Raw genomic sequence first — 144,179 nt, 5'->3', positions numbered from 1 at the left:
GCTGGCGATCTATATTGTGTAATGCCCTAAATTGTATTCAATTTTAAATTACGTGGTAGGTTTTAACCTCTAAGTGTACTATGTTGTTTTACTGTCCTTTAGCGACAGATGGCATGATTAAAATTAAAAGTAGATACTGGTTTAGTCACAATATGACTGAAACATTGCTAAAGTGACTTAGCAATTTTAACTCACTCACTTATTGTCATCACTGTCAATAGATATGAAAATACATTGTCATTACTTGTCATTACTTTTACAGCTTATACATTGCTCAACGACTTTAGCTACAGACACGTGAAAACTAAATGGAGTATAGTTCTACGATGTCTAGTATAGTTCTACGATGTCTTTCCAATTACTGCTAGACACATATTAGATGATCCTGCGCACTAAACGCATTTGTGACAAGAGAGGCGGTATAACGAATAAGGCGAGTACACTTGGCTGCTACAGGTAGCTTGACGATTATGCACGTGCAATACATGCTAAACGTGACATGAAATCCACACCGCATGTTCCTTCGAATGATAAGACTGCAATTTCAGGCATAAGATACTGATATTCCACGCTAACCTTTAGTTAAGACGAGGACAAATAGATGATTGGGGCATTGACAAGCATTTTAGATATTCAACAATTTTGTTAAAAGAACCCAGGAAAATGTCATTTACTTCGTGAAATGGATCGGTGGTCCTAAACATATTTGCTCAGTATATTGTGTGTTGATTCAATTCGTTGGGATTGTACCTGTTCCCAAATCAAGTGTGCTATAACAATCTATGCGTGAAACGCACGGGGAAAATGAACTTCTCGATATTTATCAGACAACCTGTCTCCCTCTTGTTTCAAGTGGATCGTTCTGTGGGGCGTTCCCAAGTATGCAAATTGGGGTCATTTGTCAGGTCGTGGATCATCTTATCTGTGTTTACCAGTACGTTTGTTCGTTTTGTTGTCTGACGTTGCACTCAGCAATATTCCAGCTATATCTCGGCCGTCTTATGAATTGTGTAGTTATGAACCCGATTTCTCTAGTCTGATTAATCGATTCGAGGCTTTTGCTGCTAACCGAGCGTGGGTTCTACGTGACCCACCATTAAGATTACGTAAAAGAAACAAGGAAAATAGGCTCTTATCCCGTTAACTTACCACTGTTTTCGTGAGCGGTACAGTGCCGACTTCCTGCTTTGATTGTGTTACCAAGTTTGTTTTCCTATAGCAATAAACATTGACATAAATATCTGTTATAATATGTACAGTTCGGTACTTGGAGTTCAGGTTGGTAATATGTAGTAGTGAAGACGCAGGACATATGTTTATAAACATTTCACCAGAATACCTCCCTTATGTTGTCTAGATAACACTAGCCATCTGATATGTCTACAGTCCGGTCATATATGAAAATATTCATTATATATTGTATTGTGCTATTTTCAACATACCTTTTTCATCCGAAGGTGATAGACCACTGTTTGTATTCTGACGCAGTTACACTTGTTTCAGAAATAGGGTTTTTACCTACACCTCGGACATATAAACTCCGTGTGTATTACCTTCCTCACGAGACGCGTGTTTCCCGTATCGCATGATAAGCTGATTAAACGATGACATCATTACCAGTTTCGGCTGTCGAAAACTGGGACGGTCGTTGATATTTAGTATTGTAAGGTCTTTGCAGGGGAAATAGATACCGTGAGATATACAATACGGAGGGGGTTAGAATGCATTGCTGTCACTACATCATGTGTTTTTAAAGCCATTCAGAAACAGGACATGTGGTAATGATATTGTCGGTAATGATACTGACTTGAATTTTTGTGGTATTTTATCATGATGATGAAATGTTGCTTGGCACAAATGAATATTTATTTCTCTGAAACAATTGTTTATAGAACTAGAACCGCCGTTACAATTACGGACGGGGTTATGAGCTTATCCCTCTCTCTGTCTGTTTTTTCGGCCTCACATCCTTCTGTCCGGCCGTCTATTTCTAATTGAGACATTAGAATACTTTTATATCGATCACTATTTCTCAAACTGGCCATATTTGGATACACCAAAGTTATTTTAGATGAATCGTTAAGGTGTAAATGTTATGGTGTAACCGTTAAGGTGTAAACGTTAAGGCGTGAACGTTAAGGTGTAACCGTGATGCTTGCAGAGCACCATCGAGATTTAATAGTTGACAGAGATTTAACCCTCGTTTTATCCTCCACAACAAACACCGAATTTCCCTGACAGTGCCTGTCGGGAATAAACGACGAATGAGTATCAAGGTACACCATCCAGCACAGTGTCATTAAGTAACATTGTAGATCAGAAGTTGAACATGCATTAGGTTCTAGGATTCAACGATATAACCTGGCAGTGTAGATAGGAAGGTAAACGTAACCTGTATCAGATTACACTATCCAAGCACAACATCATTAAATGACAGTGTAGTCAGGAAAGTAAATGCACGTCAGGTTACACGTTCTAAACATAACCATATGGATAGGAAGGGAACCGTTGTCTAATCAGATTACACGATCCAAGCACAACAGCATCACATGGCAGTGTAGTCAGGAAAGTAAATGCACGTCAGATTACACGTTCTAAACACAACGATACAGATAGGAAGGTAACCGTAGTCTAATCAGATTGCACGATCCAAGCACAACATCACATGGCAGTATAGGCAGGAAGGTAAATGCACTTCAGGTTACACGTTCTAAACACAACGATATTACCTGACAGTTGCTAAATGTACATCCAGCAGAACCGTACTTCCTCGCATTGCAGATTAGATGGTAAATGTACATCCAGCTACACGATCCAAAAAATGGTATTATGTGGCAATAAAGATCACGCTGGCCTGTACACTGAAAATGAAAGTAAAACGAAGGAAGACTTACGATCGATTTAATATTCTAGATGGCAACACGTGTCTGAATAATGACACCAGCGTTGTAAACGTTGTGAGGGCTGAATGCTGCCTGATCAATAGTCAGCGAAATATAAACGCAGTAAAGGTCACATCGCGCACCTTGATATACTGAAGCACTCACGGTACTCATGCTGTGTGAGTCATGTTGCACCTATCTGTTGTCACTGCATCAATGGTGGATACAGAATAGTAGTATCAATACATCGACAGTGTATCGGTACATAGAAATCAACAAAACGTCGACAATATATGGACAGTGTCATTACATTGACAATATATCGGTACATTGAAAACAGCGATAACATACGATAATCTGTACATTGAATATCGGTCAATATATCGATAATACACTGACAGTACCAATACTTAGAGAATATATCGGCACATTGAAAACATCACTACAAAGTTAATACATTGACAGTATTGATACATCGACAAGATATCGGTACATTAAAACATGAATACATCGATAATACGTTGACAGTATTGATACATCGACAAGATATCGGTACATTAAAACATGAATACATCGATAATACATTGACACATCAGCACATCGACGATGTATAAGAATACTGAAAACATCGACAACACATTGATGATATCAATCAAATCAGAACATTAATACATCGCCAATTTCAATACATCAACAACATGTCCAACATCATGAGCACCAATCTACGCAACTTGAATACGATGACATATGTCGACCAATCCAGCGAACCTGACCACCCGATCCCATAAGTCGCCTCTTACGACAAGCATGGGTTGCTGGGACCAATTCTAACCCGTGTACTCACGGGTCGGAATCAATTTGTAAACCACTATGGACGACATCGAGGCTCTGCGCGGCTGCATGTGACATAAATAAAATACAACCACGGCAATTTTGTTGTGTGTGAAATGATTAACTTTGAATATTTCATGACGAATTCCATGATCTCAAGCAAAAACCACAAACATACATGAATTGGGCCAGTAATACTACTTACAGACGCACTATAATATCTTAAAGAATATTTTCTCTCTAGATTAAAATATTGTTTTGACTAACCTAGGTTAAACTCAAATAAATTTTATTTATCAATTTATTTATATTAATTATTATTTATTTAATTTATTTATTTATTTATTTATTTATTTATTTATTTATTTATTTATTTATTTATTTATTTATTTATTAAACTCTAGCATACGCTGGCATTCAATTATTTTTATTTGCAATAGTTTCGATTTTTTTCTCTCTCCTTGCGGCTCTGGTTGAGCACGTGCTGCACGAGACCCAGCAGTCAGTGTCAAAGTCACTGGCACATTTCGCAACGACGTCCGTCAGCACACTTGACTCATCTGATACAGTATAAACGGGAATAACGTGATATTGTACTACCGTCGGAAAACCTTTCAATATAGATTACAGATATAGATAAAATGAAGAATGCTGTTTTGAAGTTTTGAAGTATGTTTATTAGTATGTTTATTATGTTTATTGTTGGGAAAACAACAAATTTCGCGACGCCATTCTGTTGCGATAGTGATAGCCTTTTGTGGGACGGTGGTGCAGCCTAGTTGTTGAACTGTTCGCTCGTCACGCCGAAGGCCAGGGGTTCGATTCCTCAGATTGGTACAATGTGTGTCTCCTGCAGTGACATTGCTGTAATTTTGCTAAAATCGGCGCAAAACTACATTCACCCATTCTACTATGAACAACTGCTGCAATACTAACTTGATTTGACGTTTTTCCATAAAGTTGACCTAACATTCCCAGGTAGAATGAAATATGCGTTTCACTTCTACAGAACGTTCACACGATGTCAGTGAATCTATTGACAAAATCTCCATCACGTCAAGGGAGCGGTAGGGTAGGCTAGTGGTTAAATCGTCCGTATCCGAGTTCGATTCCCTGCTTGGGTTCAGTGTGTAAGGGGTGAGTGAGTGAGTGAGTTTAGTTTTACGCCGCACTCAGCAATATTACAGCTATATGGCGGCGGTCTGTAAATAATCGAGTCTGGACCAGACAATCCAGTGATCAACAACATGAGCATCGATCTGCGCAATTGGGAACCGATGACATGTGTCAACCAAGTCAGCGAGTCTGACCACCCGATCCCGTTAGTCGCCTCTTACGACAAGCTGAGTCGCCTTTTATGGCAAGCATGGGTTGCTGAAGGCCTATTCTACCCCGGGACCTTCACGGGTCTCAGTGTGTAAGGCCCATGTTTGGTGTCCCCCGCCGTGATATTGCTGGAGCTCTTCTTAAATAGGCGTAAAACAAACCTCACTTTTCAGGTCACTCCCTCTACAGCTTCTGTTTGTATTAGGGCGAGTCACAGGATCCGGTGTTCAGCCTCTGTAACTTGATTCATGCATATTATAGACGCGTGGATCGATGGCCATGATATCGGTCACTCGATTGTCTGATTCTTTACACACTCCCGTCATAGTAGCGCTCAATATGTATAAGCTATATTTATTATATATAGTATACGTACGCATATCATCTGATGACAGACATCATTGCACAAGACAACCTAGTAAAGCTGTCAGCTGAGATCGACTTTGCCCCGACAGGTCACACATGATATCATGCTGACAATGTGAAGGCCGGTTTACATGACGCGACTATTCACTGCAACACAATTTGTTCAAAATTCGTTTAGCGATTTATGTGTGCCCGAGTTCTCGTGTTGTGCCGTCTGGTCGTGTCGTGTGATCGTGTCGAGACCATGTATTCATGTCGTATGGAGTTGAAGCGAGATCATGCTTCATAACCAGTATAGCTTCAGTGATGTCAGGTATCGTCATCCACTCTGACACTGTAGATAAGCAATGCATGTACAATATGTACCCAGTCACAATGTTGCCTCGATTGCTGCTGCTGGCGGTCTTTCTGAACGGTGAGCCTGCTTTGACTGACATGACACTGTTTAGTGATACAGATCTCAGGCTTTACTACTTTGTGACGCTAATCTTAGATTTTACTACTAAAGTTCACCTGGCAGACCAAGACACTTTATCAAGGAAGAACTAGGAGCTGATCACAAACGCAGGGTCATAAGTTTCTGACGTAGCAAGGGGAGGTAACTGGAGTGGGTGGGTGAGTATGGTTTTGCGCCGCTTTGAGCAATTTTCGAGCAACATCATGGCAAGGAACATGAGAGCTGGATCGTTCGACCTTTGATGGTCCATCTCTCCGCAACACCTTCTGTCATCTATGTTAAAATACATTAAACATTAAATTTTATCCTTTAATCTGTTGCAGTCGTCACTGCCGAATACTGCAGGTTTGAAATCAGTAAGAGACATGCCAAATACGCGCGATGTCAATATGGGTGTTGTCCTGGTGAATGCTGTGAACCACCCGAAGAGGAAGAAGAAAAAAAGTACGTTTCTATTTAGTTCTGACAAACACAATTTAATATTGATTTCTTTGTTTCATTAGTTTGATCTTCATGCTTGCCATTGATATAAATGATACACATCGGTAATCTTCAACTGAGTATCGATCGATCATCGATAAATATTTTGTTCAGATAAAATAGCGTACGAAATTATTGATAATAATAATAATTTTTATTATTTTCATATCGATTAGTTATCAATGACTTTTTTATTGAAGATATTTACGATTATCGATCAATTTAGACAGTCCTAGAAATGATACTTGATATTCAAGTATTTATAGGACATAGTATCTCCTATGTAGAACATGCTATCTCCTACGTAGGTCATAGTGCCTTCTACGATGGACTTATTACCTAGTACTATATACTATCCAAAAATAGAAACGCATAGACTCTGTTGGAAAAATGTTCAAACATGTATAACTCGTCCACAAACTTGTTATTATTGCCACACAGTGATGACCTTTGCTTCACAATTTCAATTGGAAGGTGATTTCTGTTGCGTTGTGGCGATGCCTTTCTATTCCTTGTAAGAAATCGTTCTATTCCTTGTAACAAATCTCATAAAAATCAACATTTTCAGATAAAATCGATTTTTTACTTGTGCAATTGTGTAAAAGCATGCTATCATTTTTTATACATATCTTCATGATTGTTTGAACACAGTAGGCAATTAATAGAGTTTGAAAAATCGCCTATGCGTTTCTTTTTTGGGAAGTATAATATTTCCTGCATTGGACGTACTATCTCCTACGTAGTGCTTAATATTCCCTACATGGGACTACATGACTTTGATGGACAATGAAGAACAATGTAGGACTTGGTGTTTCATTTGCTGTAAGCATCTACTGTTTCATTCACCATTAGACACTTGCGTTCAGGTAATTGTTGCACATTACTGTCGGACCAACTGTTGTACCTTACTGCCTCGCGTTCAGTTAGCTCTACTGTTCCGCGTTGCAGTTAGTTTACTGTTGTATGTTGCACTAGTATGCGTTGGTTATTTCATCGGTCGTTGCGCATGAGTTATAACTGGTGTGCACAGACTATCAGTGGCAATCTATGCGTACTTATTCCCTAATACTTCTACAAACAATTATAATGACAATCTTGTACATGTTTGAATTTCGTATTGTTTTTCGGCGCACTCAGCTCATGTCCACCCCAGTCAAGTCGACTTGTAAACCGCAAGTGAGCGTTATATCCGATCCAACTTAACCCCACCAGTAATGACTTGCGGAGGTCATGTTATAATCAGAAATTCATATTGGAACCTTACCCCGCCCAACTCTGTCTGTCTGTCTGTCTCTGTCTGTCTCCCCCTGGTGTGTGTGTGTGTGTGTGTGTGTGTGTGTGAATACCCGTACCAAAAACTCCATAACAGCAATTGGATCAAGAACCACGTCACCCCAACGTAACACACACACACACACACACACACACACACACACACACACACACACACACACAGAGTAACATTGTATAGTAACACTGCGTTAGTGTCATGAATATTCACTGACTCGCATTTCTACTATCTAACGTCCAGCATAACCAAACATTTTTAACTTAATAACCATACTTCATAATCCGAACTTAAAAAAGGGATATTCAATTCCTACGTAGGAGATGCTAAGTCATTAGTAGGAAACAGTAGGTTCTACACAAGAGATAGTATGTCCTACGTAGGAGATGCTAAGTCATACGTAGGAAACAGTAGGTTCTACACAAGAGATAGTATGTCCTACGTAGGCCTTAATAACTCGTACGTAGGATATAGTGACACACACAAAACAAAACAAAATTCACTGTGGCTCTACCACGCTTCCGTATTTCCCATTGCTTTTGAGACTTAATATTTGTTGTTGAGATGAATATTTATTGATACAGGAAAACTGTAGTTTTAAAATATCTTTCAATAAATTAACAAGGAATCACAACCATTTCCCAATCCTTTTGAGATCTGCGTTAAATTTAGAGATTTAGCGTACGAGAGGGGAACTGGATTAAATTGTCAGTATTTGGCAATCAAGGTGTTCCACAAGGGCCGCTGTTTGGGAGAGCTAAGTGGTTAAAATGTTCGCTCGTCTTGTCGAATACTGACTGACTCACTGACTGACTCAATGAATGACTCAACGAATGACTCAATGAATGATTCACTCACTGCGGTGTTTTTCGGTTGTCAGTGAGGGAGTATTACTTGGTGGCACGCTCAGTGGAGGTGGCGTGTTAATGATCATCCTGTATGTGGTCATCGCCTGTCTGTTCCGTTACTGCACAGGAGGTAGTTGCAGTAGCGAAGCCGAGATTGACGTGTAATAGTTAAGGTACGTATTTCATATTTCCCAGTTAGTACTTCGTACCAACCCCGTAGATGCTTGGTTTGGTATGTTGTCTGTCGTTAACGCCGCACCAAGCATTATTCCAGCTGTATGTCAGCGGTCTGTACGTAATAGTCCAGATAAGTCAATGATCAACATGAGAATCGATCAACGCAATTGGGAACCGATGACATGCGTCACCCAGGGCAGCTCAAATCTGAAACTGAGTTGACAATTTGAAACAGCTGAATATTTAACTCATCTGCATTGTTTTCAATACAAAATGTTCAAACCACTAAAGAAATCTGTCCACAAAACTCAGATTGTCTACTAAGTTCGACTTTGATAGCGATTTCCGTCCATTCTGCAAAATGCATGTTCCTGTGTTTTCTAAAATTTGAGCAAAAACTTGAACTTACTTCAAAACTCAGACTTAAGTTTGTTTCGAGAAATCGGGACCCGATCCCGTTAGCCGCCTCTTACGTCAAGCGTTGGTTTTTTAGACCGACGTTGAAGTTATTACAAGAACAATATTTAAGGTATGGAATTCTGTTTAACTTTATTGTATACCTACGATTGAGGTAATACACGTCCATATAGAGTTTATGTATGACATTAATGGTTCTCGTCACGATTTGGCTGAAATATTGCCAATGTGACGTTAAATGTTAACTCTCTCACTCTCACTCACCCATATAGAGTTTATCTAAACAGAAGGCAGTTGTCCAACTTATATATATATAGTCTTTTACGCCCAGTGTGAGTGAGAAAGAGTGGTTTTCAGCCTCTTTTAGTAACATTCCAGCAATATCATGGCAGAGGACATGTGGGGAATCGAACCCGAGCCTTCGGCGTGAAGAGCGAACGCCTTACCCACTGTCATTGTTTCAGAAGTTGTTCACCTATATATTCCTATCCTTCTGGCTATCCAGCTCACCTCAACCGTGCACAGTAGAGATTACCTGTATGCATTTTAAGCTCTTAATATATTATGTACCCTTGAAGGTCCGGGGTAGAAAAGGCCTTCAGTAGCCCATGCTTGCCATAACGGGATCGGGTGGTCAGGCTCTCTGACATGATTGACTCATTTCATCGGTTCCCAACTGCGCAGATCGATGCCCATGTCGTTGACCACTGCATTGTTTGGTCCAGACCGCTGTCATATAGCTGAAATATTGTTGAGTGCGGGGTAAAGCTCAACTCACTCACTTAATACACAATGCGATTCAGAAAGTGGTCAAATGCAGCGTGTGTTCCAGTTGAGATTACACTTTCTTCATACAGGTATTTTGTTGCTTTGAGTCGGGCACCTAACTGCCAGCACACAAAGTCAGACGCAAGCCCGCCCTTAAAAGCACTGTAATCCATTTCAATGATCACCAATGGCACACGTTTTATGTGGTCGATATAATCAGTAGGGTCTGCTGTTGATCGCAGAAATCAACAATCGTTAATACCGATCGAATAAAAATCGGAGACGTAGACTTGAGCAAAGGTATTTTGAAATGTCTGAAATAAATAAATCTCACATCATTGGTGAGTGGTAACGTCTTTGTCCATGGACTATCAACATTTACAGAACAATTGAAAAAGGTCTAAATTTGTATATTGTGTAAGAAAACTTAAAGACTATTAATGTCCAATATTATCGACATAATTATGTATCGATAATCATTAATATTAATCTATCTGGAAATGAGAGGGTTTAATCTGACAATGGTCCACATACAAAGATGTCATTTGCGTACTAATGGATATGACACAATGTGACGGATAGTGCTTGTAAGTAAATGCATATATATCACGAATACTATTGATCGCAGCGTAATACGACAAAAACAAACATCATTGATATCCCTACTAAAGATGTTTTGTTTTGTTTTTAGATTTTGTGGTTGTTTTAGTGTTTGGTTTTTCTTTTTGGTGTGTGGGGACGGTTGGGGGATGTATTTAATGTTTTTGTCTGCTCTAACTTCATTTAAATAATATTCATAACATTCAACTTTTTCCAGCGTATTGTAATAGTTTTGTTTCGTATAAATATTAATATTTCAGGCTTGCAAAGGCAGTGAGGAGTTCCGTCCTACATGTACAACCCACAACCCACTTAAAATACTGAAAACCAGATCTGTGATACAACAAGGAAATCCAAGCGAAAGAGAACTATGGATACAATGGTGTATTTTAACTTTATATCAGCTGTACACGGCGCATTTAAGTTATATTCCCACATATGACTGAAGATCCGTTTCAGAATAGATCTCCAGAAACCCATACTTGTCGTAAGAGGCGACTAACGGGATCGAGAGGTCAAGCTCGTTGACTTGGTTGACACATGTCATCGTATCCCAAACTGAAATCGATGCTTGTGGTGTTGGTCACTGTATTGTCTGCTTGAGACTCGATTATTTGCAGACCGCTTCCTTACACCTAGAATATTGTCGAGATAAACAACCACAACCAACCATTTCAGATGTCGGAGAAGAGGAAATAAAATGATTCATTTGTGAGAGTCAGGTGCTCCCATTGCTGATGTTCAAATCCACATCATGAGACCAAGGCTGAAGAAAAAAAAGTACAGTCTTGACATCTTGCGAATGCTTGAATTCTTTTTACCCTAAAGGTTTCACTGATGTTTAGATCGGTTGGGTATCCCAGTGGTGAAAGCGTTCGCTCGCAACGCCGAAGACCCGGTTCGATTGTCCACATGGGTACTGGTGTCCTAAGCCGTGATATTGCTGGTATATTGTTAAAAGCGGAGTAAAACTAAACTCACTCACTCTTTTACATTGTTCACTAGAACTCAAACTCGTCACAGGGCGAGGGGAGCTATTTTAAATTAATGATTAAAGGTCACATGCAACCAAAAAGTCAAACATTAAAACACAATTATCACTTATTCATGACATATAATATACATTGCTGCTTGTAGAATAACAAATAAACAAAATCATAAGCGTACAATCGCGATTCAAAAGTGCAATATTTTGTACTTGGGATTACTTCCCTCGAAACGAAGCCCTCGGGAGACCGAACCCAGTCGTAGAGGGTGGATGTGCGCTCAAGTGTAGGGACGGCTTCCGATTGGCTGGTTCATTTGCTGATACGCTGAGGACTCATTGTATGTACAGAAAGATGATACGTGTGATGGGCATTTTAGTATGGCGAATCACAAGAAAGTATCTTTATGGATAGCAACTTTATTTGTTGCACTTGATGCGTCGTTTCAGTATGGATTCACGTACCGTTGTCCAGCAAAATCATATTCACTAGAAGAAGTTGTTATCCATAAAGAATGTATATATAGAGATGTTGGGTTTTGTAAATACATGTTCTCTGACTTTGCGTTCGATCCAATCCAAAATCCTCTCAGTAGAGATGATGAACTACTGCGAGGCGTCATTCGGGACTTGAAGCTGACAAGAGTTCCCACCAATTTCCGTCAGATCCAGTCCAGAAGAATGGATGTAGTTTGATTGCAACCCACAGGCTTAAAAACATGTCATGTGTACAAGTATGACACCTGCCTAATTACATAATGTGGCAGAGACAGGACTCGGGTGCACGAGTCATAAATCAATTTATTCTGTTTATGGCGTACAGCTGATAAGTGTTAAGTTCAAACTGCATGTGGTCAATGACTGAAGCTGTATATTGCATATTGTCTTTAGCAGACAGGCAGACAGACATAATTATAGGTGTCAATAAACCAGACATTGAGCTTTCTCTGTGACAGAGGCTCCTTGCAACGACCAACAGTTTTTTCATTAACGAGTAGATTGTTCACTTGCTTGTGTTCACAACCAAGATTTGACTACAACTTACGACCTCATATTCAAGGCATGCATACTATTTCAAGCCCAGCGAACCTATTCACTGTGCATGTGTTACGTAGCACAGCTGTTGAAACCATTTTCCCCCAGCGAAGGGGGAAATTTAGTGAAACGTTTTATTTCGCGGGCTTTTTTTCATCGTGTTTTCTTTTCAACTTTATTGGTTGAATTGGCATTTTGTTTTCGATAAGTGCATGTCGAAAGGTACCAGAGTCTGCAATGTTGTGTTTTACGCTGCTTGTGGCCTTTAAGGTATAAACGATATAGATGTACCATGATGATGTTGCTAGAAAAATGGTAAAAGCGACATTCACTGTTAGTCCAGGAGGAGCCTCCCAAGTACTGATTTTGTTTGACACTATTTTCAGTCAGTTAATACTCTCAGATTGTGGTATCAGGGTTTTTATCACAGGTCATGTTATGTGTTGCGGGTCTGTGAGCATTTTCATGACATTTGGTTTGCTGCCCGACAACACCTCACAGTTAATCATAGATAGTTGTACCACTATCAATCTGATCACTTTCATTTTGATTTTTGTGCATTGCTAAGGGATGTAGAAATTATTTTACATATTTTTGTTTTTGAAAAAAAGAATAATGGCCGCCATTTTGACCGCCATCTTGAATTGTCATGTGTTGCCTTCTCGGCACTTAAATTTACATAAAAATTAACAGCATTTTTTCCATTTACATCCAAAGTTGATACATTCATCCTTGAAGACAGCCGCCGATCCGGGTTTCCTACTTCATGTAGAAGTAAGTAAATGATGTAAACAAAATCTAAGTCATAACAGAGAGAAAAGGGACAAAACTAACTTAAGTAGAAATAACAAACAACCTTGGGTGTACGACGTCATAGTCACAGTATCTGGAGATGAGGGAACTGTGAGACAAACAGTGACAAAATGGTGGTATCAATGGTGGAAATGTCGTCATAGCGACGTCCTAACTCTCGCGAGATCGTCACTGCCTCGCGTGACGCAAGCTGGAATCAGGTCCCTTTGCGCTACCTTGCGATGTGCGAGACGGGGCCTGCTGGTTTGCAGAAACACACAATCATAGCGCTATGACTATCACATCACCGCTAAAGTCGCTCTGTTAAGGGCACTCCGCATTTTCACCATACTGGAAGAATTTTGTTCCTCTGCAGAAATAATTACTTAGGGTTGTGTATTTTGCCCTATGTCATACAATTTATTAGATTTTGTTCCCTCACTTTGAATTAGGTGGTGACTGGCGGAATCGGATGACAAGGCTGACTCGATGCTCATGCGGTCAATCGTTGCACTTCCCGTCCCGTTCGATTCACTTATTTACACAGCACCGCCATAAAGCTTGAACATCTAAAAGTATTAGAGTTCGAATCGCCTCAGCTCTGCCACGTGACGTAATTTACATACTCATTTAAGTGGATAAGGTGCTCTTACTGTGTGACCTCTCTATATTTGTGAGATATTGCGAGGAGAGGGTCTCGTGCGCTCAACCACTGACTTATGTACTCTTTTTTCATTCCATTTCTATTGTCAGATGCATTCCATAAGCGATAAAAGACAACATATGTCACATGCTTGAGGTATGTCGATATACAGGTATATGGATACATAGAATATCACAGGCTGTATAGAGCATATATACGATTACAGAAATCTGGTGTGAATGGTCTGGAGATGGGAAGTGTCAACTTATATTATAAGAGTGCTTCAGTGCTCAGTGATAGAACAGAAGATAGTATTACATATTTCCACTTCCTTATATATAGGGATCTAAGTTACTGTTTTTCGTTGCTATACACTTTTCGGTTGTGCAGATATCTTTCAATAACTTATGAAATCTCTGAAAACAGAACGCATGTTGTTTAATACTTGAAACATAAATGAATCTTTTGGCGTGAAGTGCAAAATGATTGGGTATATTATTGTTCAGATGTAAACAACCTCCCGGGGCATGACTTGTGACACTCTTCTTCAGTGACAGTCTTTTCCTAAAAAAAATGAGCTATAGCCCCAACAACACCTCATACCTAAACGCATTCAACAAGGGTGGTCAAAGATGGATAAGTATAAAAATGTAATGGTAGGAACTAAAAACAAAACTCACCGAGACGGGTGCTTCTTCTAACGACGCCATGTTTTGTTGCGTGAGTTTCCGCTCGCGACCGACAAATCACGGAAGTGAGCGGAAAAATCTCCGAAGACGGCCGAGTGTGTTTCAAGTATTACCGATATTGCTTCCGATGTGGACGATGTGTTTCAGTTATTACCGCTAAATTGCCGATATGGCTGCAGTTGTTTCGCGAGTGGGCTGCGTTTGTTTACATTTGAGATGCAAGTCCTTCAAATTTGCTGTAATTCCTTCAATTACTTAGGGGGACCTGATGTAAGAATGTCGAATTTTGATTGGGCCACGTGACTCTGATAAAATACCATGTACATCCATCACGATCCGCCAGCGGGTGTATACAAGTCGTATACTCCCGCTGCGAAAGTCATATCACCCCGCTACGCCTCGGTGACGACGCGAAGTGAGAAAAGCGTGCATCGACAAGACTTTAGTGACGTGCAGTGCATTGAGGTCAAACGATCAGCTGGTGTCAACATGGCAGCAAGTCGATTCGATGCGTGTTGTTTTGTTTTGATTTAGTGAAAACATTCAGCTAGATAAATGCGTTATCACATCGTGTCTCGGGAACAACGGGCTTTTATTAGTCCCGAGTAAGGTTGTATTCCCCTCGCATCCCACCTCGGGGAATACAACCTTACTCCGGCTCGGAGAATACAGCCTTACCCCGCACCCCGTATTTCCCGAGACACGATGTGATAACTTATACACTACGCTGGCGGTGGGTATTTGGAAATTGGTCTACATTTTAACTAAACGCGATAATATGATTTCTTCTGGGGTATTTTATCAGAAATGACATGGATCAATATCCACTTGCTTCATCCTCAATAGTTCTTTCTTTGTATAAATTACTTATGTCTTATGTACTCTTATCTGTTTACTTGTGTTTCCTCATGTATTTCTGTGATGTTCTGATATACATCCGGACAATTTCAATAAAAACACAAGCGTTCGGATAAACGGGGCACGACTGTATCTGTTCTACATGTGTTCGTCAAGGTCGAGGTGTTCTCGTGTGCTAATTGTTTCGTTTGAGATAATTCCTGTGACTAAACGTTTGATAAAAAAAGAATTATTTTACCAAAATATGAAGTAATCAGTTAAGACGCAGCTCCTCGCAAGCATTAATTTTTCACAGGAGTCATGTCAGCAAGGTTACATTCACACAACAGATATTATGCGCACTGAATCAGTTACATTATTCTCCTCGTTTCAATCCGGCCGGGTGGGTAGGCTAGTGGTTAAAGTATTCGCTCGTCCCACCGAAGGTTCGGGTTCGATCCCCGACATGGGTACAATGTCTGAAGCCCGTTTGTGGTGTTCCCCGCTGCGATATTGCTGGAATATTGCGTCTTCAAAAAGTGAACGAATTTTAAGAAACGTGTCTTCATGCTATCTGCTTGATATTGTATAAAAAGCCCCCAAATCCGGAATCACACAAAATTGCTAATTTATTACCTATATTGTGGGTGGGTCAGTATTGCACAGATATTCGCAAATAAGAACACGATAAAGATGTAAAGCTGTAATTAAAACTCCGCACACACTTCAGCAGACATGAATGTTTGCTTGCAGACTGATATAAAAATCCTATTATAAGCTGTAATTATAATGTGTTTGTGAACGGATATGTCGAACTTGGACTATAGCGCTCATATATTGACCAGAATCAACATTTAAGATTTCCATTAACAAATAGATTTTCGAGCGCCCATAAGTGAGTTTCCCAAATCGACAAATAAGAAACAGCATGCAGGTTTCATGCAAATATTTTCAAAACAGGTAGCGACAAGAGAATCGTAATTGAAGAAACACTTAAAGATTTGTTCAAATAAGCATGAAATACGGACTGAAACGCTGCAACCATTAAAACGGCCAACAGAAATAAACATGATTATTTCGCCATCGAGATAAAAACCAAAACCAAAACAGAACAAGACCAAAAAATCAAGTCAAAACTAAAGATGAGAGTGATGATAAATATATTTGTAATGGCACTTATATTAATTGTCAGTATTTGTGCATCTCAGCACAAATGTGCATATCTCATATTCGTGTGGGATTCAACTCAACACAATCGTCATGCTGTGGCTGAAATATTGCCGTTGTGACGTTAATTATTAACTCACTCACTCAACACAAATAATGGGATCTGTGTATCACTGAGAAAGGATAATTTCAGATATACCATGTTATATTTGACCACTTTCTAAATGGCATTGTGCATTCATAGATATATCCCCGGGGACCCGTGCCACTTTGCACCAATTGCCAGAGGGGGACACAATCGTCCGGGTTAGAATATTGGCCTTCGGTAATCCATGCTTATGCCAGATATAATAGGGCCTTTGATATAATACCGCTGCCACAGATTTTGACCAATGGTGCTGCGTTTTAAGTCTGTTGTCTTGCTCCTGTATTACTCATATGTTATTTAGTGATCAAGAGGCCCGAGGTATAGATAGATAGACAGAGCCACGGAGTCCCTGTCAGCTCCCGTCTGAAAGATATGACGGGCGATAAAAATAAATGCAGTCTAGTGTTTGATACTAGGAGTTTGGGAAAGAGTTATTTTAAGACGGAATTGGTTTCAAGAACGATCCCTTTGGGATTCCGGACAGGGTCAAGAAACCTGTTAACTTAGAAGTGACTGAAGGGATCAGATGGTCATACTCCCTGACATGTTAGACAACAAATGTCGGGAAGCGCAGATCGATGCTCGTGACGTCAATCTCTGGTTACATTCTGGTACAGATTCGACTATCTACCGACCTCTGTCATACTGTTGCACAATAAGGTCGGAAACAAGGAACTAAAGGTTTCAAAATCAATATCAGGCTGACGATGTACAGCCCTTATTTCATGATTCCATGTCTGCACTAACTGGAAATGACGTCACAGTTACGTAAACGCTGGAAGTAATCTGCATGTGGATCTGCTGTCCAGGCGTGGAGAGCATCATCCTTCACGAAAGACTGCAGAAAACACCAGTGTTGTCCATAATAATACTCGTAGCTTCTGCATGTGAATCTTGTGTTCTGTACACAATATTCTTCACATTTTGACACTGACATTGTGTCGTAGAGTGATACGTTGTTCAGCAGCCAGACAACGTGACCTGCAATCTTGCTGAAGGAACTGGTATACGTCGAGCAATCTGAAATAGAGGATATTAGCTTCGTGAATTCAAACGTCTTTGAAAAACAACTTACGGCTCGTTGGATAAAACCTAACGCGGCTCTGATGATTCCCAATGCCAACCGACCCGTGAAGATCCGGGGTAGAATAGGCATTCAGCAACCCATGCTTGCCATCAGAGGCGACTATACTTGTCGCAAGAGGCGACTAACGGGATCGGGTGGTCAGGCTCGCTGACTTGGTTGACACACGTCATCGGTTCCCAATTTCGCAGACTGATGCTCATGCTATTGATCACTGGATTGCCTGGTCCAGACTCGATATTTACAGACCGCCGCCATATAGTTGTAATATTGCTGAGTGCGGCGTAAAACTAAACTCACTAACTCCCAATCCCAACCTCCACCAAATGTGATAAGTCATAACATGTATCCCAATAATTTCTTCGTGAAACATTCTACAGAGATTTGAGTGAGTGAGTGAATTAACATTGTACGAGCGAGCGATCAAAGGTTGTGGAGTAGGGTCGGCATCCCTTCATAACCAGTCAGGTACATGTTAAAATCCCGGTGCAGGAAGATCAATTCATTTCATCCCACGTGAAGATCCGGGTTAGGATTGGTCTTCGGCAAGCTGTGCTTGTATGAGCCTACGAACGGGATCGGGTGGTGAAACTCGTTGATATCCTTGGCATATGTCATCGTGTCTCACCTGCGTATATCTATGTTCATGATGTCAATCACAGTATTGTTTAGTCTAGACTAAGATATTTACTGACTGTCGTCACATAGCTCGAATATTGGTGAATACGGCGTTAAACCAAATTCATTTCATACAATCCTTCACTCTTCCGTAACGACCTGACGCGCACCCTGTACTGCGCACCATTGGTAATTTGATTGATGCTTAAATTCAATAGCAAGAGCATCGATCTACGATCTACCAAGTCAGCGAGTCTGACCTCCCGATCCCGTCAGTCGCCTCTTACGACAAGCATGTGTTACTGAAGATCAATTACTCCAGCCCGAACGTTCAAGGGTCCTACGAATACATGGGTGAGTGAGTACTGTGTAACTTTTGCAGCTATTCGCGGCAATCTACGAATAAATGCATGAATATATACTGCTCACAAAATGTAGGGGACAGTGAAGTTGAAATCAGTGTCTACACCACAGGAATGCATATTCCTCTGATTACTTTGGATATGTTTGAGAACTATCACTGGACCAACCTCCCATGATGCACCTTGATCTTGGGGTGTTCTGGGGTATGCAACGTTGCGCCCAAATGTACCAGGGGGTGGGGCTAAAACATCAAACCATGTTCCACACGTGCATTTGGCCAAATGCACGTGCGTGATGTTAACTGATGGCTATAAATGCTGTTCTACGACCACGTCCAACCATCTTTCCACCAATCTGCACAATGTGAAGACTTCGATAAAACGAACGATTGCGAGGCACAGGGATACTCCAGGCCGGAAGAACACAAACCTACACAGCAGTACAGCTTGGACTTTCACGCCGTGTCGTCAGACGGCCGTGAGCACATTACAAAGTCCCGGAGCACCCGTTTCAAAAGGTATACAAGGCATAGCAGGAGATGTTAAAAACGTTAGACTTTTGCCTTCATGTTCTCTTCTTATTGAATGCAGTGAGAGACAACAGGCATCTAACCTCCTGTCGACTAAATCTTTTGTCGGCATTCCTGCCCACAGAACGCTTAACACCAGCAAAGGCATAGTGAGAGACTGAGCCCACCTTTTTGCTAATATGCTGGACATTGATATTGCCTCTGAAATGAAGGAACAAGGTGTGTTGTATGTAAAACGTTTCACTATCCGGAAACACAATGAGATCCAACAAACACCTATTTGTTTTCTCTGCTCCGACTGCTCCTAAATTGATAAAGGCTGGTTACTGTCATATCAAAGTGGAAGCGTATATTCCAAATCCACTGAGATGTTTCAAGTGCCAAAAGTATGGGCATGGCGTAAATACTTGCACATCGTCTGTGTGTGCTCACTGTGGTGAGAAGACACGCACAATAGAAGATTTTGACAGTAGTTATAAGTGAGTGAGTGAGTTAATATTTAACGTCACGTCGGCAATATTGCAGCCATATCGTGACGAGAACATACGTGGCATTAAAAACCAAATATATGACCATATTATGAAGAACCTGTCGACGAAGGACAGTAAAACCACTAGATTATCACAGTTAGTATTTAAAACTTTAGCGTTGAAATTTAAAAAATAATAGTATCACTATTTGGACAGTACAATGTTAAAACAGGCCATAGATCGCCAACAACCGAAGGTAGATCACCATACTAGGCACCATGGGGACTTACAGTGCCTTTGCTACCTGCATGGTCCCTAGCTGGATTTACACCATCCCCTCGGCTGATGGCGACTGTATGCAAAATTAGCCACAATTTAAAATGACACATATTCTGCGACTAAAAAAATGGAAGATTAAATATGACTTCAACTGTTTTGGGACATACGTCCCCTCTCAGGAGGACAATACTTTTACGGTACTTCAACCCCCTTCGAGGATACAGCCACTAACAATCTCAGTTGCTAATTCAACTTCCAACCATAAAATATTTATCTATTTACAAGTCATGGAACAGGTCTAATTCTTTTAAAGACGCAATGATTAAATGAGCACTAACATTACTAAAAAGATCATTCATAGTTCTTGATTCGAAATACTTATCCCTTGTGATGGAATATTCAACACAGTCAAGCAAGATATGCTTGACTGTGATTCTTTCATCACAAGGGATACAAAAAGGAGGATCGTCACCTTCCAGCACATATTCATGAGTATATCTAGTGTGGCCAATACGACATCGTCGCATGATGACCTCTTCAAATCTTGACTGACAACCCAAGTAGGTGTAACCAATATACGGCTTTATTTCATGTAATCTGTTTATACCTACTTGGGTGTCCCACCTCTTCTGCATCAGATCATGGATGTAAGACCTAAGATTGCTTTATAATCAGTGTATGGAATAAGAAGTGGTGTCACAGATTTGTTGAGTGCTGCTTTTGCAGCAAGGTCAGCCAGTGTGTTCCCAGAAATGCCAACGTGGCTGGGTAACCAGCAGAAGACGATGTCGTATTGGCCAGTAGCAAGATCATTATACAATTCAATGATTTCAAATAAAAGTGGATGTTTACAAGAAATATTTTTAATCGCCTGAAGGCAAGAAAGAGAGTCTGAATAGATTATATATTGTTTATGTTTAGGGTGTCTTTGAATATATTTGACAGCCGTTAATATGGCGTTAGCTTCTGCAGTAAAAATAGAACTGTTATCTGAAATTCTAGAAGATATTGTTCTGGATCCAATGACGGTGGCACAAGCTACTGCACCACCGTCCTTGGAACCATCTGTAAATAAGGGTTTGTAATTGCTGTATTTACTTTTTAATTGATTATATTCTTGTTTATATTGTAATTCATTAGTTTCGGATTTCTTAAAAGAAGTTAATGTTAGGTCAACTTGTGGTCTAACTGCCAAGGAGGAGAAGAAAGAAGACGGGAGGGAGCTATGTTTTCCAGCTTAATGCCGGCCGAAGAAAGAAATGGTTTAATTCTGTGCCCGAGAGGTGGAACAAGAGAAGACTTCTTGTCGTACAAATCCTCATAACGTGGATTGAACACACAGTTATATGCAGGGCTAGATTCATTAGAGGATAATTTAGTAAGGTACTGTAAGGATAATTTTATACTACGTTGTGTAGGAAATGGTTCATCGGCCTCAACGTAAAGACTGTCAACGGGTGAAGTTCGGAAAGATCCAAGACAAAGTCTTAAACCTTGGTGATGGACAGAATCAAGAAGTTTAAGATTGCTTTTACAGGCTCCACCGTATACGATGGAGCCGTAATCAAGTTTCGAACGGATCAAGGATCGATAAAGTTGTAGGAGGGTAGCTTGGTCTCCTCCCCACTTACAATTAGAAATGACTTTCAACAAGTCAAGTGCCTTCAGGCATTTAGTCTTAAGGGATTTGATATGGGGAAGAAACGTTAAATGTGAGTCAAAAATCAATCCCAAGAACTTGGCATCTTTAACAACTTTAATAGCAGTGCCATTTAGAAACAGTTCAGGGTCTTTATGTGGTTTATATCGTCTACAGAAGTGTATACAATTAGTTTTCGATTTAGAAAATTTGAAACCGTTCTCAAGAAACCATTTATTAATTTTATTTAAGCATAACTGCAGTTGCCTCTCAATGGTACGCATATTTTTACCACGACAGGAAATATTACAATCATCCACAAAAAGTGATCCGTCAATCGAATCATTTAAAACTTTGGATAAACTGTTGATTTTAATGCTAAATATAGTAATGGACAAAATACTCCCTTGTGGAACACCCTGGTCCTGATTATAATGTTCAGACAGGGTAGAACCCACTCGGACTTGAAATTGCCGGTCTTGTAAAAACTGTGATATAAAAAGAGGCAAACGGCCACTCAAACCAAAATCATGTAAATCCTGTAAAATACCATGCTTCCAGGTCGTATCATAAGCTTTCTCAAGATCAAAGAAAATGGACACAGCATGCTGTTTATTAACTATAGCATTTTTAGCGGATTCTAAACGTACCAAGTGATCAATGGTACTACGATTTTTCCTGAAACCACATTGAATATTTGTTATAATGTTATTGGTTTCAAGATACCAAGTTAATCTATTATTCACCATACGTTCTATGGTTTTACAGACACAACTCGTTAGAGATATTGGTCTGTAATTAGACGGATCAGTATGATCCCGGCCAGACTTTGGATTAGGGACAACAATGGCATTACGCCATGAAGTTGGGAAATTCCCCGACGTCCATATTTGATCAAAAATTCCTAAAAGGACTTCTAAACATGATTCGGGCAAATGTTTTGAACTTGGAGGTCAACATTGCCAGATTGGCCCATGAGCCACCGCCTTCTGGCATAGGACTCTAGGCATTAAATATGTTAATAGTTTGGAAATGAAAACTCGAAATGGCCAAGACCCAATAAGTAGTTGAGTGTGCAAAAAACTTTTACTATGCACAGGGCATGGCGTGACCAGCCGATTGATAGAACCGGGCCAGTTCTACCACCCGTCTAGGCGAAGTCAGGGCCAAAGTGGTGTGTTAGGCAACAGGAACACGGCTTCAAGCTCCTATTGCCCACAACCACCAGGATCCCTTCATCCGGCAAACGGGTTGGTGGACCAAATATCTCCCCAGATCCACTGCGGGGGTGTCGGCGAGCTCTTGGCGTTACCCAGCACCCACCACGAGGAGGTGGCTCGCCACAGGTGCCGACAGTAGTTATAAGAAATGTACTAACTGTTCAGGAGACCATTCTTCTTTTTCAAAAGAATGTCTGCTGTGGAAGCAGCAGATGGAGATAAACTCAAATTCACCCAAAATATTAGTTTTTCCCAAGCAAAACAACTTGTCCAGAGATCTGAATTAACAGAAACGTATGCTTCAAAAGGTAAGAAATCATCTGAGGCGACGAATAAAGCAAACCAGATGAACGTGAGGCTGTCAAACAGATTTGACGTGGGTGAACACTGATTCCCCACAGACTTTTGCACCTGCAATATCTACCCAAACTGCTGAGCCACTTTCTGGCACGTCTCAAAGTCAGCCAGAGTCAGGTCGTTATCATAATGAGTCACCTACAAGGTCTCAGTTGTTGTGTAACGTACAACAAATTATTAAAGGCAAAAGTAAACTTAAGTCTCATTTTCCCCAAAAATAAAGTGGCAGATCCCCCAAAGGTCTGAAAATAAGATTAGACTTTACAACAAATATGGATCACTTGAGGACATGCACGTGTTCGAAAATGTCCATTCTAGAGCACACAGCTTGTCGCCCACCAAAAAAGTGCGATGAAGGTCCCCAATAAATCCCCCGAAAAGATGGTTTACTCCCACAATATCGCACAGCGGAACTGCAGAGGACTAAGGCATAATTATAATGAGTTACAGTTATTGGTCTAGGATTGTACGCTGTCAGCAGGAGACCTATTTAAAGCAGACAGATCCTTTTGAGCTACGTCATTTCAATGCTTATCATTGTTTCTCACCCCCGAGTGACAGAGCAACTGGAGGATCTTCAATCCTAGTCAAACAGAATGTTATCCATAGCCCAATTACACTCACTTCTAATCTTCAAGCAGTTGCCGTCAGACTCACTTTACATGGTACGCTCACATTATGCTCTTTGTATGTCTCACCGTCTACAGCTCTTCAGAAGACTGACCTTCCAACCCTATACGATCAGCTCGCCAAACCGTGAATTATTATGAGAGACGTGAATGGCCACAAGCCACTCTGGGGTGATACAACTTCTAATACTAAAGGTAAACCGTTGGAACAGCTCTGTTCAGATAACAATTTATGCTTATATAATGACGAATCTAACACATATTTACATCCTGGCACGGGAAGATATTCAGTTCTTGATCTATCAATTACAGACCCTGAACGATTGGGTGAATCTGTATGGTCAGTCCATGATGCCCTTTGTGAGAGTGACCATTTTCCAACGATCCTAACACCGGTAAATCCATCTCATACTATCCCATCTTCGAGATGGAACTTTAAAAAAGCTAACTGGAACTTATGTTGAATTTTGTGTTGGAAAAAGACTTAAACCTGAACTTTTTACAGATGTTCCTGATGCCATAAAGAATTTCTCTGATGAACTCAATAATATAACTGACGAGTGTATCCCTAAATCTTCTGCAGTTCGACACATACAAAAACCACGGTTTACCGATGAGTGCAAACAGGAAGGCACGGAAGAAAGCGGAACGCTATTTCCGTAACCATCCCATGGCCCATAACTTGAACAATGTCAAGATTTTAAACGCTAAGGCACGGCGTACTTTCAAGTACAGTGAGCGACAATCTTGGCGTAGTTATGTGTCAAAAATATATACTCCGACCACCGATATCAAAGGTATGGAATATGATCCAGGAAATAAAAGGTAAGCGCTCTCAAACTAGCATGAAACATCTCACAGCCGGAGGCGAATTATTAACTAGTAAATCTGATACTGCAAATGAACTTGGAGAAACGTTAGCCAAACACTCTTCCTCATCGAATTATGTACCTCAATTCCAAAAATATAAAAATACATCAGGAAACGAAAACTATTGATTTAATTCAGATACTGGGGAAGACCGCAATGAAATAGTTTCTATTCATGAGCTTCATACTGCTCTGGAACTAACGTACATTATCAGCTCCTGAAACACTTACCGGAATCATGTTTAGAGACTCACTTAAAAATGTTTGAAGATATTTGGACCTCTGGAAACTTTCCTTCTTCATGGCGTGATGCCATAGTTGTCCCTATCCCTAAACCTGGTCGTGATCATACCGATCCTTCGAACTATCGACCTATTTCCCTTACCAGCTGCGTTTGCAAAACCATGGATCGCATGATCAATAATCGAATTGTTTGGTACTTGGAAACCAATAACCTAATTACAGATATTCAATGTGGTTTCCGTAAAGACAGAAGTACCGTTGATCACTTTGCCTTTGGAATCATTTGTTAAAAGCGCTCTAATTAATGAACAACATGCAGTGTCCATCTTTTTTTATTTAGAAAAAGAAAAGCATATGGCACAACCTGGAAATATGGCATCTTAAAAGAATTACATGACTTTGGATTACGAGGTCGTTTACCTCCAACTTTTTAAATGACAGACAGTTTCAAGTCCGAGTGGGTTCTACCCTGTCTGATCATTACAATCAGGATCAGGGTGTCCCACAGGGAAGCATTTTGTCTGTCACCTTATTTAGCATCAAGATTAACAGTTTATCAAAGGTTTCAACCGACTCAGTTGATGGATCATTATTTGTGGATGATTTTAATATTTCTTGTCGTGGGAGAAACATGCATACTATTGAACGGCAACTGCAGTTATGTTTAAACAAAATAGATAAATGGTGTCTTGAAAACGTCTTAAAATTTTCTAAGTCAAAAACTAATTGCATACATTTTTGCCGTAATTATAAACCACATAAGGCCCCAAACTGTTTTTAAATGACATTCCCATCAAAGTTGTAAAAGAGACCAAGTTCTTAGGTCTGATTTTCGACTCACATTTACCTTTTCGTCCACATATCAAATCCCTCAAAACTAAATGCCTGAAGGCACTTGATTTATTGAAAGTGGGGAGGTGATCAGGCTACCCTTCTGCACCTATATAGATCACTTGTCCGTTCGAAGCTTGACTATGGCTCCGTCGTATATGGTGGAGCCAGCAAAAGCAACTTAAAATTAGATTAGAGTCTGTCCATCAACAAGGTCTAAGACTTTGCCTTGGCTCCCTTCGAACTTCACCAGTTGACAGCCTGTATGTCGAGGCTGATGTACCATCTCTTAAGAAGCGACGCACAAAATTAGCTTTACAGTATGTAACGAAACTGTATTCCAATGAGCCAAACCCTGCATATAACTGTGTCTTCAATCTTCTGTATTTATACAAAAGTATTTATACAATAAGAAGTTATCTCTTGTTCCGCCTCTTGGTTTAAGAATAAAACCATTTATTTCTGCTGCCAGCATTGAGCTGGACAATATAGCCCCTTCCCGTCTTCTTTCTTCTCCTCCTTGGCAATTGGTTAGACCCCAAGTGGACCTAACATTGACCACATTTAAAAAATCAGAAACTAATGAATTACAACATAAACAATAATAATCAATTAAAACATAAATATACCAATTATAAATATGGCTTGTGCCACTGTCATTGGATCCAGAACAATATTTTCTAGATTACCGGATAATAGCTCTATTTTCACTGCTAAAGCCAACGCCATACTAACAGCACTTGAACGTATTCAGAAACATACTAAACATAAACAATACATAATCTATTCAGACTCTCTTTCTTGTCTTCAGGCGATTAGAAATGTATCATGTAAACATCCACTTTTAATAGAAATATTTTAACTGTATAATAATGTTGCTACTGGCCAGTACGACATTGTCCTTTGTAGGTTACCCAGCCACGTAGGTATTTCTGGTAACATGATGGCCGATCTTGCTGCAAAGGCAGCATTCAACAAATCTGTGACACCACTTCTTATACCATACTCTGATTACAAAGCTAGCATTAGAAGTTACATCCGCGATCGGATGCAGAAGAAGTGGGACACCCAGGTAGGTGTAAATACATCACATGAAATAAAACCGTATATTGGTTACACCTACTTGGGTTGTCAGTCGAGATTTGAAGAGGTTATTTTACGACGATGTCGTATTGGCCACGCAAGATATACACATAAATATTTGCTTAAAGGTGAGGATCCTCCGTTTTGTATCACTTCTGATGAAAGAATCACAGTCAAGCATGACTTGCTTGACTGTGTTGAGTATTCCATCACAAGGGATCAGTATTTTCATTCACGAACTATGAAGGATCTGTTTACTAATACCAGCTCTCATTTAATTATTGCTTTTTTAAAAAGAATTAGATTTGTTATAAGAATTGTAAATAATTGAATATTCTATTTTTGGTAGTCTAGATTAATAACCGAGATTGTTCGTGGCTGTGCCCTCTAGGAGGGCATTGTAAAATTTTTGTCCTTCTAAGTCCAAAACATTCTATGTAAATTTAGTACGACCAAATTTTTAATCGTAGTATATTTGTTGTTTTTAATAATGGCTAAATTTCAGCACAATCGCCAATGGCTGAGGGGATGGTGTAAATCCATCTGGGGTCCATGCAGGTAGCAAAGGTAATGTAAGTCCCCATGGTCCCTAGTATGGTGATCTACCTTTAGTTGTTGGCGATCTACAGCCCGTATTTTATTGTCCAAATAGTGGTATTTGTTTTAACTCTCCACACTGGTGTTAACTGTAACTGTGATATTCTATTTGTTTTACTGTCCTTTGACGACGGGTTTTTATAATGTATACAAGTTTCATTTCAGTATCCAAACGTTCTCGTCACGATATGGCTGAAATATTGCCGATGTGACGTTAAATATTAACTCACTCACTCACTCACTCACTCACTCACTCACTCAACAAGCAACCCGGAAGAGTACCCGACGGACCACGAAGTGGGCTCCCCAAACGTACCACCAGACGTTATGACCGACGGATCATCACTGGAGTCCTTCGCGATCGTTGACAAAATGCGACACAGCTGCAACAAGTACACAGACAGACCACCGGGAGTCGCATCTCGACACAGACGATACATAACCGTGTCCATACTGTCCACCTCCGATCAGGGCGACCTTACATTCCCTTGCTCCTAACAGATGAACACAGGCCGTCCCGGAGAGAGTGGTGTCAAGGTCACCAGAGGTGGGCCCACGTTTTGTCTAACGACGAGTGAAGATTCACGTTGGACTTCATGACGGTCGTCACCAACTAGCTGCCATGATTCCACGCGATCGATGTGAAAAGGGATCTGTGATGGTGTGAGGTGGAATCACAATGACTGGTAGGACCGATCTGTACGTTTGCCAAGGGAAGAGTCACTGGTCTCTGCTACAGTGATAACATCATCACTCCACACGTCGCCACGGGTGAGGTTTGTGTTCCAGTATGATAACGCCAGGGCTGCTAATGGTGGGCTTACTCGCAGTTAAGCGTTCTCTGACATTTGGGTTACCACCCCTCATGAACTTGACAGTGTCCGTAAAGGTCATACGCGTCATTACCAAAGAGCATTTGTTGAAAACAGCTCATAGACTTACTTACCTGCACCTGTACATTGTTTGCAAACGGTGATCAAACATTTATTTGATTTTATTTAACTTTATTTTTCATTATCCCCTACTTCTTGTGAGCAGTATATGCATGGGTAAGTAAATGGGTTACAATTTTAGTAGCATCGGTGTTTGGACAGCGACATTGCGATGAGACCACGTTGTATAAACATACATCATCTTTCAGAATGTATCAGTGAACATGACGTTATCGATATAGATCGTAGGTATCGATAACCATTAACGAAATATCGATCGATTATCAAAAATAATGATAGGATAAGAAGTCTGCAAGGAATTAATATATTTCACACTACTTGTAAGTTGTAACATGCATGATTATCATCACAACTGGGCATGGATGAATTAAAACATGATTCTGTCACAGAATGACACTATTTTCCTATCTATATTCATCAATAACTTTCCCTTTCGACGAGGGCAGCGGGGTAGCCTAGTGGTTAGTGACCCTGGTTCGATTCTCCACATGGGTACTATATGTGAAGTCAACTGAAGGTGTCCTCCGCAGTAATGTTGCTGAAATATTGCTGAAATCGGCGTATAACTTAATTAACTCACTCCCATCGGCGAAATTTCTGATTACCGATCTGTCTAACAAGCGCTTTGTGTATTTCTTACCAGGCGTAGTTGTTCTCGCTATTGTAGTTGTTGTAGAAGTCGTAGTCGTAGGGGATGTATCTGTCTGAGTAGTGACAGCAGTAGTAGTAGCTGCAATGGTAGTAGGTGTGGTTGATATTTTTTCAGTAGATGTCGATTCACTCGATGTGGTTGTTGCTGAGGTTGTCGCAGTGGTGAAAGGTGTTGTGGTGGACAAAGCCGTAGTTGCTGAAAATGTCGTTAAGGCTGCAGGAGTGGTCAAGGTTGATTCTGCTGTTTCAGTAGAAATTGATTTCAACGAAGTGGCTGGTGGTGTTTCCGTAGAGGAAGGGGCTGTAGTTGCGTTCGGGTAAATCGACACTGCCATGGCTCGGATAGTTGTGGCAACAACAGTAGTGGTGGTAGAGCCATCGCCACTTGTAGTAGTTGTCGCTGTCGGAGATGATGTTCCTGGTACAATGCTTCTCGTCTCGGTAGATGCTGCCAACTCGGGACGCAAGCACACGTGACCTTTTGTTGCCATTACAGGAATACAAACTTCCATTTTTCGACATGGGTTAGGTATACAAGGATGCTTCTGAAAATAAATAAATAAATAAATAAATAAATAAATAAATAAATAAATAAATAAATAAATAAATAAATAAATAAATAAATAAATAAATAAATAAATAAAGAATGAATGAAAGAAATGATTGAAAGTTTATTTTATAAACGATTGGTTGATACGAAAACCAAAATGCGCTTAAACTCATCAGTGGCCAGAAGTGTTATTCTGCTATCAGTGTACGAGTGCAGGACCTAGGACGTCTGATTTTCAACAATAGCCACCCCTTTGTTTCCGTCCATACGTGCTTTCCGGCTGGTTTATCGTATTTTCACACATTGTTCATTCGTTCATCGGACATGGTGAAGAATGGATAAATGCTGCAGATTTTCATGTTTCACCACCACTGTTAGATATGTTGGGTTCAGAGAACATGACAGTTTGGGGTACATCTTCACCTATTTATCCATCTATATCAATGATAACTAAGACGCAATGCGCTCTAGATAACCAAAGGTCAAGTTAGCCAGATATCAGAGCAAGAAGGATGATCCAAATGAACCGGGTAATTACAGGGCAACTAACTTCGTGAGATGTCGGGAAAGTACTTTCTAATACCATTTGCAATCGGTTCAACAGTGGGGCAACTCAAGAAAATATCTTAGCACCGAAGTAGGGTGGATTCAGAAAAGGGTTTTCAAACTGTAGATAAAATTTCCACCCTAGACACTGTAATAACTAAACACTTGTCCTTGTATAAAGGTAGACTTTGCTGTGCTTTCATGGATTGAAAATCTGCTTTTGACCCAGTTACACATAGTGGACATAATTGGTAATATTAAGGGTTGCATTTTTAAACTTGTAAGAAATATGTATGAAAATGTACAATCTTGCGTTCAGGTTAGGAACAGTTTTTTTTATTGTAAGTTTGGAGTACGTCAGGGTTGCCAGATGTGTCCCTTTCTCTTTTCATTTTTTATTAATGCCGTAGCTGAGTTTCTAGGGCAGGATAACCAATGGTCTATTAGTATCGGTATGCTGCAAGTGTTTATGCTTCTGTTCACAGATGGTATAGTGATGATTGACAGTACAGTAAAAGGTCTTAGACTAGTTGACAAGGTATTGTGATGTGTGGCAGCTGTTTGTTAATTTAGATAAAAGCAAAGTCATTGTATTCAGAATAAAGAAACACTTAAGCTTCATGAAAAATTCTCTTTTAATGGTCGAATCAGAGATACTGTCCCTGCATATAAATACATCAGAGTGCATTTCGCAAGTTCTGGGCCGTGGTGTACTGCTAAGAAAACATTAGCTCCAAGCTACTAAAGTCATTCCGTGTGGGAATGACTAATTAAAGTAAATAGCCTTCGTAACTTACCAATTCATATGCAATGTCACATATCTGATGATGAAGTTTTGCGTGTTCTTATCTATGGTTCTGAGGTTGGGGTTTTTCCCCCAGACGTGGAAAGAGTTCACGATCGTTTCTGTAAGGAGGAGTTATATTTACATAGATCTGCACCAAATATTGTGGATCGTGGTTAGGTAGGACGACATTCAACGAAAGTCAGTTGTTATGTGACGATTGCAAAGTGTTGGGTAGAACTGCTGCATCAAGAAGAAAATTTATTCTTACCAACTGTCTTTAGCAAACATGGGTTTGTTTGGTATTATAGGTCAAATCATTACTCTTTTATTATGGATTCGGTGAAGTATGGTGAAATCAGGATGTTGGTATTCTAAATCATTTCATATCGTCTTTCAAGATGTAAAGATATTGATAAGGATCGTTGGTTTGAACATCTTCATACGTATAATAAACTAATTGTGTACCGCTCTATAAAACAGTTTACCGGTCTTGCGTACCCGTGAATGATACCTGTTCCCTTTCATCTCTCCGCTGCTCCAGTCATAAATTATAAATCGAATAAGGCAGGAAAATAGCTTTAGCTAGGTAAGACAGGTTATGTCATTTGTGCGTAGTTTGAAACATTGAGTCAAAGTATCACATTTGTTTAGTATGCCCACTTTATGGTGGACTTAGACGCGCTATTATTCCTGCATACTTTTACACTGTGTGACATTTCCCATAGAAAACAAATTTCAACAGTTCTTATATTACCCACGTATGTATTCTTGGCAATTAAATTACGAGCACGTTTTCTGTTATATTCATATATACTATTATGTTCCTGGCACTTACTGGTGCAATTGTCTATATATAATTGACCTGTGCCTCCCATACTGTCAATAAGCTCATTCAACTAAGCTCACTCACTCCTCCCTTTAAATGAGAACACTACTAGTGTGGATGAAATTAAAATGATCACCTAATTATTCGTTATATGGCATACCTGTTGGATAGACATTCGAGAAAAGATGTCATTCGTGGACAGTTGTAGACTTGTTTCAGAGCTGACCTCTTCAGGGTTCAGTTGACAAAACTTTGTCTTCGGGTTCCAGTTTACAGAAGTGCATGTCCTAGTGTACAGACAAACCCTCTCACAATGTGTTAGTGTAGTAACTTTAAACAAGCCGTTACCATGACCCTCGAGAACGTTGTGGTACAATCCAGAACGATTCAGAACACTGTCTACGTTGTTGCCGTTACAGACGACGACGGCACACAGGAACAGAACCACATTGGACGTGGTGATCGACTCCATGTCTGACAGCCAATTCAGGCTTCGAAATCCGCCAACAGTCCTTTAGCATAACATCTACGTCACAACCAAGCAATACAGCACACGTGTTCATCAAGCCAGCTTGCGTAAGCGCGTTTTAAATCAATGGCCTGGAACAGTCTCTAGCCCTTATATAGATATCTTAACGATCAGTCATCGAACCTGTATGCTAGTATGCGTTCCTTGATTACGTTTGTGAACGATAAAAGCTTCTTGTCATATTACTGTTTATTGAAGGCATAAAAATAAGGATACTAATTGATATGACCTTCAGGTCTTTGTTATCTGATGTTTTGTTTGGAAGAATTTTAATTGGGTTTCAAGGCAGTTATGTATTGATTGGTGTATATGAACATAAGAATCTCCCTTGTGAATACAAACCTGCACTTTAACTACTTAGTGATTGCATGGTCGAGATGCTCATTAGACTGCAAACAGCACTATGTCTGTAGAGTGACAATCAATTAATACATACAAAATACGAATACTACCAGTAATGAATATGAAAAAAGTAGTGGTTTAGGACTCCTGGGGCGTTCAGCTCTTTTCTAAAGGTTTACGTAAAAACAAAAACAGCCTTGGTGAATTTAGGGCGGGTCGCAGAACAGACACACAGTTTTATTCAAAGAAAAACGTACGGTCAAATATTGAAAAAAGAGACGTTGATGCCAGTGCTGTTATCGCCTCTCATGTATGCTCTAACTTTGACATATATATATATATATATATATACCCAACATATATATCCAATATATACCAATACTATCTAACTGCCCTCGGGGATGCTACCAAACAATTCACTGCACCCAAAACATACTTATTCAGATTACAAAAAAGTATCAAATCCCGAAGATATTAATGCAACGTTGAATTAAACTGGACTCTCATCACATCGGCCAAACGTTATTTCAAACTATCCTAGGCGCTACTAGTGATTGAGACCAGTTTGACACCTACAATACCGCGTGCAACAGTTTTTAATGTACGAAGCCATCGTTTACATTCCATATTTGGCAAGTGTTTCTGTTTCAATTATCCATTTCAGGGAAGTCGTAAGAGTTACAAATTAATTCTTTTATTGCATAAATAGGAAGCTAATTAGGGGCATATGCCCTTAATATATAAAACATAGGCCAAACAATTGTGAAAAGACATGGCATTGTGTCTTTAAGAGCCTAGTATCCATCGACAGGTGTTCATTGAGGCTATATAAAGTTACAAGTCCATGCACAGATATAGTATTCAAAGAAATTATTGAGAAAGTTGTTTCGGCAAATATCGAATATCTGTATATAAACTATAGAAGTTAAATGAACATGTTGAAATATGATTCTCTCAGTCTAAGTGTCTTTTCAGTGCTTTGTGAGACTTCCTTGCCCTGCAATACATGATTGAATGCACCTCTTCACACACATCCTCGATATCTCCAGGGTATGCGTTCCGATAATTCTCCGCCATATCCTACGTGCATCTACGGCTCAGCGCGATGAATTTATTACCTCCCTTGGCAGGTTCCGCCTTTTCACAGTTGCCAATCAGCTAAGCCGCCGTTACAACTGAGCTTGCCAGTGTCAACAAAGATAGCCGTTAACAAAGATATCGAGGAGACGGTACACACTATCGATCAAAGTTAGTGGGAAATTGTATATTCGACCATTTCTTTCTTCATATCCTCATATTTAAAGTCATTTTCGGTTTACATGTATTCTGCCCTTCATTAGAACCACACATTCTATATAGGGGTTAGGTCTGGGACATAGCTGGGCCAAGACTTATTAGCTTGTGTAGCCCTCAGTGTGTTTTGGTTCGTTATCAGGCTGGAAAATCGAGATAAATTCACACAGTGTTCGGGCGAAGGAAGTGACTATTTAAAATGTCAACATAACGTTCCCCCGTCACATTTCAAGTGAAATTGCTCAACGGCGTCACACCACGTTTTTTTATCCTATCCCAGTTGATTTTCGTGAACCTCACAGCAGTTTTTAACGTCTTTCTTTTTGTGCATCTGTGCACGTGGCTAGGGAATGTCTAACTTTCTTTTTTCACACATTTAAATCTGCGTACTTCCTGTCTAAGGGTTTCATTACATGCCTGAGGACTTCCTCTATTAATCATTTCATTTCTGACATTCGCAACGCCATACCTCTATTCACAATCTCGACATGTCGCAAGCGATCCGTATCTTCTGAACTTCCTTGACCTTGACCTCAACCTTACAACACCACCTAAACCAGCTTTAATTTGTCTTCTGCTGTCTGAAGACGTCTGTTGCATCAGGGGAGATAACTATTGATTTATTATGGTTCCTTGCTAACCCCACAAGAGTTGATATTGAGTACCTTAATACATAATATAACACCTATTTTAGACTTCAACTATCAGTACTGGCAAACAAAGATTGTCTCAGTAATTTCTGGAAAAACTGTATACTGAAGGTCAAGAAGGTTACAAGAATAGCTCTGTGGTGGATATTGTGTTTGTTAGTTCACATTGCATAGAGCTCCATGACGAGACTGCAAACTGAAAAAAACACGGTCAGGCATCGGAGAAGTAGGCAGAGGCGGATCAAGTCCCACACAACATTCATAGACATAAAAGTATTCACTTGTAAAAAGCACGATTGGATAAAAATGTTCGAGGCTGTACTTGTAGGCACGGCAAACAGTTCTTGAAAGAGTTCAGGGTTGTGTGACAGACGGTGGTGCATTGTTGTGTTGAGGAGGAGGGTACACAACAGCAGCAGGAGGAGGATAAGCGTTGTATGCTGGGGGTTGTGGTACCTGGCCTGGATATCCACCTTGCTGGGAAGACGCAACTTAAAAAGACAAATGAAAAACGTAACACAGCGGCGTAAAAATAAACTTATTCACTCACTTGAAGCAGTATCCTTATTTACACAAGTTCTGCATATACTAGTAGTGTATTTGGAAACATGAATATCATGGTTATCTTGAAATATCTTGTTACACTTCCTGGACGATATAGTCCCATTCGACTTGTGTAAACGCCGAATGACATCCCGCACTACTTGTCTGTCAAAATATTCGAATTTCCCTTTCTTGGGATGTTTGCAGACGCTACCTGTCCCTTTCAGTGTCAGTCTCGGTATCATTGTCAAGACACACAATGCGTTGAAGCATTGTTCTTGAAAAATTGGTAGCATGAAGTGTACGTTTCTTGAATCAATTCAGAGAAATATAGGGTGTTTGTCTTTTAACCTCTTTCTTGAAAAACGCATGTACTCTTTTGACTATATCCCGTGCATCTTTAGAGAGCATCTTGCTACACCAAAACCACGTGAGAAACAGTTCCCATGAAATGCTCGGGCATAACATAACATGTTGACACACATTACAATATTGTTTATAGCTGTTCCAATATTTGCCAGTACTTTGCAAAAATAGAGCATGTTCAAAAGTTTAGGTTGACGGACTATATACCAATTGAAAATGATTCCTGTAGACACTCTTTTGTCAGAAATTCCTTATTAGCTGGGAAAAGGTTTCGTCTGTTCGGAACATTTGGGTAGCGTAGTGGTTAAAGCGTTCGCTTGTCACGCCGAAGACCTGTGTTCGTTTTCCCAGATGGGTAGAATGTGTGAAGCCCGCTTCTGGTTTCCCCCACTGCGATATTGCTGGATTATATCTAATAAAACCAAACTCACTCACTCTTTCGTCGGTTTTATTTAAAGAAGTAACACAGAAAATGATTTCAAACGGGTTGCTGACGCTTTTTAAAAAATAATTAGTACAAGGATTGTTTTCAAACCTATTGTAGACACTATCGAAGTACTGGGTGGGAAAAAGTTTTGTTGCTTATCTAAAATAAATTAATCCAAGGATTGTTTTTAAATGTTGTTCCTACCATAGTGGTATAGAGTTGGAAGAATGTTTTGTTGGGTTTTTTTAAAGATTTAATGAAACAGTTATATATACAACGGTTGCTTTCAAACCTGTTGTCGACACCATCGCAGTTCCGACCGGCTGGACGCCAATGACTCGGCCTGACTTATTTCCTGACTTCACACAGGCACAAATGACAGCGATGACGATGATAATGAAGAAAAAGCCACCCACGGACAATCCGACGATGAGTGGAATGTTCCTGCACATACAAATAGAAATTACATCTACATATATTGGTAACTGAACGCATATATATCACAGAATAGGTGATAAAGCAGCTATGTTGGTAATATGGGTAAGACTTGGTCCAAAACTAACCAAATGGATGGATAGTTGTAGTAGTGATGGATAGTCCCTGACACTTACACGAATTTTGCCCCCCACAAGTACGCATTTATTGCGTAAACTGATGTGAAGTGTGCATGAAATGACCGCTGCGGCTGCTGAGTACGACTGCGAAAAGACAGTATTGAAATGTTTAAACAATCTCGCACACGAAATCGTGCCACTTGCGTGAATTAGTCGTGAGCATTGCGCAACCTACTGCCAACCACTGCAGGGGGTGCGTATCAAAGCGTGTCAATTTCCGGCTTGCGTACCTTTGACACGCAGAGTCATGCATTGGCCCGCTTTGATCATGAGCTGTCCAACATGACCGCAACAGACTGCGCAAAGTTCACGCCTTCTAACTTGTCAAGGAGTGTTGGGGGCGGGAATTGTGTATTGTCATGACTCATTCTCGTCATCATGGCAAAACGAGCTCTTTCATTGTTTGCGCACGACACAAATAGTTTGCACATGGCGCGAAACAGATACACATTGGGCATGTCTACCTCACGCATTGTTGGCGCACGAATCAACGACGAGTACGCACATGGCAGTGCATACATAAAAGCGTGATTATCGCCAGTCCCCACATTCCTCAACTCGACAGCGAACAGTCAACAGTCGACAGAGACAGACCTTTGACAGAAGATTTCCACCACACCACGACCACAGCACAAACTGTAGCAGTAGATAATCTCTTGGTGAAACTTCTAGCGATGAGTGAAAGGAGTGCAGCTGGTCTAGTTAGTCCTCGACAACGCTGTGCAAAGTACAATTCTTCCAGGTACCTCCATCTGAAACACCATCCTCTGCTGCAACCTCAACATACAAGAACTTGTATTCAGCATCCACATGGACCATGAGCACAATGCTGTTGAAGCCCTTATAATTGTAATAGAATGATCCAGCTTTTTTTTTTTTTTTTTTTGGGGGGGGGGGGGGGGGCTTCTTCATAGCAATGTGCTTTCCGTCCACAGTCCCAAGACAATTGTGATAGTTGATTAACCTCCTTCCGCTCTTTGGGGCACCCGAATACATCGTCAATGACTGATTTGCAAACCTCTGATAATGACGTGCCGAGTTTCAACTATGAGGCTGTACTGTAAATATGCTTATGAATTGTGACAAGAAAGCGAAGGGTCAGCCAGCTTGAACCTCCACAGGTTCTCCAATGAATACCATCGTTTTCTCAAGGTGACGGGTTAACTTCTCCATGATGTCTTGTAACAAATCGGGGGAAATTCTCAGGTAATTTCTGTAGCCTCTTGGATCTTCCTTATGGAGGTCTGTCAATAACTGATCATAATGTCCGATCTGATTCTGTCTTGTCAACCATTCCCTCACCCTCATTGTCCTTGCTTCCCTTTTACTGGTTGGTTTTACTGGTTTTACATCTTCTTCTTCTTTGGGCTGCTCTTGCTGCATTTTCTGATCTGCAAGAAGTAATAGTGCAGCACCTACCAGACACTTTTTCTTTTCTGCAATAAAATCTTGTTCTCTTGTGTTCAACATCTTGTTGGTCCACAGCAATGCTTGAACCTGTGGGTGATGTCTGCTATTCATATAGCGTGCCAACGAGAGGGACAAAATATTACGAAGTGGCTGTAGCCATGCATCCCCATTATGGAACTAGATGTAAACAATGCGCCAAAGTTACTTGACCTAGTTATAAATAGGTCGTGCAATAGTGTTTCAGTGCGAGACAATGCGCATTTTTGGACACGAATTGTGTGCTAAAGATATAACTTCAGCAAAACAGGAGGCGAACAGTGTGCAAATTCGTCGTGACGGTTTCATATGTACCATCTAAATTATATGCATTGCCTTGAAGAATTGCGTCCCAGTGTGGGGCATGTGCGGCTAGGTGGCTTAGTTGAGTGTGCGCAATATCGGTCACTAGATTCTGATCCAGGCTCGCTTATTTTGTGGAGACACTATTCCAGATAGCATTAAAACGACCAAAGATATCATCAGTTCAAATGAACGTTCGTATTGGTACTTACAGGTAGGTGTAACTAGAATAAAAGGTTGAACTTGAGGAGCCACTTGAGGAACCACTGGAGTAGTCACAGCAGTATCTACCTGAATAGCCGTAGTAAGAACCACAGCAACTCGAGTAGCATGTTATGGAAGAGTAGTACGCTGAGTAACAGGTCTCTCCAGCTGCACCTGAAAGACAAGCGGCCACAGAGTACTCAAAGACCCAGAGTTAGCAGAATAACAGGTCGGAATGTAAGTTCCGTGTGAAAGTTTGCCGAGCATTTCTCACTTGGGTCGTCACAGAGGTAGTAGTAGCAGTAGTAATAGTAGTAGTAATGGTGGTGGTTTAGGTGGTAGTGGTAGTAGTAGTAGAGGTCGCACTAGAGGAATGTCAATAGTAGTAGTAGTAGTAGTAGTAGTAGCGGTGGTGGTCTACGTGTAAAATGTGTCAAGTTGTTTTTTTTATCTGAAAAGTGCTTACCAATAATAAATTATGTTTTACTGTTATGCAAGTTGTTCTCTGGTCACGAGGGGTCATGGATTGATGTACCCTCTTTGTTTGTCAATGTTCCCTGAGTCTGAAGGGTACATCAACCCATGGGCCCCATGGCACCAGGGAACAACGTATTTATCTTACCGAACACCTCAATGTTAATTTGGAACTGTTTGAAGCATGGGTATCGGATCGTACACTTCAGCCAGCCTGTGAGAATCAAATGATTCGAATCTTGCATCTTGCTGGGGTTTTTTTTCTTCTTGCAGGTATTGTCGTAATAAAGTTGTGGTGTAATTCCTCTTCTTAATATTCACAGGGCTTTACTTGAACGTTTTGTCAAAATTTATTTATTGGAATGCGAGGGAAATCATTTCGTGGCCATCAGCTTGAGATAAAAGATTTATCTCCCTTTCATCGATTTGCATTCGTAAGTCGGGTAAAGAGAGGACATTGTTGAAAAATGGAGACCGATTACACGCTTAAATATATGAAGATATTAAAACCGTGTAATGCAAACAGATTCAAATTAGCTTTACTTGCTTTAATACATAGTAGCCGAACAGGATTTCTGTCTGCTAGACGTATGAGCGACAATATTCGTCTGCTGCATGATATTATCTTTGAAACTAAATTAGAACAACAAGCTGGACTTCTGGTATCTCTACTTTGAAAAGCCATTTGATACTGTTTTGAAAACCGTTATAGTAAACGTGTTTAGAGAGTTTCAATTTGGATCAAATATGATAAAATGAATTCAAATATTGATTAACAGTATTAATCAATTCTGCATGTCAATCAATCAATTCTCCCCCATTTTTCAATAACGAAAGGGGTTGTAGAGAAGGTAAACCTACGTCCCCATACGTTTTTTTATTAGTCGCCGAAAAATATTGGGCATAATGGTCAGACATAATAAAGAATCAAAAGTATTGTTTTGTATGATAATGAACATAAGGTACAGAATTGTTTCTTGATCGGTCCACTGATGAGGCATCAATGAACACTGTTGACTAATGTGGTGACTAAGAATGAATAATAAAAAGGCTGTATGGCTTGGTTCCATGGCAAGGTAGTAGACTAAAATTATGTAACAACCTCCTATTTGACTGGGAAGAAGGTAATTGTAATGTTTTGAAAGTCACAGATAATGCAGACAGACCAAAGACCAAAGGCATGCAGACTTGCTTCCTACTTTCTCTGTTCAAGACAAGTTAACGTGTTTATGTTGTTGAAAGACACTGCAGGTAACAAGTGTACATGAAGGAAGGCATTTTTGTGTAATATCTACATACCTCTCGCATACTGACATATTGATGCGAAAAATGTTGACACAGTGGTAACATCATGTTGTACATGTTTTAGTATTAGTACTATGAATAAAATGAATTACACATGTGTGTATGTGTGGGTGTCTTCTCGCAAGAAATTAGCCAAATAAGGTTATCAAACTATGGTTAACAATTGCACATGTCTACTACCTTCATATCTCTAACATACTGAGATATCGATAAAAACCTACAGACACAGTGGTATTAGTATTAGCACAGTGAACAAAAGAAGTTATAGATTGCAATACCAGATTTGCTTCTTACTTTCTTTATACGACAGAGGAAACGTCCGACACAAAAACGTGTGTGTGTTGTTGCAAGAGATTCACCCAACAAAATTACCAAAACTGAGGTTAACAAGTGCACATGAAGAAGGCATTCTTGTCTTCTTCACATATCTCACATGTTAATGTCACATCTTCCTCCACCAAATGTAAACCATTACTATGACAATAAGAACAAATCCTATCAGCCTAACTAACGTTTTTTGTGCCTACCGCTAAAAGGAAATTATTACACCTAAGTTGGGAAACATAATATGGGATATCTACACTTAAGTATCTATCTAACATTAGCAATGGCTTAAATTTACCATATGTAATACATTTTGATTGATTTGATACTAAGGAATGTCAGTCTTGTCATAACGTTTCATATAAACTTGTTTTGAAAGTAAGCATAATAAATTTACATTACCTGTATCAACCAAACCGACACAAAAAGTGTTTAAATAATATGTTGCACATATTAGATGACGTGATTTCTAACGATATTTTCCTGCATGTAATTGTTGTCGGTCTAGTCATACGTGTTTAAGTTAATAAAGACATGTCTCATGTCTCAAACTGTGTGTTCAGAATACTTATCATGAGTACATAAATAACATAAAAATACATATGTTACTTGTTCTCTGATTGAATACTGGCAAACATATATTTTCGAGAATTAAATGTGTTTTCTCGTCACATTCGCACAAAGACAAAGACTTGCCTGTGAGGAAAATCAGAAGCAATCCATTAACGTAGGGGAGACCGTTCATCCTGAACTGTTCTTAACCGAAGTCGTTGAAACACAAAATGATATAGCGTAACTGACGGTAACTAAGGACGCTAAGAGGAATGCATGTCTACACACTACAGTCGCTATGAGAGATATCCTGTTTAAAACTGATATCCTAGTCAATCGAGTGGGACAGCAAACACAAAGGACTGAAACGTAAACAGATCGTAATCTGGAATTACCTTACGTCTGTGAAATACTTGATTACTGAACACGCATGTTGTGCCCTTAAGTGCACAATGGTCTTAAGTGCACAGAAAGCATTAATATTCATCAGTGGGTGGAGCTTATGTGACTGCGTCACATTCACAGCACAGTATCTTCCGGTGAACTAATGGAGGGAGTGAACGAACACGCTTCAACGTCTGTCATCGCCTTATACAGTGCGACAGCTACAATATCCACGTGAGGTATATATAAACAGAACGTATGTGTACCGTGTATTCAGGATAATGTGCTTTATTCAACCTTCCGGGGGTGACGCAGTTCAAGCGAGATTTTTTTCAAGTCACCTCCAGCCACCGCGTACTGCAGTAGCATTGCTGTCAGTACATTGACATGTATTTGCTCAATTCTGACTTAACAGTCTGACTAAACACAGTTACAACTCTTGACAAACAACCAACTAAATAATTATACAATGTATATATATAGATAGATAGACAGGTAGATAGATAGATATTGCCAGATCTCCACGTAATCAAAATGCTGAAAAGCATCAACTCTTAATGCAAGTAAGGCTGTCAGAGTACTGCAAACTTTGACGAGAATATTTGACACGAAAGATTTCCGCCCTTATCCCCACTAAATTTGAACTTTGAGGAAAACGTTCTGAGAGTGTCATTGTTATAAGCTGAATATGAGCACATGTTTCAGTATGTTATGATACGATTAAAGAAACATGTTAAAACTGCATACTCAGTTAAGAAATATATATATTCAAGTGATATCGTTTTACTGGAATGAAATTTATGGGGCGATAAGGCCAGAAGTCTTACAGTTTGATATTTCTATCACCAGGGTAGACTACATTGTGAACAAGCATTTATTAAGGTCACTGTAGCTGTCTTAAAAGTGCTCAGAAAAGCCTTAAATGCACAATGATGTCTTGGCCCCTCCCTCCACCCTCTTGGCTGTTTCTGACTGATGCAGAGGCCTTACCCCATCCCTTTGACCATCTACAAACCCATCTACACTGAATATTTCATTCACTCTCTCTCCCATTTCAGCCATCATGGAACACTGTCTCGACACCCAAGGCGAAGAGTCAGTGTGTACCATGGAGGTGCTGCCAGCTGTCTAGGAGAGCTTCATCCAGCCCCAAGCATCCCAGAGGACTGGTAGGAAATGAAATGCATCTTGTATTTCCTCCGTCTTTTCTCAAAATATCCATTGTGCACTTAAGACCTTTCTGTGCACTTAAGGTCTTGTATAGGAGTTGTTAAGTGCACAGAAAAGCCTAAATGCACAATGATGTCTTGGCCCCTCCCTCCACCCTCTTGGTTGTTTCTGGCTGATGCAGAGGCCTTACCCCATCCCTTTGACCATCTACAAACCCATCTACACTGAATATTTCATTCACTCTCTCTCCCATTTCAGCCAACATGGGTCACTGTCTGAGCTGCTCGTCAGACGAAGAGTCAGTGTGTACCATGGAGGTGCTGCCAGCTGTCTAGGAGAGCTTCATCCAGCCCCAAGCACCCCAGAGGACTGGTAGGAAATGAAATGCATCTTGTATTTCCTCCGTCTTTTCTCAAAATATCCATTGTGCACTTAAGACCTTCCTGTGCACTTAAGGTCTTGTATAGGAAACCTTAAGTGCACAGAAAAGCCTTAAATGCACAATGATGTCTTGGCCCCTCCCTCCACCCTCTTGGTTGTTTCTGGCTGGTGCAGAGGCCTTACCCCATCCCTTTGACCATCTACAAACCCATCTACACTGAATATTTCATTCACTCTCTCTCCCATTTCAGCCAACATGGGTCACTGTCTGAGCTCTTCAGGCGAAGAGTCAGTGTGTACCATGGAGGTGCTGCCAGCTGTCTAGGAGAGCTTCATCCAGCCCCAAGCACCCCAGAGGACTGGTAGGAAATGAAATGCATCTTGTATTTCCTCCGTCTTTTCTCAAAATATCCATTGTGCACTTAAGACCTTCCTGTGCACTTAAGGTCTTGTATAGGAGTTGTTAAGTGCACAGAAAAGCCTTAAATGCACAATGATGTCTTGGCCCCTCCCTCCACCCTCTTGGTTGTTTCTGGCTGATGCAGAGGCCTTATCCCATCCCTTTGACCATCTACAAACCCATCTACACTGAATATTTCATTCACTCTCTCTCCCATTTCAGCCAACATGGGTTTTTTTTAATTGGGTTTCAAGGCAGTTATGTATTGATTGGTGTATATGAACATCAGAATCTCCCTTGTGAATACAAACCTGCACTTTAACTACTTAGTGATTGCATGGTCGAGATGCTCATTAGACTGCAAACAGCACTATGTCTGTAGAGTGACAATCAATTAAAACAAACAAAATACGAATACTACCAGTAATGAATATGAAAAAAGTAGTGGTTTAGGACTCCTATGGCGTTCAGCTCTTTTCTAAAGGTTTACGTAAAAAAAACAGCCTTGGTGAATTTAGAGCGGGTCGCAGAACAGACACACGGTTTTATTCAGTAAAAGGCCACTGACCTATGATACAGAGAGATGCATGGTCACACATCACATGAATGGTACACATCGAGTTATAAATAAGCTATACACATAACGGAAATTTCTGCATTATGATAAAAAGACTGCATTATATTAAAAACCTTGTTTATTGTAGGGGAATAACTAAAATATTTCACAACATATTTATCTCTAACATCAGAAATATCATTAACAGATACATAAAATGCGCCACTCCTCTTCAACTAAACCAATTTATTATCATTTAGTAAATAAACAAACTGTTATATTAGAGGCAATATTTTCTAATCTCCCAGTCAATAATGCTAAGTTAAATTTAAAAAAAAAAACACTTACAAAATATATTTCTACAGACTGTTACAAATTTACAATAACTCAGCTCCATGACATAATAGAGGCGAGATGACACAATCAAATATTCTAAATAAATCTTTATAATCGACACTACCTACCTTTGTCGAAAAGTTATTTGCAGAAATAATGCCTTATTAGCATGAGTGAGAAACAAGACATGTCTGGGATTTACTGCATAGAAATTTTGGTGTAAACACGAGTCCTAAATATCTATAAAAAGATACAGATTCAATTTCTGTAGCATAATACCATATTTCATAATCTCTTAGCAACCCACCATTGCTTGAAACAAGAATCTTGGTCTTTTTTAGATTAACTGACACACAAGTGGATTTATAATACTTTTCAGGGACACTAATCCGATGTTTGTTTGGAAGAATTTGAATTGGGTTTAATGCTAGTAATTGTCTTACTTGATATCTGTAAATATTAGTATCTCCCTTGTAAATATATACAAAGCTTCACTTTGATCGCTTAGTGATTGCACGGTCCAGATGCCCATTAAACTGCAAGTAGTATTAGTGTGTCTATTTAGTGAAGAACAGTTTATAACAAGCATAACAAGAAAACAACCAATAATAAGGATACTTGCAAGTTGTGGTGTAGGGCTCCAAAGGAGTTCCTTTAAACCATTAATCTTTACGCAGAAAGCAAAGCGTTGGTTGTTTTAGAACGAATCGCGGAGCAACAGCACATTGTGTCATGTATTGTATGACCTGCGGATTATAAACTTCACTGTTCACTGTTCATCCAACTACAGCTCTTGCATGTTTCGCAGAAGTTGACAAATTAATGTGTCAGTGGGACACTGTCCATATACGACACATGCATTGAACTTACTTGACGTGAGACGACTCCTGCAGTTGCACCAAGGCCCGTTTGCACAATACGATCTTAGTGGTGATTCCGTTAGATCCATATGGTCACTTTATAGTTCAGACATATGCATTTGATCATTATAGTTTAGATCACTTAGTTCAAGAGGATAAAGGCTGTCGTCCTATGAGGCCTAAAATTATTCAATTAGATAGGTAGAGTTCACTAGGCTATAATGATACCTCATGCCTCACTGGTTTTATGGGATGACAGTGGATTTTTGCTGGGTGGGTTCATTATTCACCAGAAGACATGATGAAGAGAGGTTACAATCATTTTCGATTCCTTATATAATTTCTGGCTTCATTAGAAGAAAGGTGAAGTTGCTTTAGATCAATACTTCACTAGGATAATACATCAAACTGTTTGTATCTGGAAATAGCGTGGACAATGTGTGTTTATACCTAATAAACAAAAGAACGTTGGCTTGAGCCACGACAATAAACACCAAGTGATAAATAACAAGTCAAAGTTAGAGCATACATGAGAGGCGATAACACCACTGGCATCAACGTCTCTTTTTTCAATATTTGACCGTACGATTTTCAGTGGAATATTGTTCCCCTCTCCAGTAAGACCAGTGGCATGTTCCGCTAGAGCTACCAGAGGGACAGTGTTGTTAGATCGACAGCTCGTTCTACATTCATTCAATGTGCCTGAGGTCTGGTAAAATGCCACGCTACTCAATACAGACTATGGTCATCTGATCTAAACAGGATTGTCAGCCTTGATGAGGTGATGTGCCATCGTCAGGGAGAATAAAGTAAAGTACGACTACACCACCATACCATCTTACGTAGATGATCAGAATATCATCCACGCAGTGTTCACCTTTCATCGTGCCTTTCAGCATGTCAGTGCATGACAACGAGACCTGTACCTCCAGCACTCCTGACCGCCCTTTAAATGCGTTTGAACCAACGCCAAAATGGTCGTGCTTCGTATCATAATAACCCCAGTTCAAATTGTCTACGCAACACTTGAGTACGACGATAGCTGAAGGCTGAAGGGGCGGTGGGGTAGGGTTAAAGAGTTCGCTCGTCACCCGGGATAACATTCAGCTCATGTTCAAAGGGGTGTTTAACCACCCCACTAATCTCCTAAGTCGTTTTGGAATTTAGAAACTGTGTGAACATATAACACAATTGCTTATATTTAAATTCCCAACGATAGAATAGAGATATGTAAAATCATTACGTGATTAAGGAAAATGTTAATCAGCCAATAGCAAATATATCAGTGTTTATTCATGAAAAAGAGGAACACAGAAAAAAATCAATATAAAAGGTATTTGCTCGTTATAACAGTGTAAATTTGACATTTGAAATTGACATTGAAATGTAGATACAAGTAACAATTTTATGTACAATGGTAGGTTTGAACTATGCTTGGAGGTAATGACTATGAACAGACCTTGTCTTTGGTGTTCTAGATCAAGGGACAAATAGTGAGGATAATTTCATTCTGAAAATTGCAAAATTGCTACTTGCAGTATATATATTTATATTTGTGTATATATATATATATATATATATATATATATATATATATATATCCAACATATACCAATACTATCTAACAGCCCTCGGGGATGCTAGCAAACAATTCACTGCACCCAAATCATACTTATTCAGATTACAAAAAAGTATCAAATCTCGAAGAAATGAATGCAACGTTGAATTAAACTGGACTCTCATCACATCGGCCAAACGTTATTTCAAACTATCCTAGGCGCTACTAGTGATTGAGACCAGTTTGACAAACACCTACAATACCGCGTGCAACAGTTTTTAATGTACGAAGCCATCGTTTACATTCCATATTTGGCAAGTGTTTCTGTTTCAATTATCCATTTCAGGGAAGTCGTAAGAGTTACAAATTAATTCTTTTATTGCATAAATAGGAAGCTAATTAGGGGCATATGCCCCTAATATATAAAACATAGGCCAAACAATTGTGAAAAGACATGGCATTGTGTCTTTAAGAGCCTAGTATCCATCGACAGGTGTTCATTGAGGCTATATAAAGTTACAAGTCCATGCACAGATATAGTATTCAAAGACATTATTGAGAAAGTTGTTTCGGCAAATATCGAATATCTGTATATAAACTATAGAAGTTAAATGAACATGTTGAAATATGATTCTCTCAGTCTAAGTGTCTTTTCAGTGCTTTGTGAGACTTCCTTGCCCTGCAATACATGATTGAATGCACCTCTTCACAGACATCCTCGATATCTCCAGGGTATGCGTTCCGATAATTCGCCGCCATATCCTACGTGCATCTACGGCTCAGCGCGATGAATTTATTACCTCCCTAGGCAGGTTCCGCCTTTTCCGCGTTTTGGTTCGTTATCAGGCTGGAAAATCGAGATAAATTCACACAGTGTTCGGGCGAAGGAAGTGACTATTTAAAATGTCAACATAACGTTCCCCCGTCAAATTTCAAGTGAAATTGCTCAACGGCGTCACACCACGTGGTTTTATCCTATCCCAGTTGATTTTCGTGAACCTCACAGCAGTTTTTAACGTCTTTCTTTTTGTGCATCTGTGCACGTGGCTAGGGAATGTCTAACTTTCTTTTTTCACACATTTAAATCTGCGTACTTCCTGTCTAAGGGTTCCATTACATGCCTGAGGACTTCCTCTATTAATCATTTCATTTCTGACATTCTCAACACCATACCTCTATTCACAATCTCGACATGTCGCAAGCGATCCGTATCTTCTGAACTTCCTTGACCTTGACCTCAACCTTACAACACCACCTAAACCAGCTTTGTCTTCTGCTGTCTGAAGACGTCTGTTGCATCAGGGGAGATAACTATTGATTTATTATGGTTCCTTGCTAACCCCACAAGAGTTGATATTGAGTACCTATAACACCTATTTTAGACTTCAACTATCAGTACTGGGAAACAAAGATTGTCTCAGTAATTTCTGGAAAAACTGTATACTGAAGGTCAAGAAGGTTACAAGAATAGCTCTGTGGTGGATATTGTGTTTGTTAGTTCACATTGCATAGAGCTCCATGACAAGACTGCAAACTGAAAAAAACACGGTCAGGCATCGGAGAAGTAGGCAGAGGCGGATCAAGTCCCACACAACATTGATAGACATAAAAGTATTCACTTGTAAAAAGCACGATTGGATAAAAATGTTCGACGCTGTACTTGTAGGCACGGCAAACAGTTCTTGAAAGAGTTCAGGGTTGTGCGACAGACGGTGGTGCAGTGTTGTGTTGAGGAGGAGGGTACACAACAGCAGCAGGAGGAGGATAAGCGTTGTATGCTGGGGGTTGTGGTACCTGGCCTGGATATCCACCTTGCTGGGAAGACGCAACTTAAAAAGACAAATAAAAAACGTAACACAGCGGCGTAAAAATAAACTTATTCACTCACTTGAAGCAGTATCCTTATTTACACAAGTTCTGCATATACTAGTAGTGTATTTGGAAACACGAATATCATGGTTATCTTGAAATATCTTGTTACACTTCCTGGACGATATAGTCCCATTCGACTTGTGTAAACGCCGAATGACATCCCTCACTACTTGTCTGTCAAAATATTCGAATTTCCCTTTCTTGGGATGTTTGCAGACGCTACCTGTCCCTTTCAGTGTCAGTCTCGGTATCATTGTCAAGACACACAATGCGTTGAAGCATTTTTCTTGAAAAATTGGTAGCATGAAGTGTACGTTTCTTGAATCAATTCAGAGAAATATAGGGTGTTTGTCTTTTAACCTCTTTCTTGAAAAACGCATGTACTCTTTTGACTATATCCCGTGCATCTTTAGAGAGCATCTTGCTACACCAAAACCACGTGAGAAACAGTTCCCATGAAATGCTCGGGCATAACATAACATGTTGACACACATTACAATATTGTTTATAGCTGTTCCAATATTTGCCAGTACTTTGCAAAAATAGAGCATGTTCAAAAGTTTAGGTTGACGGACTATACACCAATTGAAAATGATTCCTGTAGACACTCTTTTGTCAGAAATTCCTTATTAGCTGGGAAAAGGTTTCGTCTGTTCGGAACATTTGGGTAGCGTAGTGGTTAAAGCGTTCGCTTGTCACGCCGAAGACCTGTGTTCGTTTTCCCAGATGGGTAGAATGTGTGAAGCCCGCTTCTGGTTTCCCCCACTGCGATATTGCTGGCTTATATCTAAAGGCGGCGTAAAACCAAACTCACTCACTCTTTCGTCGGTTTTATTTAAAGAAGTAACACAGAAAATGATTTCAAACGGGTTGCTGACGCTTTTTAAAAAATAATTAGTACAAGGATTGTTTTCAAACCTATTGTAGACACTATCGAAGTACTGGGTGGGAAAAAGTTTTGTTGCTTATCTAAAATAAATTAATCCAAGGATTGTTTTTAAATGTTGTTCCTACCATAGTGGTATAGAGTTGGAAGAATGTTTTGTTGGGTTTTTTTAAGATTTAATGAAACAGTTATATATACAACGGTTGCTTTCAAACCTGTTGTCGACACCATCGCAGTTCCGACCGGCTGGACGCCAATGACTCGGCCTGACTTATTTCCTGACTTCACACAGGCACAAATGACAGCGATGACGATGATAATGAAGAAAAAGCCACCCACGGACAATCCGACGATGAGTGGAATGTTCCTGCACATACAAATAGAAATCAGAGACAGAGACAGACCTTTACAATAAGATCTCAAAGGTATTCTCCACCAAACCACGACCACAACACAAACTGTAGCAGTAGATAATCTCTTGGACGAAACTTGTAGCGATGAGAGAAAGGAGTGCAGCTGGTCTAGTTAGTCCTCGACAACGTTGTGCAAAGTACAGTTCTTCCAGGTACCTCCATCTGAAACACCATCCTCAGCTCCAACCTCAACATACAAGAACTTCAGCATCTACATGGACCATGAGCACAATGCTGTGGAAGCCCTTATAATCGTAATAGAATGATCCAGCTTTGGGGGACTTCTTCATAGCAATGTGCTTTCCGTCCACAGCCCCAAGGCAATTGTGATAGTTCCCTCTGGAACTAAAATCTTGATCAACCTCCTTCCACTCTTCTGCAGTTTTGGGGCACCTGAATACATCGTCTGAACCGCAATGACTGATTTGCAAACCTCTGACTAATGACTTGCCGAGTTTCAACTATGAGGTTGTACTGTAAACGTACTTATGAATTGTGACAAGAAAGCGAAGAGTCAGCCAGCTTGAACCTCCAGAGGTTCTCCAGTGAATACCATCGTCTTCTGAAGGTGACGGGTAACTTCTCCGCCATGTCTTGTAACAAGTCGGGGGAAATTCTCAGGTAATTTCTGTAGCCTCTTGGATCTTCCTTATGGAGGTCTGTCAATAACTGATCATAATGTCCGATCTGATTCTGTCTTGTCAACCATTCCCTCACCCTCATTGTCCTTGCTTTCCTTTTACTGGTTGGTTTTACTGTTTTTACATCTTCTTCTTTGGACTGCTCTTGCTGCATTTTCTGATATGCAAGAAGTAATAGTGCTGCACCTACCAGACACTTTTTCTTTTCTGCAATAAAATCTTGTTCTCTTGTGTTCAACATCTTGTTGGTCCACAGCAGTGCTTGAACCTGTGCGTGATGTCTGCTATTCATATAGCGTGCCAACGAGAGGGACAAAATATTACGAAGTGGCTGTAGCCATGCATCCCCATTATGGAACTAGATGTAAACAATGCGCCAAAGTTACTTGACCTAGTTATAAATAGGTCGTACAATAGTGTTTCATTGCGAGACAATGCCCATTTTGGGGCACGAATTGTGTGGTAAAGATATAACTTCAGCAAAACAGGAGGCAAACAGTGTGCAAATTAGTCGTGACGCTTTTTGTGTACCATCTAAATTATACGCATTGCCATGACGAATTGCGCGCCAGTGCGGGGAATGTGTGGCTGTGTGGCTTAGTTGAGATCGGTCACTAGATTTCTGATCCAGACTGGCTTATTTTGTTGAGACACTATTCCAGATAGCATTAAAACGACCAAGGATATTATCAGTTCAAATGAACGTGCGTATTGGTACTTACAGGTAGGTGTAACTAGAATAAAAGGTTGAACTTGAGGAGCCACTTGAGGAACCACTGGAGTAGTCACAGCAGTATCTACCTGAATAGTCGGAGTAAGAACCACAGCAACCCGAGTAGCATGTTATGGAAGAGTAGTAGGCTGAGTCACAGGTCTCTCCCGCTGCACCTGAAAGACAAGTGACCATAGAGTGCTCAAATACCCAGATTTAGCAGAATAACAGGTCGGAATGGCGAAATATAAGTTCCGTTTGAGGGTTTGCCGAACACTTCTCACTTGGGTCGTCACAGAGGTAGTAGTAGCAGTAGTAATGGTAGTAGTACTGGTGGTAGTTTAGGTGTTAGTGGTAGAAGTAGTAGAAGTCGCACTAGAGGAATGTCAGTAGTAGTAGCAACAGCAGCAGCAGCAGTAGTAGTGGTGGTGGTGGTCTACGTGTAAAATGTTTCAAGTGTTTTTTTTCTGAGAAGTGCTTACCAATGATAAATTAAGTTTTACCATTAACCAAGGCTTTGTAGGTTGTTCACTGGTCACGAGGGGTCATGGATTGATGATCCTCGGTGTTTGTTAATGTTACCTGAGGATGAAGGGTACATCAACCCATGGGCACCAGGGAACAACGTATTTATCTTACCGAACACCTCAATGTTAATTTGGAACTGTTTGAAGCATGGGTATCGGATCGTACACTTCAGCCAGCCTGTGAGAATCAAATGATTCGAATCTTGCATCTTGCTGGGGTTATTTTTCTCGCAGGTATTCTCTGAATAAAGTTGGCGCGGAGTAATTCCCCTTCTTAATATTCACAGGGCTTTTATTTGAACGTTTTGTCAAAAGTTATTTACTGGAATGCGAGGGAAATCATATCGTGGTCATCGCTAGATTTTGCGGACAACACAACTTGAGATGAAAGATTTATCTCCCTTCCATCGATTTGCATTCGTAAAACATCGGTAATTTCCGTGCATCACGCGTTATTTGAAGCTGTTTGTAATAAAGAAGTACCCATGAGTTGCCAGTGACAACGGGGTACATTTAAATGAGCTTCGCTTGAAAGTGAGGTGCACTGAAAATAATAGAAGAACGCTCACCCAACAAGAAAACGACATGTGTGAGGTAAGATAAAATTATATATATGTCTAAGTCGGGTAAAGAAAGGACATTGTTAAAAAATGGAGTACACGCTTAAATATATGAAGATATTAAAACCATGTAATACAAACAGATTCAAATTGGCTTTACCTGTTTTAATACATAGTAACCAAACAGGATTTCTGTCTGCTAGACGTATGAGCGACAAAATTCCTCTGTTGCATGATATTATCTTTGAAACTAAATTAGAACAACAAGCTGGACTTCTGGTATCTCTACTTTGAAAAGCCATTTGATACTGTTTTGAAAACCGTTATAGTAAACGTTCTTCACATATGTCACATCTTCCTCCACCAAATGTAAACCATTACTATGACAATAAGAACAAATCCTATCAGCCTAACTAACGTTCTTTGTGCCTACTTAACTCTACCGCTAGCAGGAAATTAATACACCTAAGTTGGGAAATGACATAATATGGATAACATACCACCCGCCGTAAATTCCATGATAGGGTATCTATTATAACATTGCTGAGACTGATCTTACCTAAGAAAACACACTCTACTTACCGTCTATCAAAGCATTGCAGAGTAATGAGATTAGAGTAGGGAGGGAGTAATGAGACTGGAACAGCCACATCGCGGACTACCGGCACACATAATCATTCGCGGTCTAGCGGGAGCGGACTAGCGGGATGATGCCATATGGGATATATACACTTAAGTATCTATCTAAAATCAGCAATGACAGAAATTTACCATACGTAATACATTTTGATTAATTAGATACTAAGGAATGGCAGTCTTGTCATAAAGTGTTATAGTCAGCATAATAAATTTACATTACCTGTATCAACCAAACTGACAAAAAAGTGTTTAAATAAAATGTTGCAGATATTAGATGTGATTTCTAAATGATATTTTCCTGCATGTAATTTTGTCGGTCAGGTCATACTTGTTTAAGTTAATGAAGTCACATATATCATGTCTCAAACTGTGTATTCAGAATACATATCATTAGTACATAAATGACATCAAAAGTTATTTGCATGAAAAAATCAGAAAAAAATACATCTGTTACTTTATCTCTGATTGAATACTGGCAAACATATACTTTCGAGAATTAAACGTGTTTTCTCGTCACATTCAGACAAAGACAAAGACTTGTCTGTGAGGAAAATCAGAAGCAATCCATTAACGTAGACTAGACCTTCCATCCTGAACTGTATTTAACCGAAGTCTTTGAAACACTAAGTGATATAGGGTAACTGACGGTAACTAAGGACGCTAAGAGGAAGGCATATCTACACACTGCAGTCGCTATGAGAGATATCCTGTTTAAAACTGATATCCTAGTCGATCGAGTCGGACAGCTAACACAAAGGACTGAAATGTAAACAGATCGTTATCTTGAATTTCCTTACGTCTGTGAAATACGTGATTACTGAACACGTACATAATCATTGTGGGGTGTCATTTTTCAAAATATTTCAATTGTTGTTTTGGAAAACAATAATATAATCTCCACTGGCGGATGATATTTGGTGTGGATCATTCAAAACCAATCCAGCCATATGGTGGCGGTCTGTAAATAATGGAGACTGGACAATACAGTCAAGTTATCGACAGCATGAGCATACGCAAATGGGAGCCGATGACATCTGTCAACCAAGTCAGCGAGCCTGACCACCCGATTGCGTTATTCGCCACTTACGACAAGCATAGTCACCTTTTATGACAAGTATGGGTTGCTGAAGGCCTATTCTACCCACGGGTCCATTGTATAGAAAGTAGGGTATGTCAATAACACAGTGAGGTTTAGTTTTTTAAATAACATTAACATTGACATCTGACACAGGTCCACAGGCGTCGTGGAACGTCAGGTGACCAACTTGTTTGAGGTTTGGCCAAAGTGACTATCGGTCCATTACGTCGACGTCATTTTTAACAAAAAGTCTTATTCTTATCACCTTCTATCCTCAACACTTTGACGGATTCAACAAGAAACACTCCTAATCAACAGTCCATTGGCAAAGTGGTTCACTGGATCCTATTCTACCGACAGGGCAGTGCCATGTTCACTTCCTTCTTTTCTATAGCATACACCATCCCTCTGTAACGTGTCAAATTCGCGTTGGAAATATGATAACCCTGAATTCGGTTCGGGTGACGAAACTGTAATAATAGGTGGAAAAGCAGACATAATCAGTGGTCATACTATTGCCCTGGGTATTTCCTGGATATCCTGCGAAGAAAGTTCGTCACACAACTGACCACTTGCTTTGCAATAATGTCAGATGCCAAGGCCATGAGCTTGCTCCTTTACACTGTCTTAAAAAAACTTCCAGAAATGTAATACTGCCCAGGTCACTCCTGACCCCAAAACGTCAAGTCGCTATTTACATGAAATAGTAATACGTTTTTGACAACTAAAGAATGCAAAACTCACTGCTAAAATCAATCTTAACAGAAAGGATCAAATACAAAGACAAGATTGTTTAACACAAAACCTCACTGTAATAACTACTTTGAGTGATTACTGGGAACTGCATGTGGCAATAAGGCGTACATCATCAGAATTATTATCTCAAAAAAGTTCCAGACAAATTCCGATTTAACCTCTATTATCATTAACTGATCGACTGTTCTTCAAATGTTCTTCAAACTGTGAATGGAATTTCACTGAATTTAGTTGCCCCTCTGGCATTCATACAGTATTTAAATAATAGAACGTCCCCATGCTGTAGCAAAGTCACGTATGGTTTTCAAAGGTCTATACTATATAGCAACATAACTTTGAGCAGATACTGCGTTTCTGCATGAAAACACGTATTGAGAAGTATTCCACAGGACTCATAAGGAAGACATAAAGACCAAAGACCTGGGTTCGATTCCCCACATGGGTAAAATGTGTGAAGCCCTTTACGGTGTACCCCGCCGTGATATTACTAGGAAAGGCAGCGTAAAAACCACATATTTATTCACTCCTAAAATCGGTTGTTCCGTCAAAGAGTCAGAATTTCTACGTCACTTTTTGCAGCATTCCTGGTACATCAAAGAGAGGGACAACTGTACAGTTTAAGTACTGGGTTACCCCGCAGCAAATTGATCTACGAGTAAATGTATGGCTCTCCCTAAGGGAATACCTTAGACACTAACATAAATTCATATGCGCTTGGGTAAGTTTGTCCAAGTTTGTTCTTTCAATCAATACATCTGATTTAGAGGTAACCATGTTTCTGATGTGTGAGACATTGACTCTGTATCTATAAGGCTAACAAATAAACCCTTTGCCTTATGAGTAGCGAGGTGGCGTGGTAGGCTTATGATTACAGCGTTCGCTGGTCGGGTCAAAGGACCGGGTTCGATTATCTCCCTATTACCTGACCACATTCCCATGCACATTATAAAAAACGGCTTTTTTGCCAAATAATTATTAGTTTCTAAAGTCATATTCAAGCATGCAACAACATTGTTAACATATAAATGGCATTGTAATATCTACACAAGATACACTGAGAGATTAATAGTTTACTGGTTTTAATAATACAAGACAGTGTTTATTTAGTTTCTACTGGGGCTTAACCTCTAATATCATTGATTATGCGACTGCTCGTGTGTATGCATGTACTTGGCGAACCAATGGATAGATAACACGTTTAATACACATGTACCAGGAAGTCCACGCAACTCAAAAGACACTGTTATCTCAAAATATATAAAAAAAAAATACAACCAGTCTCAGTAAGGGGAGCACATATATTTATGTGTTTCGTGTTATCATTGGGATCTATACTCTGTCGCTCGGTTACAGTAAAACTGTAGACCTGATCTTAACGACAAAAACATCTGTAGCTATAGTTCAGCTTTATTTTTGCTTGTTTTGAACTGGAAAGTCCGCATATTCTAAAGAGCAAAAGACCTATCTTAAAAATGCATTTAGTCTGTTTTTTATTGTTGTTTTTTGTTGTTGTTGTTGTTTTGTTTGTTTTTTTGTGTTTTTTTTTTTTTGTTTTGTTTCAGGAAACATATAGCAAGATCATTCGTTGTCTGATTAATAATTCACATCTCAGATTCACTTCAAACAAAACGAGGACAACAGAGAAAAGCTACAGAGGACATCAAAATACATTGAATCAATTGTTGCTGTAATACATACTGGACGTTCAAACGTTCTTTGTGATAATACAGAAATGAAATGCATAAATGGAGTATATTCTTACCTAGCGCTCAATTTTCTTGTTAATTTACACTTTCCCCTACATAATCCTAGCACTGATTGGCTGGTTGGTTGTTTAACGTCTCACTTAGCAATATTCCAGCTAAATGACTGCGGTAAGTAAATGTAAATAATCGATAAACTACATGAGCATCGATCTACGCAATTAAGATACAATGACACGTGTCAGATAAGTCAGAGAGTCTGACAATCTGATCCCGTGTGTCGCCTTTTCGCACAGGTTACCGACAATCGGTTCCAAACCCGGATATTCACTGGTTACAGTCTGTCGGACAATGGGAAACACAGAAATAATACATGTTGTCCTTAAACAATTTCAGTCGAGTGCAAACACACAAAACCGTTGTGAAAAAAGCATGAGCGGATGACAGTCATTAATGAGAAAGGAACAAGAGCAAGCACGTTTTGCCCCACATATAGCAGACACCATTCACATAAGAGCACGTATTGGTCCCCGATCCTGCCATGTAACAGCAGCTGGTAAACAAACCCAACACTAAAATGATCAACGCACCCAACACGCATATGATACGACCATGCATTTACTGATTACAATAACGCTAAAAACCTGTATGTTAATTTTACGTCGTCTGTGTACACGTGCAACCCCACACGTTGTTTTTAATACAGTGTAAACACACAGTGTTTTCGTGTACTCAAAGGGGAACACAAACTAAAGCATTGTTGTCGTGGTATTTGTTTTCATTTGTAAAAAAACCCAAACTCTAATCCGCAGTGTTTTGTTTGGTTGTCAATGGATTGATATTTGTTCACATATGAAAACATGGTATTATAGAACATACACTCATTCGTCAAATATAAAGCTTTACTGATTTTAACTGGAGTTGATAATGTTTTCGATAATGAATATTAGAGAGGGAAATTGGAAGAAAAGTAAAATTCAGTTTTAAATAAACCTTTTCGAAATCTACCATTTTCAAACAAGTCATTTTCAACTTCAAAATCGCTGTACAAAATTGTGTCCCTTAGAATAGAAAACAGCACTCGATCGTCACCACTCGTCCCTTTCCGTAATACCCTCTGTGAAGATTACTTAGATGAGTGTTTGGCTTGTCCCGTGACAACACGAGTTGACCACGGAACAAAAGAGACAAACAACTCTGTCTGTGTATTCGAATAACGGTTTGCGACGTGGAAATGAACGAGCTACTTTTCAATGTCTATTCCGACACGCTGCCTTGTGCATGAAAACATAAAAACTGTTCAAAGCGGCAGTAAATCCAAATCATTCAATCACACTGTCATTCTAGACACACTCGTGAAATTCCGGGATAAATCGGATAGCGGTTACGCAAAAGGACGAGTGGTGGCGAATGACACTCTATATGAATAAATAAGGGGAAATGCAGTACTTAGTGTCAGATATAAAGCTACAATAGTACAATGGTTTATGGGTGACCCGGGGCACATAATCCGTAATTCCTAGTGGGTTAGGTTTAGTATTGTCCACGTAAATTCCAGTTGGACATCAGTAAAACTTCTGAAAAGACCACAAAAGGACATTCGAACAGTCTGTTGTAGTGGATATAGAACTAAGTCTTCCTTTTATTTGTTTATTGTTGCTCGTTGCACTAGACAAAATTATTGCTATATGGTGGCTGTCTGGAAATAGTTGAGTCTTTGTCAGACAATCCAGTAATCAACTGCCTGAGCTTCTATCTTCTCAAGTATGATACGATGGCATGCGTATACGAAGTGAGTGGATCTGACCTACCGATCCTTTTTGGAGCCTCAAACAACTTGTACCGGTTGCTGAAGACCAACTGTAACAGGATATATACGAATGCCACGAGAAACGCTACCAGATTGTAGGCTTACGGGAGCTTTGTGAAATGGGGTCCAGGTCTTACCCCAATTACGGAATAACTTTGAACATGACGTCAGAGGAATGCGTCCTATTACGGATCAGAATTTCAGCTCAAAGTCCACACAAATGGTGTGGGACAGATCAAACATTCTTCAAACATACAATACAAATTTGATTAATATTTATGTATCTATGGTATTCAAATAATGGAACATCCGTTAACAGAACACCGAAGTCATCTGCAATCATAAAAGGTCTATGCTGTGGCACTATACATTCTTTGCAGATTTTTGGTGAATAAGACGAACATATTGAGAAGTTTTCTGAGAGATTCACACCGAAGTCACCCAAATGATCAACAGCATTGCTCTCCTTATTTTCATACTTTGAACACTAGCATGGCCCTTCGTTTGATAAGACGTCATTTGTCCCAGGGTGAACTGTCAGTAAACACTGGTAAACATTCCGTCGTTGCATGAAACATTGACCCCATATCTAAAAGCCTGAAAAATCGTTTCATAACTGTTTAGAAGAAGATAGTTTATTTGTATATAAGGCCATTCGACCTACAGTACAAAATAGTACACAGTACAGATGCGTTACCCAATATGTATACAATATGGGTCAAAGAGGCAAGTTTCGCTAACAGTATTTCGGATAATAATACACTTAATACAGATATATGACAAGGTTGTTAGACATGTTACATATCTGAGGACATTGGATGGGGATAAAGTGGCCGGTTGTAGGTTTATATAGGATGGTACATTATACAGCTGAGCTATCAGACGTGTACATACCATAGATCAAAGAGACCATGCTGTTAACACTATGTCAAAGGATAAACGTATTTTAAATATTTCACAAAGTTGTTAATATTTAGAATATCCGAGAAGTATACATAGGCTTAATGACTATAGAATCCGCAACATTTTCACTGACAGTATCCAAACCTTTTCTGGTTTGACTACGTATCGAATAGTTTACACCCTGGTCTAAATATTACAAACATACCAATATATGAACTATTGCATAGTATGGTTGAATTTCCAAATGGGTATACAACAAGGGTAGAAAGAGAATGTGCTAACAGTACTATGCTGAATAAACATAATTCAGATATTTCCCAAGGTTGTTTATTATTTGGTATCTGAAGATGTACAAAGACTTTGAATCGAAAGATAATGCCCACCTGATGTCTTTGGAATTATCGGAATAATTATATAGATCGAATCAGTCGTTGGGTGTGGAATCGGCACCCGTGGTGAGCCACCTCCTCGTGGTGAGTGCTGGGTAACGCTAAGTGCTCGCCAACCCCCCGTGTGGATCCGGGGGCATATTTGGTCCACCGACCCGTTTGCCGTGGGTTGCGGCCCTGTGTCGGTGGAGGACGGGAGTCTGGGGGTTGAGGGCACTGGGGGCCTGTGACCGCGTTCCCTTTGCTTATAATACACCCCTTCGACCCTTACTTCACCTAGACGGGAGGTTCAATGGGCCCGGTTCAACCAATCGGCTGGTCATGCCAAGCCCTGTGCATAGATTATAAATTTATTCATCATTGCACAAGTATGATTTGGAAGTGATTTTGATTGATTTTGGTCTTGGCTTTATTGTCTAAAACATGTTTGATGTTGAATTATGTTGCTCTGAACTTTGCCTAGAGTCTTATGCCAAGAAGGCAGTGGCTCATGGGCCAATCTGGTGGAGTAATTATTTATAATTCTTCTACTGGAGTATATCATCCGGGTAACCTTGGTTCTGCAAGAGGGGGGCCGGCTTGCTTTAGCATCGTCCTTGTGATACTCCGTTGTGGGTGGGGAGCTCGGATGATGAAATCTACATAACTAACCATGGCTTACGAAACCCCCACTAAGAAGAGCAAACGTCCTCTCGAAAACTGATCCCGTTGACGACCTCAGATCGTCCAAACAGATCGATTACTGGCCACGTTTCCTTGTCATTGAGACCAAAGATAACACACCTTTGACGCTGAACCCGTTTGTTGTGTCTAAGGGTATCCAAGGCATTGCTGGCGAAGTAAAGAACATTGGACGATTACGTTCTGGTGCACTGTTGATTGAGTGCGCCAGAAAGCAACAGTCAGCCAACCTTTTGAATATCGACACTTTTGTTGGTACTTCGGTTATTGTCACGACCAACAAAACACTGAACACGAGTAAGGGAATCGTACGTGATCGAGTGCGCTTGCTGGCAGACATGCGTAAACTTGATATCGCTTCCGAAATGGAAGATCAGGGTGTATTATATGTCAAACGTTTCACAACCCGGAAAAACAACACAACTATTCAAACTAATACCTCTCTGTTTTCTTTCTCATTACCTACTGCTCCAACATCACTTAAAGCTGGATACTGTAATATCAGTGTGGAAAAGTACATTCCGAATCCCCTTCGGTGTTTCAAATGCCAAAAGTTTGGCCTCGATGTCAATACTTGCACATTGTCTGTTGTGTGTGCTCACTGAAGTGGAAAGACACACACAACAGAAGATTGTGACAGTAATGTAAAAAAATGCACCAACTGTTCAGGCGAGCATTCCTCATTTTCAAAACAGTGTCCTATTTGGGAAGAGCAAATGGAGATAAACAGAATAAAGTTTACTTAAAGTGTCTCCTTTTCTGAGGCGAAAAAAAACAGGTAAAGAGGTCTGATCTTCCAGAAAGGTATGCTACAGTAGCAAAAACATCATCGGAGTCTACCTCTAAAATAACAAAATCATTCACGGACTGCCAGACTACCTTGACTTGGGTAAATTGCAATTCTCCACAGGTTTTGTGTCCTGCCATATCATTTCAGACTGAGGAATCACTTCCTAGTACATCCAAGTCTTCTTCTGATCACAAATCATCATCATCTCAGTCACACTCAAAGTCTCAATCGACAGCTGATAGTCAACAAACTGTGGAAGGTAAACCTAAACCTAAGCCTGATGCTTCAAAACAACAAAGTGGCAGAGCTCCCAAAGGGTCACAGAACAAAATTCAATTGTTTAATAAATACGGGTCTCTTGAAGACATGGACGTTTCTGAAAACGCCCATTCTAGGGCACATAGCTTGTCGCCCTCCAAAAGATTGCGGGGTAGATCCCCAATAAATCCCTTCAAAAGATAGTTTATTCCAATAATATTGTACAGTGGAACAGCTATGAGTCCAAGATTTCACACCTTCAGCGATATGTCTCCAAGAGACATATTTAAAACTAACAGATACATTTGACCTTCGTCATTTTAATGCATATCATTGTTTTTAACCTCAGGGTGATACAGCCACTGGCGGGTCATCCGTTCTAGTCAGACAAAACGTTATTCAAAGCCCTGTTTCACTTATTACTAATTTGCAGGATGTTGCTGTGAGAATTACTTTACATATAGCGTTTACGCTATGCTCACTCTATATTTCGCCATCTTCGACGTTTGCCAAAACTGATCTTCAAGCTCAATATGTCCAACTCCCGAAGCCCTGTATTATAATGGGAGATTTAAATGGTCACAACCCACTCTGGGATAGTGTAACTACAAATATTAAAGGTAAGTTGTTGGAGGACTTTTGTTCTGACAGTGATTTATGTATTTATAATGATGGTTCCAACACATATTTACACCCTGGTACAGGGACCTACTCTGCTTTTGACTTGTCACTCACAAATTCAGAACTACTAACTGAATTTGAATGGTCAGTCCACGATGACCTTTGTGGAAGTGACCATTTTCCAACTATTCTAAAAACTGTAACTCCATCTGATATTCCTCCATCATCAAGGCGGAATTTTAAAAAGGCTAACTGGGCTTTATATGAAACACTGTGTGCGGAGAATCTTAATCCTGAACATTTTATTGACGTTCCTGATACTATTAAATGTTTTTCTGATGAACTGAATTCCATAGCTGACGAGTGTATACCAAAGTCCTCTGCAGTTCCACATATTCGAAAACCATGGTTCAGCGATGAATGCAAACAAGCTACGAAGGCAAGGAAAAAGGCAGAACATTATTTCCGTCGCCATCCTGTGGTGCATGATTTAAATAAATTTAAAAATTTAAATGCTAAAGCACGGCGTACTTTTAACACAACAAACGCCAATCTTGGCAAAATTATGTATCTAAAATAAATTCTCGGACACCTATGTCCAAGGTATGGAACATGGTCCAGAAAATTAAAGGTAAATGTACTAAATCTACTGTCCATCATCTTAAACATGGAGATCAATTACTTACTGATAAATCAGATATTGCAAATAAACTGGGCGAAACTCTCGCTAAACATTGTTCCTCTTTTAATTATATACCTAAATTTCAGCAATATCAAAAACAACAAGAAATGAAAACTATTAATTTCAATTCTGATAATGGGGAAGATTAGAATAAAACGTTTTCTATTCACGAACTCAATACTGCTCTTGATCAAGCTCATGATACTGCTACAGGAGCTGATAACATACATTATGAACTCCTGACACATTTACCAGAATCCTGTCTGGAAACTCTCCTAAATATTTTGATGATATTTGGACATCGGGTAACTTTCCTCCCTCATGGCGTCACGCCATAGTAGTACCAATACCTACACCTGGACGTGATCATACGGATCCATCCAGTTATCTTCCGATTTCATTAACTAGCTGTGTTGCAAGACCATGGAACGCATGATAAATAATTGACTTGTTTGGTACTTGGAAACAAATAACCTTATCACAGATATACAGTGTGGTTTCTGTAAAAACACCTCGTGCGACTAGAATCATTCGTTAAAAACGCACTAATTAACAACCAACACGCTGTGTCTATCTTTTTTGGTCTTGAAAGAACATATGACACTACTTGGAAATATGGCATTTTAAGAGATTTACATGACTTCGGGTTGCAAGGTCGTTTGCATGAATTTATAGCCAAGATTTTAAATAACAGACAATTCCAGGTCCGTGTCGGTTCAACCCTGTCTGATCATTACGATCAGGATCGTTCCACAAGACATTATTTTGTCTGTCACTCTTTTTAGCATCAAGATCAACAGTTTATCAAAAGATTTAAATGATTCAATTGATGGATCGTTATTTGTGGATGATTTTAATATTTCGTGTCGTGGTAAAAATATGCATACCGTTGAACGGCAATTGCAGTTGTGAATAAAATGAATAAATGGTGTCTTGAAAACGGCTTTAAATTTTCTAAATCAAAAGCTACATTTTTGTCGTAAATACAAACTACATAAAGACCCTGCACTATCTCTAGACGGCACGCCGATTAAAGTTGTGAAGAAAGCCAAATTCTTGGGTCTAATCTTTGATTCACACTTAACGTTTTTACCACATATTAAATCTCTTAAGAGTAAATGCCTGACAGCACTTGACTTATTGAAAGTGGTGTCAAATTCTAAATGGGGAGGGGATCAAGCTACCCATCTCCATCTCTATCGATCACTCGTACGTTCTAAACTTGATTATGGCTCCATCGTATATGGTGGAACCTGCAAAAGCAACCTTAAACTTCTTGATTCTGTCCACCACCAAAGTTTAAGACTTTGTCTTGGGTCTTTCCGAACTTCACCTATTGACAGTCTACACGTTGAGGCCGATGAACCATCTCTTGCACAACGCCGTGTCATATCTTTACAATATATCGCAAAACTATACTCTTACGAATCTAACCCTGCATATAACTGTGTCTTCAATCTTCTTTATGAGGATTTGTATAGCAAAAAGTCTTCTCTTGTTCCACCTCTTGGACTCAGAATAAAGCCGTTTATTGCTACTGCTGGTATTGAGCTGGACAATATATATAGCTCCTTTCCGTCTTCTTTCCTCCCCCACTTGGCAGTTGGTTAGGCCACAGGTTGACCTAACATTAACTACATTTAAAAAATCAGAAACGAATGAGTTATAGTATAAACAAGAATATAATCAATTGAAACATACATATAACAATTACAAATCCTTATTTACAGATGGGTCCAAGGACGGTGGCGCAGTTGCTTGTGCTACTGTCATTGGATCCAGAACAGTATCTTCTAGATTACCAGACAATGGTTCTGGTTTTACAGCAGAAGTTAACGCCATATAACAGCTCTTAAATATATTCAAAGACACCCGAAACTTAAACAGTATATAATATATTCCGACTCTCTTCCTTGCCTTCAGGCTATTAAAAATATTTCTTGTAAACATCCACTTTTAATTGAAATTATTGAACTGTATAATACTCTTGCTACTGGCCAATATGACATCGTCTTTTGTTGGTTACCCAGTCACGTAGGTATTTCTGGGAATGTGGTGGCCGATCTTGCTGCAAAAACAGCACTCAACAAATTTGTGACACCACTTCTTCTTCCATACCCTGATTACAAAACAAGCATTGGGACCTACATCCTTGGTCTGATGCAGAAGAAGTGGGACACCCAAGTAGGTATAAATAAATTACATGAAATAAAACCGTATATTGGTTACACCTATTTGGGCTGTCAGTCCAGATTTGAAGAGGTTATTTTAAGACGATGTCGTATTGGCCATACTAGATATACTCATGTGCACCTGTTAAAAGGTGAGGATCATCCGTTTTGTATCCCTTGTGATGAGAGAGTCACGGTGAAGCATATCCTGATTGACTGCGTTGGATTCTCCATCACAAGGGATAAATATTTCAATGTCAAAACTGTCAAGGATCTTTTTAACACTGTTAATTCTCATTTAATCATTGGTTTTTTAAAGGAAATTGATTTCGTGATTGAATTATGAATGGTATGAGATGTAAATAGATGTATTTTAATTATTGGTAGTTTAGATTTGTAACTAGAATTGTTAGTGGCTGTACCCTCAAAGGGGGTCGAAGTATTGTAAAATTATTGTCCTCCTGAGAGGGTACGTAAGTCCAAAAACATTCGATGTAAATTTCAATCTACCAGGTTTTTAATCGTAGTATTCTTGTTGTTTTAATTTTGGCTAGCATATGGTACACTCGCCAGCAGCTGAAGGGGTGATGTAAATCCAGCTAGGGTCCATGCAGGTAGCAAAGGTACTGTAAGTCCCCATGGTCCCTAGTGTGGTGATCTACCCTCTGTTGTTGGCGATCTATAGCCCGTTCGTATATTGTATTGTCTAAATAGTGATATTGGTTTTAACTTTTCATGCTGGTTTTAATTAAACTTGTGATATTCTAGTTGTTTTACTGTCCTTCGTTGACAGATTTTAGAATGTGCATATATTTCATTTAAGTGTTCATTAAGTGTCCTCGTCACGATATAGCTGAGATATTGCCGATGTGACGTTAAATATTAACTCACTCACTCACTCACTCACTTGTTGTGGAATCCTTCGCAGCATGTGGAACAACTGATGGATTAAGACGTCGACGTACCCTTCTATCGATCTGATCCCAAAGGTGTTGGTGATTGGGTTTAGATTCGGGGATCTGGCGGGCCAGGGGAGGGTAATGATGTTGTTGTTGGTCAGGTAGTTCACGCTGACACGTGCGGTGTGGGGCCTGGCGTTGTCCTGTTTGAAGAGCTCCCGATGACGGTCAACAAGATCCATGTATCGACTGGCCGTCAGAGTGCCTTGGACAAGCACATGTTCCGATCTGTGGGTGTATGAGATCGCTCCCCACACCATAACATTCTCGCCATCGAATCTGTCCACCTGTCTGATGCAGTTAGGAGCAAAACGTTCATGACGTCTCTTGTAGACACGGTCTCTACCATCACGTCGCCTGAGGAGATACCGAGATTCATTGCTAAACCATATGCGCCTCCAGTTTGCCATGTTGCATGGCAGGACTGTGTTACACCACCTCACTCGACGACGTCGATGTAGTCGTGTCAAGGAGGGGGCAACTTTTGGACGTTCGGCACGTATTCCTACTTCTCGGAGACGGTCCCTGATTGTCTGATCGGACACTCTTCGGGCTCCAAAATGTTCTTGTGTTGTGTCCCGTGCGGCACGATGGCGGTCACGTAGATGGGTTTCCCGGATGTACCGAAAGTTCACATTACAGCTGTAATGATCCATACTTATTCACTTATTCTGTTCTTATATTCGCTTCGTATATGTCTTTTGTATATACCCTTTGTACATGCATGTGTATTTCTATTATGAAATACCGATTGTTCCTTTGTCTGTACTAGTCTATCTAAGTTGTGACAATCTTTGGTCAATAAATCATAGATATATTCAAATACAAAACACAGACTTACTCGTATCCAAACCAACAAAAACTTGGCTTGGTCGTTATTGGCGTGTTTGATGTTTTGTTTGTTTTGTGTTGTTTTGTTTTTATTGTTGTTGTTGTTGTCGTCGTTGTTCTCGTTGTTGCTGTTTGTGTTTTGCTTTTGTTTGTTCGTTTGTTTTGTTTTTGTTTGGGGGGTAGGTTTTTTTCATTTCTATTTGTTTGTTAGGAGGGAGTGCAGGAATTTGTTCACGAATATAGTATGTATTTCAATGAATCTCATATACGTTTGACACAAATGAATTAACTGGGATCTGGAAAAGTCATGGTACACCTCGCTACCAGAATATCACGCTTGATCCCCAAGTACCAAGTTGTCCGACCCCCAAACTGCTCTTCTTACCCTAGGTTTGCTGCTTTATACTCTTCTGAGTGACATTAGAAGAGTACACAGTCACATTTGCTGTCAGCGTTGCAGCCCTGCTGGTACTTTGGACCAAGCTAGGATTGAACTTCAGAAACCCATGCTTGTCCGACCCGTGAACGTTCCGGGGTAGAATAGGCCTTCAGCAACCCATGCTTGCCACAAAAGGCGACTGTGCTTGTCGTAAGAGGCGAATAACGGGATCGGGTGGTAAGGCTCGTTGACGTGGTTGACAAATGTCAGTTATTAATTGCGCAGATCGATTCTCACGCAGCTGATCACTGGATTGTCTTGTTCAGATTCAATTCTTCACAAACCACCGCCAAATAGCTGGAATATTGCTGATTCCTGCATAGAACTGAAGTCTTTCACTCACTCTGACACTTCGGGTAACGCAGAAGGCTGCAGTGTTTGGAAGTCTACATGTCTTCCGAAAACGTCTCAGCAGGTTTGACTGAGTAGCACCATGTAGGTAAAGTGCTGTAGACTGTCTGGGCTGAGTGTAGAGAGGAGAAGGATGGTGAAGAACTTAATCAGTCTTAGCACGAACAGTGATAATAGGTAACACACAAAAATTCTACATCCACAACTATGTATTATCAAAACTACCTTTATTGTTCATGATCATGAAGAACCAGCGATTCAAAGCACATTCAGACCCTTTGCTATTGCCCTTCATCAACAGGGACTCTTGTTTCTATGTAAAGTCGTTAAACATGACAGCAATGCTAACAGTGTCAAGGCTGTAGATCAAATTTGCCATGGAACAGACTTCACATAACTCACTTATCCCAAACCATATAGACAAACATGTTTTAAACACTAAACATATTGTATTATTGTGACTACTAATTATAAATATATGAAGCAGGTTACAGGTTCATTTTATTCAGCTGATGTGAACATATATTGATCCATATGAACATTAAGTTCAGTGATTTAACTATGACAAAACGAGATCTCATTCCAAGAAAACATCTTTCGGAATACCTTGGCACCGAAGTGGCAGGTATAATCCACACAGTTCAAAGGCTGAAGGGCCTGATACTGACAGATCACCAGAGCCCTTTTCCTCAAAGCGATCGTGAGGCTATAGCTGTCGTAAGTCTAAGTTAAAGTATGGCAGTTAGGAGCACTACAACCACTTTGTGGAACGGGGGCATAGTTCTCTGCCCTTTGTCGTATTTTTGACAACCAGTCAAGTGCGAGAGATTGTGGAGGGGGCTGAGAGACAACGGCATAGCAACAGAGGAGGAGTTAATTGTGGCTAATTGGTTTGCAAAATGTAAAAATTATTTTTAAGGAAGCATATGTGAGACCGTAAAGAACACAGGGTTCTTTTTTTATTAAAATGTGACGTTATGTGTCTTCCATATTACTGACGGCAACCCTTCATGACGTGACACATTAGCTACACCGTGTAGTGACATGACAGTAATTTCACTTCTTTTGAGCAGTATAGGTCGGTATACACCAATTCATTTCCTATATGTATGTGCACAGTTGCGAGAGGCTGTAATCAAAACAGATGCTAACTTTAGTTAGGGGAAGGCGCCTGCTGAGGAGGAGGATTCGAAGGAGCAGCACTAGCAGGAGAGGGGTTAGGAGTAGAAGCAGGAGCAGCAGCAGGATTAGCAGGAGCAGGAGTAGCAGGAGCAGGATTAGGAGGAGGTTGATTAGCAGCAGCAGGAGCAGCAGAAGCAGAATTAGGAGGAGGTTGTGTAGCAGGAAGAAAATAAGGAGGAGGAAGATTAGCAGAAAGTGGGTAGGAAAGAAGAGGATTAAGAAGAGGCTGCATTCGAGAATGAAGTGGCGGATGGGGAACGGCACTGTATCCAAAAGGCTGAACCATCTCGGTTGAATACCCAGCCATTTGGGCAGCCAGTGCTAAAAACACGAAAAGAATATTTCAAGAATTATATTTGTGAAAACAGATATATTCCAATACATTTTCCAATAACGCATTATGATTCATGATTCTAATTCATTCATGAAAGACAAGGTTTCAGAGAAATGACCAAAATGAACTTTCTTTTAATCATTTAAACTTGCATTTGAAGGTACATACAGGTATCAATTACACAAAACAATTGCATGTACAGAGAAAGACAAGGAGACCAGAATTTGTAAAATATTCTATTTGACATTTCATCAGCATATTTAGTAACATTATTATAATTCGTATTTCAAAGGTTTCCAATCGTTTCTGCTTCTGGTCAAATATCGTATTTTAGAAAATCATGATGCTTATGTTTAGTTGGTACATTGTTCTCTCTGGAAAATCAGTGAGAATCCCTTCTTCATTGAAATGAGTTTCTATTTGAGATTTTTCTTTAAGCCAACCTACTAGTGTGCTCCACAGTAGCCATACACAAATCACATTCCCAAAATAAATGCTGCAAAAGTCACATTTATCTGATGTGGTATAGCCCATTCTTTGTAAACAGATATTGGTTTGTAGGGTATAGCGTAGGATTTCGTACTAGAAGTTGGATCCACTGAATGTGGACAAACAGAAACTAACAAGAGCATAATAAAAGTACTCGAATATGTTCTTTACTGAGGATCCTCCATGATATTGCTGCGATATCGTTAAAAGCGGCGTAAAACTCATCTTACTTAGAAAGTGTAATCCCAAGAATAGACGAGTAACTTTTTTAATGGCATTGTCTACTCACAGCTTTCGGCCGTAGGAGCCGTGCCAATTTACACCTATCAGAAGGGTAAACAAGACCGTAGTCTTACCGATCACTGGTCTGCCTTCGTTTTTTGTGAACCCGTGGTGGCTGAGTTGGTACACAAGAGCTTAGGAGGTTAGATATCATCCTTCATACAGATACGAAATGCACCTCCTTTGAGACTCTCAACACATTCTGCCCACAACATTTCAAATCACACATCTTCCAATCCCATTTTGCAATCTTTGCCACGATAACATGTCTTCGTGTATTAAGAAAAGTTTACAAACCTGTAGTTGCCAGCATGTTTGGGTCAACGCCGATAGTGCGGTCTGCTTTGTTTCCTTTCTTCACATAGACACAGACGGAAATGATGAGGATGACGATGAAGACAACGCCACCTACCGTCGACCCGACGATGACTGGACTGGAAGTCACCGAATAATTAGTGTTATGTTGCATCTGCTCTCATATATTGAAAACAATTGACATGAACGAATAGGATGATAACACATGGACAATCTGCTCATCAGTGAGGAAGTGTAATTGTGCATTAATTGAGATTATAATTATGCATGATTGAGAATATGTAGATAACGACTTATTGATTTATTTTTCACAACGTTTCTGGGCCAGTTTTTGTTGTACACTATATCATTAGCCACCTGACATTGGGGCAGGAACTAGCCAAGAACCGTTGTGAAAGATAAATAAAACATTTGTTATCTACACCAACCGGCATAAAATCTCAGTCCCATCCACGGCTTGGACATTTATCACCAGCTCTATAAATCCAGCACATTGTCTACATCGGACTATTTCTTCATTCCCAATGAGTGCCGGTTTAGACAACTTCCATTGTTCGCGGTTCTGTTGTACGGATTGCACAGGGGGCAGTTGACCAGAGAAACCTTCATCTTTGCCGGTAAGGTTCACACGTGGGTGTTTCGCCTAACCGGTGAATGACTATCGACGTGTCCTGAAATATTTGTTTAGTCATTCAGTAATATCTTCGGAGGACGGATAATCTCACTCCGTCATACCTGAATACAAGCGACATTTATATTTTATATGTCCTCATATCTCTGTCATATATTCTCTGTTTTGAAGGGTGCTTTTGGATAGCCGTATGGTTAAAGCTTTCGTTCGTCACGCCGAAGACCCGGGTTGGATTTCCCAATGTTTGAAGCCCATTTCTGGTGTCTCTCGCCGTGATATTGCTGGAACATGGCTAAATGCGGCGTAAAACAAAACTCACACTCTCTGTTCTGAAGTATCCCTGTAAATAGTTATAAATGACTTTGAGCCCAGTCAAAAAAGTGGTTGATATCAATTGCAACAACTCTTGTAGAGTACAAACAGTACTCTACAACTGGGTTGGCCTCACATTATTGTTTGGTATTTCGACCAACAAGACTGGGTTATGGAAACATACTGTAAGTACAATACTTACATGTTGTTTTCACAACAAGTACTCCCACAACAACCATTCTCGCAATTCATGAAGTTGTTGTAACAGAGCTCTGTCCTCACATCTGAAAATTGAATATTTCCAGAGAATCAGTTGATGTGCCGAATAAAGAAACAATCATAATCACAAGTAAATAAATTTTATACTGGGAAGAGTTTTCATGTCATAGGGGCATTTAGCATGGTTTTAAATCTTGTGGTGCGTGGTCTCGGTACTGTCTTGGTCACAGTTTACATTAATCAACGCTGGTGGCGGAGAGGTCATCAGCTCATTTGGCAGCTTAACTGCTGAGGATTCCTATGAGTTTGGTCCTGCTACGATGCACATATGACACATGTGGCCTTACCTGATGTTAGTGATTTTGTTCAAAAATTACCTTTGTGACTGGGTGCCTGATGGAAGGGTGCACGTGTCTTGTAGCATAAAATACTCACTCAAAGAAACGCAAAGGTACTTTTATTTGTGGATCAGCCATATTTCGCAGTAACACAGGTCAGTTGTCTGTTAACATATATAGCTTATACAAAATGTCACCAGTCGAAGGAGTCCATTACCAGTTGTCTTCACTATCTGTGCCCCAATGAGTCCCGGCATGGACTGAAGTCTTCTAATGCAGGTCCATATCTCTTACTGTTTCTGCTTCAGAAAGCTGATCTGACGTGAGGGGCTCCGGCTGACGTTCATGTACATGTTGGCAGAGGCCATCCCGCAAATGCTCGATGGGGTTGAGGTCGGGGCAAACTAGCATTGTAATGTTTTCATTCTGCCCTACAGCGGCATATATTGTGTGCGGCCTTGCACTGTTTTTCTAGAACAATTTCTTCAACGTTCATTTCGATGTTGAAAAGCACCTATCTTTCCGTCAAGGCATTGAAGCGAAAAGTGATTCGTAACTAAAATATACGTGGCCAGTTTTGTAGATTCCAGAATCTAACCATTATTGCACCGCTGGACCGGTCGAAGTCGACGTAGTCGTCGCAGCACAGGTTGAAGAAATAGTGTGTTCTGGCTCGAAGTTCAGCGATTACGAACGGTTTGCGTCGAGATTCCCATCTGAATTAGGCACTTGCACTTGCAGAAACAGTTCGATTCCGAAAATAAGGCACCCGGATGTACCTATCCTCCGCTCGCTCCAGTGGTGAAGCGCGATCGGTCCCAGAACTGCACCCGCATTTAGTGCATATTTCAAACCTCTTTTACACCAAGTCATTTTCATGCAGCTTGACACTTTCGGACGTAAACGTGTATTAAAGTTTCCGAATTTTTCTTTTTCTGTATTCTTTCCTTTTTTGCGCATCGCCTTCGTTCCATGTACACAAAAAACGATTATAATGGTGACATTTTAGAAATTAAACACTGATTTCATTTCATATTTACATATCAGTGTCACCTATGCATTTCTTTAATTTATTTAATTTTGTTTTGTTTTGTTTTGAACAGGTAAATTGTTATCAGCACCACTGAGATGATCTTCGAGATGAATATTATGCGGTCTACAAACCTATTTCAAATATTTCTCTTTGGTAATTAGAATAAATCGTATCTTCATTATAATTGATCCCAAGCTTATCGGACATTTGATGATTATACTAATACTTTTAAATGTATAATTTAAGTTTTTAAAAGAAAAGGGAATAAATATACCCGTGACATTATTCATAAACATCTTTCAGTATAAGATTATCAGATGAACTTCAACCGAGGACATATTACCTTCAAGAAGAAGCAGTAGAAGACCCGTGACCAAGCCGATGGCCCCCATGGCGTTACGTCCAGATAGTGTGAGCTGAAATATCGCAAGTTTATATCACATCATTCCTTGAGTGTTTCTATTGGTAACTAAGGACGCAACCATATAGTAGCCATGGCTGATGTCAGCAACGCGCAGAAACCACCGCTGACAACCAATGAATGTACGTTTACGGATTTGTTTTGGCGAGATAATGTCATGTATGTGACTTCCTTAAAAGGCAACGATAGGTAGGATAATTATATAACTTTCAAACCACAATTTGCGACAGATCACCCAATATCTCAGGCATGCAATATAAACTGTCAGACAAACGATAAATAATGGATCGGTCCAAAACACAACAAACTTTATCGAAACGTTATTTCACCTGAAATAGTCGAATCGCGCCAAAGTTAAGGCTCAAAACCATTAAACTGACGTTCAAAAGAACATGCACACTTGGAGTTGTGTGATCGTGTTTTTTAAAACAAAAAAAACTAGATAAACAATGTTTAACTAATGAGTACACAGGTAAGTTACAATCCGACACTTTCCAAATCATTTACGTTACCTTTTGGAAAACAATTTCCCAACAGGTGTGCGTCTTCTAACGTATATATATAAGCATACAAAATCCATTTATCGAATAACAAATTCTCGTTAAGTTAACCTCCATTAATAGGCACACAGTTGGATTGAAATAAAGACTGAGATATAACGTGTAAATTGCTCAAACTAAACCTACACTTCGACAAACCACTCAATGTACAACCCATACATACTATGCGTATTAAGTAATCTGACAATATTGTGCACAAGGATTGTTACATACATATGCGGCCACATACAAGTTCATTGTGAAGCAAAGGGTAAGGGCATGCCTCCAATACCCTAAATGTGTGAGCTAAAACTAATGCTGATCTCAAATCGATTGATTTGCTTTTATCACATCTTTTTTCTGTCTTGTGCCATTGTATTATTTAGACAGGAACCTCGGGGAGGTACGTTGTTGTTCAGTGTGCGCCCTATATATGTCGTAGGGAGATAAGACAATGTCAAAGTTGTAACACATTTGTCTGCATGGCTACTAAACAATCCCTTTCCTATTCCGCACAACATAGTGCACTATCTCTCAGTGGAAAGGTTACCAGCGGTGGTGTAAACTGCTAAGGAAAAGAAACTTTTAAATATGCCCTCGTGAAGGTTTAATGAAAGAACACACACAGACACACACAGACACACACACAGACACAAACACACACAGACACAGACACAGACACACACACACACACACACACACACGATGAAACATTGACGGAACAGTTCGTATTGCAGAGTGGAAACCATCAGCAAATAACGCTCCAAACGGCTGTGGGTTTGGACCTCAAATTCACCATGATTGTTTCAAGGTTTGTTGGCACCATATCCACTGGGACAAGTGTAGGGTCTTTTCTCCCACATCAAGCTAACACGCCATGACAAAATCTAAATACAATTCAACAGAGGGTCAACCTGAACTTAGACTATGTCAACATATAAGTCGGTGTTGAGCCGGAAGCTCTGAGACGATGAAATCAATCAGGATGCAACAGATGTACATCCTTGTAAGCTAACAACACCACTACAATAAATAGGTTTTTTTTAAACCAAACTCTCTTCATGACTAAGACAACGTATAATTTGTAAGAGGCATTTGTCATTTAATGTCTATCTCGTCATATTTCAACTATCAATCAGCTGCACTCGTAGGTGAGTAATTTACATCCATGGTACGTTCAAGCTGTAACAAGTCCTTGTTGTATAGCAAATGTCTTGGGTACTTTTAAAGCCCATCTTCAAATCTGTAATTGTTGCATAACCCATAAATAGTCGACCAGTAACACTCTGATTTTTAGGATTTTGTGTATAAGCAGTTTCCAGAAGGTGACTCACATTCACAGAAATATGAAATGAAAGTACCATTGCTCTCCATTTATGAAAACTTACAGAATGACAATTTAGTAACGAGCAACCACACACCATCACCACCACCACCAAACACTACAACCAAACACCACCACCACCACACACCATCACACACCACCACCACCAACAACAACAACACCAACACCACACACAACCAAACACCACCAACACCAACACCACCACACACCACACACCACACACCACCACCACCACCACCACACAACCAAACACCACCACACACCACCATCACACCACCACCAACACCACACACAACCAAACACCACCACCACCACCACCACAGACCACCACCACACACCAGCACTACCACCATCACACCACCACATCCAACAAGACACATAACCAAAGACCACCACCACCACACACCACACACCACCACCACCACCCACAACAAAACACCACCACCTCTATGTGTAGCATAAGTCTTGGGTAGTTTTAAAGCCCATCTTCAATCTGTAATTGTTGCATAACCCATAAATAGTCCACACACCACCAACACCAACACCAACACCACCACACACTACAACCAAACACCACCACCACCACACCACACACCACACACCACCACACACCACACACCACCACCACCACCACACACCACCACACACTACAACCAAACACCACCACCACCACCACCAACACCAAACACTAAAACCAAACACCACCACACACCACCACCACCAAACACTACAACCAAACACCACAACACACCACTAGCACCACCACCAGCACCACCACCACCAAACACTACAACCAAACACCACCACACACTACCACACACCACCACCACCACCACCACCAAACACTACAACCAAACACCACCACCACCACCACACACCACCACACACCACCACATACCGTCCCTACGAGGGTTGGCTGAAAAGTTCTCAGCCTGAGTGGTTTTTCCCCACCAGGTAGAGACAGGTGTTTGCCACCAATGAGGACAATCATTTAGTGAATCATAGACACAAGAACTACAAACGTACTAATAGTTTTATCTCAACTACAGCTCTTTTGGTAAACCTACCCTCTGAAATCAACAGAAAAGGACAAAACTGAATACAGGGCAGTCACTACAACCAAACACTACCAACAAACACTAAAACCAAACACCACCACAAAACACTACAACCAAACACCACCACACACCACCACCACACACCAGCACTACCACCATCACACCACCACATCCAACAACACACATAACCAAAGACCACCACCACCACACACCACACACCACACACCACACACCACACACCACACACCACCACCACCACCCACAACAAAACACCACCACCACCACCTCTATGTGTAGCATATGTCTTGGGTAGTTTTAAAGCCCATCTTCAATCTGTAATTGTTGCATAACCCATAAATAGTCCACACACCACCACCACCACCAACACCACCACACACTACAACCAAACACCACCACCACACACCACACACCACACACCACACACCACACACCACACACCACACACCACCACACACCACCACACACCACCATCACCACACACCACCACCACACACTACAACCAAACACCACCACCACCACCACCACCACCAAACACTACAACCAAACACCACCAACAACCAACACCAACACCACCAAACACTACAACCAAACACCACCAACCAACACTACAACCAAACACCACCACACACCACCAGCACCACCAAACACTACAACCAAACACCACCACCACCACCACCACCACCAAACACTACAACCAAACACCACCACCACCACCACCACCACCACCAAACACTACAACCAAACACCACCACACACACCCCACACCACCACATACCGTCCCTACGAGGGTTGGCTGAAACGTTCTCAGCCTGAGTGTTTTTTTCCCACCAGGTAGAGACAGGTGTTTGCCACCAATGAGGACAATCATTTAGTGAATCATAGACACAAGAACTACAAACGTACTAATAGTTTTATCTCAACTACAGCTCTTTTGGTAAACCTACCCTCTGAAATCATCAGAAAAGGACAAAACTGAATACAGGGCAGTCACTACAACCAAACACTACCAACAAACACTAAAACCAAACACCACCACCAAACACTACAACCAAACACCACCACACACCACCACCAACACCACACACAACCAAACACCACACACCACCACCACACACCACCACCACACACCAGCACTACCACCATCACACCACCACATCCAACAACACACATAACCAAAGACCACCACCACCACACTCCACACACCACACACCACCACCACCACCCACAACAAAACACCACCACCACCACCACCTCTATGTGTAGCATATGTCTTGGGTAGTTTTAAAGCCCATCTTCAATCTGTAATTGTTGCATAACCCATAAATAGTCCACACACCACCACCACCAACACCAACACCAACACCACCACACACTACAACCAAACACCACCACCACCACACCACACACCACACACCACCACCACCACCACACACCATCACACACTACAACCAAACACCACCACCACCACCCCCACCAAACACTACAACCAAACACCACCAACACCAACACCAACACCAACACCACCAAACACTACAACCAAACACCACCAACAAACACTACAACCAAACACCACCACCAAACACTACAACCAAACACCACCACACACCACCACCACCAAACACTACAACCAAACACCACCACCACCACCACCACCAAACACTACAACCAAACACCACCACACACCACACACCACACACCACCACCAAACACTACAACCAAACACCACCACACACCACACACCACACACCACCACCAAACACTACAACCAAACACCACCACCACCACCACACATCACCACACACCACCACATACCGTCCCTACGAGGGTTGGCTGAAAAGTTCTCAGTCTGAGTGGTTTTTCCCCACCAGGTAGAGACAGGTGTTTGCCACCAATGAGGACAATCATTTAGTGAATCATAGACACAAGAACTACAAACGTACTAATAGTTTTATCTCAACTACAGCTCTTTTGGTAAACCTACCCTCTGAAATCATCAGAAAAGGACAAAACTGAATACAGGGCAGTCATCAAGTGGCAGACAAAGCCTTGATGATGACCCACGCTCAGGAAGGCCTTCAACAGCAACCACTCAAGAAAACATCACGCGAGCGCTCGATATGTTGATGGATGATCGACGATTGACTACTCGACATATTGCTAGTGTAGTGGGCATCTCTCATGAGAGGGTTGAGCATATTATCACCTACGAATTAGGAATGACGAAAGTTTCTGCAAGATGGGTGCCAAAGCTCTTGACAGCAGAACAGAAACGTGTCAGGTTCCAGATGTCCCTTGACAATTTGCGTCGTTTTGAAGCAGATCCCGATGATTTTGTGGCACGATTTGTAACCATGCATGAGACCTGGATACATCACTTTCAACCAGAAACAAAACTACAGTCAAAACAGTGGAAGCATCCTGATTCACCAGCTCCGAAGAAAGCCAAGTCTGTTCCTTCAGCTGGGAAGGTGATGGCATCAGTCTTTTGGGATTCCAGGGGTATTCTGCTCATTGATTATCTTGAAAAAGGTCAAACTATCAACGGCAGATACTATGCTGATCTACTGAGCCAGTTGCGAGAAGCAATCAAAGCCAAACGACGAGGGATGATCGCTAAAGGTGTCCTCTTCCACCAAGACAATGCGCCTGTTCACAAATCGGTGGTGGCCATGTCAACAATCCGCGATTGTGGCTTTGAACTCATTGACCATCTCCAGTTCCGGCCAGATAGTTCTCACCCTATGTAACAAAAACTGACCACTTGTGAACATGCACTCATCGTGCGCCATCACACTGGAAATCATTAACAGCCATTCCATGTACACATGATTACAGTCCTTTAAAGAATATCTGTTCAACTTGACCCGGCTAAATTTGTAAGCACGGGAAGCTAGACGCATGAACCCTTCCACGTCCGCCGCATGGGACCTCTGTCTTCCACATGCCCTGGGTTGTTCTGTTTGGGCGTTTGAATTAAACGTGATGCAGGTGTGTTTCACCACCCCTATTTTTCACCAATGTTTCAATTCTCTCGACCTCAACGAATACTGAATTAGTTGCCCCGCTACATGTTCAAACATGTTGCCCATTTAGCATACAAAAAGTTTCGTTTGCCTCAAGGTACAAATGACCTCACCACATTTAAGCGGATATATAGTTTAGGGTGTTCAAGTATGTTTTGTAGTATATTATCCTGCGTTGCTGTTTTCGCTTTTTCGTTATAAGAATTAAATAAACGAATAACATATACGCAAATCACCATACGAATTTGGTGTGAAACCATCAAATAACGAAATTTTAGTCCAAATATACTAAACAGCAAAAGAAACGCAAGTGAAATTTGAAATTTCGTAAAAGTGATCGTGTTTATGTCTATGTCATGTTGTATAATCTTTACAAACAACAGGTTGCGTTTCTTTTGCTGGTCAGTATACATGTGCAAAAGAATATAAAAGCGGATTACGGCAAATCTGGAAACATCGTATTTTTGTGTGTAGTTATTCTTCAAAAATAAAACGCTTTCTGAACGACTTTTTGGCATCGAATGTCCGTGTTAAAAACGTCGTTACATGATATGATCCTAATATACTGTAGGAGAACGATGTTATCAGACCCTTCTCATGATTGACGTTGACAGCACCTAACAATGATCACCTGCTGATTGTCTGATTATAGACAGGGGTTTGTGTGGGTAAGTTTAGTTTTACGCATTTAGCAATATTCCACCTACATGGTGGCTGCCTGTAAATAATCGAATTTAGACCAGACAATCAGGTGGGGAACTGCGCCATTGGGAAACGATGACGTGTGTCTACCAAGTCAGCGAGCCTGACCAACCAATCTCGATAGTCATTTCTCACGAGAAGCATGGATTATTGAAGGCCAACATGAGTTTGAAACTGTGCGCATTCTGCCAGCAAACTGATTTAAATGGACTGCACGGGCCTACATATTAATAAATCAAAATATACTCTTAAAAACAGGTAACGAAAACGTGAAATTTTCCTTGTAGTTCCTTAGAAACTCAGTTACGAAAGCTTAACATTTTGTGTTATGGTGCTTAGAAAATGTATTTTAATCGCACGAATCCATGACTTTGTATACAGATGAGTGACAGTGAAAATTCGCAAAAAAACGGAACTGCTGTTTTTAGTCACTTGCAAAAAGACATGGTATGCACATGCAAAAGGCACATCAAGCACTATGAAAGTGCAGGGTTCCCGATTTTGCTTCACCTCAGTTCAAACGTTTTAGCACGGATTCCATAATGCCAAGACTGCGCGAATCTCAGAGGTACAACGGAACTGAACGGTTGTAAGCAGGTGAGTCCAAATCAAAGGTTGCAATGTCTTGCAACGTCTCTCCTAGAACTATATCGAGGAGATGGAACCGGCAGCAGTGATCAACACGTGACCTTCCCAGATCCGATAGGCCATGTGTCACTACTTCCACACAAGACTGCTGCATTCGGTTTCGGCACCTACCCCAAAGGGCGACAACTGCTGTCTCCACTGCATCCTCCGTACTGGGACTGTGCATTACTGGGACAGTATTTTTTCTGCATAGTATCGACATAAATGGAAACAAAGATACCTTTTGGTGGATTCAGATTGGATTTTGTTCCATGTTATAGACAATATTGTAAAAGGTTCAAATCTGTGAAAAAGACATGTTGAAAATAACTATTGTCGTACATGCAATTTGACATGGTTCTGGATGCAAAAGCAATCCTGTCCTGTCAACAGTGTCTTAAGAGCCAGAAAGCATAGTTAGTGTGAATATTTTGTGTAACCACCACGCACACGCACGACTGCCTCAATTCGTCTCCTCATTCCCTGGATCGGTCTTTCAATCTAACGCTGAGAGAGCCTGGCCCATTCTTCATGCAGTACAGCTTCCAGTTCACGTAAAGTTTGTACAGGGGGTCTCTTTGTCGAACTCGACGGCCTAAGATATCCTAAATATCGGATTGAGATCAGAACTTCCGGCAGGCCAGGGAATTGTCTCTACAGCGTTTCGACGTTAAAATTGAATTACGGCATGTGGTCTGTGGCGTCTCGCGTTGTCACCCATGAAAATTGGACGGTCTGCCAACACGTGACTGTCAAAATATGGAACAACACTTGTTTGCAACAACTCGCGTTGATATCGGAGTGGGTTCAAATTCTCCTGCACCGTGACTAAATCAAGTGTGCAGCCATGGGAGACACACCCCATGCCATGACTGAACCTCCACCGCATGGAATGGTCTCTGCAATGTTCCGTTCTGTCATTGCCGTTTTTGATCGTTTCCAGACCCGTAAACGGCCGTCAACAACTTGCAATAAAAACCGACTCTCATCAGAGAAATGGACTCTTCTCCATGACGCAAGATTCCAGCGTTGACGTAGTCTAGACCATTGTAAACGAGCTGCACGATGGTTTATGGTAAGCATGGGACGTCTGATAGGTCTTCTAGCCATGTATTCTGCCGCCTTCAGCCTGTTCCTGATACTTCGTGAAGATATCGTCCTACCCTGTGGGGTACCAATAATTTGCCATCTCAAGTTTTATGGCACCCTACGACGAGCCAATGAATATTGAAACAATATTGAGACACTCTATGACAAGATGATTACACTGTAAAGCTCATTTTAAGCTGGGTGGGGTTGCTTGTTTTACGTGCATTCTATGCAACACTAAACCAGTAAAACTCCTTAACCTTTACAGTAACGTGTTCAGAAAGGGTCATATATTGTATGTGTGAAGTATCATTTGAATTTTTCCGGTAAAACATGCTTTATGTCATTTTGAATTTGGTGGTGCTTAATTAATTTCGAGGTGTATATTTCGTTGCGAGAATTTGTGTTAGTTGCCTCGTAGAAGATGCATAGGAAGCTGAAAGGAACTATTATAATTACTATTATAGGCAGTTACAGTGTGTAATGTATCATACGTTTTGTGATTTAATTAAAGGCCCTGGACCTCCCTTAAATGTGTCTACAATAACATGAAATAACAGTTGATAATGCATGCTGCTGCAAATAGTTCTTAAGACTCAGACACATAGCGAAATATACTTGGTGGAGCAATTATAGAGTTGAACATTAAAACTAAAGACATTGATGAGATATGCCGTAAAAAGTATTATTTAATGTCCTCACGTGACCATTCACATGGGTAAATTCAAAGTGGTTGACGTCACTGCTACTGACCTACTAGGGTTGGGTATTGCCAAAACATTCGCACGGAGATTTATTGTGATATGTGTCGGCGTTTTTCAATATGTACTGCAAGTTACAAGTGACCCGTTCATTTCATAATTGAGGCCTCATGGCCCGTAGTGCTAAGGTGCAAAAACGCATCATTCATTGCGCAAGATATAATGATATACAATGCAGCATTACTTAGATGAAACATTTCTTTCGAGGAACGATGATATATTCTTCATACGATCAGGATATGTTGTCGACATTAATGAGACAAATTTAACTTGTTAAAATAATGTGGTGGTACCAAAAGTACTCCTGTCTTATAATGAGTACATACAGAAGTAAGTACAGAAGGATAATGGAAATGGAATAAATTGAATGGATATTTATGGCGTGGTGGTACAAAAAGTTCTACATGTCTCTTAATCAGGATATAACGAGAGGAAATGAAATTCATCATCAACAGAAGCTGAACTACACTTCGAGCGTAACTGTTGGTTATGGTCTTTCAAACGTTTTTATCGCAGTAACTGAACATTCAATTTATGTAATGAACAATGTAATGGAATTATTGTTCCCTTTCTTTTGAATCAATGTCACTCTCAAGGACTCAAATGTGATGTGAAGAAGAGATCAACTGAAGACTTCACTCTAAAGTTTTGAACTGGAGAAAACTCCAGTGAACAAAGTTTCTATTTTATCGAACACCTCAATGTCAGTTCTGAACTTTTAGAAGCACGGGTAGCACGAATCGTCATAGGCAAGACCAGGCTTCTGCAATTAGCCATTAATGACAACGGCCAAAACACTCTACCTTCCTTTAGAGCACATAATTTCCCACAGTTTGGTATTCCTAACCGGTAACATAGATAATGTTCATTCACAACAACAGAAGAGATCTCAGCTAAACATATTTGTCGCAGCAACTTCAACGAGAATCAAAGAATTATGAAAACAGAGCAGCATTGATCACTGTTGTGCTAAATTACAGAAACACAACCTAGTATCTGTCTGTGTGATGTGATGGGACAAATCTGCATTGCCAACACTGCGGTGAAAGAAGACAGGAACACACGACTTATGACAAAGATGTATCGAATACTAGATTTAAGGCCCTTAATTCGGAGCATTATATGGGTAGGCTTTTGGGTGGAATTTTTCTTCAGGAATCAGATTTAGGAGATAAACGTACTGTATGTAGAAATTAGATGAATGTCAGACCTAACTGATAGCTCCTAAACTTCATTTGAGGCCGAACTCTTCTTAGATATTGGTTGTTTAGGTTTGGGGCTGTGTATTGAAATTGAGTTTGAATATTTTTAGAATAGAAGGTAATATAATGGTGAGGTTCCCTGATACTTGTGGCCTGAAAATCATATACTTGTAGTTTTCGAGTCTTAATAAATGTTTTATCACCATTTCCATGACGTCTGTTGTGTTAATACGAGACATGGTGGTGGTCAAGCTGAAGTAGTGCGACAGTGTTGTATACCTGCGCAGTGAAGCGCCGTGAAATCAGACGCATATTCAGTTCAAAATTAGGAATGAAGATTTTCATGGATATCAGCTTCTTATTATGAACGTTTTGGAGTTAATGCTTACTCCTTTATCAGGTGAATGAGAAGGGGGTGCAGAGCTATGTTTATATGTACAGGTAAACAATAACAAAGTAACAAGTGGAATGCGTTAACAAAAGCTGGAAGCCAGTATAAATAAGCACTGATAGGGAGCCGACAGTTATGATGACAATCATGGAAGCCAATGGTAAGATTATGTTTACATAACACAGATGGGGATTAAGGACGATGTACATGATTGAGGATTAAGGAGGCCAATGGTGATGACATACACATGATTGGATGAGGATTAAGGATGGTGTACATGATAGGGATGATAATAAAGGATGTACACGTGTGTAAACACTAATGAATTACATAGATGAAGTGTACACAGATAGAAGAGATTAATTTATCAACAAGTCCCTTGGTAGGTACACTCCTTGGTCTCGGTTGATTGCTGGTTTCTGTCTCCGGATCTCGATGGCCTCTTGTAGTTTCCTTTGGCGCCAGTTCTTGTTGTTGGTAGATAGTATCCTAGTGTCCTCCCATCGACTGAATGTCCAGAGTTCTTGAGAATGTGTTCAGAGATGGCCGATTTCTGGTCAACTTTGCTGACGGAGGTCTGGTAATCTTTCGTTCGTGATTGATCTCAGCGTTTCTCCAATGTATAGGTCGCAACAGTTGTAAGGGATCTGGTAGATGCATCCTCTCGGGCTAGGGTGTTGACAACTGGGTCCAGTAAGCATTAACTCCGAAACGTTGTGTTGTCAAAATAAGAAGTTGATATCCATAACAATCTTCATTCTTATGTATTTCACTTCTAAAAGCCCTTCAAAGACCAGTTCAAAACTGATAGCGTCTGATATTATTGAATGAACAATAATTCGAACATTTCACGTAGCTATGGTAGAGTGTAGAATACAAAACCAGATACTATTCTCATAATGTTCTCTCTATGTGAACGTTCATAGTTGTGAGATATGATTCCATGTGGTTATGAACTGAATATGCTATGAGTGAGTCATTGGGTGAGTTAATATATGCTATGACGTCACTTAATGTTATTACAGATACAATGACAAGAGAACATTATATGTAAAACATTGCTTTTCGTCGTATGAACAATCGACGCAAATATCACGTTTGAGTGGCGCTTTTCAGTAGTCGTATGAAATATATCATTGTTCGATACCTTAATTGAATGAGACAGAACAATATTATGTTCTATCCTGTCTTGATTGTGACTTCCAAAACACAGTTTAGGCTTCCATGGAATGACTTAGATGGTTGTGCTCCGTGGCAAGATTAAACTGGGCTCATTTGAATGTGCTACTTGACAGCAACAAGCAGCTACATGCATATCGAAGTTTTTGGTCTGCCTTCTGGAAGCTGGTGGATCAAAAATAGAAGTGACTACGTTTCGTAACTTCGTACGTTGTAACAAGATTTAGATTCTTGAACTGAAGTACTTGTTTCTCGTCCATGTAGGCTCAACAAGGACAGAGACAATGTGGCTGCTCTTTGTGTTTGAGCTGTTCCTGCTGTCCACAGCAGTTGGTAAGATACAATATTATTGAATTTCGTACATGCATTTCATTTCACTGTATTATTAAGCAACAATGGCAATGTGTAACGAATGTGGCACCTCTGTCATCTTTCTCTTAACTTTTATATCTCAATTAAATAAATATACTACACATACCATAGTGATGTTGATAAAGTATTACGCTTTGCATATATAGAGAGTCTCATCCAAGTGTCTACGGATATCAGTTATGGATATCAACACGAGTCGATAGGTTACACATATTCTAGGCTTGTCGAGCATATTTGTTTATAATTATCAGTGAGAGTTAAAAATCACTCCTCATTAGTTTTCAGCTTAAAATGTACATCTCTGAACAGTGTACTGAAATTAGATTTACAGATCAGCGATTTATAGCATTGTGACGTCATCACGTTTATTATGTCATAGCACTGCATTGCAATCTCATATAATGGATGAGGTCAGTGCATGGTACACAATCTACTATCAAAACAATATCTCCTGACAGATATCAAGCAATATCTCCAGTGGAACACATTATTGAATGTCAAGAACATTATTGCTCCAGTGCTGCCAAGATGCAACCACTCATGTTGATTTCTGACCTTTGCTTGCGGCCGTGATACGATTACGATTAACACTATTAAAATGATGTGGACTGTACTGTACTGTAGATTCTTAATTTTCAAGGAAGGGGAAATAACTCATTTTGTATCTTGTGTTTGAACTGAAACATTTTTGCAAATTGTAGCTGGAGAAAGCCATTTCTACAATGCAATTTCAAGCAGAGCATCTCTGTCAACCACTTGTAACCAACATGGCGGATGTATCAAGGGATGGTTCGGTCCGACCTGCCAGAAACGTGAGCACTGATGTTTCCCTCATCAGTTAATCCATTTTGACATCTTACAATACATCGATTTTCGCTTCCCTATTCTGTGTTCACATATTTTCGAATTTCAAGGAGTTTTCTACGATGTTAAACATATGCAGCACAGAAAATGACCTACATGAGAGACACACGTTAACGTACCATTTGCTCTTGGGTGTTGTTTCTTTGGGTTTTTTTTTTTGTTTTTGTTTTTTTGTTGTTGTTTTTTTGTTTGTTTTTTAAATACGGGTTGTATTTATTATGTCCTATTCAAGGAGTTTTACCTTTGGGTCTCTTTTTCATCGTACAACGTGCACATAGAGCAAAACTGTTGATATACAATTATTCGTGACATTTGGTACGATAGCAATTTAACTTGAAATTCAGTAGGTGTCATTTTCTTGCGTTTATTAAAATTTTCTGTTCATTGTTTATGTAGACCTGTTTTGTGTTCACATTTATCCTATTGTCATATTTGTTCTTTTTCCTATCTGGAACTAATGTATTAGCTACAAAAAGATTTCCGCCATCCCAAAGGAATTAAGAGAGAGTTGGTACTTTTTTCAGAAACACTTTCAATAAATTTTAGAGAAAATATCATACTTATCATGATGTGTCTACATACAAGATCTTCCTCCAAAATGTGAAAATTACTGTGTAAGTATAAATGTTTCGGCGGACTCATTTAGATTCAACTTTGATTAGAAATGGTAACTCCATCTTGCAGTTTAAGGTATAATGAACGTTCAAGCTGCATCGCAAACATTCGGGTATTTCCTTTCCAGTCATATCTCATTTCCTTCAGTCAAGTCACAGATAGTATTGCTGCCCATGAAATCGAGTCATGCCGATGTTGACCTTTCAAATTTAATGAAATAATGTTATTGCATTTGATGCAAATTAAGTGATATGAAAAATGGATGTAAAGGGGGAACAGGATTCGCTGTTTAAGGTTTCAAAAAACGGAATCTATCAATAATGTCAATGCCATGATCAATGAACTGCAAAATCACAAAGCAAGAAAAAATAGTTCACCATTTAATCATATAGAGTGCCATTCGCTGTGTATTCTGTGCTATTCACGTGATGAACTGACGTTATATCAAACATCAGTGCAAATGGGACCAGTTATTCTATTCTATTCTATACCCAAACATCTCGGCAAGATCAGCTGTTAGGTCCTAACTTTGAACAACATCCAGTTAACGGATTATATGGATAAATAAGTAATTTTCTTTTTAAAAAATCACAGATTATCAACAGCGGAATGGACAGTTTGAGAGAGTCAAACCCAATCATAATGAACATAACCCAAAATACTTTTTATGTAAACAGTGTGAAGAAAACGATTATTCATTGAACGCTTTGGAAAAGATACTATAAGAACGATTAAAATATCTCTATATGCAAGTAAATCATATGTGTATCGACTTTGCTTTCATATATATTGAACGAGGTAAAATTTGGTAAAAGGAAAACGTAATATGAGGTTTATTATGTCAGAAACATTGGGGTATCTTGATTTTTAGCACAGTAAGTTGAAAATTATTTTCACATTTTGTGATATGTGTTGTACATTTGGCCTTAATGTTTTACATATTGCTTTAGTTATTTTACGTTTTGCGTAACGGTTACGTTTTCACACATTGCGTTAGTTTTCACATTTTGTCTTGATTTTACATGTTGGGGTTGTATAGGACTAACTCACTCGCTGTTCTATCCTTCTCTGAATTTTTTAATTACATCTGTGATAAACGATAAACATATAGACCAATACCAATGTCGCATTTCTCCCACCAACGTAAGTTCAGTTCAAATCAGTACATCCAGATAAAGCAGACTAGTCAAGCTACATTCCACGATTGCATTGTGACACCGTAAACATCGCAAACGTTACCCTGTCGCTGTAAAATTATGAGTCTAACCGAGACATTTTATTCATTGGAAAACGTAAAAGTAATGTTTCCATCATCGATGTTAGCTGAGGGAAGCAACTGCAATTATCCCTGTGGTCATATTGGTCATTTAATTAATTGGAAAATATCCAGTTTTGAATTGTTTCGTCAGAAAACGTTGCTCTGAAAAGACCTGCAACTCAGACCTCCGTCTACCTTAAACGGCATCAAACGTCCATTCCACTGAATCTGACATCGGACTATGCGGTGGATGGAATAGTTTCCAATCACAACAACCAAGATGGCCTATGTGGTCATACTGACGTTGGAGACACGACTCCATCATGGACAGTATTTCTCAGTTCAAGCGGTCATTATAAAATTCACCACTTGAAACTGTATCTCCGCAACACATGTGAGTATTGAAGCGTCTATATAAACATTTTCTGAATTATGATAGATGCAAGATTTGAAACAGATGTTTTCTAGACCATCCAATAATTCATTAGAATTGCAAATTAAGTACATAGGTTACGCTAAACCAAACATCTAAATAGCCCCCAGTCACTGACATTTTACACCAAATATGTACAGACACACATCGAAATAACGGCATGGAGATCCTGGTGGACAACCAGACCTGCTACGATTGGTCACCAGCTGAACGACCTGATTCTGTCATAGACGTCACCTGCAGACAGCCATTATATGGAAACTCAGTTACCATACGGACACCCCAGGAGTTTCTCACTCTGTGTGAGGTTCAAATATTTGGTATGTACCGAAATATCAGCAATACCACCAAGAGCTACAAAAATCTCTTAATACCTATGTTCATCTAACGTCTCTTCTTAAGTTGGTACCAACCACTTTCACATATTCACTGTGGGTACACTATTAGGAGAATGGGATAAATGGGGTGCATTTAAATAAACTTCCGTTTCATGGATGGAGTTCAATGTGAGATCAACTTGAAGACTGGTTCGTTGGTACAAATATTTTCCAGTATCCAAAAAACAGTAACTGAGAAAGCGGAATTAATGCATGGGGATTTGAAGTTCAATTGTCCTTCGACGTTTTCTGTGGAACAACATTGTATTGCAGACGCTGGCCCAACGTCGGAATGCAGTCTTGTTATTCTGTGCTTCAGTCAGCAATATTCCCACTCATCGCAGTGGTCTGTTAATGCATAAGTCTTGACAGATATTCACAGAGGTCTGTTAATGAATAAGTCTTGACAGATATTCACAGTGGTCTGTTAATGAATAAGTCTTGACAGATATTCACAGATAAGGCCAACTGAACCAGCACATGCTCTCCCTAAAGAGGAAGAGTGGATCTCTCAACACTTTTTCGTTGTGTAGTTCAATGCATTTATGTGTCCAATACCATCTTTATTACACAGTTTGTAGCGACGGCTGGTTTGGTGACGACTGTGACAAACAATGTCACTGTCTAGATAGCAAGGAAGTATGTGACAAGATCACCGGACACTGCTCTGGTGGATGCACTCCTGGATTCACCGGCGCAAACTGTCAGACACGTGCGTACATATTATTTGCACAGAATTACCAGTAAAATTAAGAGTATACTTTGTCAATAGAATTGAAGTGACCATCAAAAGAAAGTATACTCGGTTTTCAAAACGTCATTATCATTGATCCAGAGAACCCAGACACACAAACAGTGGCGTTAACAACATCTTCTCTCACCCTGAGCTAAAAATCACACTCATACTGCCGAAACAAGTGGGGTCACGGAAGTGCACTGGGGGTCCAGAAACCCAATTCCCCATCACACTGAGGATAATCAAGTACTGCGTTACACACAACTAATGTTCACTACCAGCAGTTTAGCATCCTATATGTCCACCCCTTGCATTAATACAGGCACGCAGCCTCCTTCTAACTAAAGATGTCAGACGTCAGAGGTCACGCGGTATGCAACACTATTCGTCCTTGAGGGCTTGTTTAAGTTGTCTAATCTGTGGTGGGTTAGTGCTTTTCCGAACGCGTCTGTCATATGCTCGGGAACATATCTGGAGAACGTGCTGGCCACTGTTCCTCCCGTCGCTGCCAAATACGAACAACTCAGGCCCAACGTGATCTGTGACGTCTGTACTCGCAACAAATCTGCTTTGGAGGGTCTGTAGACTCTGATACCTACTGCCCGAACACGTCTGGCAACCATGTATCGACTGACACGGTGATCAAGGGAATCCGACCCTGATGACGTTACCGTCAGGAAACGATTTCTGAAATGCCGGTCTTCAGCTGGTTTTGTTACTCGCGTTCTCCCTCTTCTTGGTCTGTCCAAAGTATAGCCCGCCTGCCTGTAACGTTGCAGCAGTCTAGAGACGGCAACACGGGTGCAGTCGAAGGTTCTTGCAACGTTTGCGGGTGTCGACCTTATCTGGTGCATAGCTGGTCCCTCTCACATTCAGCTGCTGATAGTCGTGGCATATCTGCGGTGATCTTTTTTTCAAAGCTGCATGTGTAACCTGTCCGGACACTAACCTGTATACCGTTAGTGCATTTAATCACTTAATCATATTATATTCTCGCCATGCATGTGAAGTTCACTTCAGGTATCTCATTGCTACGTTGGCGCGACATGTTTCAGTGTATAATTTACCAACAAAACTATTTCTTTGAAATATGAGAAATGGGTACTTTTGGTATACTTTCTTTCGCCAGTCAGTTTAAAATTATACAAAACCATCCTTATCAGGATGTCACAAATACATTAAATGCCTGACCAAATGAATAGTATTGAACTTTGTCAGTTATATATTCGAATGAAGGAGTATCCCATTACATTTCCTTGAAAAATATGTCATTTTCTACACCTGTTTAACATCCACGACTGGATAATTACTATCACTGTAATATAGCTTGCAGTGATGGATGGTTTGGCGAGAGGTGTGATAAACAATGTCACTGTCTGGACAACAAGGAAGTATGTGACAAGATCACTGGTTACTGCTTTAGCGGATGCACTCCTGGCTTCAACGACTGCCAAACATGTACGTACAGAATGGCCAATGGATGCATAGTATTTCCAATCAGATTAAGTGAGGAAAATCGTAAAAGGGGATGAGTTTATGTAATGATACAGTCTGACAATCCCACCGTGAAAATCAAGCTTACAGGTATGTAATCATATGTTGTACCCATTGTTGACAATATTTGGGTTTTTTATTATTTATTGTTTATCAGAAACAGGCATTACGCCAACTAAAATGAATGAAATGTACTCTTGTACAGACACTTTTCTGAACATTTGGAGATGAAAGCGTTTTAATGCAACAATGTGCATTGGACATTGGACATACCCTGCATGCAACGTCCTCACATGTTTGCAAATCAGTTTACTTAACAACATTGGATTTTCAGCGGGCGCTAACAATGCTTCTTTCCTCACAACGTTAGCAGTTGCAATAACATGTGGGGTTGTCATATTCATCATTGTGCTGATTGCTTTTCTGTGCATCAGAAGGTGAGTAACAGCTTAGTTTTGTTTGCAAATGTTTGCATTTATTGAATAGGGCTGCTAAAATCTTTTCTGTTACTGTCGAGATCTATAATACGGGACACAAACGACGTGTGTACATCGACCTAATGTCATGTCACCTACACGAACTTACTTTATCTCGGAACCATCTCAAAATGTATCTATTTGCGATTTTTTGGAGGTTTTTCTTCTTTGTTTTGTTTCTCTATTCTAGACAATCCAGATACCAACATGTTGCTGATGGTTGCCATTTACAGAAATGTCTTTTAAATAGGGGCGATGGGGTAGTCTAGTGGTTAGAGAGTTCTCTCTTCAGGCCGAAAGCACGGGTTCGATTTTCCACATCGGTACAGTCTGTCGAGTGTATTTCGGGTGTCCCTGTTCATGATATAGCTAAAGTATTGTTAAAAGCATACTCACTCACTCACATTTGAACAACGATCCCCATAGGTCCTGTACATATATATTCAAGAAACGGTTCTGGTTCCAAAATGCGCAACCACCAAATATGACTTCACAAGACCGGACCAAGTGTACGTTGTTTGTCACTGGGAGTACTAAGGTCACGCGAGGTGCCTTGACCTACTTACAAGCCCTATTCAGCTTTACACCTTTCACACCTTTGAATTACCTTCAGCACAGATTCATTCCTAATTTTCGATTATTGTATACATAAATCTTATTCTTTGAATATCCAACTAATGTAACACATATTATTTACTAGCCAAACATGTAGTATGACATGTATGGAATAAAGAAATGTGTTGTGGTTTCACAAAAATGGTGATTTTTAAGACAATGTAAAAGTCTTAAGACTATTAGAAACACGTTGTGAATAGCAGTCCAGGTAGTAGGTCATATCCTATTAGTCATACTAATTGTTGTATCCAAATTTTCACTAACGGTAATTAAATGCTTTGGAATCTTATTTAACGTAATATTTAATCAAATGAACATTATCAATAAGTATGTGTTACGAGAGTGTATTTTCTGTAATCTGTATTGTTATTGATTAAGTGACAGTTATTACTGGGTCACACTGTTTAGAGTTTTGAGTGATAGTTATTATGAGTCACATTTTTTATCATTGGTAATAGTATTTTAGTGACAAGCCTTTCAAAGTACCGCTTTAGTGTTGCCTCCCTTTAGGAACTCTTCTGTATATAAGTGTGTGTTTTGACTGTTGATAAAGACGAGGCCGATGGCGAAGTTTCTCTACTTTGCGGAAATGATCAAGAATCAGTGACTGTGTACATAAAGGTTGTTGTGTCCCGTCGACACCCGCATAAAAGAACACAAATCAGCCATCTCAGACCTTCAACACAATTTCCCCACTCACCGAATCAAGTTTGACGAATTCGAAGTCCTGTCAACCAAAATCCAAGACTTCACAAAAAGGAAACTATTGTAAATCATCGAAATCCGCCGCCACAAACCTATGATCAACAGAGACCAAGGATACTACATACCATCGGTCTATGAAGAGATAGTCAAACCACAGACTATCTAAGCATTGTGTCTCTTGTTACTACTTAATCTCACTCGTCTTGGCTTCACCACTAGTGCTCTTTGTTATTTTAGTTCCCTACTGGCTTCTTCCTGTTATGTACCACCTGTTTACAATGTTGTTAATGTTAATCCGCTGTTAGTCACAACATGCCATGTATATAAGCTTCTCACAATTTGGTTGTATTCACACTTAGCTTGAAATCGATGTAAGAATCTACATCGAAACGTCCCTCAACCTAATAAACAAGAAGCTGTGATCCATAAAACTGTATGTTTCATTTTTGACTCACCAACTTCTAGAAAAAGCCCATCGAACAAACATTGTACTGAATATTGTACACTTGTCATTGTTATATTCTGCTGGTTCGTAAAGGATTTCTTATACCTTTTGTCAAGGCAAATTATTAACCGTAACATATGTAAGTATCTTTTGTTTCGGGGGTATTTGTACGGCAAGGAAAGGGTGATGTAACGGCTGGGACAACGAGGAAAACCATAGGTTCGTCACGGTAGTAGCATTATATACCGTGACATCATCACTGCCCTGACATGCATTATTTACCTGTTTGTTATAAGACAAATTAAATCTTTTAGATATCACATTATTTCCAAAAATTCTGAAATATCTGACTAACCAATTTCATTAAATCAGCTTTTAAAGTAAACATGTAAACCTGGCTATTATTAAAAATGTCACTACCGTAATGTGTGACACCGTAACAATTATCGCACTGCCCATGTCATAACCCTATCATTTTCTTTACTTAATTAAAACTGACTTATCTGTTAATATCTGGAATTTGCAATGCAAGTATGTTTAGCAGTAGAGTTTCAAGTAAACATAATATAATTCTTATTTTCATTCTGAATTTTTTGCTACATATTACTTTTAATTTGAAAATAATAAATGAAGGAATGTTTAGGCTGTTAGCCCCGTTTAAGCTATAAATGTAATATTTCATTAGCCATGTTATATTGGTGTGAGGAATCATAGTCTGATTGTTAGGGAAGTGTTTATGCGATAAAACAACGAACAGGAATCAACGACCCGAATGTAACATTATCCCTCGATTTCCTGTACATCGCTGATAAGCAAGAGTATTCACGTGATCAAACACGTGTCGGCAGATTAGATAGGTAGCAGAAGAAACAGCATTGTGTAAAGTATGAAATGGAGTTTGAACTGGAATGATGGAATGGAACTTGGCATGGAATTTGGAGTAGGATTTTGAAATTTGTTCTTATAAACAAGTCTCCATTCAGATATCCTAGTTTCTAAACAGCTGGTCACTGATGTATGGCACGCAAGCTAAGAAAGTTGAGGGACTGTGAGGCAGGCTATTGCCACACCTCCATCTGCCACTAGCCTTATCTAGCTTCCATCTGCAGGGGGAGGATCGTAAGGGGAGGGAAAGTGACTCCCGAACTGTTTACAAACTGCCAATTTAATGTATGTTTGGAGGTCGTCACAACGTTTCAAAATAACGTTTAACGAAAAATTTTAAAAGTATTATCAAACCGTTTTCACGAAACATTTCCCTGATAAAAAGAAAACGTTTTCGAAACATTTTGTGTTCACTGGATTGGATCTTTTTTACATATTTCATAACGGTAGTGAGGTAATTTCCTGAAACTTCTAATAAAAAGGACCAAATATGATAAATGAAACGTCATTAAGCTTGATAAATTTGTTTACTTGTATATTCAGAATACTACAAACGTAGACAACATTTCAATATTAAGCAAACACACAAAACTAACGATTTTTCTGCCTAAATGAAATATGCAGGAATCTTGCTAAATTCGTTCTGTTTTGTTTCATGTGTGTCATGCCATTTACCTACAGAAGTACTAAGGGTTCATAAGTGAGAAGAATCGACTATGAAATGGGATTATAAACACGAATGACAAATGGGACATATGGCTAATGGTGATACCGACTCGTAATATCATGCACCCTCTTCGGATGTTTCTAACTGTAAACCGTGGTTCCGGTGAATCTAACAGTATTCCTTCCTGGAATTTGCATGTGTACTTTTATGACTTGTGACTACACAAAAAGTATAACATGGTTGTCATTCTAACTGACTTAAATTCAAAACCTCATTCTCGACAACACCTCATGTAGCGACGTTACGTTTTGCATCCACTGTACCTGTTTCCTGGTGTTGTTTTTATGTAGATGAGTCAATTTGAAACACACATAGACGATCTAGTTTAACGAAAGGATTCTATTTTCCTCAACATGTTTGTCATCTCATGACGCATGGAAAAGTAACGTTTATTTTTTTCACATTACAGGCTCCAGATGAAAATCAAAGCGTTAGAAACTGCAAGTGAAGAACCGTACGCCTCACTGGATACGGAAACAATGGAACAAATGTCAGAAACGTGTTATACGGAGATAGCTGAGAGCAGGTGTGATGTGATATAAATCAGTTCAATGCGCTAAATACTCTTACATGCCTGTGCCTGTGCCGTGGCTTGCTTTCATTTTAAAGCATAATGGCAGCAAAATCTGGTCCATGATCATAACAAAATCTCTGCCACAGCAGGACTGACTGTACGATTTTGATTTACCATGTATGTATGAATCACTGTCAAAGCGTGATGATGTTAAAAATATGTAAAGGTCAACAGCTCAGCCGAAAAACAATACATGCAAGACGATGTAAGTCACACTTAGGTTGTTTTTGCACAAAAAACAATCCATTTAGATGGAATTATTTTCGTTCTCTCAATTGGCTCATATGAGTCATGTTAAGATATCTTTAGAATTTGCGGAATGATAAAATTTCGAAATACGTCCAAGTCTGACTGAGTTCGTTGTGTCCGGAAGTGTTCTGACTCAGGCTGTTTGTTCTGAGATAGCTCTTTACAATGCTTCATTAAGTCAAAATATTTCTTTTGTTATTGAGGTTCAATGATCTTGCTGCCTACAGAAGTCTTGATGTTTTAGTATTTTCTGCCTTGTATTCATTTTTGAAATGTTGCAAATGTGTGCAGAGTTTTGTATGATTATTCACAAACACTACCGTCTGAAATCTCAATTGTGTAACTGTCTGTGCAAATCCGATGCCCACACTGACTTTTCTCAGTACGTTTGTCTTTGCATAGATGTGAGAAAACGCAACCACCGTACATGTGTCATCCATATGTTTGTTATGTTTAAGGGTCAGTTTGAAAGAAACTTGTGACATTTCAGATATGTTTAATGGACTTGTTTAAACTCAACCAGTCTTGAAGCGCATGGCCCAGAGATATCACAGAAGAAACCAATCTTTCAAATCACAATTGTTTGAGAAGAGTTAAGTCCAATGAAGCCTCAAAGTTGTTAATTGATCAGGTTGTTCAAACGTTGGATGATAACACAGATAACGCATGCACAGAAAGATATGGTTAAATGTGTACTGGAAAGCGAAGTTCATTTCATTCCTTTAGCTATTTTAGATAACTAGGTATGTTTTGACTCTCCTGAAAAGTTGTAAAAGGTACGTATGACCTGTTGACTGCAGTAGGTTGCAATTGTTTGTTATGAGTTGGTTAATGAGATGTTCAAAAATATATACAATGAATATAGGAATGTTAGGCACTCTTTCCACGATTATTTAATACAAGTTTGATTAATTGTGGATAGCGTTTGTGTTTAGTTTTTCAACTAGTTGACATTGGGGAATAATTTGAAGCTGGGACAATATTTAAGACAGTTCGGATTAATAACCAATGATAGGTATTGAAAGTTTTGTTGCCTAGGAAACAACACGTTGTAAATCCCAACGACTAATCATCATGCATGCACATAAATAAGTATTTATATAACACAAAATATATTTGAATGAATGTTCTGATACCTGTTATACATACATATAATACTGGAGTATACAAAGACAATGATTGTAGGACTGAGTACGTATCGCACTGCTTTGCAATTATTTATGTAACAACTTTTGCTAGAGGAAATAAACAAGCAATGGTGATGGGAATATTCTGTCCCGCTGATCTTTGAAGAGTTTCAAACTATTCATGGTCGAACGGGTGACCTCCCTTGACAATAGACACGGTACAATATTGTGTGAGTCTGCTGACTGGCAATGTTAAACATAGGCTGTTGTGTTATTTTGTGAATTAGCTTCCATGTATGCTTATAACCACTCACTAGACAACACAATGGTGCAGTGGGAATTATCAGGGTCCAAATCGGCAGATAAAACAGCGAAACGTACTTGAAATGAGAAATATGTCCGTTATCTGGGACAGTTCAATTATACATTGAAGTGTTCATAAAATCCCAGTAGTCGTATTTTTTACGTCTAAACACTTACATATATTGTGAGCATTGTTGTTGTGGGAGCACTTGTAAAGACAACATGTAAGTATTGTACTGCCCACGGGCTCGCCCATAGGCCGCTGTTCGTACATGAGCGAGCGAGTTTAATTTTGTTCTAGTTTAAGTTTTTTGAAAAAACATTCATCTTTTCGTCCTTAGCACACATTCATAACAGCTGTATGTTTATTTTTTTCAAAACCCTTGTGAGAGACTCGCCGCAGTGCGGAGAGTTTCTGGACTTTGGTGAGTCCAGAATTAAATTGTGACGTGCTATTTATTTTTCACAACGTTTCTGAGCTAGACTTGGTTGGTATCGTCGTATCCAAGTTGCTTAGATCGATATTCATTATGCTGATTACTGGTCTGGTCCGATAATTTGCAGACCACCACCATATAACTAGAATATTGCGGCGGTAAATAGCACTCCAATCAACCAAATCCCAAGACTAACCCTCGTGCTTCGGTTAAATTCAATGAGTGAGTGAGTTTAGTTTTACGCCGCACTCGGCAATATTTCAGCTATATGGCGGCGGTCTGTAAATAATCCAGGGATGAACAGTATGAGCATCGATCTGCACAAATGGAAACTAAGCACAAATGTCAACTAAGTCAACGAGCCTGATCACCCGATCCCGTTAGTCGCCTTTTATAGCAATCATGTGTTGCTGAAGGCGTATTCTACCCCGGGACCTTCACGGGTCTCGGTCAGATTCAAACCAACATTGCATGTGGTACGCACATTAAGAACAGTACGTGGGTCTGCTATACGGATTGTACAGGGGCAGTTGACCAGGGAAACCTTCATCTTTGCCGGTAATGTTCACACGTGGGTGTTTCGCCTAACCGGTGAATGACTATCGATGTGTCCTGAAATATTTGTTTAGTCATTCAGTGATATATCCGGAGGACGGATAATCTCACTCTGAAGCCTATTTCTGGTGTCTCTCGCCGTGATATTGCTGGAACATGGCTAAATGCGGCGTAAACAAAATTCACTCACTCTATTCTGAAGTATCCCTGTAAACAGTTTGAAATGACATTGAGGCCAGTCAGATCGTCGAGGTAGAATCAGTACTCTACAACTGGGTTGACCTCACATTGTCATTTGGTATTTCCACCAACACGACTGGGTTATGGAAACATACTGCAGCCACCAGTCCAAAGTGCAATACTTACATGTTTTTACAACAAGTACTCTCACAACAACTATGCTCGCAATACATGTAGGTGTCGTAACAGAACTCTGTCCTCACATCTGAAAATTGAATATTTTCAAAGAATCATTTGATGTGCCGAATAAAGAAATAATCATAGTCACAAGTAAATAAATTTTATATTGGGGAGAGTTTTCATGTCATAGGGGCATTTAGCAGGGTTTTAATTCTTGTGGTGCGTGGTCTCGGTACAGTCTTGGTCACAGTTTACGTTAATCAACGCTGGTGGCGGAGAGGTCATCAGGTCATTTCGCAGCTTAACTACTGAGGATTCCTATGAGTTTGGTCCCGCTACGATGCACAGATGACACATGTGGCCTTACCTGATGTTAGTGATTTTGTTCAAAAATTACCTTTGTGACTGGGTGCCTGATGGAAGGGTGTCTTGTAGCATAAAATATATATACTCACCACTCAAGGAAACGCAAAGGTGCTTTTATTTGTGGATCAGCCATATTTCAGAGTAACACAGGTCAGTTGTCTGTTAACATATGTAGCTTATACAAAATGTCACCAAGCGAAGGAGTCCATTACCAGTTGTCTTCACTATCTGTGCCCCAATGAGTCCAGGCATGGACTGACGTCCATTCATGTGCACGTTGGCAGAGGTCATCCCACAAATGCTCGATGGAGTTGAGGTCGGGCGATTTGGAAGGCGAAACAAGCATTGTAATGTTCTGCCTCACAGCGGCATATGTTGTGTGCAATTCCTTCAACGTTCATTTCGACGTCGAAAAGCACCTGTCTTTCCGTCAAGGCACTGAAGTGAAAACATGATTCATCACTAAAATATACACGGGGCCAGTTTGGGAGATTCCAGAATCTAACCATTATTGCACCGCTGGACCGGTCGAAGTCGATGTAGTCGTCGCAGCACAGGTTAAAGAAATAGTGTTTTATGGCTCTAAGTTCAACGATTACGAACGGTTTGCGTCGAGATTCTCATCTGAATTAGGCACTTGCACTTGCAGGAAGAGTTCGATTCCGAAAATAAGGCACCCGGATGTACCTATCCTCCGCTCGCTCCAGTGGTGAAGCGCGATCGGTCCCAGAACTGCACCCGCATTTAGCGCACATTGCAGACCTCTTTTACACCTGGTCATTTCCATGCAGCTTGACACTTTCGAACGTAAACGTGTATTAAAGCTTCCGAATGTTTTTCTTTTCTTTTGTTTTTTTGCTCAGTGCTTTCATCCCATGCACACAGAACAGGATTATAAGGGTGACATTTTAGAAATTATACACTGTTCTCATTTCATATTTACATAGTAGCCATGGGTGATGTCAGCAACGCGCAGAAACCACCGCTGACAACCAATGAATGTACGTTTACGGATTTGTTTTGGTGAGATAATATTATGTAGGTGACTTCCTTAAAACGGAAACATAGGTAGGATAATAAAATAACTTCCAAAACACAATTTGCGACAGATCACCCAAAATTGCAGGCATGCAATATAAACTGTCAGACAAACGAGAAATAATGGATGGGTCCAAAACACGACACATTTTATCGAAACGTTGTTTCACTTGAAATAGTCGAATCACACCAAAGTTAAGGCTCAAAACCATTAAACTGACGTTCAAAAGAGTTGTGTGATCGTGTTTTTTAAAGCAAAAAAGAACGTAAACAATGTTTATTTATTGGTGAGTTGCAATCCGACTCTTCCAAATTATTTACGCTATCTTTTGGAAAACAATTTCCCAACAGGCGTGTGTCGTCTATCGTGTATATATATAAGCATACAAAGCCCGATTATCGAATAACAAATTCTTGTTAAGTTAACCTCCATTAATAGGCACACAGTTGGATTAAAGTAAAGACTGAAATATAACGTGTAAATTGCTCCAACTAAACCTACATTGACAAACCAGTCAATGTACAACTCATCTCAACTATGCGTGTTAAGTAATCTGACAATATTGTGCTCCAGGATTGCTACACACATGTTGCCACAAACAAGTTCATTGTGAAGCAAAGGGTAAGGGCATGCATCCAATACCCAAAAATGTGTGATCTAAAACTAAAACTAAAGCTGATCTCAAATCGATTTATTTCGCTTTTATCACATCTTTTTTACTGGCTTGTGTCATTAAAATATTTAGATAGAATCTCGGGGAGGTACGTTGTTGTTCAGTGTGCGTCCTATACATGCCATAGGGGGATCTTCCTGGTATAAAATATCTCATAAGGAAAAGTACAAAAGGACAATGCCACAGTTGAAACACATTTCGTTTTATTTATTTGACAAATGCATAAAAAAGATAGATTTGAAAAAAAGATTGTCATCTACAGTCATTTATCTGACAGCCATTGCAAAACCGAAATGGGGACAAGATTCTTTTGTTAAACAGAATGTAAATATGTTTGGATTCGAACCGGACCTAGAGTCATGACGGGCCAATGAGGCTGTCTGTGATACTGAGGAGGATCGCTTTCAAATAGTACTTAACCTGATAGCTTGTTTCTTTCAAGGACGTCATGTACTGGTACCATACTTGCATAAATCGATGGTGTCCATGTGCTGGTTATGTGTCAGTGTTGAGACGTTGAGACATTGCAATATTACTATGCACGTTGCGCTTCGATTGTGTGGATTAATTTCCGACACGAAGCCCAGATATGATACTTATAATTTAGGTTTATGATTTACTGACCTAATCAATAATGTTGTAACGTCCGTGTAACAGGAAGACGTTTCTGTCTTATTCTCAGTTAGGATGAATAAATAGAATAGCTTTCGCACACATGCACACATGCACACACGCACAGACACACACCCTTTGTATCAGCTCAGGGCTGGGTAGAAAGAAGAGCCACATGATAACATCTTTCCGTAAGCGACGGTCAGGGATTGGATCGACTTCGTGAGAGTGGCGCAGTCACCAGTAATGAACAATGTGTGAAACGGCTGTGGTCGAATGTTGAAAGAAATTTGAAAAATATACCTACATATTCTCTATACAATACTACTCCAAACAAGCCAGTCAGGTTAAAATGCTTTTCCATAATCGTCACATGTTCATCGTAAGTCCATTTTACGACATCGACTATGTCGTAAGTATGTGTAAATGAATAATTGTTTCTGAAGATGTAAGGTTTAAGGTTAAACGTTTACGTATTCTGTCTCAATGGTGGTAACGGCGACACAAACATAGGCAGAACCAAGTCACATGATCACCATGAAAAATATGAAACACAAATAAAAAAGATGAAACATTGACGGAACAGTTCGTACTGCAGAGTGGCAACCATTAGCAAATAACACTCCAAACGGTTATGGGTTCGGACCTCAAATTCACCATGATTTTTTCAAGGTTTCTTGGCACCAAACCCGTTCTCACACGTTCCACTATACTGAGACAAGAGTAGGGTCTTTTCTCCCCCACCAAGCTAACACACCATGACAAAATTTAACTACAATTGAACAGAGGGTCAAAACTGAACTCAGACCATCTCAGCATATGGGTCAGTGTTGAGCCGGAACCTGTCAAACGATGAAATCAGTCCGGATGAACATTCTCATAAGCAACAGATATACTTCCTTGTAAGCTAACAGCACCACTGCAGTAGATAGTTTTGTTAAAACCAAATCTCTTCGTGACCATGACAACGTATATAGAGGTATTTGTCATTTAATGTCTATCTCGTCGTATCACAGGTATCAGTCAACGGCACTTGTAGGTGAGTATGTTACTTTTATGGTACCTTCAAGCTGTAAAAAGGCCTCGTTGTATAGCATACGTCTTGGGTAGTTTTAAAGCCCATCTTCAAATATGTAATTGTTGCGTAATCCATGAATAGTCAAGCAGTTACACTCTGATTTTCAGGAATATGTGTATTTGCAGTTTCCAGAATGTGACTCAAATTTGGAAAATAAACATATTCAGATTCTGGATTCGAATCCCAAAGCCTGAATCCGTTTCTGACTTCATGTTGCTCTCAAATTCACAGTTCGCCATTTATGTAGACATAGTAATGAGCATCCACATACCACCACCACACACCACCACCACACGCCACCACACACCACCACCACACGCCACCACACACCACCACCACACGCCACCACACACCACCACCACACGCCACCACACACCACCACCACACACCACCACCACACGCCACCACACACCACCACCACACGCCACCACACACCACCACCACACACCACCACCACACGCCACCACACACCACCACCACACGCCACAACACACCACCACCACACGCCACCACACACCACCACCACACGCCACCACACACCACCACCACACACCACCACACACCACCACCACACACCACCACCACACGCCACCACACACCACCACCACACGCCACCACACGCCACCACCACACACCACCACCACACGCCACCACACACCACCACCACACGCCACCACACACCACCACCGCACACCACCACCACACACCACACACCACCACCACACACCACCACCACACACCACACACCACCACCACACACCACCACCACACGCCATCACACACCACCACCACACGCCACCACACACCACCACCACACACCACCACCGCACACCACCACCACACACCACCACCACACACCACACACCACCACCACACACCACACACCACCACCACACGCCACCACCACACGCCACCACCACACAAATCAAAACCAGAACACAAACACCACCACACACCATCACACACCACTACCACCACCACACACCACCAACACTACACACCGCCACCACATCAACATTACCATGACAAACCACTACACACCACCACCACCACACCACCACATCACCTCCACCACAGCACACCACCACACAAGACCACCTCACACCACCATCACACACAACCATACATTACCAAAACCACACTCCACTCCACCACACACCATCACCACCACATACCATACCACCACCACAACACACTAACACCAGCACACCACCATCAGCAACACCACCACACAGCACAATCACCTAACATCATCACCACAACACACCACCACCACACACCACCACCACCACACACCACCACCACATGCCACCACAGGAATCAAATCCACACACCAACACCACCATACACCATCGCACACCACCATAACCACACATCACCAACACTACACACCACCACTTCAACTACACATCACCACCACATCACCACCACACACGACTACCAACACACAACCACCAACACTACACAACACAAACACACACCATCACCAACACACAACTCTACCAACACACAACCACCAACACATTGCCCACAACCACCACTACACACCACCACCACCACACCAAAACATCACTACACACCATCACCACATCACCTCCACCCCACCACCACCACAACACAAGTCCACCTCACAAAACCACCCTACCATCACACACAACCACACATTAACAAAACCACCCACCACTCCACCACACACCATCACCACCACATACCACACCACCACATACCACACCACCAGCACCCCATCACCGCCACACCGCCACACCACCACCACCAGCACACCATCACCACCACACCACCACCACCACTACACACCACCACCACTACACAACACCAGTACACCACCACCATACCACCACCACTACACAACACCAGTACACCACCACCACCAGTACACTACAACCACACACCGCCACCACACACAACCATCAGCACCACCAAAGACCATCACCACAACACATTACCACCATCGTACAAACATCAGCACCACCACCAGCAGACACAACCACATACCACCACACACCATCACCACCACCACCAAACATTATCACCACCACCGCATACCACCACCATAACACAGTACCACAGCCACACACACCACACCACCACACACCACCACTACATCACCACCACTACACACCACCAACACCAGGACACCACCTCCACCACAAACCACACACAATTTAATACTTCGTGGGCAATTAAAATTCAACCACCACTACCACCATCACACACCAACAAACACAACCACTACCACCACATCATCACTACCACACCACCACCACACCAGCACCACACACCGGCACCCCATACCACTATCGCCACCACCACACAAGATCACACCACAACACACTAACACCAACTCACCACTATCAGCACAACCACCACCACACACAACCACACACCATCACCACCACAACACACCACCACCGCTGCACCACCACACACCGGCACCACACAACACTATCACGCACCACCACTCACCACAACCACAAAGCAATCACCACTACCATCACACACCATCACCACTACCATCACACACCATCACCACCATCACCACACACCACCAAACACCTCCACTACCACCACATCACCACCACCACACCACCACCACACCACCATCACACACCAACAAACACCAACAAACACCACCACACACCACACGCCATCACTATCAGTGAGAATATCACTATGAACAGCTTCCATTCAAAGTAACGAGCAGTACTGTCAAAATCTGGCGATTGAGCCGAAAATTAATTTCCAAACACTGTTTGGGAACATTATATTACTCACCTGTGTCTTTATGAATCGGGAAACTATCCATCAAAAAGGGGTCAGTAACCTTTGTGTCACTTGATGTCAAATACGTTTCGTACAGTATTCATAAAATAATCTACAGACAGGATGGAAAGACCCGTGTCTACTGCCATTTGGTGCAGAGGGTCACCAGCTGCAACATTAAATGTAAGATGCATGGTTTAAGGGTTTAAGGACTTAAGGACGGAAGCTGCGGAAACATATCATTATCATTATCACTACACCTCAGATCATGATATATCCTGTGCGGATGATGCTCCTAATGCGCTGTGTACTCCTAGCAAGCCCTTTTTGTCGAGAGCTGACTTGGTTGACATCGCTTGAACGTGATAGGGCAATTTAACCAAGCATCAGATTGGCTCCACCACAATGGTTCGGTGGGGAATGTAATCGTCAAGAAAAGTGATATGGCTCCAATACACTTAGTGCCACAATGAAACATTTCAGCTTCAACACCTGCAAACATGGAAGACGTCAGTATAAACATCAATGTTGGAGGAATAAGTACCTTTCTCTCCTAAGCTGACGATGTGTTGCCATTGATGTAAGAGTTTGGGGAACCTCATGGGTTTTCAACACATGATAACACGAACATCACCTCCTTAAAAACGGGAGGGGAGGTTGGGTAGGCAGGTGGTCAAAGCATTCACTAGTCACGCCCATTTCGGTTTCTTACTTGTGTGACGTCAATTTCTGATGACCCCCGCCACGTTAAAACTTCTGTTAAAAGTGAAAGAAAGAACTTATTACTTGGTAAACAATAGAATTGGGATGGGGAACGGGCATGGACAGACTAACAGTAACCATTATGTTAGGAATTCAACCAAGGGAGATTCCACATCAGCTAATCCATGATGGGATATAAGTCTCTTACGTAATCGACCATGTTCCCAAATCATCGAGCCTGGTGACCACAGACAGCACAACTTTGGCATAAAGAGACAGGTAACAATCAGATCGGATGGACTGATGCATGATTCTACACAGTTGTTACCTTGGTGATCTGCAGCTGCAGAATTGAAGCCCAGCATATTCCTGGGAAAATGAATACGATAGTAGACAATACTATAGTGACAATGGATAAAAGTGAACGAATAATGGTCTCTTCACCAGAGGATATTTGGATGGATTACATCAGTCTGGGATAAACCTCATCTGCATATGATCACCAAGTACCTGTGCTTTTCAATCTTGGACATATCCCCATGAGTTTCAGCATCGACAAGACAGAACGGTTTGTTCAGGCATCATCCTGAGTAAGAACATGGAAGATTTGATACCAGAAATCTGATTAATATTTTCCCTCTGCCTCCTCCAGTTTGTTTCTGATCAGTTTACATAAATTGATTTTTGAGTTTCGCACATCATCAAAGTAAAATTTCCAATGGCTAGATAAAGAGATATTCGCGTTTTCTGGTAAAAGACATATATGGCCGCTGTTAATGCACTGGTTGCCCAAATGTAATCATCTTAATGGTCACGACTAGAAATAACTAGACAAAACCACATACAAAACAGACGAACGATTTGGATCATTAGATCTTACTATATATTTCATTGTCGGAATTTATGTTAGTCTCCACGTACAAGGCATAAGTAGCTGAAAACCAAACGTTCGCTCGGATCTTCAGTGATACGTAAAGTTTACCTGACAATGAAGTGATGGGGTACTCTTGTAGTTAAAGCGTTCGTTCGTCACGCAAAAGACCTTACAGCGTGCAATACAAACTTCTGGTCTCCTCCGCACTGATATTGCTGAAACATTGCTGAAACTGGCGTGAAGCCAAACTCACTCCTTTAACCTCTGACAGCGATGTAAATTGCATACTAATAATTAAGCAGTTGCAGTCTGTTATGTATCATACGTTTTGTGGTTTAATTAAACGTCCCAGTCCCCCTTGAAATGTGTCTACAAATAACATGAAATAACCGTTAATAATACATGCTGCTGCAAATATTTCTTAAGACTCAGGCACATTTATACTTGGTGCAGCAATTAAGGATCTAAACATTAAAGCTAAAGACAATGTAGCAGCAGGATATGCCGTAAAAAAGTATTATTTAATGTCCTCACGTGACAGTAACAAGCAGCTACATGCATATCGAATTTTTTTGGTCGGCCTTCTGGAAGATGGTGGATCAAAAATAATGTTGGATTACAACTTCTTTATTGCACAGGGCTAAAAGTGAATACGGTTCGTAACTTCGTACGTTGTAACAAGATTTAGATTCTGCAATTGAAGTATTTGTTTCTCGTCCATGTAGGCTCAACAAGGACTGAAGCAATGTGGCTGCTCTTTGTGCTTTCGCTGTTCATGCTGTCCACAGCAGTTGGTGAGATACAATATTATTTCATTTCGCACATGCATTAAATTCTTTGTATTATTAAGTGTGGCAGATGCAACGTTGTACATAACGATGTTATTATTTTAGTGTTTTCTAGTCTGTATATGTACATGTATATTTATCAGTAGACTAGTTAAAATATAGGTCATGTGTCCCTCAAGCCCTGAACAAACCCAAGCCATGACAAGCTCAACTGATTGGCCAAGCTAACTCTCCAAGTAAAACCTATTCTCTGCCAATAATTAGGTAGTTGCAGTGTGTAATGTATCATACGTTTTGTGGTTTGATTAAAGGCCCCGGTCCTCTTTGAAATGTGTCTACAAATAGCATGAAATAGCAGTTGAAAATGCATGCTGCTGCAAATATTTCTTAAGACTCAAACACATAGCGAAATATTCTTGGTGGAGCAATTATAGAGTTGAACATTAAAACTAAAGACATTGATGAGATATGCCATAAAAAGTATTATTTAACGTCCTCACGTGACGATTCACACGGGTAAATTCAAAGTGGTTGACGTCACTGCTACTGACCTACTAGGGTTGGGTATTGCCAAAACATTAGCAGGGCAATTTATTGTGATATGTGTCGGCGTTTTGCAATATGTATTGCAAGTTACAAGTGACTCGTTCATTTCATAATTGAGGCCTCACAGCCCGTAGTGCTAAGATACAAAAACGCATCATACATTGCGCAAGATATAATGATATACAATGCAACATTACTTAGATGCAACATTTCTTTCGAGGAACGATATATCCTTCATACGTACAGAATGTGTAACGAATGTGGCACCTCTGTCATCTTTCTCTTAACTTATATATCTCAGTTAAATAAATACACTACATATGCCATTGTGATGTTGATAAAGTATTACGCTTTGCATACATACAGAGTCTCATCCAAATGTCTACGGATATCAGTTACGGATATCAACACGAGTCGATAAGTTACAAAAAGTATAATCTTGCGAGCACATTTGTGTATAATTATCAGTGAGAGTTAAAAATCACTCGTCATTAGTTTTCAAATTACAATGTATATCTCTGAACAGTGTACTGAAGTTAGATTTACAGATCAGCGATTTATAGTATTGTGACGTCATCAAGTTTATGATGTCATAGCATTGTGTAACTGAAAGGCCAAAGCATTGCGATCTCATATAATGGATGAGGTCAGTGCATGGTACACAGTCTACTATCGAAACAATATCTCCTGACAGATATCGAGCAATATCTACTGTGGAACACAGTATTGAATGTCAAAAACATTATTGCCCCAGTGCTGCCAAGATGAAACCACACATGTTGATTTCTGACCTTTGCTACGTGATACGATTCAACAATATTAAAATGATGTGAACTGTACTGTACTGTAGATTCTTAATTTTCACGGAAGGGGAAATAACTCATTTTGTATCTTGTGTTTGAAGAGTAACATTTTTGCTATTGTAGTTGGAGAAAGCCATTGCTACAATGCAAGTTCAAGCAGAGCATCTCTGTCAACCACGTGTCACCAACATGGCGGTTGTATCAAGGGATGGTTCGGTCCGACTTGCCAGAAACGTGAGCATTGATGTTTCCCTCATCAGTTAATCCATTTTGTCATCTTACAACACATTGATTTTCACTTCCCTATTCTATTTTCACATATTTTCGAATTTTGAGGAGTTTTCTACGATTTTAAACATATGCAGCACAGAAAATGACCTACATGGGAGACACACGTTAACGTACCGTTTGCTATTTTTGGTTTTATTTCGTTTTGGTTTTTTAAAAACAATATATTACATGAAATGTGATTACATAAATGGTCATACGGGTTGTATTCATTATGTCCTGTTGAAGGAAGTTTTACCTTTGGGTCTCTTTTTCATCCTACAACGTGCACATAGAGCAAAACTGTTGATATACAATTACGGTTCGTCCGTAAGCCTGTTTGTCCAAACAACGTGTTTGTGCGACATCTCAGTTATTCATGAGAATTGGTACGATAGTAAGGGCTTGACTTGAAATTCAGTAAATATCAATTTTTTTTTGCATTTATAAAAATTTTCTATTCATTATTTATGTTAAGTAGACCTGTTTTGTGTTCACATTTGTACTACTGTCCTATTTGTTCTTTTTCTTTTCATGAAACTAATGTATAAGCTACTTTTCTTGGTAGACACACAAATCCTGATAAAAAAATTACACCATCCCAAAGGAATTATGAGAGAGTTGCTACTTTGTTTCAGAAACACTTTGAATACATTTTAGAGAAAACATCATAGTTATCATAATCTACATACATGATCTTCCTCCAAAATGTGAAAATTACTGTGTAAGTATAAATCTGTCGGTGCAGTTTTAGGTATAATGGACGTTCAAGCGGCATCGCAAAGATTCGGGTATTTCCTTTCCAATCATATCTGATTTCCTTCAGTCAAGTCACAGATGGTATTGCTGCCCATGAAATCGAGTAATACAAGAGACATTTCAGATTGGATCCCGATGTTGATCGATCAAATTTAATGAAATAATGTTATTGCATTTGATGCAAATTAAGTGATATGGAATATGGATGTAAACGGGGAACAGGATTCGCTGTTTAAGGTTTCAAAAAACGGAATCTATCAATAATGTCAATGCCATGATCAATGAACTGCAAAATCACAAAGCAAGAAATAATAATTCACCATTTATTTATATAGAGTGCCATTCGCTGTGTATTCTGTGACATTCACGTGATGAACTGACGTTATATCAAACATCCGTGCAAATGGAACCAGTTATTCTATTGTTTATCTAAACATCTGGACATACATAACGTCTTGAATAGCTAAACAATTGATGGGAGGATGTTAAACCTCATTCACTCTCTCACAGGACATATGGTGATCGCCTGGTTCTATAGTTTGTATCAACAACCTTGTGATGTATATCAAGAATCTTATGATATTTGGAGGGCAGATATTTTGTATGTAAACAATACAGTGAGTTCAGTGAGATATCTTGGGTAATGTCCTGCAAATGAAAGGAAACCTTATATGAGTCTAAATCCAACTGATCAGTTTAAGAGTAGAATAGGTGGAATGGGCAAAGACAGGTGGCACAGTTCACGTCGACAGTGTGACACGAAGGTTGTCCAGGACGATGGGACAGTGGGAGAGAAGGTGTTCAAGAGCAGAGGGACAGTGAGACAGAAAGTGTTCATATGATCTGATATAGGATATTTATATAGCGCACATATCCACGCACTAGTGCATGCTTAAGGCGCTGGTATTTGTCCCTCGATCTCTGGATGTCAATCTCAACAGCACATCGTATTTCAATCTCAACTCCCTGATGAGTATACAACTCTTGCTGCCACTTGGCGCACCGAGTTTAATGAGGCTCTCTCATCCTAACGAGGTACCCATTCACAGCTGGGTGGACTCGGACACATAGTCACAGTACTTTGACCAAGTTCACTGCACGTTGCTGTACCCGCAACTAGGTGTTGGCACGTATTCATGTGGCCACAATCTGGTCATATACCAACGGATTCGTGGGTTCTTTTAAGTGCACAGGGTTGTGTACTGTACACCAGGGGTTGTGACAACACTGAAAGAGTCTGCACACAATGTTGACGCCAAGGCTTTTACATACCGGTCACAGGTGGGCTCGATCCTTACACCTCAACCTCGCTGGATCACTAGCCTGACACCTTAGCCAGCTCGCCCACCGCGCCCCACATTCATAGCGAATACATTTCAAGCAAATCCGGTTTTAGAAAAATATGAGCTCTGCCTACCTGCCTGAGGGATTAATGCTTATGGGACAAGGAAGTCTGTAAACCGTCGGTTCGGTCCAATTGCACATCACTTGACACCAAACTGTCAAATATATATTGTCCTCTAATACAAAATCCCTGACACTAATAGTGCTTGAAGACTTCCTCTCTTGTGGGGTAAGGGTAGTGGCAAGTGAAATCCTAAACTTAGTTGAAAATGAAAAGTGGATAAATGCCTGACTTACGGTTGAATACCAGGCATTTGGCTCAGAAAGACAAAGCGTGAGAACCAGGAAAAAGGTAGGCGTATGAAGGCTTCCTCTCTTGTGCGGTAAGGGTAGTGGCAAGTGAAATCCTTAAACTTAGTTGAAGATGAAAACTGGATAAACGCCTGACTTAGGGTTGAATACCAGACATTTGGCTCAGAGAGACAACGGGAGAGCCATGGAACATAAAGCGTTTGAAGCCTTCCTCTCTTGTACGGTAAGGGTTGTGACAGTTGAATCCGAATCCTAGTAGATGAAAACTGGATACATGTTTGACTTAGGGTTGAATACCTGGCATTTGGTTGAAAGAGACTGTGGGAGAGCCAGGGAACAGAACTACCATTATATTTTGCAGATGTCTGTATTTATACCATTATATCAGAATACGTCATGTAATAAACGAACACATTTGAATATTTTCTTTTGTATACTCATTTGGTTTATTTGAAGTTGTTTTCCACCCGCAATTGAAGCATGGCGTGTCAAGCTTCGCGTATTTAGGAACCATTGCAGTATTCCATTAAACCGCCGATTGTCGTTTCATACACATTAATAATTCATAACTATTGGCGCAGTCTCCAAGATCAGCGGTTAGGTCCTAAGTTTGAACAACATCCAATGAACCGATCGTAAGGATAAAGTAAGTCCTTTTCTTTTTTAAAAAAAATCGGTAATCACAGATTATCAACAGCGGAATGGAAAGATTGAGAGAGTGAAACCCAATCATAATGGACATAACCAAAACTACTTTTTATGCAAGTAAATCATATATGTAGCGATTTTGGTTTCATGTATATTGAACGAGGTAAAATATGGTAAAAGGAAAACTAATATGCGGTTTATTTTGTCAGAAACATTGGGATATCTTGATTTTTAGTACATTAAGTTGAAAATTACTTTTACAGTTTGTGTTAGGTGTTGTACGTTTTGTGTTAAAGACATATTTCGTATATACTGCGGTAATGTTTTACATGTTGTTTTAGTTTTTTACGTTTTGCGTTACGTTTTTACACATTGCGTTTAACTTAGTTTTTGCATATTGTCCTGATTTTACATGTTGGGGTTGTACAGGGCTAACTGACTCTCTGTTCTATTTAATCCTCCTTCGTTAAGGCAAATGTTACCAGAAAAACCAGATGATAACGTTTTGATGGTGGTTTAGGTTCGGATTAAATGCCCTCTCTCAATTATTTTAATATCATTTGTGATTAACGATGAACATTAGCGATACCAATGTCGCAAGTTCAAATCAGTATATCCAGATAAAGCAGACTAGTCAAGCTACATTCCACGATTGCATTGTGACATTGTACACATTGCAAGCGTTACCGTGTCGCTGTAAAATTATGAGTAACCGAGACATTTTATTCATTGGAAAACGTAAAAGTAAAGTTTCCACCATCGATGTTAGCTGAGGGAAGCAACTGCAATTATCCCTGTGGTCATATTGGTCATTTAATTAATTGGAATATATCCAGTTTTGAATTGTTTCGTCAGAAAACGTTGCTCTGAAAAGACCTGCAACTCAGACCTCCGTCTTCTTTGAACGGCATCAAACTTCCCGTCCACTGAATCTGACAGCGGACTATGCGGTGGATGGAATAGTTTCCAATCACCTCCGAGACAGCCCATGTGCTCATACTGACGTTGGAGACACGACTCCATCATGGACAGTATTTCTCAATTCAAGCGGTCATTATAAAATTCACCACTTAAAACTGTATCTCCGCAAAACACGTGAGTATTGAAGCGTCTATATCAACATTTTCTGAATTATGATAGATGCAAGATTTGAAACAGATGTTTTCTAGACCATCCAATAATTCAATAGAATTGCAAATTAAGTACATATGCCGTCGTTACGCTAAACCAAACACCTAAACAACTCCCAGTCACTGACTTTGTACACCACATATGTACAGAACCATATCGAAATAACGGCATGGAGATCCTTGTGGACAACCAGACCTGCTACGATTGGTCACCAGCTGTACGACCTGATTCTGTCATAGACGTCACCTGCAGACAGCCACTATCAGGAAACTCAGTTACCATACGGACACCCCAGGAGTTTCTCACTTTGTGTGAGGTTCAAATATTTGGTATGTACCGAAAATATCAGCAATACCACCCAGAGCTACAAAAAATCTCTTAATACCTATGTTCATCTAACTTCTCTTTTTAAGTTGTTGCCAACCACTTTCACAAATTCACATTTTATAAATAAGCTATAATGTCAACAAGGCACCAAATGGCATTATCCATTATATGTAAACGTCATTGCGTAAATTGTTTGAGCTTGGTAAAAGTAACAGAAGAAATTCCTCTTGTAAAGCCAAAATATTAACTCAAGAATGCATCAACTATGATGTTCTAGAGGTTTCTACTGACCTTCCTTTTCGTAGATTATACATATACGTTGTTGACGGGATTGAATTTAATACTTGTCTTAGTCATGATATAGCTGAGATGCTGCCTAAGATAAGCTTAATTTACTCAACTGTGCCTTCTTCCAAGGCGACACAAACATTCCTACAAAGAGTAATATGTTGGATGTTCCTGCAAATACACTCTAAAATCCCAGTCTCAAAAATTATCTATGATTCTCAATACAGAAAGTATTTGTGACAAGCAGAATTAATGCCACATGGATTTGAAGTTAATTTGGTCGTCGAGTTTGAAATAATTGTATCGATCCAACTCAGAATGAGCGTTACATGCATTCTTATCTGTGGGTACATTATTAGTAGAATGGGATGAATAGGGTGCATTTAAATAAATTTTAAATTATTACAGAATTATTGCAGAATTAATACATGGGGATTTCAAGTTCAATTGTCCTTCGACGTTTTCTGTGGAACAACATTGTATTGCAGACGCTGGCCCAACGTCGGAATGCAATCTTGTTATTCTGTGCCTCAGTCAGGAATATTCCCACTCATCGCAGTGGTCTGTTAATGAATAAGTCTTGAGAAGCAAGTCAGAGACCAAATTATACATAATCAGCTTATTCACAGGTAAGGGCCAACTGAACCAGCACATGCTCTCCCTAATGAGGAAGAGTGGATCTTTCAACACTTTTTCATTGTGTATTTCAATGCATTTATGTGTCCAATACCATTTTTATTATACAGCTTGCAGCGACGGCTGGTTTGGTGACGACTGTGACAAACAATGTCACTGCCTAGATAGCAAGGAAGTATGTGACAAGATCACTGGACACTGCTCTGGTGGATGCACTTCTGGATTCACCGGCGCAAACTGTCAAACACGTGCGTACATATTATTTGCACAGAATTGCCAGTAAAAGTAAGAGTACTCGTATATTTAGTCAACAGAACTAAACTGACCAACAAAAGAAAGTATACTCGGTTTTCAAGAGGTCATTATCATTGATCCAGATAACCCAAACATTAAACAGTGGCGTTAACAACATCTTCAGTCACCCTAAGCTAAAAATCACATTCATACTAGAGAAACACGCAAGTGCACTGGGGGACCGGAAACCCAGTTTCCCATTACACTGAGGATAAGCAGGGACTAAGTTACACTCAACTAATGTTTATTACCAGCAGTGTAGCATCCGGTATGTCCACCCCTTGCATCAATACAGGCCCGCAGCCTCCTTCTAGCCGACGATGTCAGACGTCAGAGGTGACGTAGTATGCGACACTCTTCGTCCTGGAGGGCTTGTTGAAGTTGCTGTCTATTCTGGGGTGGGATAGTGCGTTTCCGCACGCGTCTGTGTAGGGCAGCATATCGCTTTTGGAGGGTCTGTAGGCTCTGATACCTGCTGCCCGAACACGTCTGGCAACCATGTATCGACTGACACGGTGATCAAGGGAATTCGACCCTGATGACGTTACCGTCAGGAAACGATTTCTGAAATGCCGGTCTTCAGCTGGTTTTCTTACTCGCGTTCTCCCACTTCTTGGCCCGCCTGTCTGTAACGTTGCAGCTGTCACGGGGGCATTCGATGGTTCGTGCAACGTTGGCGGATGTCAACCCCATCTGGTGCATAGCTGGTCCCTCTCACCTTCGGCTGCTGATAGTCGTGGCTTATCTACGGTGATCTTTCTTTTCCAAAACTGCATGTGTAACATGTTCGCTCACTAACTTGTATGCCCTTAGTGCATGTGATAGGCCCCAAATCATGGTTTATACAACTGACCACTCCGACATTTGGTATACTTTCTTTTGCCAGTCAGTTCATAGTTATACAAAACAATCCTTATCAGGATATCACAGGTACGATTAATGCCTGAGAAAATGCATAGTTGTGAATTTTGTCAGTAATCTACTCCAAAGAAGGCGTATCCAATTGTATATCCTTGAAAAATATCTCATTTTCTACACCTGTTTATCATCCACGACTGGATAATTACCATCTCTTTAATATAGCATGCAGTGATGGCTGGTTCGGTGAGAACTGTGATAAGCAATGTCACTGTCTGGACAGCAAGGAAGTATGTGACAAGATCACTGGGTACTGCTTTAGCGGATGTACTCCTGGCTTCAGCGACTGCCAAACATGTACGTACAGAATGGCCAATGGATACAAAGTATTTTCAACGACATTATAAAAGTGATGAAAATCGTAAAAGGGGATGAGTTTATGTAATGATACAGCCTGACAATCCCACCGTGAAAATCAAGCTTACAGGTATGTAATCATATGTTGTACCCATTGTTGACAATATTTACGGTTTTTATTATTTATTGTTTATTAGAAACAGGCATTAGGTCAACTAAAAATGAATGAGATGTTTTCTTGTACAAACGATTTTCTGAACATCTCGAGATGAAAGCGTTTTAATGCAACAATGTGCATTAAACATTGGACATACTCTGCATGGAACGTCCTTACATGTTTGCAAATCAGTTTACTTAACAACATTGGATTTTCAGCCATCAATACTTCTTTCCTCACAACGTTAGTAGTTGCAATTACATGTGGGGTTGTCATATTCATCATTGTGCTGGTTGCTTCTCTGTGCATCAGAAGGTGAGTAACAGCTTAGTTTTGCTTGCAAATGTTTGCATTTATTGAATGGAGCTACTAAAATCTTTTCTGTTACTGTCGAGAGCTACAATACGGGACACAAATCGGCGATCTAATGTATTTGAGATGTTTTGGAATTCTTTTTTGTTGTATTGTTGCTGATGGTTGCCATTTACAGAAATGTATTTTGAACAGGGGCGATGGGGTAGCCTAGTGGTTAAAGAGTTCTCTCTTCAGGTCGAAAGCCCGGGTTCGATTTCCCACATCGGTACAATGTGTCGAGTTTGTTTCTGGTGCCCCTGGTCATGACATAGCTAAAGTATTGTTAAAAGCATACTCACTCATTCACATTTGAACAACAATCCCCATAGGTCCTGTATATTCAAGAACCGGTTCTGGTTCCAAATTGCGCAACCGCCAAATATGACTTCACAAGACCGAACCGAATGTACGTTGTTTGCCGCTGGGAGTACTAAGGTCACGCGAGGTGCCTTGACCTACACACAGGCCCTTTTCAGATTTACACCTTGGAATTACGTTCAGCACAGTTTCATTCCTAATTTTGGATTATTGTATACATAAATCTTATTTCCTGAATATCCAACTAATGTAACTAGTTATGAGTGTGTGTTTTGACTGTTGGTAAACATGAGACCGATCACGGACGTTCCCCCATTTGCTGGAATGATCAAGAATCAGTGAGCGTGTACACACACGCACGCACGCACGCGCACACACTCACGGACTTGCAACTCGAAGTTAAACTGGAGTTGTGTCATCATTCAGCCTACTTACATCTCTCTGCCTATTGGTTAACGTTGTTGACCTGCATACAAGACCGCTTCCCGTGTAACATTTAGCATAACTGTTTCTCACTTAAAAACAAGACTTTGGTAAGCTGACATTATATTTGTAGTCCATTACTTTACATTTGACTCAGTTGCATTGTACTGGAAGCCTCTACTGTGAATCATTGTATTTTACTATTTGTCTGCTCAATACATTTTATTGAATATTTTAGACTTGTCACTGTTATATTTTGCTGGTTCATAGGGGATATCTTATACCTTTTGTCAAGGCAAATTATGAACCGTAACATATGTAAGTATGTTTTGTTTTGGGTTTTTTTCTACGGTAAGGAAAGTGTGGTGTAACTGCTGGGACAAAGAAGAAAACTATAGGGCCGTCACGGTAGTAGCATTATATACCGTGACAACATCACTACTCTGACATGTAGTGTTTACCTGTTTGTTTTAAGACAAAGTAAATGTTTTGCCTATTACATTTTTTGGAAAACTTCTGAAATATATGACAAACAATGTCATTAAATTAGCTTTAAAAGTAAACATGTAAAACTGGCTATTATTTAAAAAAACGTAAGTACTGTAATTGTGACACCGTGACAATTATTGCTCTGTCCATGTCATAACATTATCATTTTCTTTATTTAATGAAAACTGACTTATCTGTTTACATCTGGCATTTGGAGTGCAAGTATGTTTAGTAGTAGAGTGTCACGTAAGCATTATTTGCAAATAAGAAATGAAAGGAATGTTTGAGCTGTTAGCCCCGTTTAAGAGATAAATGTAATATTTCAATACTCATCAGTCATGCTATATTGGTGTGAGGAGTCATGGTCAGATTGCTAGGGAAGTGTTCATGCGATAAAATAACGAACAGGAGTCAACGACCCGAATGAAGAATTATCCCCTGATTTCCTGTACATCGCTGATAAGCAAGAGTATTCACGTGACCAAGTACGTGTCGGCAGATTAGATAGGTAGCAGAAGAAACAGCATTGTGTAAAGTATGGAATGAAGTTTGAACTGGAGTGATGAAATGGAACTTGGCATGGAATTTGGAGCCGGATTTGAAGTGACACACATTATCTGCTCTTTATAAACCAGTCTCCATTCTAATATCTTAGTTTCAAAACAGTTGGTCACTGATATATGGCACGTAAGCTAAGAGACATGGGTGTCGGCTTCTCTCGTCAACCATGGCTCATCCACCTCACCCTCAAGGTCACATGACTCTAGGGGAATAAGTATAAATACTTCTTTCTAGGTTGCGTAGATAAGAACAGGAAGCCCAAATTTATATCGGTATAAATATCGGTATATATATATATATATATCATATCTGTGATTTTTATGTTAAGCTTTTAGGTGGACACAAAGGAAAATAAACCTCTGCCTGCCACTAGTCTTATCTTTCATCTGGAGAGGGCGGAGCGAAACCGGGAGGGAATGTGACTCTCGAACTGTTTTACCTGACAAATAACTAGAAAACGTTTTAGAAGCGTTTTATGTTAGCTGGATTGGATTTGTTTGCAAATTTCGCAACGGTAGTGACGCAATATCCTGAAATTTTTGATAAAAAAACCAAATGTGATATAGGAAACGTCGTTAGGGCTGAGTAATCTGTTTACTTGTATATTCTGAATACTACAAACGTAGACAACATTTTTTGGTAAAACAAACACACAGAACTTATGATTTATGCCTAAATGTAATATGCACGAATCTTGCTAAATTCGGTCGGTCGCTCCGTACGTACGTACGGATTGAAATATCTTAAGAACTGCTGATTAGATTCTCTTCATATTTGGTATCTAGGTTTATTACAGTAAAAGAACCGTTCACTATATTGTCATCATTTTCACCACAAAGCTTTAGGGAAGGCGCAGGGACCAGGTGATTTGTTGACTAGGTGACATGATTTTCAAGGTCACGGCGACACTTTGAAGATTTCACCATGTAAACTGCATGTTGTTCTTGTCAGCAAGATATCTCAAGAACCGTTCACTGTATTTTCTTCATATTCAGCACCAAACTTTATCTAGGGAAGGTGCAGGGCCCAGTCAATTTTGGTGACCTTCAGTTAATTTTCAAGGTCACGGCGATTGTTTGTTGTTAAGAGTTTCATACACTGGTCAAGGTCCAAGTGGCTCTTCAAAATATTTTTGTGTTTTAACAACTACAATGAAAGATATTAAGAGAATTCGAGAGAAATGTTTTGTTGCCATTTTACTTCATCTTAAACCACGATCTTCACTTTCATTTCTTTTTAAGTTTGATTAGATAATATGCGGAGGGGCATTATGTCACCTTAGTGACAGTGCTTGTTTCGTTTCATATGTCATTCCATTTACCTACAGAAATACTGAGGGTTCATAAGTGAGAGCAATCGACCATGATATGTGTTAACACGTATGACAAATAGGGTGATACCGACTCGTAATCGGTGAGATAACAAAGCAAATAATACCCCATACCCTCTTCAATTGTTTCTGAAATCAGTGGTTTCGGTGAACCTATTCTATCCTGGAATATTTGCATGTGTACTTTTTGTTCTGACTTGTGACTACACAAAAAAAGTATGGTATGGTTGTCATTCCAACTGACTTGAACTCAAAACCTCATTCTCGACAACACCTCATGTGGCGACTTTATGTTTTTCATCAACTGTACCTATTTCTTGGTGTGGCATATGTAGGTCAGTCCATTCAAATTCAAGTAGACGATCTAGTTTAAAGAATTCTCTTTTGTTCAATGTGTTTGCCATTTCATGACGCATGGAAATGAAACGTAACGTTTAATTTTTCTACATTACAGGCTCCAGATGAAAATCAAAGCGTTAGAAACTCCACATGAAGAACCGTACGCATCTCTGGATCCGGAAACAAGGGAACAAATGTCAGAAACGTGTTATACGGAGATAGCTGAGAGCAGGTGTGATGCACTATATATCAATGCACCAATGCGCTAAAATCTCAGAAATATCTGTGGTACTGCTTGCTTTCATTTTAAAGCATAATGGCAGCAAAATCTGGTCCATGATCATAAAATATCTGGCACAGCAGGACTGACTGTACGAGTTTGATTTACCATGTATGTATAAATCACTGTCAAAGCGTGATGATGTTAAAAACATGTAAAGGTCAACAGCTCACCCGAAAGAATACATGCAAGACGATGTAAGTCAGACTTGGGTTGGATTTGGACAAAACAAAACCATTTAGATGGAATTATCTCCGTTCTCAATTGGCCCATATGAGTCATGTTAAGATATTATAAATTGCGGAATGATAAAATCTCGAAATATGTCAGACAGTTCGTTGTGTCCGAAAGTGTTCTGATTAGGTTGCGTAACACAGATAACGCATGCACACCAAGATGTGGTTAAATGTTTATTGGAATGCGAAGTAAGTAGATATATATATATATATATATATATCTGAAACTGCTATACTTTCATTTGGAAAATGTCCTTACGTTGGTTGTTTTGCTCGTGGGTTAGGCATATGGTTTTCCCCATACTGCGACTTGTTTACATTATAGCAATACAGTTATGTCTGGAGCTCATTTCATTCCTTTAGCTATTTTAGATAACTAGCTTTGTTTTGACTCTCCTGAAAAGTTGTAAAAGGTACGTATGACCTGTTGACTGCAGTAGGTTGCAATTATATTTATAAGTTTGGTTAATGAGGATAGCGTTTGTGTTTAGTTTTTCAACTAGTTGACTTTGGGGAATAATTTGAAGCTGGGACAATATTTAAGACAGTTCGGATTAATAACCACTGATAGGTATTGAAACTTTTGTTGCCTAGGAAACACGTTGTAATTCCCAACGACTAATCATCATACATGCACATAAATAAGTATTTATTTCACTCAAAATATATTTGAATGAATGTTCTGATAAACTCAACCGAACATAAAACATTTACAAATGATCACAGAACTCTGTATTTGGGTACGTTCCTGTCGCCGTCAATATCTAAGAGAGCGGGCAAATACAAGAAAAATACAAATCTTTTAAATCGTTTATTACTGAAACAGGAGATAACATTCAGATTCCTAAGCTTTTCGACACACTGAGTCTTTCTAATAAAACATCTTTCACACAAGAGTCTTTTGCAGTCTCTGTCTGCCACCGACCATGGCGTTTAAATAGCCTGTCAGGCACTCCAGCATTGGCCGCCTCAGTCGCCCCTCCCGACCTGAGACTATGCACCCCAAAATCTTGTCTCCTGGAAGACCAACCGCCTCAAACATACTCAGATAATTTCTCGCATGCGTGTATAAGAGGCTGGCTTGCTACCTCTTAACTTATAGGTGTTTGACTTTCTACAATAATTCATTGATTTAAAGATATCATTATTCATCACAGTACGTTTTAAGGGATTGTTCTAGTTATGACTTCATCATACCAACTGGGCAGACTTCTGATTGAGTCGCAGCAATCACCAAATGATGGTCATCTCGATATTTATCAGTTTTGCTTTGACCTTCCCGGAAGCTGATGTCAGAATATCTTAAATTAGCTGCTTCCAAAAATCTTTGGAAGCCTACAGAATGTTAAATTTCTCAGATTATGCAAGCTGTCAACAGGAAACTTATCTTTTAACTTTTGTAAAATATCTGCTGTAATAGGCTCTTTTCGCCTGATTTGTACACAGAGTTCTCGGAGAAGATTCAAGCACAGACTTGACAAAATGTGATTGACATGGTTTGGTAGGCCTGCTAAATTATGTGCCCAACCTATGGCGTAAATAGACTGTTGAATATATGTAGGATTCTTTCAACTCTGCTTCAGGGATAATGAGTACAATGCTATATGAAATTCAGAGGCCGGTATACAGCTGATACTGAACTGATTACACCTAGCCTTAAACTTCAAAAATCTACTTTCATACTGTTTCACAGTAGTTTTAGCTCTGGACGCTAACACAAAATCTGGTAACTGTTCCGCTAAACTGATCAAAGTGGGATGTTTAAGCCCCTCCTTGTCCTTCCAAAGACCGATTGAAAAGACATCTGAAAGAAATCAGAAACATCTAATAGCTAAAGCCGATCCCGAGAAATTTCTATCAAATATAGTTTTTGCTGCACCTTTGACAAAAAGGATTCTTCCTTTGATTTCCCAGACACCTGAAATACCCGATTTGCTCCTACCGTCCCGGTTGCACAATCTCGGCCAAAATAAAGCAGACTTCCACAACGGTACCACAATAGTAGCTGTGTAAGTATTATACTCAACAAAAGCAATGGTTTTACATATTAGATTGAAAGGGGGTACAACCCAGTTATTGTCACGTGACCAATCTTGAGTAAAACAATCCACCGCGTCTGTCGATGGAATCATGAACCTAGAATTGAACCGTTCCAGTTTTTTGTTCTTATGATCTGCAAATCTGTCTAGAGTAAACGGACTCCAAAGTCCATTTATCTCGGCAAACACGTGATCGACTACTGTCCAATCGTCCTGATCTCCTGCCTTGCTCAAACTGTCCGCCATCGTATTGTTCTCTCTGGGAATCCACTGGAATTCAACTACAATATTGTCTAGTGAACATGAAGATGCCAAGCGCCAACTTTTGTAATTCTGATACTGTACTACCGTGCTGAACCACTTGACAGGCAGCTTGATTATCTGAAAACAGCCTGACTGACTTTCCTTTTATTGTATCAACAAAACTACACAGAGCCATCTCTATAGCCCTCAGTTCATACCAAGCCGAACTCTTTTGAAATTCATCCTCATTCCATGCTATATAGAACTTTTTGTCTGAGTGTGGGATAAAAGCTCCACATCCGAAAGCGCTCGCATCCTCAAAAATAGACAAACTCGACGAATGAGACTTTTCAAAGAATTCCACATTAAATGAATGACATTGCAGATTATTTTTCCATAATATCAATTCCGACACGCAACCTTCCGCTTGTCTGAAGTAATATCTGTCCCATGACCTACATTCTGCAATCTGTTTATACAAATGTCGAGTCATAATCCTGCAAACATTTCCAAAAATGAAAGTCAAGCTAAGTATTTTACCCGTGATTTTGGCCAACAATCTTGCTGTAAATGTATGAAATCTTTGTAAACACTGTTCAATGTCACGTGCAATATTATCTATTTTTCTTTGGGGAACAGAAGCAATGCCCTGTTCAGTATTCCAATTAAAACCTCGCCAATCCATGTTTTGTGTAGGCAGCCATACTGACTTTCCAACGTTACACAGAAAATCCGCCATTGTCAAAGTATCATTCACAAAGTCGGAATATTTTTGACAAAAGGAAAGACTGACTAAACCCGAAAGCAGGATAAACCACAATATTCACCCCACTGCCTCTCCAATATTTGACTAAGGGTTTGAGAACTTTTGTAAAAATATACGGAGCCGACGTCAACCCAAAGGGAAGTACAGTAAATTGAAAATATCTATTTTTTCCACCAAAATACCACGAAACCCCCCCCCCCCCCCCCCCCCCCAATGTTGTTTCTCACAAATGTCAATATGATGATATCCCAGCTTCAAATCAAATTTGAACATGTAACCTGACTTAGAAATAGACTGTAAAGCCGAATTGTGATCTTCAGAAACCATGGATTGTTTCCTAACATGTGAATTCACCTGTCTCAGATCTAAGATTAGACTTTTTACCCGACTGTTGTACTGAAACTGACAATGGACTGATTGCATGGGCAGGTGAAAATACCTCTACTATACATCCACTATCTAACAATTTAGAAATAGCTACCTCTACAAAACTCGAATGGTTGTAAGCAGATTTGTTATTCCTAGAACACATCCTCTCTGGAGTTGACACAAATGAAATAACGTATCCCTATCTGATAGACTGCAAAACTAGCTCCGGAGCTCCAATTTCATCCCAGAGTTTCACGTCCCTTTACTGACGTACCAGACGAACTGTTTCTGCCGGAATCAACATTATCAAAGAACAAAAAACGTATGTACAGTACCTGAATCAGCCATCTTGCTTGTTGTGGTTGTAACCGGCTTCGTCGCACCTTTGCTACTTCTTGTCAGAACCTGTGGCGTCGTACTGCACGTCACGGGAAGACAACATTTTAGCTGCCGGACATGTCTGCCTCCACTGACTGAATCTCCGCAGAATTAACACTTTTGGTTAGGTCTGGGACCCCTCCGGCTCTGGCTACGAAAAGTAGAGGACTGGTTATTGTGCATCTCCTGCTGTCCTGTACGTTGATTGACTTATGTATGTGTAGGGCCGCATGGACGTCTTGAGCTGCTGCTGCTGCGGCCTCGGCTACGTTTTCTGAGCGCTTTGGCTTCAGCTTTCTCTAAACGACGTTCCTCATCAGAATCTGAAGCGATGAAGCTCCCTTCTGGTTTTGTAAACAACACCCCAACCAGCTGGGGACTTGTCCACTAAACGAATGAACTTTTTGCGTCTCTTAACAGACATACAGAGAGAGTCAATAGTTTCACACAGCTCAGTGGTATCTTTCTTGTAGAGCGATGACTTAATGTTGTCTAAACCCTCCAAAATCTCACAATTAAACTTATATTGTACAGAATTCCCTCCATATTTGAAGTTAGAATATTTATCATATTTCCCTTCCTTTGAAATAGACAAAGACAGCTGCTCAGATTCACTTATAAATTCTTTCTTAAGTGTAGAGAGTTTAGCGTCTAAATAGTCCGGGAGCAGCTGAAATGAGTGAAATTCGTCACCATTTGATTCCTCAGAACGTTTCGGGGAAGCAGAATCTGGAACACCGTCATCCGAAAAGTGCCGCATGTTGTAGTGTGCAACCGAGGCACGCAACAGCAGTCCTGCCCCGTCAGTCGTGAATCTCAAGGGCCTGATTCACGTGCAGTCCACCCTTTTATAGCACACTCATCACGTGCGGACACAGGTACCTCTGCGCTGAACACTCTCGTACCCTAATACACTACCACGCATTCCTAAATATATATGCTTAATGAGATCGCCTTCAAAATTGAAACATATTTTATGAGAACGCTTTTAAAAGTAAAATACACTTTATGAGATCGCTTGTTATGTTAATTGGGGATTCATTTATATATGTTCGATAGCACTTATACAGACACAAAAAAGGTGTAAAAACAAATTAACATATTTTCATCCATTTACAACCTCCGAACCATTAATTCTGGACGAAACTAAATGTTCTCGCCCATTGACCTGCCCATGGCCGCTGTTCGGCCATGAGCGAGCGAGTTTAAATTTTGAGTTTTCGAAGTTTTTTCACCCTTAGCACATATTCATAACAGCTGTATGTTTATTTTTGTCAAAACCCTTCTGACAGAGTGGCCACAGTGAGTTTCTGGACTTTTGTGAGTCCAGAATTAAATTGTGACGTGCTATTTATTTTTCACGTCTCTGGGCTAGACTTGGTTGGTATCGTCGTATCCAAATTGCTTAGATCGATGTTCATTATGATGATTACTGGTCAGGTCCGATAATTTGCAGACCACCACCATATAACTGGAATATTGCGGCGGTAAATAGCACTCCAATCAACCAAATCCAAAGACTAACCCTCGTGCTTGGGTCAAATTCAATGAGTGAGTGAGTTTTGTTTTACGCCGCACTCGGCAATATTCCAGATACATGGCGGCGGTCTGTAAATAATCGAATCTAGACCAGACAATCCAGGGATCAACAGCATGAGTATCGATCTGCACAAATGGGAAACGAGCACATATGTCAACCACATCAACGAGCCTGATCACCAATTCCGTTAGTCGCCTTTTACGGAAATTATGGGTTGCTGGAGGCCTATTCTACCCTGGACCTTCACGGGCCTCGGTCAAATTCAAACCAACATCGCATGTGGTATGCACATGAAGAACAATACGTAGTTCTGTTGTACAGATTGTACAGGGACAGTTAACCAGAGAAACCTTCATTGTTGCCGGTAAGATTCACACGTGGGTGTTTCGCCTAACCGATGAATGATTATCGACGTGTCCTGAAATATTTGTTTAGTCATTCATTGATATATCCGGAGGACGGACAATATCATTCCGTCATACCCGAATACAAGCGACAACAGCTATGTTTTCATTCTATATGTCCTCATATCTCTGTCGTATATTCTCGTTACGCCGAAGACCCGGGTTCCATTTCCCACTATTTGAGGCCTATTTCTGGTGTCTCTCGCCGTCATATTGCTGGAATATGGCTAAATGCGGTGTAAACAAAAGTCACTCACTCACTCTATTCTGAACTTTCCCTGTAAATAGTTATAAGTAACTTTGAGCCCAGTCACAAAAGTGGTTGATATCAAGGGTAACAACTCAGATAGTCGAGGTACAATCAATACTCTGCAACTGGGTTGGCCTCACATTGTCATTTGGTATTTCCACCAACACGACTGGGTTATGGAAACATTCTGCAGCCACCAGTCCAAAGTACAATACTTACATGTTGTTTTCACAACAAGTACTCCCACAACAACCATTCTCGCAATACATGTAGGTGTTGTAACAGAACTCTGCCCTCACATCTGAAAATTAAATATTTCCAGAGAATCATTTGATGTGGCGAATAAAGAAATAATTATAGTAACAGGTAAATATCATTTATAACAGGAAGTGTTTTATTTCATTAGGGGATTTAGCAGGGTTTTAAATATTGTGGTGCGTGGTCTCGGTACAGTCTTGGTCACAGTTTACATTAAGCAACGCTGGTGACGGAGAGGTCATCAGGTCATTTGGCAGCTTAACTGCTGAGGATTCCTATGAGTTTGGTCCTGCTACGATGCACATACACACCTGTGACCTTACCTGATGTTAGTGATTTTGTTCAAAATTACCTTTGTGGGTGGGTGCCTGATCTGTGATGGTTGCAAATGTGCTTTTATTTGTGGATCAGCCATATTTCACAGTAACACAGGTCAATTGTCTGTTAACATATATAGCGTATACAAAACGTCACAAGGCGAAGGAGTCCATTACCAGTTGTCTTCACTATCTGTGCCCCCGCAAGTCCCGGCATGGACTGACGTCTTCTAATGCAATCCCATACCTCTTGCTGTTTCTGCTTCCGAGAGCTGATCTGACGTAAGGGGCTCCGGCTGACGTTCATGTGCACGTTGGCAGAGGTCATCCCGGATATGCTCGATGGGGTTGAGGTCGGGCGATTTGAATGGCCAAACAAGCACTGTAGTGTTTTCATTCTGCCTCACAGTGTGTGGCATATGCTGTGTGCGCCCTTGCATTATCTTCCTAGAACACTTCCATTTCGAAGTTGATAAGTACCTATCTTTCCGTCACGGCTTGAAGCGAAAATGTGATTCGTCAGTAAATTATACATGTGGCCAGTTTTGTAGATACCAGAATCTGGCATCCTTGCACCACTGGACCAGTCGAAGTCGATGTAATCGTTGCAGCACGGGTTACAAAATTAGTGTTTTCTGTCTCGAAATCCAGCGATTACAAACGGTTTGCGTCTAGACTCTCATCTGAACTAGTCACTGCACTTGCAGAAACAGTTCGATTCCGAACAAAGGCACCCGGATGTACCTATCCTGCGCTTCAGTGGTGAATCCTGATCTGTCCCAGAACTGCATGTGCATTAGAGTAAATCGTTTCATAACTGAACCCAAGCTACATTTTAAATGTATGATTAAAGTTTTTAAAAGACATGGCAATAAATAAACCCGTGACATTATTCATAAACATGTTTGAGTATAAGATATGTCTTTAGTATTTATTCCGACAAACCACTATTGGTTGTACAGGAACAGTCCAAAGAAAACCATCATATAAATGATAAATTGTTATGATCACTTGGTAACAATGAATATATTAGTGTGTTATCCTTTTATGGTGTTATTGATAGGTCTTATAAATGTTGAAATACTCTTAACAAATGAATAATCATCTGAGGTATACAGTAGTTTCATTTTCGCGAGATTCGGCCATTGCTGTTATATGTGGGGATATATTGGGATCTTATGCAATCAAAAAACGAACATTTATACAGGTAGTGAAATTCGTCGGCTATCGCCGGTGAGTTACAAAGATAACAATTTCTGTTTACTCTTGGTACATTTTTCCTGCTGCCACTCTTCATTGGTAAGTGATGGTTTGATGTCCGAAATGACCTGATGGGCCGAGAAGCGTACAGAGGTAATAGAAGGTACTTTTCAAACGACGGCGGATATTTGAACAAATCATAATAATTACCCTTGGAGCTTTCATGTATATCTTCCCTCCATTTGTGTATAAAATGATCATTAAGAGTTGTTTCGATCATTGAGACTAGCCACTGTTTACAAACACTACTGGGGTTATCAAATACATAAGATAGGCCACAACTGTTTAAAATATTTTTATGTGAGATGTCCATACATCATTGTTACGGAGATTAAGATAGTTGTCTAATTTGAAGAGCTGAAGTACACGCGATGACAACCTATACGGGGGAAATGTGGTTTCTAGATTATGCCAAAATGTGATCATCCTTTCAGCGATTGTGATGTTCACAGGTAAACGACCCAACTCGCCCCAAAACCATAAACGTAACTGGTACGTACCTTCCATATCCCTTCCTGAGGGCCGTTGGTAGACCCTGCAGAGGAGGGAGTCATCTCTCTGCCCCATCAGGGTTCTCCTAGTATATACAGACTGCACCCGCTCCCTCACACGTTGGGGGGGGGGGGGGGGGGGGGGGTTGGGGAGGAAGGAGGCTCGGAGATTGACAGGAGAGCTCTTGGGGTCTACCTTCGGTCCGGCATAATAGAGGCCTATAAGGGTCAGGACAGGCCACTTCCTCCTCGGTCTAATCCACAGCCACAGCCATGGCTTATCACCGCAACATTTCGGTGGTGGACATCATGGTGGGCTGCTACTGGAAGTTCGGCTTGGTGTTCGCCAACCACTATTTAAGAGCCCTCTCCAACGAGGATCTGGCAGGCATTTCCAGACTAGGGCTCCAGGTCTTTGCCCGGCACAGAACGGGGGCTCTTCACCATTTGAGTTGGCAAAAACCAACAGGCAGACGAAATGGTACGTACCTTCCACATCCCTTCTTTAGGGCCGTTGGTAGACCCTGCAGAGGAGGGAGCCATCTCTCTGGGTCCCATCAGGGTTCTCCAAGTATATACAGACCACACGCGCTCCCTCAGACAGGGACGGCGATCTTCAGCTCCCCACCGTTTTGTGTAAAATAAACAATTCTGTTTCTTCTCTCCACTCCTTCGGTGTTTTATTATGTTGGGTGTCCCTTCCGGGTTTGCCGTCCACTCCCCCTCCTTAGCGGAGGTGTCCGGGCAGTGGTTCATGTCCTACCCGCCCTCTAGTGCCCTCTAGTGCGGTGACGGATGCTTCCGCAAGGTCGCTCCCCTCGGGGTTTCTCTGTTCTTCTTTACGTAGAGACGCACGGGCGAGTCCCGTGTCCACGCTCTCAGCCCTCCCCCTCTGTGTCATTTTGTTGGCTTTCTTACCTGATAAGTATGTAAAAAATATAACATTTTTGATTAAATGTCATTTTATACTTACCTGGTAGAAAGCCAAAAGTCGGGAGTTCCCGCCCAGTCTTCCCTCCTGACGCTTATATTGCCTGCATCGCTGGGTAAGGGAATGACGTGTATAGGTCATCCAGTGACCTGGGTGACCTACCGCCCGTATGTCGACCTCGCGTCTCTACTTTATGTAGAGAGAGAGATGTTATGAGAGAAATTGAGTAAGCACCACTCAAGTGAGCAATGTTGGCTTTCTACCAGGTAAGTATAAAAATGGCATTTAAGCAAAAATGTTATATTTTCATATCCTCACATTTCGATCCCATATAGGGCAATTTGTAGTATTAAAATATGCAACAGATTAATTATAGTAGCGAGATTGTTTAGATTTATTACCGACACCCCCTCCAAATATAATAATCTTAGTTCTTGATATGTTTACACGGAGTTTCCATGTATCACAATGTGTTTTGAATGCATCAAGGGAATTCTGAAGTTGTTTCTGGGTTTGTCCAAGAAGTATCGCATCATCCGTATACAAAAAATAATAAATTTGGTTCACACGTACACAAAATCTTCATACACACAATAGACATCAACGTCCTTACACCCTTCGCTCTCGAGAAAAACATGCAAGTCACTGAGATAAATCGAAAATAATAATGGTGAGAGATTTTCCCCCTGTCGGACACCAGACTAAGTAAAGAAGAAGTCGAAACTATTGCTGTCAACCATACCACAGGATTTTATATTATTATACATACTTTGGATTAACTTGAAGAATTTACCATCAATGTTGTATGATAACATTTTGTGCCAAAGACCCACTCTCCATAAGCTATCGAACGCCTTTGTAAAATTGATAAAAGCACAAGAAAGCTTTCGTTTACAGAAGGCCGGGCGGGACAACTTAGGAATGGCCAGCGAGTCCTAACTTGACATACAGAAGGGAGCAAGCTACAAAGACATATTTTATATCATTGGAAAGATCTCGAGGAGATGAACACGAAAAGTTCATTTGCCAGTGTGTTCACGTGTTAATAAGCCCACAAATTGGCTCTGAAAATGCATTTCTGCAGAAATTTCTGGCAGAATTTTTTTTTCCCGCAGAAATTTCTGGCAGAATTTTTTTTTCCCGCAGAAATTTCTGGCAGAAATGTTTTATTTCACTACCAGAATTATCTTAATTTAACAAAATTAGAGAGTATAAGTAATGATACTGCTGCATGAGTGGTAGTTTCATGTTTATTCCAAGTAATAAGCACTTAGCGTGATCAACGGATCTGATATTTTTGTTTCGCTACTAGAATTATCTTAGTTGAATAAGATTAAACACAATCGTTAAATAATTTAATATAGACTTTCTTTAAATGGTGTCGTTTTCCCTGTTTAAAGCCTATTAGTACCAGACAACCGAGAATTTTACAGTGTGAATTTAACCGTATTTCATTATAGCTTTTACAATTTAAAAGGCTTATGCATTATTCCCATCCGTTTCATCATAACACAGTTGTAAGTTCTTAGTGGATTCACGTCGTGCAAGATTAATTTAACAGTATCGGGGTGCATTTTCTAATCCCAATAAGCCTACATTGTTTTTGTATGCGACATGGGTTGAGGGCGAATAGAGACGAAACCGGACATATACTACATACATACAATATAATAACAATGTAAGACGTGTGAGCCATAATTTGAATTCATCAACATGCCCGTAAAGACCAGCGTACCAGATGAGATGATAAACAATGCATCAGTGTTCAAAGTGACAATGCCCGCGAAAATGTAATTGCCTCGTTGAAACAATAATTTATGCCGGAGTGGCCACCGAGTATGGTTTATCAGGTTGTCTCTATAAGCGGTCATCGTTCCGGTTCGGTTGGCCTTGAGTGGACACCGCGGTTAATAATTGCGCAAGCCAGAGAGCGGCCACTGGGGAAATACAGCGAAACAATGCCAGTTGGTGCTGCATGGACAATAGACGTTTTATAGAGTATATCCAGTACGTCTTGTCGGTTCAAGGTCACATGCAACACAAAACAGTTCTTTGCAGATTCTGAATCGGTTCGGTAACAAATTATCAAAAATGCAAAATAAAGTTATGAAGTTGAAAATAACGCGATTGAAAAAACGCTTCCCCAGCGCAGGGGGAAAAAGTGGTTTCACCACCCATAGCACATGTGCAGTGATTATTATGAACCGGACAGCCAACTTGAACTCGTATAAACACTAGTGATGTGTGCAAGATTATCGTTGCGGTGGAAGTGGGAGAACAAGAGATGTTTCTTGTGGTTACAAGCATCCTGGTTCGGCAATAATAACAATACACTGGTACAGTACCTGCATATTTGCAACCCATGCTTTTGAAAAAAAAATGTATAGTATTAGAAATGCTAATTTCATAGTTCAGTTTGAAAACTGAAATGTTTTAAATCATGTATATGGCAACAAAGAATACATTGATTGTGACAAGCAGTCTATGTCATAGACAAAGCGCAACGTCTGTTTATTGTCACCTGTCACTCTGCTTGTCTGCTAATGACAATATGCAGTACTTAGCTTCAATCATTTACCAACTTAACACCTATCAGGCTATACACCGTAAACAAACTACACTGCTTTATGGCTCGTGCACCTGGGGTCTGTCTCCGTCACATTATGTAATTAGACAGACAGGCAGGTGCGATTCCTGTACACATGACATGTTATTACGTCTGTGGGTTGCAAACAAACTACCTCCATTTTCCCGGATGACTGGGTCGGACGGAACTGAGTGCAAACTCAGATTGTCAGTTTCAAGGTCTGTATGTACAAAACCCAACATTTCAATATATAATATTTATGGATAACAACTTCTTCTATTGTGTGTGCTTAGAAGTGGATGGATGAATCATAATGATTGGAATATTTTCAAACTGTTTAACGCTGTATTTTGCACGAATCCACGAGTGACCAACATAGTTCTTACTATTCCTGTTTAAAAACATGTAACTGATAATATGCCGACGGTACACTAGAACAGTGATATAAACTGCCATCATCACAGACACATTTATACAATTTAACATTTCAACCACTGGCCTTTGTTGCGAAAACACGCCAATCAAGTTATCTCACTAGCTTCTGTCATGATGGGACGATAATTCACTCACTAGGGTCTTGGTTAAAAAAAGGTAGGAATAACAAATATAAAGGGGATATTGTACCACATTAGTCATTCTTGAATGGGATTAACAGGTGTGAAAACTCGGTGGCCACTTCGGCAAAAATCATTGTTTCAAAGAGGCAATTACATTTTCGCGGGTATTGACACTTTGAACACTGATGCATTGTCACAGGTGTTGTTTATCATCTCATCTGGTACGCTGGTCTTTTCGGGCATGTTGATGAATTCAAATTATGGCTCACACGTCTTACATTGTTATTATATTGTATGTATGTAGTATATGTCCGGTTTCGTCTCTATTCGCCTTCAACCCATGTCGCATGCAAAAACAATGTAGGCTTATTGAGATTAGAAAATGCAACCCAATACTGGTACTGGTACTAATAGGCTTTAAACAGGGAAAACGACACCATTTAAAGAAAGTCTATATTAAATTATTTAACGATTGTCTTTAATCTTATTCAACTAATATAATTCTGGTATCAAACAAAAATATCAGATCCGTTGATCACGCTAAGTGCTTATTACTTGGAATAAACATGAAACTACCACTCATGCAGCAGTATCATTACTTATACTCTCTAATTTTGTTAAATTAAGATAATTCTGGTAGTGAAATAAAACATTTCTGCCAGAAATTTCTGCGGGAAAAATATTTCTGCCAGAAATTTCTGCGGGAAAAAAAAATTCTGCCAGAAGTTTCTGCGGAAAAAAAAAATTCTCCCAGAAATTTCTGCAGAAATGCATTTTCAGAGCCAATTTGTGGGCTTATTAACACGTGAACACACTGGCAAATGAACTTTTCGTGTTCATCTCCTCGAGATCTTTCCAATGATATAAAATATGTCTTTGTAGCTTGCTCCCTTCAGTATGTCAAGTTAGGACTCGCTGGCCATTCCTAAGTTGTCCCGCCCGGCCTTACAGGTTTTGAAATACTGGTTTTACATATTTAAAATGACATGTTTTCTCGGAAGCCAGCCTGTGATAGACTAAGAATTGTTGTTTAATTCTAGGTAACTGTTTAATCTGGAGTTCAAAAGACAAGTGAATAACTTTCCTAAACAAGCCTTTTTACAAGCAGAGGGAACATGTCATAAAGTCAGTAGGGTTGAGGTGAACTCAGGTCAGTTCAGGGTGTATGGCGAAGTGAACACGTTTGATTGTACTGACACTAATTGATTGATATTTTATTAAACGTTCATGACATGCATTTACTGTTGTTTATTTTAATTTTCAGAAGGGGTATATATTGTCTCTGGTTAGTTATTCCACCATTGCAAAATGGCAAATGTACAGGTGAACTTGAAGATCAGAATCTTGTGTGCCAAGGAAACAAATTCAAGAGACGCAGAAACTCCAATATTCATTGGAACTGTTGCGTAGCTACATGCCCAGCTACAATCAACACCATTGATGGTCTCATCACAAACTAACAGAGATCTGCACAATCATCCAGCAAACCAGAAAAGAGTTGTCATAGGCATGTTCCTTGCCAGTCTGAAAGAAATGAAAGAAAAGGTCAAATGCAACAGCAAACCATGTCCATCAATTTATCCAGAGGATTATTATATATGTTTCCACTTTTCTATGCCCTATTACCAGACAAGAAACAGACAACTTACCACCGCTTCTTCATAATTCTCAAGCAGAAAGCAGCAGCAGGTAGTGACTGCCGCCCAGAATGCCGCCAGAGACATCTTCCACTGTGACTTAAAGGCCTGTTTGTTCTACTTTCGTCAAGCCATTTGGCGTAATGTACAACGTTTTGGACTGCATACTGAATTTGCAAACAATCCATCTGTGAATCGCCTAGTTAGTCGTGCATCCTCCTTGCCCATCATCAGACTGAATGCCATCTACGATGTCTGGTTACTCACTCTTAAAAACGCAGACTTGACCAATCCACGAGTGTTGATGTTTAGCGATTATGTGACTGAAGTGTGGATTGACGCAGGCAGATCAGAATGGAACCATTTCCGCTCTACTGGTTCCCGTACCAACAACCGCGTCGAAGGATGGCATGCTCGGATAAGTAAGGCTGGACAATCGCACCAACATACACAGCTTCATAGACATCATTACACAAGACCAGTGTCACACGGAGAATGTCATCAGTCAGATACTTACGGGAGGGAAGCAGCACCCTAAGAAGAAGAAATACCGAAATTCTGACCATCAACCCCAATTTTAGAAAGACCTCCTGCTAGCCGGGCACAAAATCCCAACTGAGTATGCAGAAACCGTTTCGTATCTGGTTGGAGTATGTGATGTTTTTTCATGGGGAAAAAGTATGTTATGTCATGTCATATGTATAAAAATATTTCATTTTTGAAAATGTGTTTAAAATGTTTTAAAGATAAATTATGTGAAGGGTATTAAATATACTTTGAAGATTTCATTTATTGAAGATAGTATAGCAGATTTTGAACATATTTCTTCTAACGTAATGTGTCTATTAAGCATGGAGTTATCATATGAGCTCGAAGATCATCCTCGATATTATCATTGTGACCAACATCGTTTAAAGATTTAGAAAAAAAATGAAATATTTCTATGTATTTTAATATGTATTAAAGAATTATCATCATTTACTTGAGAATTGACAATTCTCCAAAACTCTTCCGGCGAATGCCTAAATTTATTACGTAGCATAGTGCTAGTTTCATGTTTATGTTGCCTAATATGTTTGTTCATACATTTTTTATACAACCAGCCATGATGCTGGTACATTGCATAATTTTCATGATTACATTTTTTCTTTTACCGGCGTCTCGACTTACGATAAAGTTGCATAATATCCCTACATTCTTTACTAAACCAGGGCTTGTTCGTTTTAACGCGTTTGCGCTTTTTGTACGTTTGACACCGAACGTATTACGTGCAGCATCAACCAGCACGTGCGCTACGTCCTCAGTTAATCTGTTGACTTAAAGTCAACACGTCATGGCAAATCGCATCACTTCTGTCCTTCAGTTTGTTGATAACATCAATGTTATCGCGGAATACTCTTGCTCTATCTATCTCGTATCGCCTTCGTCTCTTTTCAGTATCATTGTAGTAGATTCTAGGGTTTCGCACAGAACAGAGTCGTATTTAGTTTTAATACCACTTGACAGAGAGAAAGTGTAACAGGGTAGTGTACATCTGATAGCAAGGGGGGGGGGGGGGAATCAAGAACATCAGAAACATTGAGAAATCAAGTTATTAATCAGAGACAAACATGGAGCAGAAAGAATGATGTAATCAATTAAACTCCTATTATTACAGGTGTTTCTTCCAATATTAGAATCATTGACCACGCATCCATTACATATATATGAACTAAGGCTTCTACACAGATCCATCAGCTGTTTACCGTAATTATCAGTTTTACCCATGTCCATACTATGCCTGTGTTTTGGTAAACCAGTGTTTAGCAGTACTTCGTCTGGATCAAGATGAAGACCAAATTCCTTCGAGACAAAATTATCAATAACAATATAATCATTTACAGTTGAATTCCTCGCATTAAAATCACCGGTTAACATGACATAATATGTGCATGTCACGCCGTGTAAATCCCTCTGTTCAGCCTGATAAAATATATCATCGGAAGCATATTTCGATCCTTCGGTGGGGAATGTACACTACACCAGCTTCCATATCCTGTGCAATCTTGAGCAGCTTCCTCGAGATTTTGAACCAGAGAATATATTCGTTTTCGTGATGTAATAATGTAATATATTGTACAAGGTTATTTCTCATCGCGAGTTCAATGCCACCAGAATGCCTCATTGCTTTAGAGTGATGTTGTAGAAATTGTTTATAGCCATCCAACGTTAAGCCATCAAGTGAGTTAAGTCTTCGTTTCCTGAAAACATAAGACATCATTATTCTCAAATAAACTTATAAACTCCAGATACTCGAGTCGCCCCGCAAGCCACAACAATTCAGACTAACTACAGGGACACCTTCCTGATATAAATTAGTTTGACCATTTCGGTCAGTTGTTACGTTCTCACTGTGAGCTAGAGTCAGAGACAGTGCGTCCAGTCTCCTCACCATCGGCGCGCCCCTATTGCGTGTTGACTTATGCACTTCCGTTAACTGTACCAGATGTCCTGCACGGTGGGGCTGTATAGGGGGAGGCACAGGCACAGACTGGGGGCGGTTTTCGACAAAGAGCTTATCTACAGCGATGAACTTTAACGGAGGGCATATTGCCTTCAAGAAGAAGCAGTAGAACACCCGTGACCAAGCCGATGACTCCCATGGCGTTACGTCCATATAGTGTGAGCTGAAATATCGCAAGTTTATATCACATCATTCTTTGAGTGTTTCTATTGGTACTAACTAAGGACGCAACCATATAGTAGCTGTGGGTTATGTCAGCAACGCGCAGAAACCACTGCTGACAACCAATGAATGTACGTGTACGGATTCCCCTTTTTTGAGAGATAATATTATGCCGGTGACTTCCATAAAAACGAAACATAGGTAGGATAATTATGTAACTTTCAAAACACAATTTGCGGTAGATCACTCATAATCCCAGGCGTGCGATATAAACCGTCAGACAAACGAAAAATAACAACAAGCTTTATCGAAACGTTTTGACTTGAAATAGTCGAATCACCCCAAGCTTAAATCTCCTTACCGTTAAACTAACTTTCAAAAGAATGTGCACACTTGGAGTTATGTAATCGTGTGTTTTTAAAACAAAAAACAACGTAAACAATGTTTATCTATTGTATACACTGGTAGGTTACAGTTCCAAATTATTTACGTTACCTGTTTGAAAATAATTTCCACACAGGTGTGCGTTTTTAATGCACATTTATAAGTATAAACAACCCGATTATCGAATAACACATTCTTGTTACGTTAAACTCAATCAATACGCATACAGTTGGATTGAAATAAAGACTGAAATCTAACGTGTAAATTGCTAAACTAAACCTACACTTCGACAAACCACTCAGTGTACACCCATACATACTATGCGTGTTAAGTAATCTGACAATATTGTGCACCAGGATTGCTACATACACATGTTGCCACATAAAAGTTCATTGTGAAGCAAAGGATAAGGGCATGCCCCCAATACCCTAAAATGTGTGAGCTCAAACTAAAGCTGATCTCAAATCGATTGATTTGGTTTTATCACATCTTCTTATCTGTCTTGTGTCATTGTAATATTTAGATATAACCTCGGGGAGTTACGTTGTTGTTTAGTGTGCGCCCTACATATATCATGGGGAGATAAGGTTCTTCCTGATACAGTATATTTCATAAAGAAAAATACAAAAGAACAATGTCACAGTTGTAACACATTGCTACACGTTGTTTATTTGATAAATGTATAAAAAAAGATATCATCAACAGTCATTTATCTGACAACCATAGCAAAACCGAAATGGGGACAAGATTCAATTGTTAAACAGAATGTAAATATGTTTGGATTCGAATCGGACCTAGAGTCATGACGGGCCAATGATGCTGGGGAGGATCGCTTTCAAATAGTACTTAACCTGATAGCTTACTTATTTCAAGGACTTCATGTAATGGTACGATACTTGCATAAATCGATGGTGTCCATGTGCTGGTTATGTGTCAGTGTTGAGACGTTGAGACATTGCAATATTACTATGCACGTTGCTCTTCGATTGTGTGGATTAATTTCCGACACGAAGCCCAGATATGATAATTGTAATTTAAAGGTCACATGCAACGTAAAACACAACTTTGCAGATTCTGGTACCTTTCGGTATGCACTTACCGAAACAAATCATAAAAAATGCCAATTCAAGCTATAAAGTTGGAAAAAACGCGATGAAAAAAAAGCCCGCGAAATCGGAGTTCAAAGGTTTCACTAAATTCCCCCCAGCGCTGGGGGGGGGGGGGGGGGGGACTGGTTTCAACAGCTGTGCTGCGCTGCGTCCATAACGCATGCGCAGTGAATAGGTTCGCGGACCTTGAAACAGTATGCATGCCCGGCGTCTGAGGTCGTGAGCAGTAGTCTAATCTTGGTTGTGCACACAAACAAGTAAATAATCTACTCGTTACGTAAAACAACTTGTTGATTGTGGTAAGCAGTCTCTGTCACAGAGAAAGCTCAGTTTCTGGTTTATTCACACCTATATGTCTGTCTGCCTGTCTGCTAAAGACAACATGCAATACACAGCTTCAGTCATTGACCACGTGCAATTTGAACTTAACACCTATCAGACTATACGACATAAAGAAAATAAGTTGATTTATGACTCGTGCACCCGAGTCCCGTGTCTGCCACATTATGTAATTAGGCACGTGTGATACACATGACATGTTTTTATCTCTGGGTTGCAAACAAACTACATTCATTTTTTCGGATGAGTGGATCTGACGGAAACTGGTGCAAACTCTTGTCAGTTTCAAGTCCTGCTTTGTACTTGGACGAATGACAGATTCCAGCCACGCAGTAGTTTACCATCTCAACTGACATGATTTTTTATTGGATCGAGCGCAAATTCAGAGAACATGTATTTTCCAAACCCAAGATCTCTATATACATTCTTCATGGATGACGACTTCTTTTCGTGTATATGATTTTGTTTGACAACAGTAAATGAATCCATACAGAAACGATGCATCAAGTACACAAAAAGTTGTTATCCATAAAGAATCATACTTTCTTGTCTCTTTCCATACTTCTAAAATGCCCATCAAACAGATCATCTTTCTGTACACACAATGAACCCTCAGCATATCAGCAAATGAAACAACCAATCGGAAGCCGTCGTTACACTTGAGAGCATATCCACCCGCTATGACTGGGTTCGGTCTCCCGAGGGCTTCGTTTCGGGGGAAGTAAGCCCAACTACAAAATATTGCACTTTTGAATCGCGATTGTACGCTTATAATTGTGTTTATTTGGGTTTTTTTAAAGCAGCAATGTATATTATATGTCATGAATAAGTGATAAATGTGTTTTAATTATGTTTGATTTTTTGTTTGCATGTGACCTTTAAGTTTACGATTTATTGAGCTAATCAATCATGTTGTAAAGTCTGTGTAACAGGAAGACGTTTGTGTCTTATTTGCAATTAGGACGAATAAGTAGAATAGCTTTCGCAAACATGCACACACACATACCTTTTGTATCAGCTAAGGGCTGGGCAAAAGGAAGAACCATCTGATCTTCCGGAAAGCGATGATCATGGATCGACTTCGTGAGAATGGTTCGGTTACCAGTAATGAACAATGTGTGAAGCGGCTGTGGTCGAATGCTAAAAGAGATTTGAAAAGTATATGTACATATTCCCTTTACAATACTACTCCAAACAAGCCAGTCAAGTTAAAACGCTTTTCCATAATCGTCACATGTTCATCATTAGTCCATTTTACGAAATCGGCTATGTCGTAAGTATGTGTAAATGAATAATTGTTTATGAAGATGTAAGATGAAAGGTTAAACGTTCATATGTATTCTGTCTCAGTGGTTGTAACGGCGACACAAACATAGGCAGAAACAAGTCAGTTGATCACCACGAAAAATATGACTAAAGTCAACATACGGATTCACACGTACTTAATGTTTGTCTGCATGTCTACCAAACGATCCCTGCAGCACATCATGTCAAATTGAACTACAATTCAAAAGAGGGTCAAAATGAACTTAGACTATCTCAACACATGAGTCGGTGTTAAGCCGGAAGCTCTGAGACGATAGAATCAATCCGGATGAACATTCTCATATGCAACGATTATACATCCTTGTAAGCTAACAACACCACTACAGTAGATAGTTTTGTTCAACCCAAATCTCTTCGTGACTGTGAGAATTTATAATCTGGAAGAAGTGTTTGTTATTTAATGTCTATCTCGTCTTGTTACAACTATCAGTCAACGGCACTAGTAGGTGAGTAACTTACATCCATGGTACCTTTAAGCTGTAAAAAGTTTCGTTGTATAGCATACATCTTGGGTAGTTTTAAAGCTAATCTTCAGATCTGTACTTGTTGCGTAAGCCATGAATAGTCAACCAGTTACACTCTGATTTCCAGGAATATGTGTATCAACAGTTTCCAGAAGGTGACTCAAATTTACAGAAATGTGAAATCAAAGTACCATTGCTCGCCATTTATGTAAACTTACAGAATGACATTTTAGTAACGAGCAACCACATGCCACCACCAAACACCACCACCACCACACTGTCAACATCACACACCACCACCACACGAAACCACACACCACTGCCACACACCACCACCACCACCACTACACACCACCACAACACACAACCACCAGCCCACCATCATCACACACAACCACACACCAGCAGTACCACCGCCACACACACCACACCACCAAATCGCCAACACTACACACAACCAACACCAGGATACCACTTCCACCACACACAATTTAATTGTTTGAGAGCAATTAAAATGCAACCACCACTACCACCACATCACCACCACTACCATCACGCACCACCAAACACCACCACACACCACCAACACCATACACCATCATCACCACGCCACGGTGAGAATATCACTATGAACAGCTTCCATTCAAAGTAACAAACAGAACAAGTACAGTCGAAATCTGGCGATTGAGCTGAAAATGAATTTCCAAACACTGTTTGCGGACCTTATATTACTCCCTTGTGCCCTTAAGAATCGGGAATCTATCCATCCAAAAGGGGTCACTAACCTATGTGTCACTTGATGTCAGATAAGTGTCGTATAGTATTCATAGAAATAAAAATAATTATGTTAATTTAATATTAGTTTGAGAGCGATTAGATTCCAATTCTGAAATCTTCGGTAAAATATCACACACACACACACACACACACACACACACACACACACACACACACACACACACACACACACACACACACATATATATATATATATATATATATATATATATATATATATATATTGCTGTGTTAATTAAAACCAGCTTGAACTGGCTAAATTTGTGAGCACAGGAAGCTAGACGCATCAACCCTCCCAGGTCCGCCGCAAGGGACCGCTGTTTTCCACATGCCCGAGGGTGTTCTGTTTGAATTAAACACGATGCAGGTCATCGAACCCATCGAATATTCAATTAGTTGCCTCGCTGCATGTTCAAACGTATTGCCCATTAAGTATACAAAATGACCTTGCCACTTTTAAGCTTATTTATAACTACAAAAGTTTAGTGTGTTTCTGTATTTTTTGTTTATAGCATATTATCCTGTGTTGGTGTTTTCGCTTTTTCGTTTTATGAATTAAATAAACAAATAACATATCTGCAAATCACCAAAACAATATGGTGCGAAACCAACAAATAATGAACGTGTAGTCTATAATATACTGAACAGCAAAAGAAACGCAAGTGTAAAAAATCATAAAAGTTAGTGTTCATGTTTATGTTTATGTCGTGCCTTATATGCTTTACAAACAACCGATTGTGTTTCTTTTGCTGGTCAGCATATATTTGCAAAGGAATACAAAAGCAGATTACCGCAAATGCAAAAACATCGGATTTTTGTGTTTGGTTATTCTGCAACAATTAAACATTTTCTGAACGCCTTCTTGGCATCGAATGTCCGTGTGAAAAACGTCGTTACATGATGTCTTAATTTACTGTAGGAGAACGATGTTATCAGACCCTTCTCATTTTTGACGTTGACAGCGCCTACCAATGGCCCCCGTTGCCTGTCAGATTATAGACAGGAGTTTGAGTAAGTTTGGTTTTACGCCGTACTCTGCAGTATTCCATCTACAGGGCGGCGGGCTGTAAATAATCGAACTTAGACCAATCCGATGGGGAACGATGATACGTGTCTACCATGTCAGCGAGCCTGACCAACCGATCCCGATAGTCGCCTCTCACGACAAGCATGGATTACTGAAGGCCAACATGAGTTTGTAGCTGTGCGCATAGTGCAACGAAAGAGCTGGATTCTGCCAGCAAACTGATTTAAATGGACTGCATGGGCCTACATATTAATAAATCAAAATATACTCTAAAAACAAGTAACGCAAACGTGACATTTTCTTTGTACATTTACAAACTTAGCTACAATGAATCCCGATTCGTAATCTAAAGACAGGATGGAAGATAAATTTATCTAGATTAAATACGGTAGTCAAAGCCGACCACCGTGAATGCAGGTGTTGCAAGAGCAGTTGTGCTTGTTTAGTCACGTGATAGTAGGTTACAAAGTGGGATGAAGAAATTGTTTAGTCACTCGAGGTCTACGCGTTGCTCAGGCGAGTAGCTTTGCCTTGGTTTCTGTCCCTTTGTCCCTCATGAATCAACAAGATTCCACTACTCCGGACGTTTCTCAGTATAAACGTCAATGTTGGAGGAATAAGAACCTTTCTCCCCTAAGCTGACGATGTGTTGCGGTTGATGTACGCGTTTGGGGAACCTTATGGTTCATGGTTTCAACACATACTACATGTAACACGAACATCGGTTCCTTAAAAAAATAGAGGGGAAGTTATGTAGGCAGGTGGTCAAAGCATTTACTCGTCACGCCCATTTCGGTTTCTTACTTGTGTGAAGTCAATTTCTGAAGACCCCCACCATGATAATGCTGAATTTCTGCTGAAAGTGAAAGAAACAACTTATTACCCAGTACACAATAGAATTGGGATGGGGAGTGGGCATGGACAGACTAACAGTAACCATTACAACTTCCTTGAGATTAACGTTGCGAAAACAAAGAAACTGGTAATTGATTTTTGATCAAAGAGAAATGTGGACCAAGTTGAACCCGTTTGTATTGAAGGCAGTGTAGTTGAACAAGTATCAGAACATAAGTATTTAGGGACTATCATCGACAACAAATTGAACTGGAACAATAATACAGACTCTATCCACAAGAAGTGTCAACAGCGATTATATTTCATGAGGAAATTTAGATCTTTTAATGTCGATGTCAAACTGTTATCACTTTTTTATTCTTGTTTTGTTCACTCTGTTTTATCGTTTGGTATCCAGTGCTGGTGCGGATCCCTCTCCCTTAAAAACAAAACCAAACTGATTAAAGTTACTAACATCGCCTCGAAGATTGCAAACACTCCCTTTGTAAATCTATCTTCCTCATATGAAACCCGTGTTCTGTCCCTTGCACATACGATTATCGCTGATGAAACACACCCATTAAACT

At 40.1% G+C, this 144,179-nt stretch overlaps 6 protein-coding genes across 6 annotated transcripts; 2 read left to right on the top strand and 4 right to left on the bottom strand.

Annotated features, from left to right (window-relative positions):
* Window positions 1-16,564: 16,564 nt before the first annotated feature.
* On the bottom strand, window positions 16,565-32,340 carry LOC137296677 (spore coat protein SP96-like). Its single transcript, XM_067828497.1, has 3 exons — window positions 32,021-32,340; window positions 29,141-29,696; window positions 16,565-17,756 (listed from the first exon to the last, which is right to left on the bottom strand). Exons 1-3 carry the CDS (start codon window positions 32,330-32,332, stop codon window positions 17,479-17,481), a joined length of 1,146 nt encoding a protein of 381 aa, XP_067684598.1. The 5' UTR covers window positions 32,333-32,340; the 3' UTR covers window positions 16,565-17,478.
* Window positions 32,341-32,932: 592 nt separating this feature from the next.
* On the bottom strand, window positions 32,933-41,539 carry LOC137296742 (uncharacterized). The gene is made up of 4 exons (XM_067828579.1): window positions 41,377-41,539; window positions 38,586-38,751; window positions 36,303-36,454; window positions 32,933-35,165 (listed from the first exon to the last, which is right to left on the bottom strand). Exons 1-4 carry the CDS (start codon window positions 41,423-41,425, stop codon window positions 35,029-35,031), a joined length of 504 nt encoding a protein of 167 aa, XP_067684680.1. The 5' UTR covers window positions 41,426-41,539; the 3' UTR covers window positions 32,933-35,028.
* Window positions 41,540-47,237: 5,698 nt separating this feature from the next.
* Window positions 47,238-53,160, bottom strand: LOC137296689 (uncharacterized). Its single transcript, XM_067828508.1, has 4 exons — window positions 53,071-53,160; window positions 51,412-51,577; window positions 49,851-50,002; window positions 47,238-48,706 (listed from the first exon to the last, which is right to left on the bottom strand). Exons 1-4 carry the CDS (start codon window positions 53,138-53,140, stop codon window positions 48,570-48,572), a joined length of 525 nt encoding a protein of 174 aa, XP_067684609.1. The 5' UTR covers window positions 53,141-53,160; the 3' UTR covers window positions 47,238-48,569.
* A 14,599-nt stretch (window positions 53,161-67,759) lies between these two features.
* Window positions 67,760-73,831, bottom strand: LOC137295804 (uncharacterized). The gene is made up of 5 exons (XM_067827357.1): window positions 73,618-73,831; window positions 73,028-73,100; window positions 71,297-71,378; window positions 70,134-70,270; window positions 67,760-69,052 (listed from the first exon to the last, which is right to left on the bottom strand). The coding sequence occupies exons 2-5, from the start codon at window positions 73,074-73,076 to the stop codon at window positions 68,703-68,705; spliced, it is 618 nt and encodes a 205-aa protein (XP_067683458.1). The 5' UTR covers window positions 73,077-73,100; window positions 73,618-73,831; the 3' UTR covers window positions 67,760-68,702.
* An 11,495-nt stretch (window positions 73,832-85,326) lies between these two features.
* LOC137296632 (uncharacterized) lies at window positions 85,327-95,602 on the top strand. The gene is made up of 8 exons (XM_067828445.1): window positions 85,327-85,375; window positions 86,116-86,226; window positions 88,303-88,545; window positions 88,725-88,904; window positions 89,536-89,673; window positions 91,024-91,155; window positions 91,526-91,628; window positions 95,454-95,602. The coding sequence occupies exons 1-8, from the start codon at window positions 85,327-85,329 to the stop codon at window positions 95,584-95,586; spliced, it is 1,089 nt and encodes a 362-aa protein (XP_067684546.1). The 3' UTR covers window positions 95,587-95,602.
* Window positions 95,603-102,348: 6,746 nt separating this feature from the next.
* Window positions 102,349-134,745, top strand: LOC137297280 (uncharacterized). The gene is made up of 12 exons (XM_067829293.1): window positions 102,349-102,378; window positions 107,500-107,568; window positions 109,035-109,145; window positions 113,097-113,336; window positions 113,522-113,701; window positions 114,734-114,871; window positions 116,001-116,163; window positions 116,518-116,604; window positions 120,219-120,335; window positions 125,123-125,292; window positions 129,200-129,415; window positions 134,639-134,745. The coding sequence occupies exons 2-12, from the start codon at window positions 107,520-107,522 to the stop codon at window positions 134,743-134,745; spliced, it is 1,578 nt and encodes a 525-aa protein (XP_067685394.1). The 5' UTR covers window positions 102,349-102,378; window positions 107,500-107,519.
* Window positions 134,746-144,179: the final 9,434 nt, after the last annotated feature.

The sequence above is a fragment of the Haliotis asinina genome, chromosome 9, assembly GCF_037392515.1.
Source record: "Haliotis asinina isolate JCU_RB_2024 chromosome 9, JCU_Hal_asi_v2, whole genome shotgun sequence".
Lineage (NCBI taxonomy): Eukaryota > Metazoa > Mollusca > Gastropoda > Lepetellida > Haliotidae > Haliotis > Haliotis asinina.
The sequence above is the reverse complement of the archived record's forward strand: the minus strand, read 5'-3'. Positions and strand labels throughout refer to the sequence as shown.

Excerpts from the sequence above, each read along its gene's own strand:
- LOC137296677 (XM_067828497.1), bottom strand. The coding sequence starts at position 32,332 with ATGGAGTCGATCACCACGTCCAATGTGGTTCTGTTCCTGTGTGCCGTC. Across the intron at positions 29,697-32,020 it reads CTCGAATGTCTATCCAACAG|AAGCATCCTTGTATACCTAA; the intron begins GTATGCCATATA and ends ATTTATTTTCAG. Across the intron at positions 17,757-29,140 it reads AGCGAGAACAACTACGCCTG|ATTGCTCGACGTATACCAGT; the intron begins GTAAGAAATACA and ends CCTCTATTTCAG.
- LOC137296742 (XM_067828579.1), bottom strand. The coding sequence starts at position 41,425 with ATGAACGGTCTCCCCTACGTTAATGGATTGCTTCTGATTTTCCTCACA. Across the intron at positions 38,752-41,376 it reads GCTTCTGATTTTCCTCACAG|GTGCAGCTGGAGAGACCTGT; the intron begins GCAAGTCTTTGT and ends CTTGTCTTTCAG. Across the intron at positions 35,166-36,302 it reads TGCGATGGTGTCGACAACAG|TTGCGTCTTCCCAGCAAGGT; the intron begins GTTTGAAAGCAA and ends TGTCTTTTTAAG.
- LOC137296689 (XM_067828508.1), bottom strand. The coding sequence starts at position 53,140 with ATGTGGCTGTTCCAGTCTCATTACTCCCTCCCTACTCTAATCTCATTA. Across the intron at positions 50,003-51,411 it reads TATTCTAGTTACACCTACCT|GAACATTCCACTCATCGTCG; the intron begins GTAAGTACCAAT and ends TTGTATGTGCAG. Across the intron at positions 48,707-49,850 it reads TGCGATGGTGTCGACAACAG|TTGCGTCTTCCCAGCAAGGT; the intron begins GTTTGAAAGCAA and ends TGTCTTTTTAAG.
- LOC137295804 (XM_067827357.1), bottom strand. The coding sequence starts at position 73,076 with ATGGGGGCCATCGGCTTGGTCACGGGTCTTCTACTGCTTCTTCTTGAA. Across the intron at positions 71,379-73,027 it reads TCTACTGCTTCTTCTTGAAG|ATGTGAGGACAGAGCTCTGT; the intron begins GTAATATGTCCT and ends TTCAATTTTCAG. Across the intron at positions 70,271-71,296 it reads ACTTGTTGTGAAAACAACAT|TCCAGTCATCGTCGGGTCGA; the intron begins GTAAGTATTGTA and ends GGTGACTTCCAG.
- LOC137296632 (XM_067828445.1), top strand. The coding sequence starts at position 85,327 with ATGTGGCTGCTCTTTGTGTTTGAGCTGTTCCTGCTGTCCACAGCAGTT. Across the intron at positions 85,376-86,115 it reads CCTGCTGTCCACAGCAGTTG|CTGGAGAAAGCCATTTCTAC; the intron begins GTAAGATACAAT and ends TGCAAATTGTAG. Across the intron at positions 86,227-88,302 it reads CGGTCCGACCTGCCAGAAAC|AAAACGTTGCTCTGAAAAGA; the intron begins GTGAGCACTGAT and ends TTGTTTCGTCAG.
- LOC137297280 (XM_067829293.1), top strand. The coding sequence starts at position 107,520 with ATGTGGCTGCTCTTTGTGCTTTCGCTGTTCATGCTGTCCACAGCAGTT. Across the intron at positions 113,702-114,733 it reads GTGTGAGGTTCAAATATTTG|CTTGCAGCGACGGCTGGTTT; the intron begins GTATGTACCGAA and ends TTTATTATACAG. Across the intron at positions 116,605-120,218 it reads GCTTCTCTGTGCATCAGAAG|GCTCCAGATGAAAATCAAAG; the intron begins GTGAGTAACAGC and ends TCTACATTACAG.